This window comes from Balaenoptera borealis (genome assembly GCF_965194805.1).
Source record: "Balaenoptera borealis genome assembly, chromosome: 6".
NCBI lineage: Eukaryota > Metazoa > Chordata > Mammalia > Artiodactyla > Balaenopteridae > Balaenoptera > Balaenoptera borealis.
In genome coordinates, this window is record NC_138863.1 from 13795078 (window position 1) to 13939256 (window position 144179).

Here is a 144179-nt window from a genome sequence, read left to right on the forward strand (position 1 = left end):
GCCAGTGTTGGCCCTTGACAAATGGCAAATATAAAAATACCTTGAATCTATAAAAGTCCATCACAGGCATTTACTAAAATAAAACTTCTTGATGTTCAGGAATTAGAAGCCGACCTCCAGAATATCAGAGAATGATATAGATGAAATATTAATCAATCAATAAATGTCATCTTTTTCTATAACAATAGCCAACATTTACTAAGTGCTTATGAAATGTTATGGCCTACTTTAAGTATTTTACATGGATTGAATCTTTAATCCTTCTCTCAACCCTATGGGAATGAAGCTATTATTATTTCCATTTTATAGAGGAGGAAACTAGGTCTTAAACAGGATGAGTGACTTCCTAGGAATATACTGATAGAGGATGTCTGTAGCAAAGGCTGCGGGTGTGCCAACTATATTCCTTTGACCTTATCAATGTAGTGCACACCTAGGCCTTACTTCTAACTGCCAGGGCCTGCTGCAGGCCACTTTGTGTATGTTTTGCTGTATGCAAGACAGACCAGAAAAGCCAGAGCTAGAATCTGCCCCAACCTCCTCCCAGGAGCCCTCAATCAATGACAGATGGGCTTTGGTATAAAATATCTCAGGTCCCTCACCCCTCAGGTAGGGTAGTTCAGAGGCACATGTTCTATATTGCCTACTAAGAGTTCCCAAGTGGGATTAAACTTTTGTTACTCACAGTTATAACTTACTTAAAAATTCATCATTTATTGGCTGCCTTCCCTTGGCTTTCTTATTTCCTTAGTCTTTACCAGTGATTTCTGAGATTACCTCCCAAAATAAACTGTTTTCTCTCATATCCTTATCTTAGAGTTTGTTTCTCGAGAAACCCAAACCAAAAAGAGACCTAGACATGATTAGAACCCAGACAGTCTGGCCACAGAGTCTAAGTGTTTAATTCCTACAATATGCTGCCCATTCTCCCAAAAAGAGGACATATGTTTTGTAAAAATGGTCTCAAGAGATGATAGGAGGAAGAATTTTTGTCTCTATTTTACATCCCACCTTCTTGTCAAGAACTGTGAAGGGTCTGAGATTTTACTCTTCTTGCCAACAAAGAAATTAGCTTGCTTTGAAGGCTGGTAGAAGATATGAGACTCCTGGATCAGAGACAAGAGACTCTACTACACACAGCAGTAGCAGTAGCAGTAGCTAAAGAACCTGCATTTGTACCAGCTGCCCAAGGCCCATTTCTAGGATGACACAGACAAGCCCAGATGAATAGCTACACATGTGGTGGATTGTGTTATGGGAAAGAAACCCTGAGGTTAGGGAACCCAAAACTTTTATACAGGACAATAAATATGCCTGCTCTTTGCTCCAGAGAGAGAGACACTATCTCTGTCTTTCAAGGCTGTTAGCTATACCAAAATATTTGAAAAGATAGTCCATAATAAAGGCAATCAGTGCCTCACCTGAAAGGTGTGCACCTATGCAAGACACCCATGGAGAATTGTCTTCTATGTTCTGAAATCAAGAAAGATGTTCATAGTTTCATCACACTGTGGAAACATAATTATGGCTCACTGAAAATGGCAAAAATGAACAAATGACAAAATTTAAACATTGTTTATTGTGTTGTTCTTAGTTTTTATGTTTTTGTTATTTTGTTTTCAAAGCATAAACACATTTTCCTTTGATGCCCACAGTAATCCTGTCAGGCAAGTATTTTATGGCTGATGGAAAAATGACTCAGAAGATAAGGAGCTTCACTATACTCATCTAGTGAGTGGTGGACCCAAAAGTTAAATCCAGGACTTCTTCGCCCAAAGCCGCCAAACATTTGACCAATAGCGCTAGAGAAGATGGACAACTGCTCAGAACTTAAAACCTAAAAGCTTTAGTGGGTCTCTTCATTTCTTCGATGCTGCCACACTCCCAGGTCAGAATTTTGGGAGCAGAGTTGAAGACATAAGCTGGAGGGTGCAAATGGAGAAAAGGGCATAAATATGCCCTCTTTGTTTTTTTGATGTTCAAGTTCTACATTCATTTTTGGTTTAGGTGGTTTGCACTGTGTAAATCAGTCACTGTTTAAAAACAAAAAAATCCCAGGATGTCGTGGATTTGGAATTGAGCTGTGAAAAAAACTCCACAATAAGCAGAATTATAGCATTTTCACTCAAATGGATGCAATACATATTTATTTCAGAATTTTGTGCGTTTTTCCCACCAGGGAAATATGCACAATTTCAGTGCATTCAAAAACTCAAGCTAGGGGCTTCCCTGGTGGCACAGTGGTTGAGAATCTGCCTGCCAATGCAGGGGACATGGGTTGGAGCCCTGGTCTGGGAAGATTCCACGTGCCGCGGAGCAACTAAGCCCGTGTGCCACAACTACTGAGCCTGCGGGTCTGGAACCTGTGCTCCGCGACAAGAGAGGCTGCGATAATGAGAGGCCCACGCACCGCGATGAAGAGTGGCCCCCGCTTGCCGCAACTAGAGAAAGCCCTCGCACAGAAACGAAGACCCAACACAGCCAAAAAATAAATAAATAAATAAGTGAAAATTAAAAAAAAAAAAAAAAGAGTAACATCATGACGATTTGTCCCATTACTAGGGATGCTACATTTGAGGGAAAAAAAAAAAAAAAAACTCAAGCTAATGTTACATTTTTGGACATACTGTTTATAGCATCAGGGTGCTATTGTTTATGACATACGATACCTGAAAAAAGTATATAGATCAAATTCTGCTATATCACATTATGGTTGAAGTACATTATGGAAAGTTACTTAAAGGAATCCTATAGTGAATCCATTTTGTAGAAAACAACTGTAGTTAGAGAGATATTATGACTAGTGGCAAAGCCTTGACCAAAGAGTAAAAACTCTGGGATTCTAGTGCTACTGTTCCTTTGTGTCATTTGTACCAAAGGAGGGGAAACTCGATAATCTCTAAATGCCTCTAATTTAAATTTCCCTTTCCTGGAGTGTAGTGACTGACGTGGTTTGACTCTCAGCTGTGCCGCTTACTGGATACACACTTCCCTGCGAGTTATGTAACCTTTTCATAACTTTTCCTAACTTGTGAAGTAAGGATAATAATATATACTTCAAACAATACTTGTGAGTATTACATTAAATTAGATAACACATATTAGGCAGTTTGTACAAAGACTGGCACATACTAAGTACTCAATAAATTGCAGTCCATATCATTCATTCTACATTTTCATGTATCAAGTTCACTTACTGTGAGACTTCCTATAATACATGCACATTCTGGACTCTTCTTTTCAATTAAATATGACTATAAGTAATTTAATCCACACATTCATGTTTTTTTCCTAACATTTTATTGAAAAATTTCAAACCTGCTATAAAGTTGAAAGAACTATGCAATGAATACCCATCTACCTACCACCTAGATCCTACAATTAACATTTCCCTAGATTTGTGTTATCACATGTCTGTCTACTCGCTCCGATATCCATCCAGCAAGCCTTCTTTCTTTTTTTTTTTTTTTTTAAATTTTTATTTATTTATTTATGGCTGTGTTGGGTCTTCGTTTCTGTGCGAGGGCTTTCTCTAGTTGCGGCAAGCGGGGGCCACTCTTCATCGCGGTGCGCGGGCCTCTCACTATCGCGGCCTCTCTTGTTGCGGAGCACAGGCTCCAGACGCGCAGGCTCAGTAGTTGTGGCTCACGGGCCCAGTTGCTCCGCGGCACGTGGGATCTTCCCAGACCAGGGCTCGAACCCGTGTCCCCTGCATTGGCAGGCAGATTCTCAACCACTGCGCCACCAGGGAAGCCCAAGCCTTCTTTCTTGATGCATTTCAAATTTAATGGAAAATGTCAGCACACTTCTTTCCTAAACATATCAGCCTGCTTATTGTTAAATAGAATCCAGAATTTGTTTGGAGGCCTTTTTTTTTCCCATTTGAGGTAAAACTTTACATACAAGAAAACCATGCATTTATTTTTGTATTCTGGGGTGATTTAAATATTTCAAATTGACTCTTTTGTAGTGACTTAAATATTCAAAATTAAATCACCAATTATGTTTGCTATAACCTGTAACATAATGCATTGAAATGCCTTTAAAATCCTGGTGTCAAAGAGCAATCTTACCTTATAGGTCAGCTAAACCATATCAAGTTTCTCTTTGGTGGTTGTTTTATTTGGGCACATTCAATTTGACCTTGGTGTCATATATCCAAATCCATTTGGATATCCATTTGTAAACTATATAAAAAGATGTTCCATGGTAGAAAAAAACATTTGTAACTATGTGTGGTGATGGGTGTTAACTAGACTTATTGTGGTGATCATTTCACAATATATACCTATATTGAATCATCATGTCAGACACCAGAAACAAATAGAATGTTATATGTCAATTATATCTCAATTTTTAAAAAAGAGGAAAAGTAAATAAATCTATAAGTATGTAATAAGACTTCAAAAAATAAAAAGAAAATGAATACTGCAAGTCAATAAAATTAGAATGACAAAGATCACATTCTGGTTTTCCAGCTTTTGTTTGATTCTACCATGTTGAAGCACTTAAACTCAATAGTTCCCACATGTAACACTAAGGGGAAGATGCCTGAAGAGATCCCCTACCTTAGGAAGGGCTCTGGAAATCTTAGTCTTATTGGGGATACTCCAAGAAAAAAGATTTCAACAAAATTATCCCCTAAAGTATACCTGCTCAGTGTGTTTTATAATTCACACCTACTCCCTTCCCACTTCTCATAATGTATCTGATGTACAAAGTAAACCCTGGACAGAAAAAAAATTCCACTGCAGTTACTGAAAAAAAAGCAACAATTAATCATAGCTGGGACCCTCAGATATATCTGCATGTTCTGGTGAACTAAAGAAATTCATTTAGCTCCAAAACCTCTGTGGAAACTTTAGTTCCTTTCTCTAATGTGTGAGAAGAACGAACTCAGCAAAACTCATTTTTTCCTAGCTAATTTATGTCTTAAAGTATATAGAGATGGTCTTCATGAGTAAAGATCACAGTAACATGGATAGAATACTATCACATTTTCAGGCCATCACTCAAAATGGCAACAAAATACAGTCATCCTTCAGTATCCAAAGGGGATTGGCTCCAGGACCCCCATGGATACCAAACTCCATAGATGCTCAAGTCCCTTATGTAAAATGGTGAAGTATTTGCATATAACCTATGCACATCCTCCTGCATACTTCAAATCATCTCTAGATTATTTATGATACCTAATACAATGTAAAAATATTTGCAATGTGTGGCAAATTCAAGTTTTGCTTTTTGGAACTTTAGGGAATTTTTCAACCCTCAGTTGGTTGAATCCCCAGATGCAGAACCCATGGATACACAGGACCAACTGTAGTTTGTCAGGGTCTTAGTCATAGACTCTCCATCTGTTGGTCATTCAGCAATATCTACTTAGTGCCCTTTAAGTGCAGAGCACTCAGGAGGATACCAAAAAAATTATTTTTGATCTCCAACTTTTGGGGAGCTTTGTCCTGTTATCTTGTGTGGAATAGAGTATTTGAAATAGATATTCAGCAGAAATATGACATACTTGTGAAACAGGCAGGCTCTAGAATTGGATAGACCTGAAATTAGATAAAAGCATTTAAATCCCTCTCTCATGATTTATTAATGTAGTGACCTTAGGCAAATAAGCTCTCTCAGATATGACAAGTTACTTAATCTCTTTGATATACAACTTTCTGATCTATAAAATAAGAAAAATAATAAAACAAGAGCAGATTTTTATTAAGCGCTTATTATTTGCAAGGTGCTGGACTAAGAGCACTGAAGCTTCCTTAACTCATTTAATCTCATAACAATCTCATGAGGTAGGTACTGTTATTATCTCCTTCTTATATGGGAGCACCCAGGTCATTCAGCTCATGAGTACAGTGCCTGGGCTTGAACCTAGAGCTCTTCATCATGATGCTAGTGATACTGAACTGCACAGGGTTGCTTTCAAGAGAAGTGAGCAAAGTTGAGGCATGAAAGACATGTAGCAGATGTTCAATCAATGCTAACCTCCTCTCCTTAGCAATAGTGTACCTAAGAACACCCAGAACCTACACTTCAGATATTTTCTTTCTTTCTTTCTTTATGCATTTACTTATTTATTTATTTTTATTATGTTTTTAAAAGAAACTTGTTATCTGTTGAGCTTTTATCTATTATTTATTTTATATATTTATTTTGGCTGCCCTGGGTCTTAGTTGCGGCACGTGGGACCTTCATGGCAGCATGTGGGATTTTTAGTTGCAGCATGTGGACTCAGTTGCATCATATGGACTCTTAGTTGTGGCATGCATGTAGGATCTAGTTCCCTGACCAGGGATGGAACCTGGGCCCCCTGCATTGGGACTGAGGAGTCTTACCCACTGGACCACCAGGGAAGTCCCTTTATTTTTTATTGAAGTATAATTGACATACAATATTATATGTTACAGTTGTACAATACAGTGAGTCATAATTTTTAAAGGTTAGATATTTTCTTATTTTTAGGAAGTTAGTGAATGTAAGACAAACAAACAAAACAGCAATAAATTAAGAATCGATCTGACATAAATAAAAAAAATACTAACTTCTATTCCCAAAGGAAAATTTCTTTGTTATACCAGTTCTTTACATCTTTGGGAGACACCTTTGCTACCAAACAGTAAAGACAGGATCAAAAGCCGAAGGGTTCCAGAACAATTAATGCACGTTTTGACATCAATCAAGTATAAATATTTCTGAACTAAACATCCCAATACAAAGTTTTCACATACCTACTCACTCCCGTAGAAAGGTCTAAAATGAACCCAAGGTCATACTTCATTCTTGGGAGACGTCTTGATTAATTTCCATTGTAATGTGGAAAGGAGCCAATCTCTCACCAACAAACAGGAAGTGGAGTGAAGAACACAATTCCAGGATTCCCCTCAGGAGCCAAGGCAGGAAAAGGGGAGCTCCCAGAGGGCCACAGGGCCCCTCTTCTGAGAGTCTTAGTTCCCAGTTTCTTCCTCATACATTGGCTCAAGTAGGGCACATGTTTGAATCTCATTATCACATTATTTTCTTATGTGTTTTACACAGACATATTTGTCTATTGGAAATCTAAGCAAACCGATAAAGAAGTTGCTTCTCCCTTTTTAAAGATCCTGCCCATCTTGGGAATTTGCTTGTCTCCAGGTACACTTAGTTTCTATGATGTAACAATTAATGCTAAGCTGTTGGTGGCTTAATGTAGTCTTCTTCCCATAAGCACTTACTTTTGAAAAAACTTTAGACATGCTTTATCCAATAGTGGAACTGATGGCTTTGAGCTCAGAGTGGGGTGCTATGGGGTTTGGAGAGACAGCACAGAACCTTCCACTCTGTATCCCATAGCTAACTAACTTGTCCACCTAAGCAGATGGTTAGTTAGGTCTCCCTGTGTTTTTGTGCATTTGGTTTGCTTTGTTTTGTTTTTAAAGGGGAGCATTTTGGAGGGTAAAGAGGCCTCTTCATCACCTGTCAAGTTGCTCTGTGTGGGCACCCACCTTGTCCTCATTTGCCTGTGGAGGTCCTGGTCTGTAGAGCCCACAAAAGCAGGGAGCAGAGAATAAGGTTTCTCCAGCACCTCTGAGACAGAAGCCTGTGACCCCAGAGAGAAGTGTGCAGCTGTCTGTGTAAGTGTGCACGCCCACAGTATCTTTTTGAAACAAGCTGTACCTTTCTGTGGGTCCCTGGGTGTGATGCACTTCTTTTTGATCTCCTTACCTGTGTTTGAGAGCTATCCTTTCATTGTAGTTTGGGGGCCTGAGATCATGCCCCTTCATTAGCCAAAAAACCTATTTTTCACACACATACACACACATACACATACACACACACACACTTCCCTTTCCTTCAAACTTAATGTCCACGTAAAATCCCTTCAGAGATAAATAAATGTGCTTTGTACTAACTGTTGACTCCCAAAATCTATTCTATCCCAATGATAGCATAAACTATGGTCACTCCCCTTACTACTGAGTGGGTTAAAATGGACACATAACCTAGTCTTGGCCAATAAGCCACAAGAGTCTCCTGCTTCTGGGAACAGCTTCCTAGCTCATTACACAGAGCCATAAGAAAGAGACAGTCTCTCTCCTTCCTTTAGTCTGGACTTTGTTGTGTCTGCAAGTGATACCTATAGTGTCTGCAGCCACCTTGCCATCAGCCCAAGGCCAGGGCCAGGAAGACCGTCACAAAGCTGGGCTGGAGCCTTGATGTACCATGTCTGGAAACCACACTAACTTTGGACTTCTTATTATGTAAGATAATAGATTTGATTGTTGCGTATGCCAATTTGAGTTGGGTTTTCTGTTACTTGCAACAGAACTTAATTTAGCTGATTCATAAAAATACTATTTTTATGGACAACCTTAATTGTTCTATTGCTTTGATATAACCATTTGATAACTGCTAATATTCTTTGAGTTAAGACCATATGCCAGGTATTTATGTAAAGGAGAGTCTGCTGGCTTGTTTTTAAAAGTGATATTGCTTATAATCAATTCATTTGTAATCCTTCTCCATCCCTACCCATGGTCACTTGTTACCACACTGGTTAGTATAAGATTAGATTGTAGATGTGTAAATTCACCAAAAACTGATGGTGAATGAGTTGATCAAACTAGAGCCACGTGGACCATTTCTTTTACTCCTAAAAGTCTGGACACAATTATGGAAAGACCTGCCTCCTTAATCAATAGATATAAAAAATACTTTAGATGATATAGCATCATGCTTTCAATCAAAATCTTAAGGATGAATTTAATTTGCCATGTACTTAACACTGACATGAGACTCCTAATTTTTCAGTTGTTGTAATGATGTAAGGTCCAGCCTTGCTGCCCTCTTGTGCATGACAAAGGTGACATGGCAGTGGGGAGAGGAAAGCAGAAGTGCAAATGATAATGAATTGCACCACATATAACTTACATATCCAAAGTTTATACTTTGTATGTTTTGGAAAGAAAGAACACAGCCTAAGACAGATCATGGGAAGGGACAGTCAGGTTACATTGCTTTGCATGCTTATTTTCTAAAGTCCATTGTGGAACCTTAAAGCAAGCATCATAGATTTAAAGTTTTAATCCTAGAATTGTGGTACAACCAAATCTTAAACTACAGAGAGGATATCCTGACAATTTAAAGGCTGTTGAAGATTTTGATGCGGCTTGAAAATCATAGCAGAGTTCCCATCACTGTTTCTTCTTTTTCAGTCTTTTTTAGGAGGCTTGCTGCTCCTAAGTCTCCCTGGAAGGCTAGATAACTTGGGAGCAACCTCCACAGATAACAGATGGCTAGGATGTAAGCCTAGAGAAGTGAACGTTGCAGGGAAAATGAATGCTGACTGGAAAGTGATGTGATCGAGACGATGATGGAAATATAGGTATCAGATACAGATGACAGGGAGGCCACCGTGTAAGGGGTGATGGGACTGGGCATCGGGGAAGAGATGAAGCCCACAGGATGTTGTGGTGGCTGCAGGAATGGAAGTCAAAAAACGGTATTGGAAATTAACCATAAAACAATTGTTCATGTTCTTGGAGTTCAAACTGCATGCCAGGTGTTGTGCTAAATGCTTTATCTCTACTCTTTCATCTAATCCTCATACTAGCCTTGTGAAGTCGGCATTATTATTAACCTAATTTCACTGATGAGAGTAAATGGCACATTGTTTGATACACTGCAGAACTCAGATGAGAATCCAGGTAGTCTGATTCCAGAGTTGGCATGCTTAACTAGATGCTATATTATTTCATAGTTTAAAATATTAGTGCATGGGCGACGCACAGCCACTGCTGGTCTGTATGATAGTTTTAATGCAAATTAGAAAAGACCAAAGGGCCCTGCCCACCACCCAGTGAAGTCCAGCCCCCTAGCGGCACAGTTTAGAGGGCAGTTGGCATCTCTGATCAAGGAAACACGTGCTCCATCCTTCAGGTAATGACAGCCCTTGCAAGGGTACCTGCCTTGGATATCAGCCTCCATTGACCTTCTCAGCAAGGCACCTCCTTACAGTGTACAGACGTTACAACTATATAAGGGGGCTTTAAAAAAGGAATGTATATGTATATTTTAGTTTTATCAGCCAAGTCTCATTTGCAAGCACTCTACACAGATATTCCCTGTTCCCTCTCCAGGTCTATTCTCTACCCTTCTTCATTCTGCTCTGTGTTCTGAAAGGCTGACCCTTATGGGCTCCACCAATGGGCTTCCTTGCCTTCTGGCTTCCAGGTAGCTTCATCCAATGGGAGGCACCAGCCAGAAGTCCAAGGGAAGGAGAAGAGTGAGGCTGGGGTATTTTGTCTCCTGGCTGCCTCCCTATTGAGCCAGGAGCTTGGGTCCTCTCCTAAGGTCTCAGCTTGTCAGGCAGCTACAGAGAGAATTCTCTCTCCAGGTTCTGGCGGCACTTCACCTCATAGCCCTTCTAGCCTAGAAGTGGTGTAAGGCTCCCTGCTGTTGCTAGTCTTGAGATGTTTCATCATCCCTTGGTCACTCCCTAACTCTACCCACACTTCTGTAAATAGTCCCTGAATTAAAGTCCCCTCAATTTCCCTGTTTGAGTGAGCCATCTGTTTCCTGCCAGGACCCTCTCTGATACACAGAGGAAACAAACTTTGACCATTTTAAGCAAAAATGGAATTTAGGGAAGGCATTTTAGGAAGCACAGAAACGAAGGAAGATGGGAGGACCAGGGTTGGAGAACAAGCAGGAACTCAGGGACCTCTGGAAAGCTGAAGAGCAGGAATGACAGCTAAAGTCATTCAGTGGGAGGAGCTGAGGCCACCCACTGCCACTGCCCCCATGCCCACCAACTGTCCCTGTGTCCTTCAGCCACCTACTCAAGAGTTTCGAGGAGAAGGTCCGCTTGCCTGAGTCTACACCATACATCCCCAGGCTGAGCTGGGGAGTGGAGATGGGGGAATCAGGCCCCTCTGGCTATTGTGATAGGAATGGACACCACTACCCACCAAGACCACACCCAATGGGTGAATCCTTTAAAACAAGAAATCAGGATGCTAATAGGAAGCACCACCCCCAAAACGAGGACAAACATAGCTGTAAAAAATAATAAAATAATGTGAGACTGCCTCAACAATCCAATCCAAGCATCTGAAGTAACTTTTCCCAAAAGACGAAGGTTCATGCAAAGACAGGCACTTCTCAACAAGGATTCCAGTAGCAGAGAAGTACCATATCTAAAGGTCTTATAAATGAAAAATATTTATAAGGTTTTAAACTGGGTTAGGTATAAAGATGCTGGTTTCATCTTAACAAGATGCCATGTTGTCCCTTTCTTAGAACGACCCATTCAATGGGTCTTCTGCCCAATAACCAGCCACTCAAGAACTAGAATATTCAGATACCAATAACTTCAAATCAACTTATTGCTAGGAATTAATTGATTATATCAACTTGGGGCTAGAAACTGGCCCCAACATTTTTTTTTTAATCTGTTAGTCTCTTAAAGGTTATTCTTCATCTCTACCATCACTCCTTTGCTTTATTCAGATTTTGATTTTTACTAGTTGAAGATGTAAGAATAAAGAATACAGGTTTACTGTGAACTAAAGACAAACAGCTTATTGAAGAAGTTTAAAGATAATACTATTTTATTATATTTGTTGACTGTTGTATTTATAATTCACACAATTACTAAATCTAGCATAAAATTTAGACTATTTACTTTTATAGCTCTCTGGAACCATGCTTTATCTCATCTCCAAAATTAACTTACTTCACAAAGACAGAGCTGATGAGTTATAAATTTCAACATATGCTTTACTTGTCACGAATGAAAGCAATACATATTCATAATTGTCCCCCAGAGGTTTCTTGATATAGTTACTGTTATCAGTAAGAGGAAATCATTTTTCTTCAAAATAAAATTACGTGAATGCAATGCTTATAATTTTTAATTGAGAATATGTATTCTGGTAAATTAGGTTTGTTGGTTGTATATATAGATATTTTTATTTCCAAAATATTAATTTATTGGATAAATGTGGAGTAAACAGAATACTGTCCAGGCCAACTTGAAGGTTTCCAGAGCTGCCAGTGAGATGCTTTTGTTTAGCATGACAATGTGATAAAAAATTGAGATGGGTTTTTATGATACAATGGGCATTTAAGATTTTCTTTAATTCAAGATGTAACTTGTCGTGTATGCTCATAGGTCTTATAAACTTCTTGTCTTGATGACGTACATATAGAAAAATAGTAAGGACAAAGTAGAAAAGATCTACAGTTTTTATATATGTAATTGTCTGTGGTTATGTTCTCAATCAAATACACCTATAATATGTCATCTTATAAAGCAAATATGAATGCTACTGCTCTAAATATGTACAAATTTAATGGCCTACAGTACTTGCTAGTTGCCTGGTGGAGACAAGGAAGAAAGTAGATCTAGCCCTTCTTTTCAAGGAAGTGATAATATCTATAAATCTTCCTCTTCCAATTTCAAAAACATGCATCTTTCCCTAACAGTCTTTGTTGTTCAAAGCCATTGAACAGATCTTTCTAAATGAATTGGGAGGCTGTCGGCAGTTTTAATAACCAATATCTGCACGATCAAATCACCAGGTACGATACAGTGATTAATGTGGCTTGGTATCCTGGATACCTAGAAGTTCATGGCCAAGAAGAAGCTATTGCCTTTCACTGGCTTCTCACAGTCTGTACTGCCCATTTCTAAACTGGGATGTAGAAAAGAGGCTGGTCCACTCAGCCTCCTGACTTCTCTGACTGCACATGCTCCATGCGAATAAATGGAAATGGGCCACTGTTCTCCTGTGTCAGGACACGGTCAGCGTAAGAAGGAATACCAACTGGCAGGCATGTAACATCTAGTGAGTTCCTAGTCCAGAGCTGCTTTCTCTGCTAGATCAGGTGGCAGGTGGCAGGTGGCAGAAAAAGAAATATCCTGAAAGTTCATTTGCTATTTGCAAGTCAGGGAATACTACTGGACTAGAAGAATGGTCTACTGCTGCTTTAGAGAGTACTTCATAGACATTGTGAGGAGGCTGATTTCCTAGAAAGGAAAAGCTCTGATTTCTGTACTGCAGTATATAAAAAGTTATTGCCAAATCCAACCTGGGTCTGTGGTTTCCAAATTTTTTTTTTTTTTTTTGCGGCGGTGGGGAGGAAGACCTACATGTTCTGTGATTACAGGTCTCATCTGTCTTATTCACCTTAGTGCCTGACATATAGCAACCATTAAATAAATGTTTCTTAAATAAATGAATAATTAAATGAAAAAGTAAATGAGCAGTAGATTTTTGTTTTTATGGCAGTGGCAGACAAATTCATTTTGAAGAGTTTTTCTGGGTCTTTGTGGTTAAAAGCCTAGAGGAAGACAGTTGAAAGTGATTCTTTTAAATGCAGCTAAATTTTGCTTAAGCAAAACCAAAATATGAAAATCTGGGTTCACAAAACAAATTAATTAAAAGGTGATTATATTCTTCACAATTACATGGGAATATGACTTAATGCAGGGTATTCCTAAATGCTGGCCCATGGTGTTTTCTCAAGTTCACGCTGAAAGGAGAAAAATCAGCTCAGTGTCTTGTTCTAAAGAACTGTCCTCTATTCACAAATTGACCTTCCTCCATTTCTGTGGTTAAAATACTTAACAACAACAACAACACAAAGATAATGAAGGTAGTCTCTACTTCCAGTTAGTTATTCCTTTTTAATGCTCTTAAACTTGCCAAAATGAAGTTGCCAACCCTAAATTGGTTCCCCAGCTTTTTGAAAAATACTTTATTGGTTTGTGAAATCCAAATAAGATTCATTTTATAAAAGTATACAGCATTTTTAAAGAAACCTACATATTGAATAAAGGAAGATAGTGTAACCTGGGCCTTAATTACCCAGGATAATAACAGCCAACAAGTTTTGAGTCGGTGTTGAGTACTGCTCTCAGGCCTTTTAAAAATGGTGCTAATCATCTAAATTTCATAGTAGCCCAAGGAGAAAATATTATTTTTATCCCCATCTTACAGATGAGGAACTCTAGACACAGTCCAGTCCTTGCCCCAAAAGACAGAAAATACAGCCAGTAAAATGGTAGCAATGGCCCCATATATTCTTAAATTACAAAGAAACTGAGCCATGTGACACTACAACCAATACAAAAACATTGGTTGTTAATATAGTCTAATTATTATAGAAATGGAGTTTCAGTCAGCATATAGATTATAAACTCCTATCCAAGACTCACAGTATTTTATATTTAAATCAGAATCCTCCCAATCTTACCTTATCAACAAAATTCTTGACCTATTTTTAGCTTCAGTATTTACACAGATACTGCTTCAAGCAACATCCTTATTTCTTAAGCTCTGTTCTATTAGCAAATACCAGAAAACAAAACAAGAAAATATGATGTTTCTAATGGGGCATTTCAACCAAGTAGGGGGTGAAAGCACAACACTGGTAAATCTAGCTATCAGGATTAAGTTAATTTAGGGAAAATTCAACCTTATAGCGAACAAATCAAAAGGTATATTTCAGTCCACTTATTTAAAAAAAAAAGTATAAAAAACCCAGTTTCCAAATGCTACAAAAGTATTACACTCCAGATATTTTTAAAAAGGCTTTAAAAAATAAATTTAAAAAGTATTACTACCCTAGCTTCCAAATGTAGATGCCCATCCCAACAGTAGGGTCTTATTTAAAATGAGATCACAAACTTTAGTGGGAACTCACATATTCCTCTGCAGAGTCAGAAATCCAAATATAACATCATTTGGGCAAAGAGGTAAATTAGTAAGTATAATCCATAATAAATGAAAAGCAAAACTAGACTTTTTGACCACAATGCCAAAAATTTTTTTTCCCAAGTTATCCGCAAACTGGAATCAAAGACAAAAATTTTGGCTTTCAAAGTCTATCATACTCTTGTAATGGTAAAAATGATTTGGCAGGTTAAGGATAGGTTTCTAATCATCCTATCTTCTACTTAACACCATTTACCAAAATACTGCACTGCGTTAAGGGAGTTATCTCAATGGCAACGAAAAAGAGATCTTAACACTAATAAGTTCTGGGTCCCTCAGAAAATATCAGTGAATCTAGAGCTTATGCAGTTTAAGGAAATTTTGTGGATTTCCACCCCTCAATCCTGACAGCTGGGGTGTGCACATCCGATCTGAATACTTTGTTAGGCATACAGGAACCGAATTTCTGACACTGCAGGTAACTCCTACACAAACTCTTCTTTCAACTTTCTGGCATCTGGTCAAGTACCCATCCCTAGTCCACATGCCCTAGAAAAACACAGGAACCAGTTCTAGGACGTGGTTATCCACCTAGCACCCCACGCTCCACCCCGAGACTACTAGCCTTCCGCCCTAGCTCAGCCCACCCCGGCCAGCCCAGCGCAGCAGAGCCGGACCCAGCCTACTACAGTCCTACCGCTCCGGCTCTCCGAACTTCCCCCGCCCACTCCGTCCACGTGAACAGGACCCCGCCCCCCCGCGCCGCGCTCCACCAATCAGCAGCCACCTCGCCCAAGATCCGGTCTCCAACGATCCCCTTTCAAAAAGTCAGCTTACACCTCCCGCCTCAGTCCCGCCCCTTTCCTACCTCCCCGCCCCTCTGGCCCCTCCCACCTCCCCAACTACCGGTTCCCCTCCTCCCCTCCCGTTGCCCCCTCCCGCTCCCAGGCTTCGCCCCGCCCCACCCGGGACAGAGCACTCGCCCTCTTCTCGCGAGATCTGAGCGTCCCCCGCAGCGGCCGCTCGCTTCCCCTTCTCGTCCTCCCACCCCCCTCCTCCCAATCTCTCCACTCTCCGGCTCTCTTCCCTCCCTCCTCCCCCCTCCACCCTCTGGGCCGGATCTCGTCTCGCTGAGGCGGAGGAGGAGAAGGAGGAGGAGGAGGACGTTCGGCCTGCGCAGTGAGATGTTTGTCCGTCGCCGCCGCCGCCGCCATCGCGGAGGAGCGCGATAAAGGGAGCTGAGCCGGGCGTGAGGGGCATCCCGTGGAGCCGCCGCGCCAGCGCAGCCCCCCAGCCAAGCCCGAGCCGCCGGAACCCGAGCCGCCGCCGCCACCGCCGCGGCCGCCCAGGGGCCGGCCAGCTCCCCAGCCCAGCCCGGGGGCCGCGCCGCCGCCCCCAGCGTCGCCCCTCGCCTGCCCGCCCGCCCGCCTTAAATGTGACACCGGCGCCTCGGAGTGCGACCCGAAGCAGCCGCCGGGGAGGGGACGAGCACCATGTCGAATCTGAGCAAAGGCACGGGCAGCCGGAAGGACACCAAGATGCGGATCCGGGCCTTTCCGGTGAGTCTTTTCTCGGCGCCTGGAACCCCGGGTTGGGGGCCCGGCCGAGAGCCGCACGCGAGGCCCGGGCTGAACTCCCCCAACAGGCCGCAGGCCCGGCCTCCCCTCCCCCACGCCGCCGGCCGCGGGGCGCGAGCCTTCCCGGCAACGGGGCGGCGCGGGGCCCCGGCGCGGCCGCCCTCCCGGGCCGTTCCCCGCGCCCGTCGCCCGAGTCTGGCGCCGCTCCCCCGCCCCGGAGCTGCGCCTCCGGTCGCCCTGCGGGCGTCGGCTGCGGCCGGGGCCCCTTCGCTGGTCCCAGAACCTCCCCACGCTCCTGGGGTGTAGGCCCAACCCCTAGTACTCCGCTCCCGCTCGGTTCCCGGGACTCCCAGCCCTGCAGGGATGGGGACTGTCGAAGTCCTCCTTGTATGGGGCGTGTGTGTAACTTTTCACGTGGGGGTTTCGCTGCGGTTGAAAAAAATCACCCAGCCTAAAAGATGGCCAGCCCAACGATGAAGGGGACTGTCCTCTCCCTCTCTTCCCCTCCTCAGGAAGGGCTGTGCCATCCACCTGCCCCCCACGCAGTGACAGTGGTTCCACGTAATGCTCCGTAGTAATATACCAACAACGTCCTGTGTGTTTACAGCGTCTTTTATCCACAAGCTTCCAAAGCACTTTACAAACTCTCTTGTGCAGGAATTGCCTTGCCAATCAAGGGGAAATAAGAGAAAACAAATTGGACGATTGGTTCTCCATTTCTGAGCCATGGAATCCCAAAAGAATGAGTAGTCACCACCCTGAGTTGCTTTACTCTTAGGGACAGCAAACGTAGTCTGTGTAGAAACTTTCTTTTTTAGCATTACGTTGAGTCATACCCTTGCAGTGTTTAGTATATAAGGTATAACTTTGGATGTCATATCTGATTCAGATAGCCAATGGCAAACAAAGTGTACTGTTGGAACAGAGGAACTGGACATACTTGCTCACGTTGCTACAGTAACAGGTATATGTCAAGGTAGACAAACTAGCAGTGGAACAGAAGATTTTAAAACAGTAAAACTAGAGAAAGATCTTGGGTTTCCTTTCTTAGAATCACAAACACAGTATATGATGCGAGGAGGGAAAAGAGGGTTTGTGTTCACTTCATGAAGCATGCTTTTTCTAAAGTGTAGTTTGCACTTTAGAGGGAAGACTTATTAATATAATTGTCCTAGTTGAGTAAGAAAGCGACCCAGAGAACTTGAGGACCTCTCTGAATTCTTAAAATTTAGAAGAAGGAAATACACTTTATGCAGAACTCTGAAGTTGTAATAACATAAATATTAATATCAATGTGAAGACTCTAAAGGCTTTATGTAAATAAAGGGAGGATGTACTCAGGAGAATTAAATGTTTTGATGCTCATTAAAGGGATTTTATATTTTTGAAGTTTTTTTCCCTAAGTAATCGTGAGAAAGTACAAAGAAAGTGAGAAATGTTGACAGAAGAGAACTAATGAGCTTCATGTGCACGTTTTTACTTACAATGAAACAGTGAACTGGGTTTATGAATTTGTGAGTAATGTTAGTTCTCCTGCTAAACCAGTTCTGAATATTTTTAGCAGAATCTAGAATTACTCAGAATTTTAAATAGTTTAATACAAGAATTTTTTAAGAAAAACTAGCTATTCTTGAAGTCTGAGTTTTTCTAATTCAGATTATTACTAAAATGTGGAGTAATTCACATCTGCCATCAGCTTACTTCTGTGGATATTCTGATTAACCAGTTGTACCTTTATGGTAGTCAAGTCGTTGATCTCTTGGTTTTGCCTGTTCCTACCTGTTCTTCCATTCCTTCATTCATTCAACAAATATTACTGAGGACTGTGTGCCAGGCACTGTCCTAGGGTCTTGGGATATATCGGTATAGCTTGAAAGACCAGTATCCCTCCTTTCTGGATCTTGTATTGTTGGGAGGAAGTGGTGGGAGAGAATTTCATTATTCCTTTAGCTGAAGAGTATAATAGTATGTGACAGGTTACCACATACTACTGAAACTGATTCTTTTTTAAGCAGCATTATGGTCATGAGCTACTTTAGACCCTTTCTGTCTATAACTTATTGCCCTCTTAAGTTTTTCTAAAATCCTTAAATGAAGTTTGTAAGTGGCTAGTGTTTGGTATTCAGTACTTAATATCTGCTAGTTTTTAAAAGCATTAAGATTTTTTTTTATTTCATGAGTGTTAACATCACTCATAAGTAGTTCCTACTGAAAAGAACCATTATATTTTTTAATGTATAAATTTTAAAGTCGTAGTTCTTTGAACCTTCGTTAAGGATGGATACATACCTCAGTGGTGTGGTATTTCACTGATTAATTTGGTAACAGTGCTTCTAGACCTTCAGAATTTTTTTTTTCCTTCCAGGTTAGCAGTCTTTTACAGAACTATAGTCTGCATGGATTGCTAGTCAGAAGTAGTAAATGCATATTATTCCATAAAGAAAATATTGTGTTTATGTGTACTCATGTGTGCATACTTAAAACTATTGTATTTTACATTACCATTTGAGATAGACAGTTACTCTAAGGGAAATTGCAGTGTAACCGAAAGCCTCAAGTGCTCTTTTCAGAGTGTGTTTTATAAAATTGATGTGTAAAAAGTATAAAAATATGTTTCGGGATTGTTTTGTTTTCATTGCAAAATAGTAAGTGAAGGTACAGGATATTTTGTAAATGTGTAAACCTACTCCAGCTGTAGTCCCATCAGTAAAATCAGTTTCTGAGAAATTGGTTCTTTTTAAGGTGGGAAACAATGAAGAGCTTTCTGTACTTACAGATTGGTGATGGAGGAAATATTTATTCCAGTTTGTAAACTTTCCTGCAGTGGACAAAATACATACCATTTCACCTCTTTTGGGGTTTTTTGGTACCCAAAGTAACAGCAAGGGCCACAAAACTTTTTTAAGGAAGAAGTCTGTAGTTGGGAAGCTTCTGGAAACGATATGGATTTGGACCAAGGAATGCTGCCCCCAGAAGTTCCTGGTCCTCTTTCCTTGCTGTTGCCATGTGTCTCACTCCTGAGCTTTTATTCCACTATGTAGGATTAGTTGCTGTCAGGTGAACCTTTTGTCCTTATCTTTGAAAAGCCATTACTCACCATCTGTACTGTCCACTGTTTGTCCACATGGGCTTGAAAAGCTTGATTGGTTTGGAGGGGATATGGTTGAATGGAAATACTGGTCTCTCCTCTGATTTGCCTTCTTGACTGAGCCTTCAGAGTTTAGGAGACGTGTTATGAAAGTGATTGTCCTTAGAGTGTGATCTGGAAATGGTTTCAGTTATTGGTTCATAGAAGCATGCTAAATCATGATAATGAATCTCTGGTTGTGATGTCCACTCCATTGTTCTAGATGAGCTTCACAGAGCACCACCTGTGTGGCGTGAACAGTTACTGATGTAGAAGTTATTGTTAGATGGAACCCGCAAAATGACTGAGATTAGAAAGAGATGAATTTTGAGATCGTTTGTGATAAATACTTAAGAGCACAAGAATTTAACGACAAATGGGGACAGTTAATGTTTTTTTTTTTTTCCTGGCTATAGTGATATTTGCTGGATATGGGGGAACAGCTTTGATCTTCAAAATAAGTTTCTCACTTAGGGAAAGTAGTTGTTGCCTAGAACTAGCTGGACTGTGCATAGAGAAAGGCTGAATAATAGTTTTGGAAATCACAGGGTGGGGAATTAACTCTAAGTTTGTTTTTCATTCTCTAGTATTTTGTTACAGAGATGTTATGGAGTAAGATATAACATTCATTGAAGTGTTGCTTTCACTTAGACTGATTTTGTTCTATTTAATGGTTTTAGGACAGTCAGCTGTGTTGTAGCTGTTAGTACCTCTCAGGCTTTAGAAGTTTAAAAATAAAAAGATAAAGTAGTTATCTATAAAAGTGTCTATTTTGCATTATCTCCCTAGAAAGTTCAAAGGAGCCAAGAAAATTATTACTGCCAAATTATTAGTACTAAAGTTACTGAATTTGAAACAATTTTAGTAGTATAGAATATAATGTGAGAATTTGGCCTTTTAAATAATACACTAGTCACAAAGTCAGTTCTTTCAAACAAAATAAAGTGTCATTTGTACATCATTCATTCATTAAATGTAGCTAAGTAATAATAGCATTTCTCTATTTCAACAAGAATATATAATTAAGACTAGAAAAAGTAGTATGTCTTCCCTTTGTGTTATAAATTGGGAGACCTTAGAGAGAATTTTTTGCTGTTATCTTTATTCAAGAGTATCTGGGTGTTAACAGTTTTGTTAGATTTTTATAAAAGTTATTGGACAATTTGTAGTTTTAAATAATGGAACTTTGAAAATAGTTCTTGTTTGTCCATTGTGAAGTCAGTAAAAAAGTAAAAGTGCTACTAGTAAGAAATCACTGAGATAAAACATGAAGTACAGTTAGTGTCTTTCTATTGTGAAAACTATTCAGTAGTCTCTCAAAGCTATGAATTCATTTTAGTAGCTTTTCTAATTAGAAAAGTGATGCCTGTTCATGATAGAAAACTTAATAAATATCTAAACTTATAAGTAAGGAAATAAATATCACCTGTAACCCTACCACTTGGAAATAAGCCATATTAACATTTTGATGTGTTTCCTTTTAATCTTTCATAAATGTGTAAGCACACAGTAAAAATGAGGTATGACCTTTTCATATGCTGTGTTTTAAAAAATATAGTATCTTACTGTACATTTATTTCCATGTTAAATATATTGAAAACATGATTTTGAATGACTGGGTAATACTCTCCAGTACCTTGGCTTATCCATTTCCCTACTGACAGGTATTTTGATTGATTCCAGTGAATTCGTATTTTCTCTATTATAAAGAATGCAACTGTGACTATTTATTCACATAAGTATTTGAGCCCATCCATGATATGGAATTACTGGGCTCGACATAATTGATACATATTACCAAATGGACCTCCAGAAAGGTAGGAGTAATAATAGTGCCACTCACTGAATGCTTATCATATGCCATACACTTTGCATGTGTAAACTAATTTCATTTGCACAACTCTATAGAATACTATTATTATCATCTTTTTTACCGAAGAGGCCTTGAGAGGTTAAGTAGTTTGCTTAAGATCACTTTGCTTGTAAGTGGCAGAACTAGGGTTCTTTCTAACCTAGGCAGTCTGGCTCTAAAGTGAATGCTTTAAGAATTAATTACATCTCTCAAGCTTGTATCAGTAACATCTTGTTACTTGTTACTTGTATCAGTAACATACCAGTAACATCTACCATGTCTTAGCTAACTTATCTTTAATTTTATAGGTGAAAAAAATAGTACTTTAATGCTTTATTTTGCATTTCTTTGCCTACTTGTAAGATTAAAACTACGGATAGTCTGTAGGGAATTTTCATTTAGTTTTACATAGAGTATTCAACATATGTTTTAGAGGTATGACTAAAAAGTAAAGAGACTGAGAGCATAATAGTTAAGAGGGTGGGCTCTGGACTGTCAGAGTTTGAGTGTCGGCTCCACCTCTTTCTAGTTGTGTTATCTTTAACAAGTTACTTAACACTTCTAGCCTCAGTTTTCTCCTCTGTAAAATTAGAATATTTATAAGACCTATCTTACAGGGCTGTTAGAACAGGACCTAGCACGCAATTAACTATTGTTATACCAACATTTAGCCATGATTATGCCACAATTTATATATTAAAATTGAATGTTATTTTTGCAAGTAATTTTATTTAGTGTACAGTTATTTTAGTGATGCCGCCATTTTTTGGTGCTTACATTTTTAGAACTTCCATTTTGAAAAGCTTACAGAATCAATCTGTGAGCCACATTAAGAACTCAGTGTCAAAGGATATAGGTTTGGTACCACTGGGGTGCTTCGAAAGAATGCCACCGGCTCTTGGGTGAGGGGTAGATTCACAAGAGAAGATCCAATAGTGATTATCACATAATCATCGGAGCAAGTATGTAATCTTTCTGGGGTAACTTTATTGAAGGAGTAAACACTCATTTGGTGTGTACATTCTAATATGTACATTGTTTATCTAAAAATACATTTTGTTTTTATTTCCTTCCACCCTCTTTTTTGTTTCACTCATGAACTGGGCTGTGGTCCCCGCCCAAAGCTTATACCAGACACCCTTTTGAACCTGCAAGTCCTTAGCATAGTGTTAGACACAGTGTGGGTGGTTAGTGAATGATCGATTAAATGAGAAACTAGTCCTTTAAGACAAACCATAGAAATTCATTACTTAGGTAAGTCGATGCAGGTAGTATTCCAGAATGTTTGAACTCTTTTCAGCTGTAAGTGAAGTCTTAATTTGTAGGTCATTAAAGATCATGTGGCACTTCCCTTAAAGGTTAGTCAGCCTAATCTCCTAAAACTGTAATGACTTGAAAGTAAAGGTAGTATATACTGGCAGTAACCTTGGATTGGCGTGTCAGAAGACTTAATCTCTGGCCTAGTCTTTTCTGTTTACTAGCTGTACTCTACATTTTATTCCTTCCACCATGACACCTTCCTCCCAGCCTGTTGACTATACATGGTGATCCCCTACATCCATTGCAGGTTGACTGCCCTGTATCATCAGCCTGTTCTGTGAATTCTTTTCATCTGGAATTTACCTTTGCCCTGAGGATACAGGCTTATATTCCTGAATCGAGGTGTCTTTTTTCCTTATAATCCTTGAATCACTGGGCCCAGATGCCATTTATTTATTGCCACATCTATGATCCTCTTGTGTCTTGGGCCCTTGTGAACTATTCTTTTGAGTGCTTCTTGTGACCATCTCCTAACTTCGTACACATGCTCCCTCAGTCACTGAAGACTTCAATACCTTATTCACATACATTCTCTCTAGCTTAAATTGTAACTTTATCCAATGCATGTGGACAGAGTCATTCATTTATTCATTCTAAAGTATATTTATTGTGTGTTCCTACTAGAGGTCTGGCACTAAATACACAGTGATGATCAAACAGATCTGGCCTCTTCTGTATCACAGCGATCTTCACTGTGTCTTGGAGCTTGTCATCCCGCTACTTTAGAAATTGTAAACTTCAATATTACATTGTATCCTAGCTCCTTCATTTATTAGATGTAGGACTTGAGCAAGTCACTTAACTTCTGCCTGTTTTGTTTTCTCTTTTGTAAAAGGGAGAAAACGATAGTACCTACCTCATAAGATGGTTGTAAGGATAGAGTTAATGCATATAAAGCTCTTAGTGTCTGGCACATAGTAAACATTATAAATAAATACAAGCTGTTGTTATTTAATTATTCTATCCTACTTGTTGCTTGTTTCCTTCTCACATTAAATGTGCTCTTGGATTTCAAGAAGACCCCTTTCATTCTCCCAGGCTGTGGCGCCTGTTGCTAGTTGACCCTTCTTTCCTACTGCCTCCCCAGAGCAAGGCCAGAAATATCAGCAAAAAGCATCTTGAACCATTCCATTCATCTGCCTTCACTGCTCATATTTTTTAGACTATTGTGCACTCCTGGAGAAAATTCCAAGACTGTGGTCTCTAAGCTAGCTGGACTCTCAGTGCCTCTGGGCGATACTTTTGTGTCCCTGGTAAACTCCCTCTCCCCTTTCCTGCATGAGCTATTTCAGACTTTAATCACTGTCCTTAAGCTCTTTATTGAGAATTCTCTTATCTCTCTTTTTCAGGAAACTTAACTACTGAAGTTATCTTGTGTAAGTTCCTTCAGCTTGATTCTCTTTCAGTTATATTCATTAACCTGTATCTTTACTCATTCTCAACTCCTTCCCTTGGGTCTCAGAGAAGGAAGATGTTCCTTTTTCTGTCTTCCCTACCATGGTAACTACCATACCATCTCCCTTCATAGCCAAAATTCTTCAAATAGTCAGTATCTCCTTTATTGGAGCATGATTTTCTTTAGAGGAGGCAGCAGGTCTTTTTGTATTGATCTTTGTTAGTGCTGCACAGTAGTAGCCAATAATGTTGAACGAATAAGCTGACAAGACTCTAGTTTGTTTTCTCATCTTTAAGATGGGAACTATGGCAATCTATCTCACAGGTTGATTGTGAGGGTTAAAAGAAATAATGTCAGAAAGTGCTTGATAATAAACAGTGGCATCATTGAGACAGTTAAAATTATTTTCTAATCATAAAGTTAGTATTTTCAAGTAAAAGTAGTATGTTTCATGTAGGACACTTATTTTCAAACTCTTATAGGGTCTCCAGGACCCAGGAGGCCTAGGAGGAGTGGAGTAGATATCTTCAGAAGTTTCCCTCTCTAATCATTTAGAGCAGTTTGTACATTGTTCTATGTGTAGAAGATTTCTTTTTAAAGAGTTCTCTAACTATTGCTTTAAAATCACTGTCATTAATCCAGCCTTTTTAAAGTTGAGGAAAGTCCTACTTTCCCAAGTTGGTAACATTAACCAACTGGGAAATTGAGAACTGATCCTGTAGTTGTTGTAACCACTAATCCAGAGCTTTTGCTACTAAAAGAGCTTTTGCTGTTTATTTTTTTAAGTCAGTTTTAAAGTTGAAAATATAATTAAGTAAAATTTCTTAATTTGACTTCCATTTATCTAGTGATCATTGAGAAAGGAATGGACCTGAATTTGCTCTTTAAATGAGAAAGGTTACTGCTAAGCAAATGAATAAAGACTTCAAAGGGATATCTTTTACCTACTTTAAGAAAATACAAGATTCCTTAGAGACGGTTTTCTATAAAAGCAAGCCGTCATTGCTAAGAGGAATGCTTTAGCGTACTGATGGCAAGTCATCCTTATCTAAAGCAGCTCTTAACTGAGCAGCACTTAGCCTTTTCTATTTGCCCTGTCCTCTTGAAAGTAATCATGAAAAATTCTTTTTCTCCTTTCCTTTTCAATTTATTAATAGTATGAGAAGTTGCTATATAAGATGAGTAACTACAACTTGTTCAGTCTACCTTGTGTTAGGCTCTTTGAACTATAATTATCTCAAATTCTCAGAACAATCTTTAGATGTTACTTCTGTTTTAAATCTATCCTGGGGCTCAGAGAGACATAGTAAAATATGTGTATTACATATATACCTATGGAAGAGCAGAGCTGGAATTCAGATCCCAGGTGTATCTGTCTCAAAAATTCATGTTCTTTCCATTACACCACACTGCCTTAATTATATTCCGTTAAGAATTTGCTAGATTCTGAAATATTTACTTTCATAATAGGAATATATTGGAAAGTTAATTCTAAGCTTGCCGTTTAAATGATCACCCAGGGGCAGATCCAGGGCCCCTGAAGCTTATACACTGCAGTACTCTCTTTATAAAAAGGATTCATAATTAGTTTCCAGATCTTGGAAGGAGCTTTTGCAAGCTTTAAACCTCACTAGATTCAAAGTATATGCACCTCTCATAAGAGAATACAAGTTGTAAAAACTTTGAATCAATGGATGCCTATGTTGCTCAGTAAAATTTGAATATATAAATTGCTTAAGGGGGTCATAGTGTGTATTGATTTGAATAAAGCAGTCAAAATCATAACCAATAGGAAAGGTATATTAGTTGACGTATTTCTAAGTTAACACTTTCCTTTTTAACTTAAAGACTGATAGTACACATTTTTTAACTTTTTTCAATTAGAAATTTATCTTGTTAAATATATGTTTAGAAAAAAGTGATTTTATGTCTTTCAGAATGTATTAAGAAGTAGTAGGTTAAACAATGAAATGAATTTTGAAGTACAAGGATCAGGTAGTTTAAAATAAGCAAATGAGACATGAAAGAACTATATTATTTTGATGAATGTTATCATTAGCCAAAAAAACAAGTAATTTATTTGCTCCTATTTGTTTTCATATTTTAATTTTTAAAAGCCAGAAAGGACTTTAGAGAGAATATGTTCTAATCTTATTTAATATATGGGGAAGTGGAGAACTGGAGAGGGTGATTTTACCCAAAGGATACTTACGGCTTGAATTTATGGAAGAACCATGACTAGAAGCCTGATTTCTGGTTAAAATCTCTTTTCTCTAGACCAAACTGAAATAAGCATACAGCCTTAATAATTCAGTGTTAATATTAGCCTGTTAATTATAAATTGATTTTGTAGCATCAGACACTCAGGTGATTTGAGTTGACATGGTGTAACGGAAGGGTCCTTAGCTCAGGACACGTGGATTCCTTCATTGCTCTAACTAGCTGAGTGATCTTGGATAAGCTACTTAGCTTCAGTTTCTTCATTTGTAAAATGAAGAGATTTTAATTTGGGGTTTTCTTAGGCTCATTTCCACTCTTAAAATTTCAGTCTAGAAGGCGAATGCTGGTGTGTTCTCCTTTGCTCTAAAACATTTTGTGATGTTGCAAATGTCACCTATCTTTTCAGCCTTAGAATTTTCTTTAGAATAAGAATGGTATATTTCAGTGGTAATGATTAAATGCTAATATGAAGCAGTGGAAAAGTTAGCTATGTTCTTACATACTTCTTTTTGTGTAAGTTGGTAGTTTTAGAGAAATTTTGAGATTTGATATCAGATTTTTGTAATAATTTTATGTTATAGGCCTTTTGCTGTCATATCACATTTAGTTTATGGTTAGGTTCATTCAAAGACAGAGCTAACTGTGGCAATTTGTATTGTTTTGCATGTTTTTTTCTCTTTGGAGTGTGTGTAGCTGATTCTGGTATAAACTACTTTGTTATTGTCCGACAGTTTTATACATCTTTACACTTTATCATAGTTTTAGAAAAACTGGGTTTATCCATTTCAAAAAAAAAAAAACATAGCGATGTAAGCTAAAGAGAAGAAAGTATTGTCATTTTTTATTAAAATTCATAGTTTTAGATTGTTGGATAGAAATATGGAACTCAAACATGCACTTAGATATGAAGTATTTTTTGTCTGTAGCATTACTACTACTACTTTGAGATTCCATCCAAAAATATATGATTCTTGCTTTTCTATTATTTTTGTTTTCCAGATGAATGTTGAAGAGCTAGTTTATACACATGAGCCCTTACTATTATTGGGATTTAATAGTATATTGAGAAATACAGCAAATGTTTTTATAATTTTAAAGTGTTGATCTTACAGACGTAATAACTAATCTTCTTAATAGGGAGAGTCTCTATGTTTGAAGAGTTCTAGTCAAGATGAATATTGTATTCTCTGGATAAAACGTGTTTCAGGGTGCCAAATAACATCTCTTTATGTCAGGGAAAATAGCACCAATAGAACAGTGACAAACTTCTTGACTCAGAGAGAATACTTACGATCGCATGTTATTTGTTGTGGTCATCATCAGACTGTGAAATGTTACATATACATTTTTTCACATATGCAAAGATCATTCACAGAGATACAGTTGAAAGAATATTGTTAGTACTCTTAAGTCAGTTGTGACTTAACTGGACTTCAACAGGCTAATGTGAAAGCTTGAACTTAGTTTGTCTTTGAAAGAAATTGTTCCAAATTTTTAAATTGATTTTTGAACAGCCTGCTCATGTTGAGAACTGAAACGCAGATTATAATAACTGAACCGTCTATTGATGATCTAACTTTCTCATTGTAAATGTTACTGTTCTGTAATTTAGTGATATTAGAGGCCAGTTGAGTGTAGCTCAGCCTTAATTTGTGATTTCATAGCATTTTCCTGGGCTACTGTGCTTTTCTAATTGATAATTGTCATTATCAGCCATTACTTTTGGCAGCACAATTCCAGCACAGAAGGCTGTATGTTTCTTCCTTGTAGTAAAGAAAAAAGAAATTTATTGAGCAAGTGATGTGTGTCGGATGCTTTCACAAACTTTCTTAATTGCCACACAATACACCATCTTCTCCCATTTTTCTTGTTACAAGCAGATGAGGAAAGTGAAGGTTGGAAAGTTAAATAACTTGCCCAAAATCTGAATGTGTCCCACTGGGCTGTTTCCTCAAAGCTTGGATCTTTGGCTATCTTTTGATGGTTGAGGATGTTTAAAGATTAACTGATGAATAAATGGGATTATTGGAGACATCATAAGTCATTGTGTAGCAGCCATTGGTCATCAAATAGATTCATCATCATTACTAACTCTAATGGGACTGCATTCAAATCATCTAAGAATCATAACATGTATTAAAGAGGATACAGTAAAATAAGGGAACAGAGACTTGATATTAGTCTAAGGTGCTTATAATGTGGGTGGGAACTTCCTTACAAAATTTATGGCTTAGTTGTATTTATCTAGAATATTGCCATTCCTCAGATATTTGTACCAAAGCAACTTTTTTGAGGCTGAAGCTGAAAATTAAGATCAAGCATTTTTCCTTGTTTATTTTTTTCTAGCTGTGTCATTCTGAATTGCCTGGAATTTCAAATTCTCTCCCTTTTCCCCCACACACCCTGTTCTAAATTTCTTGTAGAAAATTATTCGCAGGGGACTAAAGACTTTTTGTCCTTTGTATGTAGTGGATGTGAAGAGTACAGTTCTCTTCCTTTTAGTTTTAATTGGCTCATGCTGTAGTTCTGCAGCTCTCAGTAATTACAGAACCTTCAAGATGTGTAAGTGTATAATAGACTGACATCCTTTTAAATGCAGCATTTTGAAGGTTTATGTTTTTATATCTTTTAAAGTAATGTAGATGAAAACCCAGAGATGTTTGTGAAAGAAAAGATTATTAGTGTTATTTTTGTTATTGATACTTACTAATTAGGGGATTATAATCCTGGATTGGGGACAGGGAAGTGGGCAAAAGTCACTTTTAAAAAATAAAGTCTTGATTTGGTTTCTAAGAGGTCTCACTAAACCATGGACATTTAAGAATACTCAATTATATCTTTCCTTTGAAAAAGAGCTTTTGTTTCTTTTCTTGCTAAATGAATTTACTTTGCTGAACACTTTGTAACTTGAGCTTGTTGGGGAAAGATGCAGTATAGATCTAAAATAAGCAAACATTAAATGTTTGTGTATATATGTATGTGTGCTTTTTATCATTTTATTGCTTTGCTGAAGCATTGTTACCAGATCCCTTCCTGAGTGTATTTGTAGTTATTGCAACCTGAGTAAGTCAGTTTCATCAATGGGATTAAAATCCTGCTTAAATACTTTGGAATATTACTTTAAAGTGTTAGGGCTTTTAAATGACTCTGAGTGAAGTCTAGACTGATGTTTTTAATGGTTAACATTGATGACTTTAGAGTTTATCATCTAGTCCTTTTAACTTTCATTGACAGTTAATGTTGTATTCTCTGTCAAGGATGGGTGAGAAATTCACCCGTCAATTCATCAGTAATGTAATTATTTTGCCACGGTTGTTGACATGTTCATTTGATGCCAGGACCAAAGCGGGTATGTAGCAATATGTACTTGAAGCCTGTTTCCTTGGGTGTATTGTTTTTGGACTTATTTGATTTAGGGAAAGACTGTAACTTGTAGATCTCCTCCTGAATAGGCTTTTTTTATCCACTATTTTCCTCCTAGTTAACATTTATTAATAAAATTAATGATTAAGCAGTCTTTTGAAGCATTTAGTTAGGTGAATGTGAAAATACTACTTGATATATGAAATTTGAGAGTCTTTTGCTTGTACATTATTGTACTTTATTTCTGTTTGGAAAATACATTTTTATTATTTTAAAATTACATTAATCGTTATATAAACACATTAAATTATTTTTCAGTATCATTGTGCTTAGTAATTCAAATGTTCATGTTTTCAAAATTGCATTGGTATAACATAGGTAAAACAACATTCCCCAGGCATTTGTTTATGGCCTTCTAAGTAACATTGAAGAAAAATGCACAATCCCTCAACTATCTCATAGTCTAATGGAGGAAGGAGATTCACAAACAGATAATTATACAGCAGTATGGTAGTGTAGTGATAGATATAACCTGAGTATTATGAAAGAGCTGAGAAAGAGTTGTTAGTTTTGCTTGAGGAGGTCAGGGAAGGATTTTTGGAGGATGTGACACCTGAGCTGTGTTCAAAAGCTATGTAAAGAATCAAAGAAGAGGCAGAAGAGGGGTGTATAAAGAAGACATGAGAGGGTGGTGTGTGGAGGGGAGGTGTGACAGCGGACAGGAATAACCACTGGTTTAATGTTGCCAGAAAGTGAATGCAAGATAGGTAGTAGTGAGTGAAAGACGAAGTCAGAGAAGGAGGCATAGACGGACTAGATCATGAAGTGTCATGTTCCCTTTTAAAGCACACACCCCACCCCCCCACCCCCTGTTGCTAATGAGAGGTGGGTTTTTGAACAGGAGCATGATGCTGATGTGGTTATTTTAATGATTTTGAGGAAGATGGATTCCAAGAGGTTATTAGAGTTCATGATGGCTGGAAGGCTGTTGCAGTAATCTAGATGAAAGTTTTAGGGCAACAGTATTCAGGATGAAAGATGGGGAGATATTTGAGAAATCTCTTGGGCCTGATGTTGGTAGCACTTGATGATTGGATGAGAAAGGGATGAGAGAGAGGAAAGAAGAAAAGTTAAGGCTTACGCTTCTAGCTTGTATAACTAGGTGGTTTATGTTGCTGCTACTGAATTAGAGAATACAGAAAGAAGATTTGGGTGTGTTTGGAGAGTGAGTTTACCAGAAATTTTGGACATGATAAGTTTGATATGTGTCTGGAAAATTTGGTTGGGCATATCCAGCAGGTGGTTGAATACAGTAGTTAAGGCTTTGGGGGAACTTCTGGGCTGGCAATATAGATTTGGGAGCAATTAACATGTAAGCCAGTAATTTATCTTCTTTGAGATGAGGACCAAACTTCTTGGGAAATCTGATAAGAGCTAGTGACTCACCATCCAGAAAAGAAGCGTACACACATTATATTTGCAAAATTTTATATGCAGTTTTAGGAGGCTCCAGAATCCCTTGCCAATCTAGAGCCTTGTAATTTTAGAACCCTAGAAGTATATATAGTAGTTGTAACTATGATAATGAATGGAAATGCAGCCAGTGTAGAGTGAAAAGAAAAACCAAGGACAGAGCTCTGGGGATTAAAATGATTTAAATGACACTGGAAGAATAGGAGATATGAAGTAGGGGAATATTGTTTGTGAAAGAAGGCTACATTTTACTGACTTTCATTTAGCATAGTTGTCCTCTTAAGGTACTTTTGTTTTAGCTGTTTATTTGCTGAGCCTAAAAACTGTATTTTTTTTTCCTGACATTTGATGCCCATAGATGAGAGTTCAAGAGATTCTGTCACTGTTATTCAGCATGTGAGGGATTATACAGTAGTCCCTCGGTATCCATGAGGGATTGGTTATAGGACCTCTTCAGATACCAAAATCTGAGGATGCTCAAGTCCCTTACATAAAATGGCATAGTACGGTCAACCCTGTATCTGCGAGTTCCATGGATATGGAGGGCTGACTGTACTGTGCCCTAGGCTGGGCTGAATTCTACTGACATTTGCATTTAATCCTCATGATAGTTTTTTGAGATAGGTATTGTTATTAAACTCACTTTTTTACAAGTGAGGAAATAAACGTTTAGAAGAATTAAGTAATTTGCCCAAGGTTGCGTGGCTTATGAATTTAGCAAAGCCGTGACGCAAATCCAGGCCTGTCAGACAGCAAAATCTATATTCTCTACTAATGTACTGTGTTTACCAAGATAATCAGTGATTATACTGTAATATTACTTTACCCTATTAACACGGTGGGATGGGAGGTGAGTTCAATGGTTTGTACTAGATTTGAGAATATGAATTCCAATTCCAGCTCTGTGATTTTGGGTAAGTCATTTAATCTCTTCGTCTATTTTGTTCTCCTTTGAACATTTTTATACCTGAGCAATCACCAGAAGAAACATTTTTGCTCTCTGTCTTCATTTCTATCTATAAAGCACAAATACTGAGGAAAATACTATATACCATCTTGGATTTTAAAATAACCCTTGATTTATATATGTGAGAAATGATTCTTTTATTATAATGTGAGAGTATTTGTACAATATTTGAAGCTTCTTAGTTTATATCTTTAAAATATTTTAGTTTCTAATAGAAAATTTAGTAATTCATGCTGAGTAGAGACGTTTTTGTACGTTTTCTAGCTTTCATGGGATCTTATGTTACAGAGCCTGAAAAGATCATTTGAAGTTTTGCTCAACTATTAGCAATATAGTTATCTCTGGAGTTTTTAGTCCACATTAACTTTACTCTTTCTTTGAAATTGGTTTGAACGTTTTGCTTTATATGTTCGTTATTTAACCGCAGGGATGGTGTCTTAGCCTGCTTTATTGTAACCTCTACATATGCTGTCAGCAAACTAAAACCACATTGCACGTACATGGAGTATTTGAGGCCATCACTATCACGTTGTCTTGTGGGCTTTATTTGTGGAAAGTTGTAAATAGCAACATCTTATTTATATTTTATATGGATGGCATCTTCTGTATGAGAATATCTGATAAAAATAGGTAGTAGTTTAGATGTAAGGGTAAATTCTCTTACGGCCACTTCAGAGAAGTCTCTGATAGACCTAGATTTGAATAATATTTGAGTAACAGGAAAGAATTTGTTTTCTAAAGAGTTCCTTTTTAAGCTCTCCAGAAAAGATTAGAATAATAAGACTCAGTTTGAGTCATCTGCTTAAGAATCCTCTTGATTGGGAGTTGAGCTTGTTTGACTGAATGAACTGTTTTGCCTACCTACTTCTTCCTCTTTCACATTCATACTCATTGTACAGGACTTGGAGAGGATTCTTTTTTTTTTTTTAACCACTTTATTGAGGTAAGCTGTACATATTTAATGTATGCAACTTGATGAGTTTGGAGGTAAGTATTCATTTGTGAAGCCATCACAATCTATGCAATAAACATATCCATCACCTCCAAAAGTTTCTAGCTGGAGAGGATTTTTTTAGCTCAGTATCTTTTATCCATTTCAGGTCAGAAGTGTGCATGAATCTGATGAGTAATTGATGCAGTGTTTCCCTGGTTGTGAACGTGGAACTTGTAGGTTTTATGAGCATGAAGAGGGCTGCTTAGTCAGAGATAAGTAGAAAATCAGCAGGTGTAAGTGCTTGTTATATGCCAGGTATTATTTTAGTGGCTGAGGTTATTCAGCAATGAAGAAAATCCCTGCCTTCATGGAGCTGACATTTGACTGGGAGGAGAGAGGCCAGGAAGAGAAATAATGTGAGGTTGGAATTTGAGGGTCACTAGTAGGAGGAGGCTGCTATTTTAAATAGAGTAGGTAGTTAAAGCTTTATTTTAAGGTGACAGTTGAGCAGAGTTTTGAGGTTGATCAGTGAATGAGCCACTTAGGTATCTTGGGGAAGAGCATTCCAGACAGAGAGAGTAGCAAATACCAACTTGAAGTGAACTTGTTTGCCATATTCCAAGGAGTAACAGGGAGGCTGGTGGGGCTGGAGCAGAGAGAGCAAGGAGGAAGAATAGATGAAGTCAGAGAGATTATCAGGTTGAATAAGGCTTTGTAGAATAGCGTAAGGACTCTGACTTTAACTCCAAGAGAAATGAGAAGTCACCGAGGGTTGTGAGCAGCTGAGTGACATGATTTGGTTTATGTTTTCAGAAGGTCACTCTGATTGCTCTATGGTATTGGGCCAAGAGCAGAAACAAAGACAAGTTAGGAGGCTGTTGTAATAATCTGAGAGATAATGTTGGTTTAGGAGCAGTGGAAGAAATGAGGAATTAGGTTCTGGGTACATTTTGAAGGTAGAGACAACAGAATTGCCTTTTGTTTTAGAAGTGAAGTGAGAGACTAAAGAGGACTGGATTACAAACTTTTTGGCCTTAGCAACTGGAAGGATGGAGTGGATATCTCTCAGTTGGAGAAGACTGCAGGGGAAGCCAACTTAGGGGAAAAGATGAGGCTTTCTGTTCTAGACTTGATTGAGATGCCTTGTAGATTTTCAAGTAGAAGTATTGAGTAGGTAGCTGAACATAAGACTCTGGTACTAAGGTGGTGAGGGCTCCAAACAGGATATATAAATTTTGAGGTTAACTTAAAGCAATGAGACCAGATGAGTTAACTTCACCTAAAAACCGAGCGTGGATAGGTAAGAGGTTCAGACAAGAGGTTGGAGGCTGTGGTGATGGGTAAGAAGCAGTAAGCAGGCTGACAAATAGGAGCAAGTGGAATAGGAAGAAAAACAAGAGATTGTAGTGCTTGGAAGGCCAGTGAGGAATGTGTATCAAGTAGTAGGAGTGATCAGCTCTTTGAATTACGCCAGAAGGGTCAAGTAAGATGAGAAGTGAGACTTTGACTGTTAGATTTAGCAGTGAGGAAGTCACTGGTGACCTTCTCCAGAGTACTTTCTGTGAAATGGTAGAGATGAAAGCCTTATTGGAGTGGATTCAAGATACAACGGGAAAAATGTGACTTGGAGACAGTGAATATAGAAGTCTTCTCCGTAGCCCTGTGATTTTGTTGTAAATGAGAAAGAGAAAAATTAGGTGGTGCTGGAGTAATACGTGGGGTTGTGAGGATTTGTTTGTTTGTTTTCAAGATGGGGAACTGAGGATATTAAATGCAGGTGGAAATTACCTAGCAGGGAGGGAAATTTTGATGATGCTGGGAAGGGAGATTGCTAAAGGGAGGTCCTTGAATAGGTGAGTTGGGATGGAACTAGAGCAATACTTGTTAAACTTCATTTTGTATAGGTATCACCTGGGGTTCTTGTTAAACTGCAGATACGGTTCTGTAGGTCTGGGATGGGGCCTGAAATTCTGCATTTCTAACAAGTCCCTAGATGATGTGTGTGTTTCTGGTCCCTGTGCTATAATTTGAGTATAAGAGCTTGGCACTTCGAACACAAGAACTAGCAGGTTATATTGGTATACGGTCAGATAGGTTAGTGGATAGGGCCAGAGTTTGTGCAGTGTCTCTTCAGGTTGTTTCTCTTTTTTCAGTGGAACAGGAAGCAATTCATTATCCTAGAATGGATGGAGGAGATGGTGTAAAATCATCTAGGAAAGTAGAGTCCGTCTAGAAAAGTAGGATTGTGGGGTTGTACTAAGGGCCGACTTGTGGTTAGTGGTTATGAATTTAAATTCAGATGGATTGAATATGGTTGTATGTATGTTATTCTGTAGTTGCTTTCAGCTGTGTGGGTGCATGTGAGGCGTAGGTGGGCAGTTGGTGTTTAGAATGGCAAGTATTTTGGAGGGGGGGAAGGGGGCAAGTTATTTATGGGTGTATACAAGGTGCTTAGAAATGACGGACCATGGAATCTAAAGTGTGAAAGGAGGAAAATGAGAGAATGCTAGGTTAAACAAAGAAAATGTGTGGTTTTATTGTTTTTTTTGTTTTTTAATTACAGATCTTCTCCTCATCTTTAATTTGCTAAGGAGCTCTGCAGATCTTCAGGAGAGGAAAATAGTGTTCATGTCCCCAATTTTTTTTCATCAAGGAACCCTTTCTGTCTCTCTGAGCTTGTATTCTACTAAATAAACTTAGGGAAAATATGTCTTACACTTTTTGGCTAAAGCAAGTATTAACATCAGGGATTATGATATTATTTAAAGTGGAGGGTTGTGCTGCAGATAAGAAAGGAGGGAGGTGTTAAAAGGATTTGTTAAAAATTGCTTCTGTCAGCTCTAAAAACTATTTTAAAATGTATCCCTTTATTTCTGTTAAAATAGATTGTTAACATCCTTGTAAGTCATGCAGATTTATAATCATAGCCATATAATAAAATATTTACTATATGGACAAATACAGAAAGATTTTCAACCATTGGTTTTTGTTTTTTTTTTTTTTTTTTGTCTCTTTCTCTCTTTTGGATATTACAGATGACCATGGATGAAAAATATGTAAACAGCATTTGGGACCTTCTGAAAAATGCAATTCAAGAAATCCAGCGTAAGAATAACAGTGGTCTTAGTTTTGAGGAGCTCTATAGAAATGCATATACAATGGTTTTGCATAAACATGGAGAAAAGCTCTACACTGGACTAAGAGAAGTTGTTACCGAACATCTCATAAATAAGGTATCCAACTTTAAAGGACTGTTGCTAACTATATTGAATCTAGAAGTATTATTTTTAAAGGTTTCAGGAAACCTATAGAAATAATAATCAATTAGTAGCTATATTATAAAACCTCACTTAAAACTTACTATCAGCTAAACCAGAATTTTTGATAATTGAGGGAAGGTGAAGTTTGTGATCTTTGATAGATACAATCTCGGAAGCAAACTTTTAATTTACATATGCTTGTTTATTAATATGTTAATTACAGATCATTATTTCTTTCTTTAAATGCTTAATCAATCAGCCCATTTTAGCTTTCTCTTCTTTCTCTATATATTTGAAAATAATAAGACTACATTGTTTAAAAAATATTGTCTAAGTCTTCACCAAATGAAATTAACTTTATATAAATTTTTTAAGGTAAATTAGTGTTGGACTGTTAACATTATAAAATGGTTCTTTGGTTCCAAAAAGATGTATTTGTTTTTTTAGAGCAAATGTTTTTATAAAGCAGACTCTTCCACTGAAAGTATGTCTTGCTTTAAGATTGTCAGATAAGATGTAAAATACCACAGATAAATAAAAACTTCTCAAAGTTTTTGTGTGGTATTAAGGTATTTGTTTTTTTAATTTTATTTTGAAAAAAAATGGAAAGTTGCATCAATAGTACAATGATTTACCAGTTGTCAACATTTTGCCACATTTTAGCCAGTCTTTCTATTGGTACTTGTTATTACTGTTACTGGTATTATTATTATTATTGCTGGACAGTTAAGAGAATAAGTTTTAGATTCATTTACTCTTAAATACTTTGGAATGTTTCTCCTAAGAACAAGGAAATTCTCTCACTTAACCAAAGAACAATGTTCAAAATCAGGCAGTTTAACATTAATATAAAACTGTTTTCTAATATGGTCCACATTCAAATTCACCAGTTGTCCTGTGTGGAGGTGATGTCATTTATAGCAGTTTGTTTTCAGATCCAGGATCTAATCCAGGATCACACACTCAATTCCTCAGCCTTTCTTTGTCTTTCAGCACATTGACATTTTTGAAGAGTATAGGTCAGTTGTTTTGTAGATTGTCCCTCAGTTTTTGGTTTGTCTGATTGTTTCCTCATGACTAGTTTCAGGTTATGCATTTTTGGCAGGAATAATACATAAGTGATGTTGTGTCCTCAGTGCATCACATCAGGAGGCACATGATGTCAGTTTATCCCATTATTGGTGATGTTAACTTTGATCACTTGGTGTCCGCCAGATTTCTCCACTGTGAAGGTACCTTTTTTCCCTTTGTAATTCATAAGTAATTTGTTCAGATATATTTTGAGACTGTATAAATATCCTGTTCCCCAAGAAACTTTCATGTGATGGTTTTAGCATCCATTGATGATTCTTGCATGAATCATTATTGCTACGATGGTTACAAAATAGTTACTTTCTATTTCTACTCTTCCTTCTGTAATTCTTTTCTCTTAAATGGGATTACATGAGCAGGTAGCTAGTATCTCATGAAGCAAAGTGATTATGTTCTTCATGCATTCAGCAGTTTTTTGTTAAGTGCCTGCCATGTACAGCTTTCTAAGAAAATCTATTAGATGCAAAGAGATACGATGCTGTCCCTTCCTAGGTTTGTTTTTGCTTTTATTCTGATGTGAGAGATGATACACACATTTAGGTAACAGTGTGAGGCATTATATAATTCAATGGCAAATGAGTTTTATAGGCAATAAATGGCTTAGGAATTCAAATGAGGGAGAGATTACCCTGGGCTGTAAGATTTCATGGGAAAGGATGAAATTGAACTGAGCCATGAAAAATTTGGGATATAAGTGAACAATATGGAAGGTGTTCCAGGATGGCAGATGTCACATGATTATACAGAAATAAACTTGGGTGATAAGTAGAGTTTGATTGAGGTGTATAATAATTTATGGGGATTAGTGGGGTATAGTGTTGCAAAGTTGGTTTGGGCACAGATTGGAGAACTTCAATGCCAAGCTAAGGAATTTGGACTTTACAGTGGAGGTTTATTGGAGGTTTTTAAGTGGATGATAATGTGACAAAATATTTTAGGAAGATTAAGATGAGAATGATATAAATGTAGATTGGGGGGCGTGTGTGTGCTATAAACAGGAAAAGACCTTGAAAAATCTATGTTAAGGTGATAGGCTAGAAATGAGTGGATGATGTCAGAAATTCTGAAGACCAGATAGAATTTGGTTACTGGGAGAATTATGGTGCCACCAATAGAATTATTGTGAACTTGTAGTGGAAAACTTATTTGGAATGTGTAGAGGAGATGACAGATTCTGTTTTCGGTTATATTGGAAATTTTTATAGTTAGAAAGCACCTTAGAAATCATTTTACATGTGATAAAATTTGAGTGTGAGATTGTAATAAGATGTCCAAGTAGAAATGTGATGTGTTTGGAGATATACAGGTTCAGAGCTTGGGCAGGAACTCAAAACTGGAGATGAAGATCTGACATTTGGTAGCATGTACTGAGGAATATGTGTTGGAGTGCAGAAAATGAAAATCCCACAGCCAAGGGATGTCATCTTCAAAAGCAAACTATGGTAAATAGGTGTGGGAAATGAAGACTAATTTAAGAAACTTGACATCAAAAGAAGGAAGAAAAGTAGAGTGGGGGAGTTTTGCTTAAAGCTGTTGAAGAGGAGAAGATTGGAGCAACTGAATTTTTGGGTATGGAGAGAGTGTGGAATTGAAGAGTGGAGAAGCAAAGGTAGAAGAGGGGCATGTTCTCGTTTGCCAGAGGTTCTCAGGGTATGATGATAATATCCCCAGCTAACTCTTATTTAGCATTTACTATGTGCTAGGTCCACTTCTGATGCTTTTAGATGTGTTCACTTAGGTAATGGTCACAACCCAATGAGCCAGATACTACTGTTATCTCTATTTAAAAGTGAAGAAACAGAGGGCACAGAATTGGTGATTTGTCCAGATGCATGTAGCTAGTAAGTGGCCTAGCTGGAACAGTTTTGAAACAGTGCGGCTTCAGGCTGAGTCCTTAACTTTTCTATAAATCTGCTCCTGAGGCAAAATGAATGGATCAAGATGCAGTAAATATATGCCGAAATTGAGGGTGCATGTGGGGTTTTAGGAAAATCGGTTCAGTTTTTGTAAAGCTATAGTCCTTTAAGCTTTAGTTCTTGGTTTATTTATAATTAAAATGAAGGAGTTGGCAGTAATATCTTTGAGATGCTTTAGTTCTAAAACTATCATGAATCTAATAATTAAGCAGTGCAAGTTCTGAAAATGAGATGAAGAGACTTGGAGTAGCTCCTGTGGGGAATATACTAAGGAACTGGCAAGTGAGGAAAGAGATAGCTCAGTAGCAGTTGGCCTGAATGTGTGATTTATCGTGTGTGTTTTTTTTTTTTTTTAAGCAGTGCTTTGCAGCTTGGGCACAGATGCAGAAAAAACATTTGTAGTTATTTGGTTTGGTTGAGAATTGGCTCTTTCAAAAAGTGAAGAGTGGAGGGGAAGCCAGAGTGTGAGGTCAGTGTTGATGTGATTGATATTTGGACTCTGAAACATGGTTAGGTAGAAATTGAAGTCATGTGAACAATAACTCCATGGTGACTGTAAGAGCTTCAGCATATTGTAAGTCTCTTAAAGTGGTCCCATATCTAAGATTAACTATCATTTCAAAATATATGCATTTCCCTGTAATATATTCCAGAGAACATGTATTCAAGTTGATTATGCTAAAGAATTACAAAGTGTATATGCTAAACTGTTATTTCTCTTACAGATGTTGATATATCAACAGCATCTGAAAATATTCTTTAATTTTTTTTTTTTCTTTCACAAATACTCATTTGACCACCTTAAGCTAGTCAGTTTCTGACTAGGGGATGTATCATTGGCAGCATATCTAATGATTGATTTCTTTATTTAAATTGAATTAAGTTTTTGAACCTCTGCTAGTATCTATGCTTTCATTTTTGTGTTTTCCATTGATCTTATTTCATTTTTACTCTTATAAGACACTTTAAAAAGTCATACAAATACGGTACTGTCTGAAGGGGACACTGTTAAAGGAAGTCTGTTAACTGACAGGGCCATGATACAGTAGACCAAAATGTTTGTCCCCTGATGTCGGAAGTCTCCATTTGTTTACCAGATGGGACTTAGGGATGTTTTTGATCTAATGTGCAGAAGTATAGTTTGCATGGAAGTCAATATTGCCTGTCTCTACATTGCACCTTCTGACTGGAAGGTAAGAGAGTGGTTTAGGGTTCTGTGGTATCAAAGTAACTGTCTCAGTCTCACAAAATATATCCCTTTTTATGGTTATGAAAGCATTCCTACATGGTCCACTCCTCATTTTTTTTGTTTACTATGCTTTTAGCAATTAGCTGAACTGCCTAAGTAATAATAATATATTTTTTAAAGCAAAGTTATTTTCCACTGAAGTGAACCATTTAGTGCTATGGTATAGACAGTCAGGACCTATCTTTTCACATTGAAGAATTCAGAGGAAATACAGTTTTTTCATGGAATCAGAGTTTGTTGGTACTCCGATTTCAAGATGAGAATAGTGAACATTTTGAGGAACATTTTTGGTAAAGCGAAGTGGTATAAACTACAAGAGGGCAGCTGATGGGAGGATCGTTCTTTGCAGTGAAAGTAGCTGATTATTGGCTTTGGAAATAAGTTTACAGAATAGAAGCAGGCATAGAAAAGCTAAATGCTGTTTCTCTTTCTTAGTAGTATATTCTTCCTATCTCTAGAAAAATGTTTCCCCGAGAAACTGAGACCCAAAGGAATTCAGTAAATTTCTCAAGACCACAAAGCAAAACTTAAGGTGTGATGTGGCCTTTGTGCCTTGTCCTTTAAAAAAAATTCTTGTCTTATTTAGTAAATATGAAGACATTTCAGAATTCACAGGGATAATTTTCTTCTAAGTAAAATACCTGTAAAAGTATGGTTATGTTGGAGAAGAAAAGTTGTGCTACTCTCCAGTTTTAAGGATTTTTAAATTACAGGTCATTTTGTCAGAGCCTCAAAAGTATCCCTGTAAGATTGATCATCACAGAATTTAACATTCAAAAGTATTTATTATTTGCTAGTCTGTGGCTTGGGTGTAAGAAATATATTGGTAAATAGGTTGCATCTGATCCCTGCATTCATGGAACAGATAAACAGGTAAACAAGTGTTTAGTTATAAAAAGTAATGAAGGAAACAGGATACAGTGATGGGGAAAAATCATGAGAGCAACTACATAGGCCAGGGTTGTTTGAGAAAGTGGTGATGTTTAAACTGGGACTTGAAGGATGAGAAGGTGCTCATGAGAAAAGTGGGTTGAAGAGCATTGCAGGCAAAGGGAATGGTGATGGGACATTTTTTCTATAAAGGGCCAGATAGTCAATATTTCCAGCTTTCTAAGCCATACGTTCTCTGTCGCAGCTCCTCAACCCCTCTCTTGTAGCACGAGAGCAGCAATAGACTATACACAGTGAACAGGCATAGCTGCTTTATTTTTAAAAGACAGAAGGACTTCCTTTGCCAATACCTGGACTGGAGAAATTTGGAGGGGTGGAGGGGGCATGTCGTGAACAGGGAATTAAGAGTTGGCAGCGGGGAAGAATGGAACAAGATGAGTTTGGAGAGAAAAGCGGAAGCTGCATCATGCCAGGCCTTGAAGCCATGCTATAAGGGGGTCATGCTTATTATATGTACTGTGTAGGTAGCCATTCAAGGATTTTAAGCAAGACAGTGACATGATCTGATGTAGATTTTTAAAATATTACTCTGGTCGCTATGTGGTGAATAAGCTACAGGGCCCAAGAGTTGAAGTGGGGGCAATAGGATAGAATAATCCAATAATTCAGATGAATGATAGTGGCGATTTATACCAGTCTAGTGACACTGGGGCTAGAGAAAAGTTTTCAGATTCAAGATTTATTTTGGAGGTAGAAAGCTTGTTAACTGTGGTTAGGTTGATTGTATGGAATGAGGAAAAGGGAAGAATCCAAGATGACTTCTAGATTTTTGGCTTTTGAACAACTAGGAGTTTCCATTTTTTGGTATAGATTTGGGGTAGAAAAAGAAGCTTCATTTGGCAGGTTAATTTTAAGATGCCAATGAAATGAGATATGTAAATCTAGTTCTCTTGAGAAGTTTGAACTGGAAGTGTAAATTTGGGAATTGTGAGCATATAGATGATACTTAAAGCCCTGGAAGTAGATGAAATCACACAGGAAAAAAAAAGAAGAGGGCTCCAGGTTGAACCCTGAGGAACTTAAACATTTCAGGTAGACTGAGGATTGCAGTGGAGACTGAAAAATGGCCAGAATTAGTGGCACTTTAAGACTCAGCTCTAACCTTAAATTATAAAATAATTTAATTTTGACCTTTATTTATCAGGGTTGTGGTTTTCACAGTGTGTGCGTGTGTGTGTGTGTGTGTGTGTGTGTGAGAAAAGACAATTTTAAATTCAAAAATAGTGCTAATCAGGGACTTCGCTGGCAGTCCGTTGCTTAAGACTTCGTGTTCCAGTGCAGGGGTGTGGGTTCGATCCCTGGTTGGGGAGCTAAGCTCTCACATACCTCGTGGCCAAAAACCCAAAAAACAAAAAACAGAAGCAGTATTGTAACAAATTCAATAAAGACTTTAAAAATGGTCCACGTTAAAAAAAAAATCTTCCAAAATAGTGCTGATCAGTTCTATTACTTGAGGGCAGGGTTAGGTTAGGGTGGAGCCATCTTTTTTTATGTTTTTTTTTCCCCCCAGCTTTATTGAGATATAACTGACCAAATTGTCAGATATTTAAAGTGTTTTGTTTGTTTTTTTGGAGTCATCTCCTTTTAGAAGATTCCTATTTGGGATTCAAACTTAATGGAAATTCTCTAAACTCATAGTAAAGTAACGGAGGACTTGTCTTTTTTTTCTACACACTGCTAAGTACTCCATAATAATAAGAAATAATAATATCAATAGAAGTAATAATAGGAGTTTAATAATAAAGAAGTTAGAAGTAGATGCAGTGGAAGAAGTACTGGATAGAAAGTAGGGAGAGTTAGGCTTTAGGCCTGATTCTACCACTAACAATCTTGAACAAATTACTAGATTTTTCTGGACTTCAGTTTATTAATGTATAAAATGAGATTGGGATTGGTTTTGTTAGCCTCAATGGGCATTAAAATTATATAATGACTAAGACTTAGGAAAATCATGGTTTTTGCAGTTTACCATTGTCCTTTCATGTGTCATAATATGTGTTCAAAAGTTTTTTCATTTTTAATTGTTTCTTAAAGTCAGGGGAGAAACTTTCTTTGGTTTTAATGTGGCAAGAACTTTATTATCCCAATTTTGTGATGATTAACAGGTTTCTTAGATTTGACTGGTGCTTAATTTCCCCTTTTCTTTCAAATTATTACTCTATAGTAATAACTAAATAATGTGGCAGTCTCATAAGTGAGCTTATAAAAGCTAATTCCTGTACTTTGAAAGTTTGTTCTCCTCTTAGAAAAATAGCTGGACAAAAAAGATGTTGACTTCTTAACTCTAGAAGAAACAGTTTATTATTGCTAAGAAGAATATTTATTCCAGTGGTTTTCAAAGTCTTTCTTTCCATCCTGTTCTTCAAATAACATCGTACTTTGAATGTGAGGAAGGCAGACTAAGAGGAGCTTCATCCTCCGCACTTTTCATTCATTCGGAAAACTGCCTATTGAGGACCTGTTACGTGCCAGGCACTAGGCTAATAAGCATTTGTGTTATACCAAGGATCCCTGTCTTTCTGGAACTTGTATTACGGACTTACATCCTTGAATCTGTGCCTTGTAATCCTGATCAGTTCTCAGCACTTTACTTTCCAGGTAGGAAAAATGAAGCCTTGAAGGGGAATTTCAATTTTTAAGTGACTTTCTTGTTGAGTATTTTTCTGTAAAGTCTCCTTGTAGAATAACATCCTACCATTTGTATTTTGTATGTAGGGTCACGTTTGCTGAAAATGATGTTTCTATGTAAACTACTTGTTCAGTATATTAATTTTTCTCCCCATTTTTAGAGGGAGAATGGGAAGAACCAGAGTTTTAAGTATTATGTTTATTCATAGTTATATTTAGATGTTTATGTAGTGGTACTAATTGCCTGAGGGAATGAAGTTGGTAATTTTATGGTAAGCTCTGGACTATTTTGTAGGCCAGTTATTTAAACAGATTTAGCTTTTATAATAAAGATTTTTTAGTGCTTTTCCTTCCTTTCTAGGTAAATGTGAATGAATGTAGAGACTTTTAAAATGGCATTTATGTACAACACATATCGTAAGTACAGTGATTGCAGTTAATTACGAAGGACATTGATAGAAACACTAAGGACTAAGATTTTCATTAGCAAAGACAGATTCACTTCAGAGGCCCACAGATACTGAGTCTCTCTTGTGTTTTATCCACCAAAAAACAATTAAGACACTATGCCTATCAGCAAGAAACCTCCTGATTTTAGTGAGGTAATCAGATTTGAAGGGGGATTACTTTGCCTGAAGAATTCAGGACAAAGTAGAAAGAGGAGGTCACTTTTGATGAGCCTTAAAGGATTATGAAAGATTCGTCATGTAAACAAAGGCAAAAGATAGTCTCAGTAGGGAAAATGGCATGAGTAAAAAAGGCAGGTAGGTATGAGCATTGTCTGGTAGACCAGTATACGTGTAAATGGAACATAAAGGACTTCACATGCATTTGTAGGAATCGAGAATGGTAAAGTTAGTTGGACTAACATTGTAGGGGATTAGGCTTTTATTCTGTGGGTGGTAGGAGCTGTTGGGTTTTAATTTTAAAATAGAGACGGATTGAAACGGAAAAGATGGAGTAAAAGGTTTAGTAGGAGTGCCATTTTCAGTGCTTCTTTGCTACTTATCTTTCATTCTCCTGCCATCTTGTCTTGTCCTTTTTCCTAATTTAAAGTTGTTAGAAGTTAGAAACTAAGAACTAAGAACCCATTACATTGAATATTGGAGCAGCTTACAGTGATGACAGGAGTCAGAAAGAAGAGGAAGGCTCTCAGCTAGGTATACAAACCCTTAAGGAATATGATTTGGAAGAGTGACTTGAATATAAATAGGATAATCCCAAAAGAGAAAGAGATTATTAGGGATAAGGTGAGGAAAAAGGATTATTAGAGAGTCAGAAAGATAGCAATCATAGAATATGAGGGGCATAGGAAATTGAGTAGTTTCTGCTTCGAAAAGATTGAAAGAGAAATGATGCTGGGGAAGAGCCAAGTTTAGAGTGTTATTTAGCAAGTTCACCCATGTTAAATACCAGCCATGCCCACTTAAACTGTGGAATAGACTGTAAGCACTGTGAGGGCAGGTCCTGCTCTCTATTGTAGTTTCTAGTGATGTTCTTTTAATATTTACTAAGCTAAGACCTGTTTCATTCATTTTTGTGTCTCCTGTTCTTCATATTTGCTCTCCGTAATTGTCTATTGAAATGAATCCCTAAGAATAATACTAACAGTCAAGTGGAAACCATCATGGTTTATATCCATGAACTGCCGAGATCTGTTTTGTCTTCTGTATGTGGGGTAATACTTCTACCTACCCAAGTTAACTACTACTGAATCTAACCACTTTAAGCAGAGTGTGTTTCACCATTTAAAAGCACAGTGTAGTTTTGGGGCTGTATACCTCTGATTTCTTGAGGCTGGAGTCTGTCAGTCTGCTGGGAACCAGATTGTGTGATCTTGTGGAACTGTGTTTTTTCCCTCCATGGTACTCAGGAGAACAAAAAGACTAGTTGCCGTATTGCCATGCTTTGTATATATTTTACTGTTTATTATGTCAGTGTCCCTGTTGTTCAGAGTTTAACTGTGGTATTAATGCTAAAATGTACTTGATGCTTTTAATGTATATCTTATTGTCTTAACCATTGGGAATGAAGTACTTTACAAATGATAATCATATTGTCCTTCTATGGTATACTGCTTTTTTATTTCTGTTTTCCTTTCCAACCATTAGGTAAAAAGCTACCATTTTTCATGATACTACTTTGTCCTTAAATCCTGATTTTCCAAGTTGTGTTACTTTTTTAAGAAGTTAAAAAGAATATTTGAATTAAGAATGTATTTTTTAAAATCCCGAATTTGGATGTTTTTGTTTTCTTTAACATGTAGCAAATTTTCTTTATGAAACTATGAAAATCCGTTGTCCTAATTGCCATCATGTGCCCCTGCTTTGAACCTCACAACTTCTTGAGTACTATTCATTGAATTTTACTTTGTATGGAGGTCATATGAATGCTAATATTAGGCTCCTCTTTTCTACCCTCCTTTGTAGAGATTGTAAAGTGACCGCATTTTGTATTCCCCATGGTGCCTAGCACCCTGCTTCACTTTTTGGAAGTAATCATTAAATATTTGAATTGTCAGTTCAGGGAAAGATGTTTACGTATCCTTTTGAATTAAGAGCTTCGTTTTGGACACTTTGTGAAATTCTTAAACTTATGTCACTAACTATGTATACATTAGTAAACTTATTTATAGAAGAATCTTCTGACAGCAGTCAAGAAAAACGTTTTCCCTGTAGTGGCTATCTTTAGTTTTGTTAATGATACTGGTATGATTCCTTTGATCAAGGTGGCCACCTTTATTCTAAAAATCAGTGAAAATAATGAAAACAGTACTGTCAATGTAGAAAATATCAAGAGGGCAGTGAATTTTATTCCATTCAGGAATCTCTTGTCATTAGTGAATTCTTAGAAAGTTTAAAATATCTACAAAATTTAAGGTTAGTTCTCCTAACTTTTAGTAGAAGTTTTCTTTGAAATACAAAAATCTTAAGGTTGTTATATGTATTATAAGATAGCAACATCTATTCACCAAACTTAATGGAGGTTGGCTCCATTACGAACTTCTCAAGGTATGAAGTAAAAGAATTCCTTCTAGTTATGGAGAAATTTCTGTTCTTTAGAGGAGGGAAAGCAAGAATCAAGTGGAAATTGAGAGTTTAGAAAACACTGTATAAAATATGTGAATATATAGGTATACGTGTTTTACTTATGTTGCTTGTTTCAGAAAATTTAAGGCACTTATGTATTTTCTGAGTATCTTGTTAAAATGCAGATTATGATTCAGTGGGTCCAGCTCACCAATGATGATGATGATGATGATGATATTGACCATGATTCTGCTCTGTGCATACAACACTCTGAGTAGCAAGATTCAAATATGTGTATGAATAATTTTATGAATATGTAATACAAGTAATATTATAATAGAAGCAGATGCTTATGTAGCATTTACTGTGGGCTAGGCACTGTTCTGAGTATTTTGTGTATACTAATTTTATCCACACAACAGCTCCTTGAAGTGGGTGCTATTTCTGTTTTTATAAAAACTGATACATAAAGAAATTAAGTAAGTTGCTCAAGGTCACACATCTACTAGGTGTGAGTCTGTGATTTGAATCAGGCAGATGGGCCTTTTAGCATCTGTATTGCTGTGCTGCCACTGTTCACCATGTAATCTTTTAAGTCAAGAATTCTTGGCATAACGGGAAGAGCTGTGGAGCTTTTTTCAAAGGATGTGTCGGATTAGGAGACATATCCTCTACACTCCATGGCTTGGCTTCCATTGAGATTTACTTATACAGTAAGCCACTTTGATTGATAGGGTTATGTCACATCACTTTGGTGTGATGAAGTGAAAAATATTTTGAGATCTTCAGGAATTAGTCTTTAATGGCATTTCTAGGAAAAACAGGGTTTATATAACTGGTAAAATTTGTAAAGTGACAAGCCCCCGGATCACATACGCAGGGCTCTGAAAAATTCAAATGTTGTGAGAACTTATATGCTATTTTTGATCATGGTAAATGTTGCATATTTATGTAAATACTCTGGTTTCATCAGGTGCGACAAGCAGTATGTTTCAGAATTTAGAGCCAAGAACGATACTTAGCAAGTATCCAGTGGCTGTCTCAGTTACAGGCACACCTTGTTGTGCTTAGCTTTACTGCCCATAGCAGATAACTTCATTTTTTTTTCCCACAAATTGAAGGTTTGTGGCAACCCCCTGTTGAGCAAGTCGGTCAGGCACCATTTTTTCAACAGCATTTGCTCACTTCATGTGTCAGTCACATTTTGGTAATTCTCGCAGTATTTCAAACTTTTTCATTATTATTATATTTGTTATGGTGATCTGTGATCAGTGATCTTTGATGTTACTGTTATAGTTTTGGGGTGGGAGGCACAAACTGTGCCCAAATAATATGGCGAACTTAATTAATAAATGTTGTGTGTGTTCTGACTGCTCGCCTGACCAGCTGCTGCCCCGTCTCTCTCCCTCTCCTTGGGCCTCTATTCCCTGAGACGTAACAGTATTGAAATTAGGCAAATTAATAACCCTAATAATGGCCTCAAGTATTCAAGTGAAGGGAAGAATGGCACGTCTCACTTTAAATCAAAAGCTGGAAGTGATTAAGCTTTAGTGATGAAGGCATGTTGTAAGTTGAAATAGGCTGAAAGCTAGGCCTCTTGTACCAAACAGCCAAGTTGTAGATGCAAAGGAAAAGTTCTTGAAGGAAATTAAAAGTGCTTCTCCAGTGAACACACGAATGATAAGAAAGTGAAATAGCCTTATTGCTGATATGGAGAATGTTTGAGTGGTCTGGATCGAAGATCACACAGGAACAACAGCATTCCTCTAAACCAAAGCCTAATCCTGAGCAAGGCCCTAACTCTCTTCAGTTCTGTGAAGGCTGCGAGAGGTGAGGAAGCTGCAGAAGAAAAGTTTAAGGCCAGCAGAGGTAGGTTCGGAGGTTTACGGAAGGGAGCCGTCTCCGTAACATACAAGTAAGTGCAAGGTGAAGCAGCAAGTGCTGATGTAGAGACTGTCAACTAATCCAGAAGATTTTCAGTGTAGACAAAACAGCTTTCTATTTGAAGAACATGTCATCTAGGACTTCCATAGCTAGAGAGGAGAAGTCAGCGCCTATCTTCAAAGTTTCAAAGGATAGGCTGACTCTTGTTAGGGGTTAATGCAGCTGGTGACTTTAAGTTGAAGCCAGCACTCATTTACCATTCTGAAAACCCTAAGCCCCTTAAGAACTATGCTAAATCTACTCTGCCTGTGCTCTATAAAGGGAACAACACAGCTTGGATGTCCACACGTCTGTTTACAACATGGTTTACTGAATATTTTAAGCCCACTGTTGAGACCTACTGCTCAGAAAAGAAAGATTCCTTTCAAAGTATTATTGTTCCTTGACAGTGCACCTGGTCACCCAAGAGCTCTGATGGTGATCTACAGACGATTAATGTTGTTTTCATGCCTGCTAACACAACATCCATTCTGCAGTCCATGGATCAAGGAGTAATTTCAACTTTCAAGTCTATTTATTTAAGAAACACATTTCATAAGGCTATAGCTGCCATGGATAGTGATTTCTCTGATGGATCTGGGCAAAGTCAAGTGAAAACCTCCTGCAAAGGATTCACCATTCTAGATGTCATTAAGAACATTCATGATTTGTGGAAAGAGGTCAAAATATCAGTACTAACAGGACTTTGGAAGAAGTTGATTCCAGCCCTCACGGATGACTTTGAGGGGCTCAAAGGGTGGAAGAGGTAACTTCAGGTGTGGTGTAAGTAGCAGAAGAACTAAAATTAGAAGTGGAACCTGAAGATGTGACTGAATTGCTGTAATCTCTAAACAAAACATTAATGGATGAAGGGTTGGTTCTTATGGATGAGCAGAGAAAGTGGTTTCTTAAGATGGAATGTACTCCTGGTAAAGGTGCTGTGAAGGTTGTTAATGTGACAACAAAGGATTTAGACCTTTACGTAAACTTAGTTGATAAAGTAGCAGCAGGGTTTGAAAGGACTGACTCCGCTTGTGAAAGAAGTTCTACTGTTGGTAAAATGCTGTGAAACAGCATTGCATGCTACAGAGAAATCATTCCTGAAACAAGGAAGAGTCGATTGATGCGGCAAGTTCATTGTCATCTTATTTGAAGAAATTGCCACAGCCGCTCCCGCCAGCCTTCAGCAAAACCACCACCCTGATCAGTCAGCAGCCGTCAACACCAAGGCGAGATCTTCCACCAGCAAAAGATTATGACTCCCTGAAGGCTCAGGCGATGGCTAGCATTTCTTAGCAACAAAGTATTTTTAAATTAAGATATGCACATTATTTATTTAGACATTTATTTAGTCTATTGCACACTTAATAGACTACTGTATAATGTAAACATAACTTTTATACGCACTGGGAAACCGAAAAATTCGTGTGACTTGCTTTATTGCGATATTCGCGTTATGGCAGTGGTTTGGAACCAAACCCACACGGTCTTCGAGGTGTGCCTGTATTTTTAAAATAGTGGAAAACCCCACTTTTAAAATCACACAAAACCAGTATAACTCATATTTAATCAGGGGAAAGAGTGCCCACCCTGGAGTGGTACTGAGACATCTTAGTGGAGCATTGCATGAGTGCCATTGATCTAATGAACCCCAGCCATATTACAGGGAAGAGGAGCTGCAGACTGTATAGGCTAAGTAACTTGGACAAAGTCCTAATTAGTAACTTCCCTTGGTAATTGTCTGCAAATACTAATTTTTGTTTTTAACATCTTTATTGGAGTATAATTGCTTTACAATGGTGTGTTAGTTTCTGCTTTATAACAAAGTGAATCAGCTATATGTGTACGTATATCCCCATATCCCTTCCCTCTTGCGTCTCCCTCCCACCCTCCCTATCCCACCCCTCTAGGTGGTCACAAAGCACCGAGCTGATCTCCCTGTGCTATGCAGCTGCTTCCCACTAGCTATCTATTTTACATTTGGTAGTGTATATATGTCCATGCTGCTCTCTCACTTCGTCCCAGATTACCCTTCCCCCTCCCGTGTCCTCAAGTCCATTTGCAGATACTAATTTGATTGTTTTAGCTCCTGAGTGAACATTACAATACTACAGATTTCTAAGAGGTTGCACCTCTTAACATTATATCAGTAGTATCTCTGTGATACTTTTAAATGTTCTTTTTTTAGCATGTGTGCTAGATTATGCACCATTTTATGTTTTTAATACATGGTGTATATTTCAATGCAAAATAATGCTAAATACAAATATCTGTATTTACAGAGATTTATCTGTGTTGGAATTAAGTATTGTCCTGAGTTTTAAGACTTTCTAAGAAGGAAGTCCTTTTCAGTATTCCATATCATCATTAATTACATGGCTCAGTTCTGGTTTCAGTAAACTTTAGAATTAAAATCTTTATAATTAGTTTTAGCTGGTAAATTTCTTTGTGGTATCTAGATGTTAGGATTGGCTTGCTGGGACTTTGCCCCAGGCATTTAAATTTAGGTGAAAAAGTTTTAATTAATGATTAAAAATAAATGTGTGTATGTTAGAGGGTGGGGAGATACTGTGTAGATTATTAGTATCCTTCGCCTCTCCATCCAGCCAAGAGCTGCTGGCCCAGGGTCAGCCTCCTTGTCAGTCCTTGTCACTCCCGCTCATGCTCATGCCTGCTGGCCTCTCCTGTCACCCCCTTTTCCATCCTTCTCCCCCTCCCTTTGCCAGTAATTTGATTGATTTGAGGATGTATTTCTTGCAACTTGGATGTTAATTTATCAGTGAACAGGTGTTATTATTGATACAACATTGAAAAATAAAGATTTTTTTTTTTGATTTAGTAATCTACTTTAATCTTTGCTAAGTGTGTAATAAAAAGGACAGGGAAAGCTCTGTTCACAGAAATGGAGGATGTAGTATGTCAATTTGAATTATTGCAGAGGCCTTTGTAAGGTTGGTATACACAAAATAATTAGCAATTCTTCACTGTTTGGCATTCAAGTTGCTTTTATGAATAAAGATTGTGGCATCATAGCTTACATTTATAATATGATGATAAAACAGGACCCAATTTGAGAATCATAATTACTGCAAGTTTTAAAAAGTCAATATACAGTAAAATTAGCCTTTTATTTTCATGTACAGTTCTGTGAATTTTCGCCCATTTATAGATTTATGTAACTGCTATCACAGTCAATATAGAACATCCTTCACCCCAGAAAATTTGTTTTCCCTTTATAGTCACATCCTTCTCCCACCCCTAATACCTGGCAATCACTGATCTCTTCTGTCACTATAGTTTTGTCTTCTAAGAATGTCCTATAAGTGGAATCATACAGTTCGTAGCCTTTGACACTTCTTTCATTCACATAATTATTTTGCGATTGAGCCAATCTGTTGTATATGTCAATAGTTTGTTCCTTGTTATTGCTGAGTGATATTCTGCTATATAAATGTATCAGTTTGCTTATCCATTTACCTGTTTACTTGTTGTAAGACATTTGGGTTGTATACAGTTTATTCTGATTATGAATAGAGTTACTATGAACATTTGTGTACAGCTTTTTGTGTGAATATAAGTTTTCATTTCTCTAGGATAAATTCCTAGGAGAGGGATTGCTGGGTCACGTGTAAGTGTATGTTTTACTTCATAAGATACTGCCAAACTGTTTTCTGGTAGGGCTGTACCATTTTGCATTCCCACCAGCAATGTATGAGAGTTCTAGTTGCTCAGAATCTTTGCCAACACTTGGTATTGTCAGTATATTTTATGTTAGCCATTCTAATGGGTGTGTGTAGTGGTGTGTCATCACGGTTTTCATTTGCATTTCCTTAATGGCTAATGTTGGTGAACATCTTTTCATGTGTAGAATTATCTGTTCGAGTCTTTTGCCCATTTTAAAATTCTGTTGTTTGCTTTCTTTACTGAGTTGTGAGAGGTTTTGTTTGTTTGTTTGTTTGTTTTTATTCTGGGTACAAGTCATTTAATATTTTCTCCCAGTCTATAGTTTGTCTTTTTATTGTTTTAACAGTACCTGCAGAACAAAAGCTTTTAACTTTGATGGAGTCCAGTTTATCATTTTTTTCTTTTATAGCTCATGCTTTTGGTGTTAGGTTGGAAATTGCTTAAATCTCAGATGACATTGTATTTTTCTTACATTTCATTCTGCTATACCCTTTTTCTTTGAATTATTATGGTGCTTTGGAAATGAAATGATACAGCTAGAAATTTTTCTCCTAGAGTAAAGTTTAATGTTGAATGTTAATGGATGGCTTAAAAATATCAGGACTCAGAACCACATCAGTATGATTATTATTATAACTATATAAAAACATATTCATATTGAGGAAATTCTGCAAAGGGAAGGAACAGAAATGGCTAGTATGGCTCTTTTAAGTCAGTGGTTTCCAAATCCTGGCTGTTGTATCAGAATCACTGGGGTAGCTTTAAAAAGAAAAATACCCAGATTCTCTTTCTTTTGATCATTTTTTTTTTTTTGAGATCAGTAAATTGGTGGCCTCCCCCCCCAGTTTTTTTTAATAAACTTTACTTTTAGAGCAGTTTTTGATTCACAGCAAAATGGGCCAGAAGGTTCAGAGATTTCCTATATGCCCCCTGACACATGTACAGCCTCCCCTGCTATAAGCATCCCATACCAGAGTGGCGCATTTGTTAAAATAATGAACCTACACTGACATATCATTATCACCCAGAGTCCATAGTTTACATTAGAGGGTCATCCTTGGTGGTGGTTATTCTATGCATTTTGACAAATGTGTAATGAAATACCATTATAGTACCATCCAGAATATTTTCACTGCCGTAAAAATCCTGTGCTCTGCCTGTTCATTTTTGTTCCACCCTAATCCCTAGCAACCACTGATCTTTTTTACCGTTTCTTTAGTCTTTCCTTTTCAAGAATGTCATATGGTTGGAATCATGTGGTACGTAGCCTTTTCACATTGTCTTCTTTCACTTTGTAATATGTACTTAAGGTTCCTGTGTGTCTTTTCATGGCTTGATAGCTTATTTCTTTCTAGTGCTGAATGATACTCCATTGTCTGGATGTACCACAGTTTATTTATTCACCTACTGAAGGACATCTTGGTTGCTTCTAAGTTTTGGCAGTTATGAATAAAGCTGCTATAAACATCAGTGTGGGGGGTTTTATATGGACATAAGTTGTCAACTCCTTTGGTATTTATTCCAGGGAGCATAATTTTCTGTATCATATAGTAAGAATATGTCTGGTTTTGTAAGAAGCTGCCAAACTCTCTTCCAAAGTGACTGTCACCATTTTGCATTCCTGCCGGCAGTGATTGAGAGTGCCTCTTGCTCTGCATGCTCACCAGATGTGCTGATGTCGTTGTTTCAGGTTTTGGCCATTCTAATAGATGTGTAGTGGTATCCCATTGTTATTTTAATTTGCAGTTCCTTACCGGTCAGATGTTGAACATCTTTTTATATGCTTATTTGCCATCTGGATATCTTTTTGGTGAGGTGTCCAGGTCTTTTGCCAGTTTTTAAAATTGGGTTGTTTGTTTTCTTATTGTCGAGTTTTATAAATTCTTTGTGTATTTTGGATAACAGGCCTTTTTCAGGTGTGTGTGTGTCTTTTGTAAATATTTTCTCCCATTCTGTGTCTTGTCTTCTCATTCTCTTGATTGAAATCTGTTAGTCTCCATGGGATTCTATTTCTTTGCCAAGTTTGTGATCTACTGTTTTAAATTACTGTGTCTTGCTTTATCCTTTGCAAGGCTAGATGTCTTGCATTAGCCATCAGTTTGCAGCTACTCGTTTATCCTCTTTGTCACAGCTGGTCCATCCTGCTCTCAACTTCCATGGTTCTTCATCGTCTCACTCTTCAAAGTCCAACTCTTCATCTGGATAATCTTCATGTAGATTTTCTAAAGTAATGATGCTGGTCGTACTTGATCTGCAGGTCCCTTTGGTTCTGGTACCACCTCTACGTCAGGGTTGCCTTTGCTGGTGCAAAGATTAATCATGTTACAACGCACAGTTCCCACTTTCTATTTCAAGTTTTCTGTATTGTTATGTTAATAATTTGTAAAATAAAGGTTAAATCTTTTTTTCACTTTGTGTATTTTGCTTTATATGCCAACTTAATCTTCTTTTGAAAAGCCTATCAAAAGTTTTGATCTTCATAAAGATTGAATTTTCACCTCATTCCTACCATTTCGTTGTATATGTTTGAACAAATATGCATTCACTTTTCATGTATCAGAGTATGAAGATATTTTTCTGGGGCAGTTTTAGAGGAACAGTTTTTTGCTCATAAAGTGATCTGAATAGTTAAGAGATGATTGCAGCAAGTGTGTCTAAGGGTATTTATCTTTCATCTTTTAGTCCTGTCTGGGTGTGTAATCTTTCAAAAATAAATATAACAAAATTAACAGTTTATAGCAGCTTATTTTCTGCTAAGTAAAATTCACTGTTACTGATTTGTCAGCATAATTTTTTGAAGTATAATGCAAATAAAGCAATTGTATCATTTGTGACACATTGTGCTAGTTGATCGCATTTTAATTTTGTTGAAAGGCAGGTATCTTATACTTGTTGCTATGTTTTAGTGTATAAATCATTGATTTTAGAAAACATGCCTTATTTTATAACTTTTAAAATTTAATTGGTAAATTTTTCATTTATCCAACAAATATACCAAGCATATTCTTGCATTCCAAAATCAGGGTGACTTTAATACAGTTAACATATAACTTGATTTTATAACAAAGGGGGTATATAGAAGTTCACTTAAGTCCTTACAAATAATTAATTCCTAGATATTATGGTGTTTGGAATATATAATTTAATTTTTGTTATGTAGTACAGTTTCTCTAGTATTGTCATGATTTTGATTTAATTGCTACTCAAAGTTTAGTGGTTCAGTGAAAGAATATGAAGGTTGAAGAATTTTGTAAATAGGTGCATTTTCAACTTGCTGTGTTTTTGTTTTTGTTTTTAGCATTAGCTACCTTGGGAACTTGCATATGATGAGTGATAGACTTAATGAGTTGAAATAAATGGTATATTACCACTTTCCATGAAAGTGTTTGTTTAACACAGTACTGTCAGCTAACTGACATGGATGTTTATCACTTTTGATGTAGTCAGCATATTTATGGAGTAATCTCTGGGTGATATATTTGAAAGTCAAGGAGCTGAGTCTGTGAACAAAAGATTATATAATAAAATTCTAAATTATGTGGTATATAAGCTCGTGGTTTTCATACTGTATGCTTAGTAGAATAGATTTATTGTCCCATCACTAAAATCTCTCACTGACTTCTTTACCTCTATAAATAAGAAAATATATAGTTTTGTCAACTTCAACTTACTCTCCCATGTGTTGAGAGTAATGTGTTATGTGTATTTTTTTTTTTAATCTTTGGCACTTCGAACCACTTTTTTCTAGTTCTAATACACAGTGACATTTTATTTACATGTATTTATAATTCGGGTTTACAGGTGTCTATATAGCTCAACACACATATTAAATGATTTGTTTCTCAGAGAACACCATGACTTCAGATTCTCCCCAACCTGAAAAAGTTGAACCACTACTGCAGATTATCTATGGTAAAGAATGTTTAGAGATAGAAGATGTCTCTTCAAGCCGGAGTTATTGAGAGTTGAGCTAGACCATGGAAGATTGGTTGGATTTGAATAACTGCATAGGTTGGCAGTATAGTCCCAAAGTGTTGTAGGAACTTGGAGGACAAACACACTACTTTTTCATGACAAAGCTAGAACCAGAGTCTAGATTCTATTTCCTAGTCAAATAATCTTTCAGTTGGACTGATAGCATAGCAGGAAGAAGTAGTGGTCAGTAACCTCATAATGGAGAAGGTGTCAATATGCTTGTGGACTGTGGAATTCCTGAATTCTTACCAGGATTGCATTAGGAAGGCATTTCAGACTGAAAGGAACTTTACGTGCAAAGGCAGATATCCTGAAAGAGCTTACCTTGTTGGAGGTGGATCATGGTGTTGGAGGGTGGGGATGAAATAAAGGGTCTTTTATATGCCAGGCACTGTTCTAGATGTGGAAGGTACACATGGAAAAGACAGACTCCCTGCTACCGTGGAGCTTACATTTTAGTAGGAGAAATAATAAACATAAATATGTAACATACTAGTAACTAGTGATGAGTACTTGAGGAAAAATAAAGTGTAGGGTAAAGGAATAGAGATAGACGTTATTGAAATAGGGTGTCAGGGAAGACCTTTTTGTGGAGGTGAAACTTGAGCAGAAAAAAAGGCAGGGAGTGAGGTATGTGAACCAGCGCAGAGGAGATGGCAGAGCAGATTTGCTGTATGCAGCTCCATGGTAGCTGGAGTGCATTAAGTTAATAGTTTATGCTCACTGAGTGTTTACTGAGTGCCAGACACTGTTCTACCTGTATTACTAGTGGTAATTCAATCCTTAAAACAATCCTATAAAATGGATACTATTTCAGATTTGAGGAAACTGAAGCACAGAGATTAAATACTTTACCCAAGGTTGCACAGCTGGTCGGTGAGCTGGGATTCAAGCCCAGGTAGTTTGACTCCAAAATCAGTGTTTTCGACCATTCTTCAAAGATTGGGGAGGGGGGAAGTGTAGTAGGAAATTTAATTGGAGCAATAGCCTGGGGCCAGTTCTGTGGGGCCTTTGTGGTTCCTTTATAAGTATTTAGGAGTTTATGCTGACAGTGAGGTTAAGTCATTGGCGGGTTGAGAAGTGCCCAAGAGGTTGCTTTATGATTCTGGAGGTCAAGAGATGGGTCTGGATTATACAAAACACATTTGTTAGTTATCTGTATATAGGTTGTATTATAGCTTAAAATATTTCTACTGGTCTGTAACATGTTTCTTTGATCTAAAATCGAAGATTCCACTTCATTATTTTGTTGAACAGATATGTGCATGTATACATATGAGTGCACGTGTGCATGTGTATAAACAAACTAATGAACTTTTCTGTTAATAGGTGCGAGAAGATGTACTAAATTCATTGAATAACAACTTTCTTCAAACACTAAATCAAGCTTGGAACGATCATCAGACAGCTATGGTGATGATTAGAGACATACTAATGTATATGGTAAGTAGAGCTTTGTTGTTTTTCCTTTAAGTTAAGCGTTTCAAAACACAGTGTCTTTTTTCTGTCACATTTATTTGGATGGTACAACTCAGTGTGGAAACCTTTTTTTCTTTTTTTTTTTAAATACTATTTCCTTCGTAAGGGCCAACCTTAGCTTATATGAGTAGAATCTTAGTTGCTCCTATACTTAATGATTAGAATGGAAAACTGAAAGGGAAAGATTTAATATTTTTCTAAATATCTGGCACTTATGCTTCAATATGTGAAATACCGAAAAGTTCATCATCTCTTCTTGAGTAAGGGTGATTGAGTGACAACATGAGAGATGAAAGCTGAATATTCTCTTGCAAGTTTTTAAACCCTAATGTCCTTATATCTTCAGTTACAGGGGATGTCATATTAATACAAATATTTTTGTAATAACTGCCATCTATCACTCCTAATAATCAATCTCTCCCAATCTTACAAGGACTGTAAGTGCTTGCGGTATATATATATATTCTTCAGATATGTATTGCCTTTTTCACCTAGTTTTACTGTTTTTTAATCATTCAAGAAAAGTATCTTGTTCATCAAAACAATTTGGAAAACATGGACCTGAGGTAAGCTGTTTAATAGCTTTCAAGGAGATTAAACTCTCAGGTTTTTTTAACTTTAGTATGATTATTAAGATTCATCAAGCTTAATTATCGTGTCTGCAAAATCATCAAGCCCAATAACTTGTTACTTCATTGTTTATGTTTGAGAATTGGACGTAGTGATTTTCTTCTAAGATTTCTTCACTCTCTGCTTTTCGAATTTTTATTTTCAGTTTCTTTAGTTTTGATTATTAGTTGTAATGGTGAGAGCGTGTCCTGCTTTCTTTTACTTGGTAGAATGAAGCAGTGTTTGGAAAGAATTTCCAATGAGAGCAAACAGCTGTCAAGTTTTTTGTTCTGCTGAGTGAATTCAATCAGGCCTGTTACCCCAGGTTTTATAGGGCTTAGTGGCAAGAGGGTCAAGGAGAAGCTACTTCTCGTTTTTCAGGGTTTTGATGAAACGTTTAACAAATTATTTAGCCTTTCTGAGCCTCGTTTTCCTCTTCAGGATATCGATTCATTTTAAGTTGATATTTTGAGGTAAATGCGATAGCATGTGAAAACATAATGTCTGGGATTTAAATGTGAAATAAGTTAACTTACTGCTGTCCTCTTTAAGTTTTGGATTTGGTGAGCCTTTAAATTCCAACACAAACACTGAGATAGAAAATTACTTGTGATTTCATGGTCCATCACTCTATCGATAAAAGGAATATTTTAAAATTATTTATATACTTTTTATACCATGCTATTTTTAGAATTTCTGTTTTATTTCAGCACACACACACACCATTTTTTTTGTTGGTTGGGGGGCAAATGAAATCTCAAACCTTGAATCCTGGCTATTATGTGACCATAGTCAAGGAACTAATTATCATTCCTCAGCTTCCTCATTTATAAAATGAAAATAATATTGTGCTAATTGGGTAGAGTAGCCATGAGGCTTAAAGGAGCCTTTCATATGAAGCACCTATATGGCCTGGACTGTAGTAATGTGCTCAGTAAAAATTAACTAGTATTAATATTTCCCATCATCTTTTCATCAAACCCAGCTGGTAGTACCACACCCCTAGATAAACCCAGCAACTTGCCTTTCCTGGGCTTCTGCTGGTAGAAACCCCACTTGGGAAACCTCACACAGGGTAGCTCAGTGCCAGTATTTGTCCATTTTCACAGACCTCTAGTCAGCCCTCCACACTGCTCAGTAGTCTCACGCTTTCTCTATTCAGCTCATTCCACCACTTTGAAAGAGTTATTTCTCTTCAAACCTCCAGCTGTCCTGCTGGTCCCCTTACTCTTAATAAACAATCTTGCCTTCTGCCTCTCAGAGAGAAGGAGAAAGCATCAGGTGGAAGCTGGGTTCATCTCTTGCCTCTGAATCTACAGGTTTCCCTATATTTTCTCCCCTTTTGTGTTTCTCTTTTTCCCTCCCATTTTAATGGAGGGCAGTGTTTCCTCACCTATCAAATGCCATTTCTTCACTTGTGCTAAGAATCTCATTTCTTTCTACTTTGTCAAAAAACAGAATTATTTTCAGGTTCTGCCTTTTTGCTGGTCTTACTCATCAGCACTGGACACGTTCAGGTCACTGGCACCCTCGAAATAAAGCCCCACTGCATTTTCGGCTGGACCCCTGCGCTGCTTCCCAGGGTGTCTCGTTGCCATGCACAGCTAAATGTCTCGTAGGAAATGTTGACACTTGCTATCTCTTTTTTCTCATCTTTTATTCGTTTTGAATATGTTTTAGTCACGCTTCTATCTCAACTCTTCTATTCCTTCTTGCTCTTACTGGGATCGCCGTGTTTGCGCGTCTCTGAAAGCAAAGCTCACTGCTACTCCTCATGCTCCTGGATTCTTCCAGCAGCATCGGCACAGTTGACGACTCTTCTCATCTTCTAACACGTTGGGTTCTTAATTTCTGTGACCAAACACTCCCTTGGTATGCCTCCTGCCTTTCTGTTTCTTCTCAGTCACTCTTCCTTCTCCTCTGCCCTTTAAAATAGAGGCATTCTTGGGGCTTAGTCCTAGGCTTCCTTCTCCTGGTACCTATTATTTGCTTACCTTAGCTCTCTGTTGTGCCTCTGTTCAGGTGATTCCCACATTATGTCTCCAGCCTCATTCTCTGAGATTCAGACTCGTAAGTTCATTTATCTAGTTGGTGGCTCCCTTCATTGTCTGAGAGGTACTTCAGACTTGGCGTTTCCAAATGAGCTCATAATCAGTGTCATTCCATCTGATCATGACAGAAACCTGGGAATTATTCTTGTCAGTTTCTTCTCCCTCTCTCCCTACATCATGTATTTCTAGAACCTGAAATTTCTCTGTTTTCATATCTACTACCTAAGACCAAAGCACCTTCATTTCTTAGTAACTAGTCATACAACATTCACTATGCTCCCCTCTCTTCTCTATAAAGCACATGATTATGTTACTGCCCTGCTGAAGTCCTTCTCTCTCATCTTGGAATTTTCACACGTCTTCTGTCTGGATATGTTTCCACCCTTTATGTGATTTTTTTTCCTACTTATCCTTTAAGTCTTAGCTTAAATTTCTGGTAAGCTTTCCCTGACTCATGCTGTGTACTGCACACTGGCACCAGCTGCTCTCACTGTACTCAGTACTACTCCTTTTGTAGCATTTATCATTATTAACAACTGTTTAGTGCCTCGTTTCCTCACTAGACTGAACTTTACTGGGGGGGATGTCTGTGTCACCACTGTGTCTCCAACACCTAGCACAACTCTCTGCACAAACAAGGCACTCCCATACATCTTTGAATTAATATACACATTCTTTTTTAATCGTGCTTTTTTCAAAATGCTTATTAAAATATGCAATTACAGATTCAGAAAGAAATTTAAGTGTTGATAAGGTATCTTCATGTTCTATAAGGTAGACTTCTTTCATCTTTCATTCTCTTTATTTTTCCTTTTTATGTGTAGTATTCTGGGCTTAGTTAAATAAGTGCTTTTAAAAATTAAGGTAAAATTTATATACATTGAAATGTGCAGAACTGAAGTGTATAAAGTTATTTTTGACACATGTATGCTCCTTTGTAACCAATACTTCAGTCAAGATAAATAAATGCTTTTAATTTTCCAAAGATCAAAAAAAAATTTTCTGTTGACATCTACGTTATTTTCTGTGAGGATTTTTACCCTCAATTCAGACTTATCAGATCACTTTACCTGCTAGATAAGACATACACCTGAGGTGTACAGGTTTCTAGACAGATTTCTCTTTCCTATGAATTCTGGCTCTAACTGTTGGAATTTTAGATCTCAGGCTCAGAGGGAGGAGAGAAGATGCTGCACTGTCTTCCCACCTCCCTCCTACTCAGCTAGCTGACTTTTTCTCTAACAAGGAGGTGTCTGTATCTAAAATGCCCTGTGTGAGCCTCAGTGTATATAGATAGCATGGGACACACTGACTCTTGAAAGTGGAAATGGAATCAGTCACAGGTTACATGGAGGCAGCCGTTGGTCACAATTTGTCCCCACTCACTTTGTTGTTGGCAGGTTCAGCGTTCCAGAAAGAAAAGTGTACGTGTCTCTAGATGGAACATGTGATCTATACCCCCTTCTAACATTTGAGACTTGCATTATGTATTTTGCCCCTGAAGGCGCTGGAGTTTGTAATCTCTGCTTTGTTTCTTATTTTTAATTCATTCTTTTCTTTAAGAAAAGTTAACACGTTAAACTTTTAAGATTGGTTTGAGCCTACTTAGTATAAGTTTCCTTTTCAGTTTTTTAATTGTTTAAAAGATGAATGATTGGGGAAAGATCTGATTATTTTGTGGAGAAAATGTGTTATAGGTTATATAATAGCTTTAATTACCAAAATTATCTACAGGTATATTAATATTCAGTTCATTTCCCTCCCCCCCTTAAACTATAAAATGAATACAATATCAAGGGAGAGTTAAATTTATGGATGGTATTCTGTAGGTTACTTTTGAGCAATTAGAATTAATGTCAAAAGATACAGGAAAGCATTTCCTATTGTGATATGTAGGGCTAATAGAAGGTTAATAGAGGAATTTTCTGCATAAAACTCTGGTTATTTTCAAAGATATTTTCATGTTTTTAGTTGAATTTATCTATATTCCCAGTCATTTTCACAAATAACAAAGATATAGTACTATTGCAGGTTATCCTTAAAGACTAGAGGCTATAAATTCAAAGCCTTGGGGTGGAGAGTTGACCCAGGAAAGGAGGGTCACTGCTTCTTTGAGCTATATGGGAAGTCATCAAGGATGGTGGGTGAAGAGGTGAGGTGGAATGTAGCAACAACTTTGTGAAGAGGAAAGAAGCTGAGGAACTCTTCTGATGCTGTTGGTCTCCTTAATAAAGTAGAAGGTGGGGCCATCAGTTATGGGTGACAGAAGCATGTCAGGTGTTGAGGAGTGTGGTAGACTGAGTAATGGACCCCCAGGTATGCCCATGACTAACCTCTGGAACCTAGGGATTGTTACCTTATATGGCAAAAGGAACTTTGCAGATGTGATTAGGTTGAGGATCACGAGATGATGTTTTCCTAGGTTATCCTGGTGGGCCCAGTAGAAGTGCAGGGTCTTTATAAGAGGGCTGCAGGAGGGTCAGAGTAAGAGAAGTCAGTATGATGACAGAGGCAGAGATTGGATTGATAATGCTTTGAAGATGGAAAAGGGGCTGTAGCCAGGGAATACAGGTGGCTACTAGAAGCTGAAAAAGTCAAGGAAGTGGATTCCCCCCTCAGAGCCTCCAGAAAGAACCAGCCCTGCCGACATCTTGATTTATCCTAGTGAAAGTGTTTTCAGTCTTCTCAACTGTAGAACTGTTAGAGAATAAGTAAGGTACTAAAGTTGTGGTAATTTCTTCAGCAGTGATAGGAAACTAACACGTGGGGGAAGTCTGGAATATCCCCTGTGCTGGGGTCAACTATCTATAAATAAATAAGTGGATCATCTGTAATTGTGAGGGGATAATTTAGGGTAAGTTGGCACAAATTTTGTATAGTGGAGGCAGTCAGCAGCATTTGTACTTTTTTCGGAGGTACTTAAGCAGTCTCAGAGAAGAATATTCAAAAACTAAGGAAAACCTACTGATATAATTTGGCTTATTCGGTATGGGGAAGAATTCTAAGATAGTAGCATTGTTAAAATTGTTGATCGTGAATCTGTGCTGTTTAATAAGCAGGCAAGTGAATCACAAGGTCCCAGGAAACAGAAGTATTAGGTGTTACGGATCAGTAGACCTGAAGATCCAGTTAGAATGAGGAGCAGTTGAAGTGTAACAAAGGGAGAGGTGGGAGGAAAAAGAGGATCTTTAATACCAGAGATATTTGATGTCTTCTAATGATGAGTCTCAAGATTTGTCCATATCAATATGTGGGTGAAGAGAATCCTGATAAGATGGGAGATGAAAATTTAGGCATCTTTAAGGAGTGTGTCAGATTGGTCATTATTATGAAAGTTGCAGTTACCAAAGGTAATAGATGTCAAGGAGTAGAGTTGAGAGAAATAATGTAAGCTGTTTGCTGAAGCTACCAAGGATTTGTATGTCCTTGGAGATCAGAAGGCAGGATGAGAACATGGAGATGACAGAATTTGTGAGTCTGTTTTTTCTCTCGTAGATTTTGATACTTTTAGTTCCAAAAAATACTTCTTTACTGTATTCTAGATTGCACATTGAAAAAAGTTTGAAAATAGCTGTATTCTGGAAGAATACAGATAAGGTTGCTTAAGAGTCTTCTTGGTACTTTCTCTGTTTTCAAAATAACATCTTAGAAGAAAATAGGATCCAGTGGCTTTGGGACTGTTAAGCTTCACACTTGTTCAGTATGTTTACTTACTGCTTTTGCAAGAAAGGTCTGTGCAAGACAGGTTCCCCATATGTGCTCTAGTTTTTGCCTTTGTGACTGACAGTATAATACCTTGGCATCTTTTTATGGTTAGGTCAAAAGCCAGGTACTAGGCCTTTATGTAAAATAAAACTAGGGCAACATCGTAAATACTGTAAAGGTTAAGAGTATTGTGCTTGATAATTAGGATTTCTTCCTTGCCGTCCATTTTAGCTCCTCTTTCAAACAGATTGATAGAACCATAAACACCTTGATTACTATGCCCTGTGAACTGTTTTTGTGTGTGTGCACTGATTATGTAGCAATCTATGACTGAGTTTAGGGAGGCAAGTATTAATTCAGCCAGAGGTAGGCCCTGTGGTGGTGCAGTCATATCTTGCTGTAGGAAAGGAAATGAAACTTTTGTCCATAAAGGGGAGTGCTCCCCATATATATACATATGTGTGTGTGTGTGTGTGTGTGTGTGTGTGTGTATGATAATTTTATGTAATATCATATATATATATATGATAATTTATTTATGCAGAGTTGAGCTAACATTCATTCACCTTTGCGCTTATGTGGATAATAAATTCATTCATTCAGCAGGTGTACAATGACTGTGTATTATGTATCAGACACTATATTCTAAACAACTGGGTTCCTTTTTCCAGTTTCTTCTATCACTGGGCAGTTTTATGATGTGGACATCCCATTTGGGCAGATAATCCTGGTTTCCCAAGCCTAATTTAAGAACAGTGATTTTATCAATGATCCAGGTGTAAGCTGTCAAAGCGTATTAGAAATCTTTAGTATTGTTTCTTTTCTCATTTTTTATTTTGAATTTGATAATAAAATTCTCATTAAAGAAGTGACTTTCTAAGGCTTTAGATACCTAATTGTCGTCAGAAGTTATTTAAAACCATCATTATTAGAACACTTAGAAACTCAGCAAAAATATTAGATACTGTAGCAATTATTCCAACCACTTGATAGTATACTAGCCTTAAACTAATTTGAAAGTCCTCTTCTAATTTTTTTAGAAAACTTTTGTCGATATATAACATAAATTAAACTACACAATTTTTTTTTGCCAATTTTTTTAAAAATGTGGGTTTTCTGGGGTTTTGTTTTTAGTAATTTGTGGGAGTTCTTTATATGTTCTGGATAAATGTTCTTTGTCAAATAATATATGTATTGTGAGGTAATGTCTTCCATTCTGGGCTTGCCTTTTCTCTTAATGGTGTCTTTGAAGAGAAGTTTTTAATTTCAATTAATTTCAGTTTTTCAATCTGCAGTTGTTGGATAAAGTGTTGTAAACATACCAGTTAGTCAGATTTACTAATCAAGTTCAGATCTTCCACGTCTTTGCTAAACTTTTTGTCTGCTTGTTCTATCAACTACCAAGAAATATTAAAATCTTCAGATTTGATTTGTTTATTCTTTTAGTTTATATATTTTGAGGTTTTGTTACAAAGTGAATATCAATTTAGGGTTTTATCTTCCTATTGAATCGACTTTTTTATTTTTCTGAAATATTCTTTATCACTAGTAATACTTCTTGCTTAAAGACTACTTTGTCTATGTTACTAAATGAGCTTTCTTACAATTAATGTTTGTATGGCAAAGTTCATCTCATCCTTTTCTTTCCACCTTTTTGTGTCCTTATATTTAAGGTGTGTCACTTGTAAGTACCATATAGTAACATGCTTTTAAACCTATCTGATAATCTTTGTTTTTAAATTGAAGCATATAATTCATTTACATTTAATGTGACTACTGATGTATTTGGGTTTATATTTGCCGTCCTACTGTTTTGGTTTTTTCCTGTTTGTCTTATCTGTTCTTTTGATTTTATTCAGCTTTCTTTCCTCCTTTTAGGTGAATCAAGTATGATTTATTATCCTATCCCCTTCCCCCATTAGCTGTTATTTATATATGCTTTTATTATTATTATTTTAGGGATTACCTTAGCGATTACAACATAGATCCTTGACTTATAGTTTACCTTATATTAGTTTTTTTTTTAAACCACTTCTGGATAGTAGCAGAGTCTTAGAATACTTTGACTTCCTGGGGCTTTTCCCCCTTAGTTTTTAGACATTTGATCCTGGAGTGCTTGTTTTGTTTTGGTGTGGAGACAGGCCTGGTAATTTTTCCAACATTGTGTATGAAAAATTGTGGAGGCCCTGGATGATGATGTGTTCCTTCATAGGATCATAGATCGCCATGATCTAGTTGAAGCTGGCTTTTAGGCTTTGTTAAGGTTGATCTGTTTTCAGTTTGCCTTTTTTTCCAGGGCATGTTTTTACGCACAGGAAATAACCCCTTCTGGGGTCTCAGTTAAAAGCCTGAGTTGTTTACTGGTTTGCCCTTCACGTTACTGTGCCTTGAGATACTAGCTTTTGTCTCTCTGCTGCAAGTCTGCCAACAGTCTCTGTTCAGCTCTTTAGTCTCCCAGTGCTGCTTTCTGTTTGGTATTTTGGTGTCTCATCCATGCTTAGGTGATGTGTCAGTAAACATCTCAGTGAAAATTAGTTGCAGAATTTCTGGCTCTTCTTTACATTTCTCTCTTCTTCAGACTTCTGCCTCGTAAGTCTTAGCTGCTTGATAGCCAGCCCACCTGTGACTTTCTGCTTGGCCTCTTATTTCCAGTCCTCCAAATACAACAAATGACCCAAGGGAACGAGTGAAGGCGAACGTAGGGCTCCTCTCAGTATACTTGTCTTTTCTCCAGAATCCGGGCCCCGCAAGTCCAGGTTGCTTTTGGTGCTCTTTGATGCTTTTAAACAGTATTTGTTCGTTTGTTGTAATTGTTGTAAAACGCACATAACATAAAATTTATTATCTTAATCATTTTAAAGTGTACAGTTAGCTCAGTGGTGTTAAGTACATTCATACTGTTGCACAGCCGTCACCTCCATTCATCTCCAGAATTTTCATCTTGCAAAACTAAAACCCGATACCCATTAAATGATAACTCCCCATTCCCCACCCCCTGGTCACCACCACTGTACTTTCTGTATGAATTAGACCACTCTAGCTAGCTACCTCATATAAGTGGAATCATAGAGTATCTGTCCTTTCGCAACTCAAGTTTCATCCATGTTGTAGCCTGAGTCTGAATTCCCTTCCTTAACAGATTAGTGGTTACCAGAGGGAAAGGGGGATGGGGGCAGGGCAAGATGGGTAAAGGGGGTTGGCTGTGTGATGACAGAAACTAAACATTTGGTGGTGAGCACGTTGTAGTGTATACAGAAGTCATAATATAATGTTGTACACATGAAATGTATGTAATGTTATAAACCAGTGTTGCATCAATTTTAAAAATTGCCTTTCTTTTTCAGGCTGAATAATATTCAGTTGTATGGATATACCACATTTGCTTATCCATTCATCTGTCAGTGGTCACTTGGCTTGTTTCCACCCTTGGTCAATTTTGAATAATGCTGCTATGAACATGGGTGTATGAATATTTCTTTAAGACCCTTCTTTTGGCTCTTTTGAGTATAAACCTAGATGGTAGAATTGCTAGATCATATGGTAATTCTGTTTTTATTTTTATTTATTTATTTACCCTTTTTATTAAAAATTTTTTTTTTATTTTTTAAAAATTTATTTAATTATTTTATTTATTTGGTTGCGCCAGATCTTAGTTGCAGCATGCGGGCTCCTGCCGCTTTTCTGTTCTCTTTTTTTAAAAAAAAGGTAAACGAAAACAGTTATAGATCTTCTTGCCTTGAAGACAAGAAAGTGAAAGAAGAATTATTTAAGTTTAATTAAGCTCCTTGACAGTGTGCTTGATAAACCAACTTTCAGAGCTATTCACTTCAATTTAAAAAGTGGTCTTTGCCTAAATAAATAGCTGCCATTGGTCATAAGTGGGATCAAGCAGGGAAGTGTAGATAAATGAGTACTAATCCATAACTGCCCTTAGTTCATTAGTTGTGTTATTAAAAGTCCTGAACTGCTGGTATTTGAAGCAAAAATTTTATAACAAGCTCCCTCAAAAAATAATTGAGACAAAGGACTATTGTATTTATATTTGTAGTACTCAGTGTTCAGAGTTGAATGTAACCCAAAGGTTAGTTTTAGAATTTGCTTCCCAAATACCTGTGTAATCTTACAAGAAAACATTGTTCAAATGAGACACTAGATATGAGTGATATTGAAAGAGCTTATTATTTGTCCTTTCCTTGGGTGCATCATTGATTCCTATGCCCAGTACACATTCATCCTAGTTTGCTTTTTCGTGATACAATGACTGTTGGTAAAAATATTTCCCGAACCATTTCTTCTGGATAAAGTAGTAAGAGTTATTTTTTGAAGTTCATTATCAAATTTTTGTTGTTTTATTTTTATTTAAATACCACTCCCTGAGTCATGAAGCTTTTTAGCCCACTTGCACAGTCACTCCTTGACTTTGCACAGGTTTAGCTTTCATAAAATCTATATTTTCGCATAGTGTGTCTTGACACATCTAAGAATACTTTTGCATGCTGAGTTTGATCTGTCATATATTAGTTAAATATTTAGGTATCTTGGTGGATTAGGTGTCTTGGTGAAGCCATCAGTTAAGGGGAAAAGGTTTGCTTGGCCTAGGAATAGCAACTCCCAAGAGGGAACCATAAACAGAGATTTTAAATGTAATTTTATCTCTGTAGTTATGAAACTCACATCCCTTTAGTAAATCTAATGTTTGATCCAGATGTGAGGCTTTCAAATGGATTTTTCACAACATTTTATATTTAAAATGCCTGTATTTTGGCTTTCAAAAGGAAAACAGAAGCAACCACCAACTTTCTATCTCTGTTGAGCTCTCTTCAATAGATAAATGACTAATGTTGGACTCATACAAACTACCTTTTGGTCAAATTAAATATTCACATAGAAAGGTATACAAAATAAAAAAGTTTTCCAGTGATTTAAATGATCAGAGCTAAATTGATATTGTATTACATAAAATTAGCCACTTATTTTTTAACAAAGAGAGATTCCTGTTAGAATCTATTATGAAAGGCTGTTGTGTACCCACAGGCTGAATTCCTTCTGATAGTGCTGATAAACAGTAAACAGAAGATTTAGCATGTTCATTCAGCAGATATTTTAATGATCATGTGCAGATCACAAGTTTATTGTGAATGTGTGCTGCATTAGTTTACGCACACATAAACACTCAGATGTATGTATGTATAGCTTTTATTTTACTTGATGGTAATTAATCATATGTACCAAACAATATAAATGACTATTTGGTATTACTAATTTAAGTGGCTATACTCATGTTTGCAGGTTTTCCCTTCTCTATTTATTAGCTCTCTGGTATCTATAATCATATTTCAGGGTTAACAGCTTTTCTTAATATTATGTCGTTTAATTACAATCATTATACACCTTGACGGTCTCACACTAAAAGACAAGGGTTTGACTTTTATCCTACAACATCTGTATTTCCCTTATCCCCAGTCATCCTCCATGGATGTTAATTTTCTACGCTTTGCTCAAATACTCCAACCATGTGTTCCCATCATACCTGGCTGCTTTTACTCTGAAACATTGTTCTCTCCCATATGCATTCTGCCTGAAGAACTCATCAGCTGCACCTGGCTCTCGTTCTGTCTTTTTGCCACAGGGCTTAAGATAGCAGATATTATAGGCCAATATGGTTATAGACTCACCTGCTTTGGTAGTGATGGCATCACTGTGTTTAGGACTGAGAAGAGAGGAACCCAGGCCAGGGGAGACTGATAACAGAAAGGGAAGGAGTAATATTGAAATGTGTCTTGATCCCTAGTATATGTTAATTTTTGATCAGAGAGTTAAGCTTCAAAGGAAATCAGAGTTTTAGAGACTGTCTTTACCAGCCCTTTATGTTACCCAGGACCGGAGTGGGTAAATGACTTACTCAGGGTCACACCACCAGTTAATGGTAGAGCCAAAGATAATACGAAGAATTCTATAACTGGCACGTCCACTTTAGAAAACAAACAATTTGGCAATTTTCATATGGCTCAATAGTACTTCTACTCATAGAAATCCATCCGAGAAAAATGAAAGCATACGTCCAACAAGAAGATTGCACCCAAGTGTTCATAGCAACGTTACTCATAGTAGACTGGAAACAGCCAGTAAACTGGAAACAGCCCCAAATATCCATCAGCTGATAAATGGATAAGCTAAATGTGGCATATCCAATACAATGGAATACTTCAGCCCAAAAAAGGAATGAAATACTAATATATGTTATATTAATGAACCTTAGCAACTTTACACTTGATGAAAAATCAGACACAAAAGATTACATGTTCTATGATTCCACTTATATGAAATGTCCAGGAAAGGAAATGTATAGAAAGAGAAAGCAGAGGTGCTGGAAGTGGAGATTGACTGCGGAAGGGCTGGAGGGATTTTTCCTTTTTCTTTTTTCTTTCTTTTTTTGAGTGATGGAAGTATATTCTAGAACTGGATTGTGGCAATGACTACACAATATAGAAATTTACTGTAAATTATTGAACCATGCTCTTAAAATGAGTGAATTTTACGGCATATAACTGCAATAAAGCCAAAAGGGGAAAACATTAAACAATTTTCACTTTAATACTCTTAGTTTACTCTGAAGATTACATTGCATGTGTCTTTTGTTCTGTAATTCTTTTTTTTTTTAACTTTTAAATTTATTTATTTATTTATTTTATGGCTGTGTTGGGTCTTCGTTTCTGTGCGAGGGCTTCCTCTAGTTGCGACAAGCGGGGGCCACTCTTAATCGCGGTGCGCGGGCCTCTCACTATCGCGGCCTCTCTTGTTGCGGAGCACAGGCTCCAGACGCGCAGGCTCAGTAGTTGTGGCTCACGGGCCTAGTTGCTCCGTGGCATGTGGGATCTTCCCAGGCCAGGGTTTGAACCCGTGTCCCCTGCATTGGCAGGCAGATTCTCAACCACTGCGCCACCAGGGAAGCCCTGTTCTGTAATTCTTAAAGGTAGTTGCCTTTCACCAAAAACAATAAAATCTGACTTGGTTCTTTGACATTTCTCTTAGCCTAAATTAAGAACATTTGGTTTCCTAAGAAAGAGGTTAATGTCTTAGTAGACATATGTTAAGTTTGCTTATATCGTATGTATGGGATGTTATATATCCCCTACAAGATGTGCTGAATGTCACAGAGGCATATAGTACAGTTGAAACTTAACAGTACCTGCCTGAATTAACAATACTTTCTATTCTAGCTGTGAAACAGCCTGATTGATACAAAGTTCTCTCAGTGCTGTTCCACTACTATTCAGTGTATCTTCTCTGTTTTGCTCTTGTCAGTTGAGCTTTGCTCACTGAGAGTCAGTTGTATTTGTTTTCAAGCTTGTTTATGCTAGTTGTATTTCTTGTTATTACATCATTTTATATTGTGTAAGTCAATAAAAGTGTGAAAAACAATAAAATTTGTTATTTGGCAAACTAGATTGAATGTTTTGGAAAGACTTGACAAAGGCAAATCACTAAATATTGGGTAATTTGGTAATTTATAAGACTGGAGTGGAAATTGTAAAAATCTAGAAGGCCTTTTACATTGCTTCACAGTTGTCTCTGGTCATTAGCCATCTTAATGAAACTGAAAGTAGACAGGCTAGAAATTTATGATGTATGGGTATATGTGAGAAAGACAGCATTGACTTCTAATCACAGGACTCATGTTCAAAGAAAAAGTCTTTATCTCAGTGAATGCTTATATGTTTTAAATTAAAATGTTTAAGGTGCTGGTGTGGTGTGTGTGTGTGTATGTTTAATAGTTTTCCTCTTTTACCACTTTAGCTAGCTAGTTACTGGTTTTGATTGCATTGGGTAAGAGTGATTCTGTATTTGGTACAGAATCTGTACCATAGAAATTTATAATCAAAATTGTAAAAATCAAATTTATAAATAATTTACTCAATAATTGGAGTGATTATTTTTTCTCATTGCTTCATAAATTATTAGATTTATGCCAGTTTTTATTGAATGTGTTTTGTTTTATGCTGAAAAGTAAGCCAGAATCAGGATGGTAGTGGAGGGTGGGGAGTGTTGGACCTGAAGGTCATGAGAGTGAAGAGTAGCTTCAGTACATAGAAAACAGTGAGGCCTTCGAAAAGGAGGAGGGATGCGGCCAGGGCAAAACTCAGAATTTACGATCTTGAGGAAAGAAGTGTGAAATTCAAGAATTTATTGAAGAAGTCATCAATGAAAATTTTGAACTTAACTGAAGTTGCTGTCAGGATTTGAAAAATGTGAAATAAAATGGAGAAAGTGAGCACCAACAATGCTAATAAAAGAGCAGCTTTCCTTGTAGCCATTAGGTATGTACCATTGTGTGAGATGAGTGAAAGTTGGAGGATAGTGTCTGTGAAGAGAGTGCTACTCATGGAGAATTTAGTAAAAATTGGCTAGAAAGGTGATCAAGACCATTTAATACTAATATGGTAGAACTTCTGTTCACGTTTACCTTGTATTTGGTGTTGCTTGTATTAACAGTGTTCCTTTAAAAGTTCAGAGATCACAGTTTGCAGTGAGTCTTACTGTTTTTGGATTACAAATGCCTTTCAGAATCTGGTGAAAACTACGGTCTCTTTCCAAAATACTTATGTATGAACAAACACACAATAATTTAAAAATTTTGGGAAGTTCACAGACCCCCCAAAGCCCGGAGAGATCCTGGTTAAGAACAGAAAGGAATTCTGTTACTAATCCTTTTGTGAATTAAGAACAGTAGTTTTATTTCAGTGTATTTTGGTGTAAATACAGATTTTAAAATATTTCCCAAAATAGGACTTTTATGGCCAATAATTCTGGATTATCTGTACTCTATTAAGTGAGACACCGGTAATCATGTTGGTAAGAACTTGAAAGTTAGATGACTACCAGTAAATAATCTGAAATGGCAGTAGCTAGCGGTGTTTTAATTATGTAATACTGAATGCTGCTCTATTATAAGCATTAGAACCTTTTAACATTTACCAGTAAACAGCTTAAGGCACATGCATCTGTATTTCATTCAGCTCTCAGTTTTACTTAATATGATCTTCAGGTACAGTATTTAAGAAAATAAGAACCATATTTGTGCATGGTATGGCTTTGGGGAGAAAGGAAGTTCTGCCTGCCTTGCTGTCTACCTTTCGCCTCTGCTTTCTGCTGACTTGCCTCTCTCCCTGGGTGGGGTGCTTGCTTTTTTCCTCCCTTTTTCTTAAGGTAAATGGGCAACTGCCTATAGCCGTTGTTTGTTTCAGTAGCAATTGTAAATTGTAAGGACTTACTATATATAACTTTAATATAACTTGGGAGGTACTAGAAAATTCCATGTTGCTTGAAGTGTTTCTCACCTGAAAAATTGACCACTTTTGGAATTTTATTTCCTTTATTATTGTAACTCAAAAGGATTATTTTTATGTTCGCAAGAGTTGTACTAATGTTTATATTATGGTTTTGTTTTAACTGCAGGACCGTGTGTACGTACAACAAAATAATGTGGAGAATGTCTACAATTTGGGATTAATTATTTTTCGAGATCAAGTTGTACGTTACGGGTGTATTAGGGATCACCTACGACAAACGTTGTTGGATATGATTGCCAGAGAGCGGAAAGGAGAAGTTGTAGACCGGTATAATAATCTTTTTACTCTTTGGGTTTTGGTTTTTAGTGGTTATATCTTGAGAACCGATTTCACTGTCTTAATTTTATTAAAGTAAATTAAAGTTTGATTGTCCAGCATATTATGAAAATACTCAAAAACCTTATAATCACAGTTAACAAAGTTAGCTAGATTGTAACTAAAAAGCACACATTTATTTTTAGAAGAAACCATCCTAAGCTTTTATTTAATATACTTTTAAAAAGCAAATCGGCCATTAGTCTTCTTTTTGATTTTTTATGTATTTTTTTTTATGCTGGCTTTTTTTTTTTTTTTTTTTTGCTATTTGATAATATATTTTTTTCTTCTGTAAAAGGGCTTTTGGCTAGCATTTATTTTTAAGGTCTTTGAAGAAAAAAATGTTGAACATAGTCTAAAATGGCTAAGAACTCTTGTACCCCTTTTGTTAAGTCGTATTCCGCCCCCCCAAACATTGTTGCAGTGCCATTTTTGTGACACTGCAGCCAGAGTGGCTTGAAACATGCAAGACTGCTTTCTTTGCTTCTTTGTATTCAAAGCAGCTGTTAGAGGAAGACTTGTAAAGTTCTTTTTATTTCATCTTTGGTGCTTGGTCAGGATTGCCCCAAAGCCATTTGGTGCAAAAAAATTATATTGCCTAGGAGCAACTGTGCGTTGTACCCATGTCGAGTGCTCTAGACTCCCTCTCTCCTCCCTGCTTCCTGATAGCCTGTTGATTCTTTTTGCGCTTTTAAGTACCCAGGAATAGTTAGTCATTTTAAACATATTTTCTTCAAAAATCCTAAGTTACAACAGCATGAGAACAACTTGAGATAAATAGCTGTGCAGTCAAGATACGCTTTCCAGTTAAAATTACTCTAAATCTTTATGTTATAAATTAGTTGCTTATGGAAGATTGGTCACTTAGGTTAAAAAACTTGCTCTGAAAGTCTTTCTAGCTACTTCTGCTGCATCTTTTACATGAATCTTTAATGTGTTTTTATTATCAAGTGGTTTAACTTCTTTTGACAGAGGCGCAATAAGAAATGCTTGCCAGATGTTAATGATTTTAGGTCTCGAAGGACGATCAGTCTATGAAGAAGATTTTGAGGCTCCTTTTTTGGAAATGTCTGCAGAGTTTTTTCAGGTAATCAGTGAAGATATAAATAAATACTCTTTTAAGATGTTCTTAAAATTACCGAATATAGTTAGTAATTTAAGCATTTTGACCTTTTTGTACTGTGGCCCTTTGGGGAAGAGGGTGCAAATTACACCCTTCAGCACACCTACCCCACAGTCTCACGTTCCAGTGAAGGAACTTTCTGAAAATAAGTCAAAGAGGTTGGACTTACACACGTGATTTTTAAAAAATTATATGTATAAAATATATAAACTTAGAAATAACCTTAAATTTTATTATATTTGTATGTTACTAACTATTTACCATAGATTCACAGGCAGTACATCACCAGTGAAGTTTCACTATTCAGGCTTTTTGGTAATATAAGTTACTAGTAAAATAAATATAGATATATGCATGATCTCGTAAGGCATATATATGTCTTAAAAGCTGTTGATTAGGAAATTAAAAGTCAGTAAGTACAGTTGATAAAAATTTGCAGCAGTATATACAACCCCAAATCAACTACGTTGCTGAAAGTAAAGCTAAACCAGTACTATTTTGTAATGAAATGATAACAACAAGGACTGAGTACTATGACAAATGATAAGACAATATTTATAAGGTCATGATAATCAGACATTCTTCCTGAAAGCCTCAACTATCTGAGCAATTTATAGTAGGAGCTTTGTAGTGTTGCTAAAGTAGACCTTACTGGTCAACTTTAGTAATAACCTTTTAAAGAACTAAATGAATAGAACGTTACAATAGCTCTACAGTGCGTCATTCATAGAAGCCATTGGATGAGTATAGAAGTAGACTCGGGGGGTTTCGATGTCCTTTGGACTGGCGTAACCCCCAGGCCGCTTTTCAGAAATCAGCCTGTAGCCATCAGGAAGCCTTGTGTGGCCTGTACTGGTGAGCCTGGACCATACTTCATGAACTATTAATTTTATAATGTAGGAAACAGGCTTTATTTTCTGGTAACACAGCAACTACTTCTAGATATTTTTGGCAACGTTTTTGACGTTTGCATTTGTTTTAATTACCTTCATTACAGTATAGAAATACCAGTAGATGGTTATTGTCAGGATCCCAAAGTGTGTTGCAGTGGCATATGTATACATCTGTGTGTATATATAAAATACAGTTTTAACAGGGAAGTGACGGTCTCACCAAGATTTTTGGTGTGTTAATGTTTATTCTTAGAAACTTGATTATTTTAAACTGCTTTTTTTTTAACATCTTTATTGGAGTATAATTGCTCTACAATGTTGTGTTAGTTTCTGTTGTACAACAAAGTGAATCAGCTATAAGTATACATATATCCCCATATCCCCTCCCTCTTGAGCCTCCCTCCCACCCTCCCTGTCCCACCCCTCTAGGTGGTCACAGAGCATCGAGCCAAGCTCCCTGTGCTATGCGGCAGCTTCCCACTAGCCATCCGTTTTACATTTGGTATAAACTACTTTTTATTAAGAGAATGGGAAATGTTATTAAATTTTGTACATAATTTATATTAATACATCTTCTATTATGTAATTCTTAGATATATTTGTTAATTTTACTATGAGATTGAAGTCAATTGAGCCAACATTTAAAATTTACTGGAATTTCTCTAAGGCTGGTGTTAGAAGACAAGATTAATAGTTACTCAAAAGCTCTATTTCTCAAACTTTATATATATTCCTTTGAGAGCGGGAGTGGGGTGGCAGGAGGACTTTAGTAACTACCAGTATGCCAGCAAAACTGTATGATAAACATGATGAATCTTTTTAGGCATAATTTTACAATAAAACAAATCAAAGAAGAATTTCCCACTCTCACTTGGGGTCAGATGCTTCATTCTATACTTTTGATCTTCACTGGCGTGTGCTTACTTTTTCTGCTATTTGGAATACACTGGCAAAGTCTGAAAAACGCTGCTTAAGGATAATGTATTAATTAAGTCTTATGTAAGTAATGCTTTAAAGGGTATAATTCGGACTATATGAATATATATAATAAGACAGTATATAAAATGTTAATAGTACTTGGGATATTTAGTTTGGTTTATGAGAAACTGTAGAAACCCAGTTAAAAGCAGAAGCACATTTTGCTTCTGTGTTTTTTTAAAAAAAATCATGCTTCTTATTTGCAGATGGAAAGCCAGAAATTTTTAGCAGAAAACAGTGCTTCAGTATATATAAAGAAAGTAGAAGCTAGAATTAATGAAGAAATAGAACGGGTGATGCACTGCCTTGACAAATCAACTGAAGAGCCAATTGTAAAGGTGGTTGAGAGGGAACTCATTTCCAAGCACATGAAAACTATAGTAGAAATGGAGAATTCGGGGCTAGTACATATGTTGAAAAACGGAAAGACAGAAGGTAAGTGTTAGCAGTTGAGAAATAATTAAAGTCTTATTGTTCTACCAGGTTCTCAGTATTTTTTTTTCTATTGTAGTTTATGAATGTCAGTTTTCAAGAAGTTGTGGTGTTTGTCATTAATTTATCACTGTTGTTACTTTACACATATTAATGAGGATTTTAGATATTCCTAGTGAATCAAGTGGCTTTTTTTTTTCTTTCATCTTAAGTCTCCTCACTTTTTGTTTTTCTTAACCCAAAAGGTAAGTTTAGGGACGTCCCTGGCAGTCCAGTGGTTAAGACCCCGTGCTTCGGCTGCAGGGGGCACAGGTTCGATCCCTGGTTGGGGAACTAAGATCCCACAAGCCACACGGCGCACCAAAGGGGGGGAAAAAAATAGAGTAGAGGAGAAAAAAAAAGAGCTTAAAAAAAAGAAGAAGATTAATATTATTGATGAGGTCAATGATCTCCTCACCTATTCCTGTACTTTATATTTCTATAGCGGGGTATTTAGACTCTTCTTTCCCACACACTCTCCTGTAGTTTTTGTGATTCTTTTACAGTCTGAAGTTCCAATCTTAAAATTTTTGTAAGCATTTCTTTGGGAGTTAGTTGTGGTAAGGGTACCAAAAATGCAAAAATATTTGTCTTCCATGTTGACATATTTAGATAAATTAGTAGATTGGTTTTGGGAACTCTTGTTATAGACTGAAAGAGGAGAAAGGAGAATTGCTTAAAAGTAAACATTTTGGAGATAACTGTAACATTTACTCTTCTTGGCTATTTACCTGATTTTCCTAAAATGTTATTTTGTAACAAGTACTCTAGGAGAAATTATAAAGAATAGTCATGTTGTCCTCCTCCTTGATTTCTGAAGGTTTTCTTTAAAACTATGACTGGATAAGTCACTGATACGGTATTAAAAAATAAACAAATTTGGTGCTCTTAGATGAAGTCTTAGCAATATTTTAGCCATGTATTTCTTATAAAATAAATACATATTGCCTGTTGGGTCATGACATAGGTAGGGAATAGAAAAAAAATTTTTTTAAGTTAATAATTTAAAAGGGAGGATGTACGAGAAGGGAAAACAAAGATGGTAGGCAGAGAGGTTGTTCCATTCTTTCTCTAGTGGAATCTTTGCCTTGTGTTTTCAAGTGGTTATATTTCTATATATGTGCTAAGTTCCTAAAAAGTTGTATGTAAATTTGTTGTTTTTATTAAACTAGAGAAAGTTACTTTTTAAGAGACCCTTCTGGTAAACCTTTTTTATAACAGCAAAAAGCAAAACAAAAATGATTTTTAAGGATGTTTGTCATGTTTTCTAAAATAAGCTACTCCTGGATGCCTATGGTCTGTCAGGGATTGGCAAGCTTTTTTTGTAAAAGGCCAGATAATAAATATTTTAAGTGTTTGGACCAGACAGTAAACTACTCATCTCTGCTGTAATAGTGAGAAAGTAGGCATAGGCAATAACACAAACTAATTAAACTTGCCTGTGTTCCTATAAAACTTTGATTTTTATTTTTCAAACATTTAAAAATGTGAAAACCATTCTTAGTTTGTGAGCTGTACAAAAACAAGCAGCGGGCTGTAGTTGGTCCATGGGCTATATAGTTTGATGACCCTGATCATAATGATCCCTGGCAGATAGGACTTTATGAAAAGCATTTTCCTTTACTTAAAATAAGAATCTATCCTTTTTTTTTTTTTTTTTGATTTTTTTTTTTAAATAAATTTATTTATTTATTTTTGGCTGTGTTGGGTCTTTGTTGCTGCGCGTGGGCTTTCTCTAGTTGCGACGAGCGGGGGTTACTCTTCATTGCGGTCCGTGGGCTTCTCATGGTGGTGGCTTCTCTTGTTGCGGAGCACAGGCTCTAGGCACGCGGGCTCAGTAGTTGTGGCTCACAGGCTCTAGAGCTCAGGCTCAGTAGTTGTGGCTCATGGCCTTAGTTGCTCCACGGCATGTGGGATCTTCCCGGACCAGGGCTCAAACCCGTGTCCCCTGCATTGGCAGGTGGATTCTTAACCACTGTGCCACCAGGGAAGCCCTCAGTTTTCTAACGTACTGTTTAGTTATTGAGTTAATGCTTTCTTAGTCACCTTGGGTGGGGGTTGTTGAGGAGGGGAGATGAAATGGGCTTGGAGATTAGAGGCTAGGAAATGTTTGATGGGGAGGTTGTTGAGCATACCTGAATTGTAACTGTAACCTGCATGGAGACTTGTGTTAAAGGCATTAAGTATACCTAACACATGGCAGGTGCTTAATAAGTGCTTAAATAATGGAGTATCAGAATAGCCACTTACCATAGTTTCTATTTAGTACTTAATGTTCTCCACAACTAAGCAGCTTTCTGTGATTCTAAATTAAATTTTAAAATCATGGCTTCAGTTTTCCTGGCTTTCCACTAGAAACCTAATTGCAGAATATCTTTAATTATGCTAGGCCCTCCTCATGAGCAGTATGTCAAGAATACGTCAGAGACACAGCTTCACCATTATGAAGCCAAATATCTCATAAATCAGAAAGTGAAAAACAGTTTTTTCCCACCATGAATGGAGGATGAGTTGGATTGATAATTAAATGCAGATAACATTATGAAATTAAGTTTGAATGGTATCATTTTATTGTTTTTTGAAGTGTATACAGAAATAATGATATTTAATTTTTGAATGACACATATTTTTCATTTTCTCTTTCACATTCTCCACTAAGCCATACATTTATATACAGTGAATTACATATAATGAAATTGTATTAATTTACATACTGTTAAATATACATGCGACTAAGCAAAACTGTAACAGCATAGGAACAAAGTAGACAAAGTTGGGAACTATTTTGTTAGAGGTATTTGATATGCCAAGTTTACTGTAGTATATATGTCCATAAATTATTGTCGTGTTTGTAATATTTGTTTTTAACATGGGAAACTTGGTTGTAATTTATAACAAGTGTGAGAAACTATAAGATTTGCTTGTTATTTTGGACATATATTATTGATGAAAGCACTTTTTAATGAAATTTGCTTTTGAAAGTCACTGAAACAAATTTTGAAGCCCTTTTTGTAAAACTTGTGTCCAGGTATCTTTAAAATACATACAACTTCAGTTTTAGGATCTAAGTTGCTCTTATAAATGTAGACCAGGGTGGGCAAATTATAGCCTGTCTGCCAAATCTGGCCCACTATCAGTTTGGTTGGAAAAAAAAAATCAAAAGAGTAGTATTTCATTACACATGAAAATTATATAAATTTTAGATCTCAGTGTCCATAAATCAAGTTTTATTGGAGCACAGTCATGCCCATTCACTTATGTATTATCTGCAGCTTCTTTATGGCTACAATGGCAAAATCGAGTAGTTGCAAAAGAGACCATATGGTCCACAAGTTTAAAATATATTTACTCTCTGGTGCTTTACAGAAAACAGTTTTCCAGCCACTGATCTAGAAACTGCAAACTGTACTAACTCCATATTTAAAAGTTCTCTATCATAAAGCCTTTTTATATCATTGTAAAGTTGACACTATAGCCTCCCAGTAAATTCTTATTTCAGAGATACATTAGATGTATGGAAAAGCAGTATTTTAACTCCACATTTTAATCTTGTAAAAAATAGAGTCCAGAGTTTTCCTTCTAAATAAAAACAATGTAGTGAGATAAACCAATTTTTAAAATATACATATTGGCTTAGGTCAACACCTGGGAAATATTAGGGATTGCTCTGAGGAAAATATTAAAGAACAGGAATTTATGCTGTAAATTTCACATGAATTTTACCATGATGTAGAATGAAATAAGTCCTAATATATTTAATTTTATTTGTTGTCATGGCTGTCATTTGAACTTTTGAGATAGATATACTTAAAGATTATCTGGAAGACTTTAATTGGTTTTTAAATTTCTTCCCTATTACATTAACTGCCAATTATACCACAGTTAAAGTTATCCTTTTGATAGTTGTTTTGCAGTATTAACTGGATTCTAGATTAGAATTATATAGGCTAAATTATGTAGGAACTCAAAACTGCAGTTTTCATTTTTTGTGACTCTTTATAATGCTGTTTGGACATCTCTTCCATGTAAACTAAAATTTGCTATGACATTTTATTGATGCTTTTAAAGTATCTCATCTGTATTTTGTAAATTGCAATAATAACCATTAACTAGCTTTTTTTCCCCTGTTTTCCTGGGGTTTTTTTTTTTTTAAATAGTTTTTCATGTGGTCAGCAAATGATCATAATGGAGAAATAAGCTTCTTTAAGTATCGCAAATCACCATGAACAGAGATTCAAATTTCTTTTCTTAATTTTTAACATAGCCAATTTGTGTGTTCGTTCTGATTGCAGACCTTGCTTGCATGTACAAGTTATTTAGTCGTGTGCCAAATGGTTTGAAAACGATGTGTGAGTGTATGAGTTCCTATTTGAGGGAACAAGGTAAAGCCCTTGTTTCTGAGGAAGGAGAAGGAAAAAATCCCGTTGACTATATCCAGGTAAGTAAATACAGAAGATTCTCTTTATCATAAAGTAATTTTGGCAAGTGCTAAAGAGGTCACTTTTACAAAGCTATGTAGTATGTATTTCTCACTTAATTTTTCCAATGGTAAATTAATATGTGTAATCCTAAATATTTTAGAATTTTGGAAAGCATGTACATTTATATCAGGGATACAAACTCAAACACTTCTTTTCATTTATTAGCTTGTCTGCTGAAGAAGTCTTTATTTAAATAGTCTCAAGAATGAAAGTTCTACTTTTTTGTATGCTTTAGTGTTCATATACTACCTTAGTGTGTTCAAGAAAAAATAACTGTTTTAGTGACTTTTTGGTTCAAGATATTTTGCTTTCAAGCAGTAAAACAAATATGCTCTCAAGTTTTTCGTATTTTAATATAAATAAGCTTTCTCTATGTATTTTTAAAGCTAATTTTCTCTCAGGCTCACCCATTCAGTCAAGATAGAGGAAGGTGGGGAGAAAAAGTGAGGAGAATCTTTGGTTCATCTTTAATAGAATAATACATAAATGGAAGATAGAATACTTCTCTCACCACTGACATTTTTAACAGGCTTAGATACAGGCTTGAAAATAGCAATGTAGAATCAGTAAGTTTAACACTGAATGCACACATTTATTACCAGCAAAGTTAAACGTACGTAGTTACACATGTATTGTTTATAGGAAAGTTATTATAATGTATCCTAAGTTTCTTTGTTTTTATTTGGAAGGGCTTATTGGATCTGAAGAGTAGGTTTGATCGCTTCCTCCAGGAATCGTTTAATAACGACCGGCTCTTTAAACAAACTATTGCGGGTGACTTTGAGTATTTTCTCAACCTCAACTCCAGGTCCCCTGAATACCTCTCATTATTTATTGATGATAAGCTGAAAAAGGGAGTCAAAGGGGTAAGTATTAATGCATTTGAAAATATATTGTTTTATTTGTAGATATAAAATTAGGAAATAAAATATAAAATTAAGGAATTTTGTAGCTATAAAATTAAACAGTCCTCTTTTTCTATGCTTAAATGTGCACTGTGATATTTGCAAGGATTGTTTCAAGTATTTGAAATGGTCACAAAAAGTACTTTGACATTTCACTGAATGTGTAACTGGCATCAAAAACAACTGCACATCCATAGACTTGAGATTGTGAGGGTTAGGTATGCTATAGAGATAATAAGGAACTAGAAAACAGCTATCCATGTGGCACATAAAATGTTGCTTGCTGTCACCTGGTTCTGGGGGTTATGTATCAAACAATACTTGAGTGCCAAAAATTTGAAGACACAGACTAGAATAGGTATCAGAAAATAGTTTGAAAGCATATATGGAAGCTCAGTTTCAAGCCTTTATAATATACCTGGGATCTTGGAAGCTCACTACAGCACAGAAGATCAAAATAAGCAGATTGTGATCACACATAAATTGGTCTTCTTGACTTCATCTTGGGATTTGTGAGACAGGAGGGCAAAGCAGTAAATAGGTAGCTATAACAAAGAAACAAATAAGAGAAAGATTACTAAGGGCACCAAACAGAAAAGACACAGCTGAGTAGTCTACCATAGTTTTTAATATAAGCTTAATACAACCTGCCACAGTATCATCTTGCCCTTATTTAAAAGATTAGGGGCAAGAGGCCTTTTCACTTTTGGAATTATAACAAACTATTACCATTCTGGTTGCACAGTTTAGATTTTGACTGAGCTTATATAAAAATATCTTGTCTTTTGGCCATGTAAGTTTCTGCCTAGATACTATGCAAGGGCATAGTAAAATTCTTTTATGTGATTAAAATTTCATTTCTTCTGTTCTCAGTCATCCTTTAATCCAGCCATGTATCACTTCATGCCTCCCTTTCAGAGGTGGCCCACTAGGGAGTGGAACTCCATTCCAGCCCCTGATTAATGCTGCACTAGATGAGGATTTAAGAGTTGTGCTACTAGATGAAGTAGGAGGCACTTTCTCGCACTAGATCCCTCCTCCTGACATATCTCAACCAGATGTTTATGTTTGTTATCAAACAGTGTTTTTAAACTATTGATGAACTGTGATGCTGTTTTTGTAGAACTAAAATTGTGTAATTGTTAAATTGTCTTTTCAATGGTTTGCAGCTAACAGAACAAGAAGTAGAAACAATATTGGATAAGGCAATGGTCCTTTTTAGGTTTATGCAAGAAAAAGATGTATTTGAACGTTATTATAAACAACACTTGGCAAGGAGACTTCTCACAAATAAAAGTGTTTCTGATGACTCTGAAAAAAATATGATTTCTAAGTTAAAGGTAAGGTGTATTTAAGATGGAATGGAGTGCACCTAACTAGTGATTATCACATAATTGAACACAAGCAACATGTGACTGGAAAATACTTAATTGATTTAAAACACTTATTTCTATGAATTAATAAAACTAGATTTTTTTTTTTTTGAGCAGGCTGTACTTAGATTTGTTCAAGTTCTGGGACATTCACAGTGTGCTGGAATTTCTCTTGATGTGGCAAATACATTCATTCATGGAGATCTGGGGCAGGATTAGTACAAGGGAAACAATAAAGGGAATATCATCATATAGTTCTGTTTCACAAAGTGTGGTCCACAGACTACCTGTACCCATATCACCTGATACGGGTGTTTCTTGTTGAAAACATAAGAGTTCTGAGCACTACCTTCAGTGAGGTTTATGGGAATCTCAGAGTCTGGGAATTTGCATTTTAAAATAAAATTCTTGGATTAATCTTAATCACACTGAAGTTGGTATCCACAGACATAGAACAACTATTGGAAAGATTTAGGAAGGATGACAGTGACATTGACATGAAAGCGTTTCTTTGTACATTTTCCAATAGTAAAATCCATCATTTATTTGTATACATTTGTTTTTCTTCCACAGACTGAATGTGGATGTCAATTCACATCAAAACTGGAAGGAATGTTTAGGGATATGAGCATCTCAAACACAACTATGGATGAGTTCAGGCAACATCTACAGGCAACTGGGGTAGGATTCTTCATTCATTTCTACTTACATAAATGTGTTTATGTAAAGTCTTTTGTAATGGGCATTTTCATAACTGAATTGCTGGTGTTATTTCTTTATTTTTTTTTTAAACTTTTATTGGAGTATAGTTGATTTACAATGTTGTATTAGTTTCAGGTGTACAGCAAAGTGAATCAGTTGTACATACCATATATCCACTCTTTTTTTTTTAGATTCTTTTCCCAAGAAAAGAATATAGGCCATTACAGAGTATTGAGTAGAGTTCCCTGTGCTATGCAGCAGGTTCTTCTTAGTTATCTATTTTATATATAGTAGTGTGTATATGTCAATCTCAGTCTCCCAATTTATCCTTCCCCCCACCCCATGTCATTTCTTTAAATGCCATTAGTGACAACATATGTATTGTCTGTGAGTGCTTTAAAAATTATTTCTCCCATATAACCTCTTTTTCTAACTATTAATCTTAAAATATTTTTTCTTATTCTTATAAAACTTAGTTTATCTTCCCCACTTGAAGGAATGTACTGAAAATTTAATAAATAGTGATTCTGCTGTTATAACCATTTTTAGGTTAGGGAAAGAATACCAGGCTTAGGGAAGCTTACTGAGTTTTAATACTCTTCCTTTTACTTTACCCCAGGATGGTGCTATCTTAGAATTGTTACCTGATTTTCCTGTGCGTCAGTATTCTTATTCATCTGAAATGTCAGGATAAGTGGGCCTGACATCCTCAGGGTCGGTGGAGGGTGAACTGAGTATAAAAACGCTGATGCTAGTGTGTTATAAATGTGGTTTTGTATTGTGATTCCCAGAAGGCAGTAAGCTGCAGCTTATATGGCCTTGGAGTCCAGTGGGGTTTTGTGAAGATTCAGTGGGGTTTAATGAAGTTCAGAATTTTCCCTTCTCTTCTTTTTTTTTTTAACTGTTTTTCAACTGTAACTTTAAGTTTAGAGAACTCCACATTTTTTCTTTAAAGTTTTCTCTCTCAACTGACCATATACTACTTCATAATTAAGACATGTCACAACCATTAAAAAAAATTGGAGGTCTTTTCTTTGATATTTAAATATGAGATTATCACTTCTGCTGGTCCCATAGTCTCATCACAAACAAAATATGTGAAAATACCTAATTCTGTAGAAATGGACATTTATATATATTAAGACATTCTGACTCAGAGGGACTTCTGTTTCCTCTTTGTTAAAAATAGTTGTGTGATTTGCCTCGGATGTTTACAGTGGAGAAAGGCTGAGAGCAGGAAAGATAGACTCTGTGATAAATAGAAATTTGAGTGGGCAGGGACTGAATAATGTGATTATCCTAGATGTTTTTCTTTTTTAGATTGTTCAGAGATTTGTGCTTCATTCTGTCTAATGCATTGATAAAATCATATTTTCATATGGTACATTTTTTGGTTTTTTGGTTTTTTTTTTTCTTCTACTAATGTTACACATATTAAGAGCTATGAGGAGATAAGCTGGTCTGAATAAATGCTGTATTGAAACCATGTAAAGGAATGTTCCTGGATGGGTCCAAAACCCTTACTATTTTTTTAGCTGTCTAATTACCTTATCTGTGGTAGTTGAAGGCCTTTTGATAAGGAAATTATGGTCTTTATTTACTCTCGACCACTCTCTTGCACTTGTTTCATTTAAAAAAGAGGGAATGATTGTTCAACGTGATAATTTCATCAGATTGTTTGCTTTTGTTATTTTCTATTGTTATGAAGTTTGTGCATTTTCTGTTCTTTCATTTTGATTATTCAGATATATCCTGCACTTTATGGTGGAATATTTGTTTCATAATTTGTTAACCCAGTAAGTAGAGTACTTATCAAGATGCTCAAAGTTATATATCTGCTCATCTGTTTGCAGCTTTCACTTTGTAAGGCCATTATTTGCATGCAATTATTGGCTATTTTGTAATTGTTTAAACTAAGCATCTTAAGCTTTACGTCTCCTAAGCCTTAATCTTCATTAGAAAGATTTGATGAAAAGTGACAGAGGAATCAAAACAAATCTTGAACTTTCTGAAATCTTGGAACCCTTTTAAAACATCATCAATCCTCAGATAATTCTCTGTAACTTTCTTAAAGGTTCTTGGCCTGTTTAAATATGCCAAGAGAATGACTCTTCTGTTTACTTTTAGAAGTCATTAACAAGTACTTTTCTTAAAATTCTAAATACTTGTGGTATATTTTATTTAGACAAGTTGTATTTATTATGCTGAGGGAAATTTAAGTGTTTGTGCATTTTTTCCTGTGTTGTACTTTTTTAATGGGGATAGGAACAGGAAAACCACCTTGCTATCATATTTCTGTTTATTTATATCAGCAAATCATATCATATCCAGACAGACTTTTCTGGTACCTCTGTTTCTGTGTACTTGTCCCTGTCATGTGCTATCTTGGAAAATAAGCTGAGTGGCTTAAAAATAATACTAAGAGATTTAGAAAGAAAAGGTCCAAACCATTGGAGTAATAGTTCCTTGAGGTTCTTTCTTTTTCTTTTTCCTTTTTTTCTTTTTAATAAATTTATTTATTTATTTATTTTTGGCTGCATTGGGTCTTCTTTGCTGTGCTCGGGCTTTCTCTAGTTGCGCTGAGCGGGGGGCTACTCTAGCGTTGCGGTGCGTGGGCTTCTCATTGCGGTGGCTTCTCCTCTTGCGGAGCACAGGCTCTAGGCACGCGGGCTCTAGAGCGCAGGCTCAGTAGTTGTGGCGCACGGGCTTAGTTGCTCCGCAGCATGTGGGATCTTCCCGGGCCAGGGCTCGAACCCGTGTCCCCTGCATTGGCAGGCGGATTCTTAACCACTGCGCCACCAGGGAAGCCCTCTTTTTCTTTTTTTAATTTAGCAAATAACTCATTGTTTCTGTGCCAAGCGTTGTTCTAGGCACTGGTTATACAGCAGAGAATAGACAAAAATCCCTGCCATGATGGAGCTTACTTTCCAATCTGGGAGACAGATGATCAACAAGATAAGTAATTACATAGCACCTTAGCTGGTGATAGGAGATATAGAGGAAATTTGTAGCAAAGAAGAGTGGTCGAGGAAGGCCTCCTTTAAAAAACGACATTTTGAGGAAAGCCTTGAAGGTTAGGGAGCAAGACGTGTGGAGATATGGGAAAAGAGATGAAAGACTTCATTGTCTTGGGTGGATTGAACCAAGCTGTGACCCCCTTCCCAATTACAAGTGTACAAACAGTTCTCAGCCCTTCTCCATTCATCATCTAAGAGTCTCTGCAGTGATCATCTCTCCTATGTGTCATGTAAGATTTCTAGATTCAATTTCTTTAAAATAGAGTAAATCATTTATTAGATATTTATGAAGAAATCTGAGTGTGGAATACTTCTTGATATTTATAAACTCGTTTTTCTCTTTAAAGAATTTCTATCACGAAATCATCCAGGTTACATAAAAATGGAATAATGGTTTAAAACAAGCTGTGAATGTTAATAATAAAGATAATATTCCCCCCTTTAGAATTTCTGTTGATGTGTTTTATTTTTGTTTTCTTAAAATTGTAATTTATTTTTTAAAAAAAATCTAATTGTGATGGTAATGCTAGCATATATTTTGTAGAGGTAGTCAAACATTATGCAAATGCTTATAGAGCACCTGCTGTGTAGAACTGGATCTAGTGTCCTATGCAGAGGTTGTTAGAATGTGAGCTACATGTGAAAACATGGAAGTTTTGGTCAATATAGTTGAAATGTGACTGGGATATTAGAAATGTGTTGTTTCTGTGTTAAGATGGTAAAAATGTTTAAAAGCTGAGATGAAAATTCTAGAATAATATTCTAGAATTTTCCCTAAAATGATACTGATATGGCCCCTTGACATTTTATCTGAAAAACATCTTGAGGGCCAAAAACTCTGTACTTTTCAATGACACCAGTAAGACTTTGTTCATATACTAGGAACTTTGATCAGTATTGTAAAGTCAGCATCTTAAGCAATAATTATAAATGTGCCGGGATAGTTAAAATTAGGAAAACATTGGATGAGTGTAACTTTTAAGAAGATGTGTTTTATTTGCTGGATGTTGGATATGGAGATAACTACTTTGATGACTCTAACACAGTGTCTGTATGGAACAGATAACACATCGTAGCTAATTAGGGGGGAACGTTTTCTTCTCTTTTCCACAGGTATCTTTAGGTGGTGTTGATCTCACAGTTCGGGTGCTCACAACAGGTTATTGGCCCACTCAGTCAGCCACACCAAAGTGCAACATCCCACCAGCACCAAGACATGCTTTTGAGATATTCAGAAGGTAAATGTAGATCGAACTTCGTATTTGTAAGTACAAATTATCCAGAATTGAGATAGATTTGAGCATTCGGTAGTGTCCCCAATTGAAGAGGAATATACTCCATTTTTTTAATCTCATGTTATCCTTTATGCATTTAATATATAAGGATGAATTGCATAAACTTTTCAGAGGAATATCAGTGTGCTTTCTTCAGCAGTAGTGCATGGTTAGGAGTATATTTTGTATTGTTGATGTTTGACAGTAGCTTGGGGTGACTTGCTTATTGGGTTAACTATGGAGAAAGGTGGTCGTATAAACAGCGGTGGCTGAGCAGCAGCCAGGGGCAAATAAATGTCCTGGTAGAAAGTATGTAGTGTGCTGCCTTCATCACTTACTAGCGAGCTAAGTTTCTTAGGTCTGTTTCCCACCCAGCCACCCCCGCCCCTGATTTAGGGTTTCTTTTCTGTAAAAAAAAAAAAATTGGAACTGAACTTGATTCCTAAGGTTTTGTTTAGCTTTTGAAGTCTCCCTTACATATATGTTTGTTAAGGGTTGGTAGTTTATAATTTCAAATATGTAAATTACATGATTCTCAAAAACCTGGTTTGATTTGCTGAAGGTTTTACTTAGCCAAACACAGTGGTCGACAGCTCACACTCCAACATCATATGGGTTCTGCAGATCTCAATGCCACCTTTTATGGACCAGTTAAAAAGGTAAATATTAATAGTTTGAAGGTATTTTTATTAAGTAACTTAAAATTAGTCTACAGAACTGATTTGTGATTTTTGTTGACTTGGATAAATTATTTATTTCTTTTATTTCCTTACCTGTTTCAAATATTAAAAAGAGGGAAACTTCGGCTTTGATTTATTTATTTCTGTTCCCTTACTTGCTAACTAACTTCATTTGACAATATGAAGACTATACCAGTAGCCTTCCTTATGGAATAAATAATTACATGTTTTATTTATAAGATTAGATTTGAGATAATATTGCATAAAATAATGGATTTGAGGGCATACAAAGCCATGAGTCCCTTTTCAAAATTCTCAGTCTCCTATAATCCTTATTTCCAGTAAATTGAAACCGGGAAGGCTAACACTTAAGATTTGTGAAATGTACAAAATATTGCTAAAGTGATTATTTAAAAATTAACAATACACTAGAGAAGTGCCTTCATTTAAAGAAGTAATTGCTTTTTTATATGTAAAATTGTGAGATTTAGAGTAATAATTTACTTTCATTGCTTGGCATAAATCAAATCAGGGTCATTTGCCTTAATATGGCAAAATAATAAAAAGCTTCTAAAAAACATTAAAAATACCTAAGTTGTCATCTTGGCAGCAAATAACAGTTTCATTAAATATTTTAATTAAAATCTTACTTGTCACTATAACACCAAAGTTTTTTTTTTTAATATTGTTGAAGATGCCTATATACATGTTCTAATTTTTATATTTCATTGAAGTGGGAAATAGTCCTTAGAGTTCAGTTAGTTGAATAATGTTTGATACTATTACATATTTAACTGTAAGTGGGAAGGTCAAGGATACATACTAAAGAACTCAGCTTTTTTTTTTTTTTTTTTTTTTTTTTTGGCTGCGCTGGGTCTTTGTTGCTGCGCAAGGGCTTTTCTCTAGTTGTGGCGAGTGGGGGCTACTCTTCGTTGCAGTGCATGGGCTTCTCATTGCGGTGGCTTCTCTTGTTGCAGAGCACAGGCCCTAGGCACATGGGCTTCAGTAGTTGTGGCGCGCGGGCTCAGCAGCTGTGGCTCACAGGCTCTAGAGCGCAAGCTCAGTAGTGGTGGTGCACGAGCTTAGTTGCTCCATGGCATGTGGGATCTTCCCGGACCAGGGCTCGAACCCATGTCCGCTGCATTAGCAGGCGGATTCTTAACCACTGCGCCACCAGGGAAGCCCAAGAACTCAGCTTTTAATTATTGCTTTCTTTCTGTTTTAAAGGAGAGGTTTTTGTTCCTAAATAATCATGTTATCTTTTGAGGTTTTATTAAACAGATCAGTAGGTTTTAAAAACATAATTCATATGTTAATTATTGAGGACTGAATTTCTACTTTGTACTTCTAAATCATAGAGCAGGAATAGGCTTTAAGGATGGCAGAGGTTTTTTTCTCCCCATCCTATGCTATTATTTGGACTCTTACCATGATCAGTCCACACAGAAAGAAACCTAATACTACTTTAGGGTAGTAGTATAATGGCAGTAGCATGTTATAAGTCCATTATTATCCCATTGTGTACTGTTAACATAATTTTAGTTATAAATATAAGGAATTACTCATTACTTGCTCAGATACATTAAAATGTTCATAATGGAAAAAAATGGGACAGTCCTAAATAAAGACTGTGTGTGTATGTATACACACATATTTACACGTACACTTTTAAAATAACATTTCCTTTTTATATAGGAATGAGTTTATATCATTTTGTTAAGGAGAGGTTGGGCATTACAGAACTTATTTTTCAAATATACTGTTGAAGTTACTAGGAGATAATTATATCTTGTTTCTATTTTTATATTTAAAAAATTAAACAGGAGGATGGATCTGAAGTTGGTGTTGGAGGGGCACAAGTAACTGGCTCTAATACGCGGAAGCATATATTGCAAGTCTCCACTTTCCAGATGACCATATTAATGCTCTTCAATAATAGAGAAAAATACACGTTTGAGGTATGGGCTGGTTATGTGAATTTTAACCAATTGTATTGTTTCTGATTCTCACCCGGCATTTGGGTTGTTCTCAGATTTAGACTGTAGTGAATAGAGCTGTATGTTTAACTTTTTAAAGAAGTTGCCAAACTGCATCCCGAAGTGATTTTTACCATTTTACATTCCTGCCAGCAGTGTAGGAGAGTTCTAGTTGCCCCACATCCTCTCCAAAATTTAGTATTGTCAGTCTTTTAAATTTTGGCCATTTTAGCTGGTGTGTAATTGTACCTATACATTGTGGATTTAATTCCTTTCCTTGACTAATAATGACATTGAGCATTTTTTATTTGTTCATATGCCACTTATATGTCTTGTTTGGTGAATTCTTTGTTCATATCTTTATCAGTTTTTTTAAAAGTTCTTTATAAATTCTAGATACAAATCCTTCATCAAATCTATGTTCTGTGAATATTTTCTCACTGTCTGTCACTTGCCTTTTCATTTTCTTAATGTTGTATTCTGAAGAGCAGAACTTATTAATATTGATGAAGTCCAGTGGCCACTTTTTTACGTTTATGGTTCATGCTTTTGATATCCTATCTAAGAAATTATTGGCTATCCCAAGTTTGCAAAGATTTTCTTCTAAGTGATTTATAGTTTTAGCTTTTACATTTAGGCCTATGATCAATTTCAAGGTAATTTTTTTTGTATGGTTAGAGGTAAGGATTAAGAATTATTTCCTCCCCACACATAGGTATTCAGTTGTTCATTTCAGCATCATTTGTCAAAAACACTAGTCTTTTCCCTTTGAATTGCTTTGAGCCCTTTATTTAAAAAAAAAAAAAAAAAAGAGTTGACCATATGTATGTGGGTCTATTTCTGCACACTCTGATCTATTTCATTAAGTTCTATGTCTATCCTTATGCTAATTTTACACTATCTTGATAGTGTCAACTTTCTTTTTTTTTCTTAGAGTAACTATATATATTATAATATACTTTTTATTTCTCCCATTAAGTCATGATTTGATTGAATTAAATTCAGTTAGTCTTTTCCCATACCTTTGATGAGTAGGTTGGAGTTGAAATGAAGATCATGTGATTTTTTAATAAGTTTAAATTAAAGATAAAGAATGAATATTTTAAAAAGCTGTAGAATTATAGCCATATTTATACTTAACTGAAAATCAATTTTCAGACATAGGTGAATGAATATAGGAAGAAATAAGTTTAAGTTTGAAATGAAGAGCAAGATTAAATTCTAGGCCTATTTTAATACTCATCTCCATATTCCCTTTTTGTGATGATGATATAGTTAAGAGATGACTGTTTTTATGTGATATATACCTCAAGGAAATATTTTGAAATGTGTTTTAGGTCAGGGGCTAAGCCAAGAGGTTTTGCTCTTATAAATTTCCAGGCGTGTTTTACCTAGGGAATAACTTTAATTTTCAAGCACAAGTTAAATGTGATTGAGTTGTAAGAATATTGATTAAGTAAGTATTGAGTACCTTACCCAAACATTGTAAGCCTTTTCAGACAGGTGGAATTGAATTATCTTCAACAGCTTGGATGTTTTAATCTGCTGTTCTCATGGATAATATATTTTAAACAAAATAAGCTACTTGATAAATGCTGGAGTTGGTTTTCAGAGTCCTACTTAATAAAGAGCTGGCAAAAATAATGGGATAAACAAAAACATAAATTCATTTTCTTAAGCCATTATTGCAATTGCTAGTCATTTTAGTGGTTCAAGCTTACTTTTCTCGTCCCAGTCAGCTTGCGATCAGTGAGGCTAATGAGTAGTGATTTAGGTAGAAGGTAAAATTAAGTAGAAAATACCTGTAATAGTTTAAATTTTAGCTAAGTCACAAACCAGAAGCCTGAGCATGAGTGGCATATGTAAAATGCCATTCCTGTGGCTCCAAAACCTTCTGGCTGCTTGCATCTCAAACTGGGGAATAGTGAAAAGGCACATGAAGTTTTTTGTCTTTACTCACACTATGTGCTTATAGTCAGTCTGCCGCATAAGTTTTATTAGACAGCTCTTTTACAGAAATCTCCACAAATTAGAGGAGACTGTTAAAAGTATTTAACTATAATAATTATTAAAGGAAGCTGATCTCTTATCTTTGAATATTCTTTCTTTATAAGTTCAGTAAGATGGTGTATTCATTATTTAATGCTACATAACAGGTCTCAAATTCATGTTTTAAAACAACCACTAACAGTTTATTATCTTTCGTGGTTTCTGTGGGTTAGGGATTCAGGAGGGGCTTGCTGGGTCATTCTGGCTTGGAATCTTTCGTGAGGTTACATCAAGATGTCAGTTGGGGCTTCAGTCATCTAATGTTTGTCTAGGGCTGGAAAATGCTCTTGGTATGTGCCTTCTTCCACATGGCTGGCAAGTTTGTTTTGGCTGTTGGTAAGAGGTCTTAGTTTCTCTCCACATGGGCTTTACCAAACATGGCTGTTTGATTGTCCTTGCCTCCTGGTGGCTAACTTTCCCTAGAGCAAGCAATCCAAGAGACCCAGGCAGAACCTGCAGTGCCTTTATGACCCAGCCTTGGAAGTCACGTATCATCACTTCCTTATTTTGTTGGTCACTCAAGTCAGCCCTGATGCAGTGAGGGGAACCACACAAGGTTAAAACATACCAGGATCATTGCGGGCCATCTTGGAAACTGCCTACAAAAGGTGGCATTTATTGTAGTGTCACATTTAATCCATAGTCAGGCTGCTCAGGCTTTTTCCTCTTTTTATATAGTTTTTGGAATGAAGTCCGTATTGCGATTTAGAACAGCTAAAATACGGAAATACATATAATGGTAATATGTACCTTGGATTTTTAGTAATAGCATTTAATTTTTGAAAGAGGTATGGATATTAATACATATTTTTCTGAATGTTCTTTATTATACTTTTCAAAAATTTCTGAAAATGAGTCTGAAATATAAAAGCTAATTGTAGACAGTAGCAAAATGAATGTCAGACAGAATTTGAATAGAAAACCATTAAACAACAGTGGTAATTGATATTTCATCGAGAACTTATGTCATTAATGTGGCATAACAATATATGAAGGAAAATGGTTGGAAGTACAAGGAGAAATAGACAATTCCACAGTTACAGGAATCCCTCACAAATGTACTGATTGACTATATGATAAAAAAGAGGGATATAGAAGATTTGAATAACACAATTAGCAAATTAAAATTGAAAGCTATACAGGGAATTTTGAACTCAGGAAGCAAAATACACAAATTGTTCTTGGGAAATATCTGAGGCTGGCATAACCTTATTACTAAAGCTGAACAAGGAAAATACAAAAAAGAAAGGGAGGCTATAGTTTATTCAAAATAAATACACAAATCTTAAGTAAAATATCATTAGCAAGTTATATTCAGCAGTCTATTGAAATAATAATCCACTCTGTCCAAACAGGGTTTATTCCTGGAATACAAAGAAGGAATTTGTTAACAGATAGCTACTGAGATTTTATAATAATAATAAAATTAACTGATCACCTGCTATATTACCAGACATCATTTCAAAGAGAAAATCAGTGATTTCCACAAATGTGCAAAAAGCACACGAGAAAAGTCAGTCCCCACTTCTTATTTCCAGATGGGGTACTCTTAGCCACCTAAGGATAGAATGAAATGCCTAATGGCATATGGGTGTATCTAATGAGAGACCTAAGCTTTAAATGAGAGACCTAAGCAAACAGTAATTAGTAGTAAAATGTTAGACACCTTCCCATTAAGGTTAGGAACAATTTAGGATACCTGCCTTTACTACTGCTATCCAGCCTTGTTCTTCAGGTCCTAATTAACACACTAGAAAAGAAAAAGGAATGAAATTTATAAATATCAGGAGTTGACAAAGTTTGTAGACAGTATGATCGTCAGCTATAATAATCAACTGAGAAATTATACTTTGAGGAGAGTTTGGTTGAAAAGTTTTTCTGTAAATCATACTTACTGTAAGTCAGCTTTTCTCTACATCAGAATTAATCTGAAAATGACATGAGGAAAAGGATGTTTTAATAAGAATCATAATCTTTCTAGGAATCATTCTAACACAAAAAGTAGAAGACTTACACAAAAAAGGCAATAAAAGAAAAGAATATGGAAGGGTAAATGTACCTGAAAGGGAAAGTTATGTGTTATAAAGGAGTTTTTTTTTTTAAGTCACCTATAAATTCAGTGAAATCTCGATCCAAATCTGTGGAAGATTTCTTTTCTGTGAAACTTGACAAGCTGATCCCAAAATTCATCTGGGCAAGAAAATGCACAAGAATAGGCAATGAGGGGCAGGGATTTGGGAGATGGGAAGGCCCAGTAAGAGGGAAAGGAGTATGTCTTAGTACCCAGACATACCTCAAAGTTAAAATTGTTTTTAACATGTGTAGACAAATAGGTCATTTGAACAAAATAGGGAGTCCAGAAACAGATTAGTATATAGAGAGGTGTTTGGGATGCAATATATTTAACATTTCTAATAAACTAAATTAAAATAACTGCTACTTCATTTGTGGGAATGGAAGGAGAGTGGTATGGCGAACTTAGTTCCATATGTCATATCAAATGTAAAATCAAAATCAAATTCCAGGTAGATGTAAGCACAAATCTATAAATGTAATAGAAAAAAACAGAATATTTTGATAAGCGTGATATAAGTAAGGCCTTTTTTCAAGCCTGTTACATAAACCACAAAGAAAAAGACTGACAGATTTAACCACGTAAAAAAAAAGTAGTAAAACATGTAAATGATGAAATAAGTTAAAAGAGAAGATAAAGAGTCCAGGAGAAATTATTTACATCAAGTAAGAGTATTGAAAACTGTAATACGTAAAGAGCACCAGTAAATCAATACAAAAACAGTTGAATAGAAAAACGTGGAAGGAATATGAATAGATAAAGCGCAGAAGAAGAGTTACAGATATCTTGTAAACATAAAAAGATGGGTTTTTTCTCCTACTGGTTATAGAAGTACAAATTAAAATAATGAGATAACATTTTTAGCCCAATAGATGGGCAGAAGAAAAATGTTCTGTGTTTGAAGGTAGAGAGAATGAATACTTATAACTGCTATGAAGTTAAATAGTTAAGAAACTTGAAAGGCAGTTTGTCACTGTCTATGAAATATAAAAATCTTTATAACTCTGAGGAAACAAGTACATTTCTAGAAATCTGCTTCAGAAACCTAGCTCTTGTACTCAGGCAGGAATGCATGCTCCATCACAAAATTGGATACAATCTCAATCTCCATATTGTGATAGAGCAGTACTATGGAATTCCCTGTAGCTTTAACGTCGTTATGCAAACATGGAAAATCACCAAGAAATTAATGGAAGAATTCATATGGTGTGATCCTGTTTATATTTAACACTAATACTAGTGTATAGGTAAGTATGTTAATGTACATACATGTATATGTGTATTTGTATTCGTGTGTGTGTGTGTATATATACATATATATATGTAGATGTATTTACAAAAATGGCATAGAAGGATGAACATTGAATTGCAGTACAGACAGTTCCTGACTTATGGTGGTTTGACTTAAGATTTTTCAACTTTAATGGCACAAAGCAATACGCATTCGGTTGAGGCTGTACTTTGAATTTTGATCTTTTCCCAGGCTGGGATCAGCAAGCTGCAGCTCTCAGCTAGGTGATCACAAGAGTAAACAACTGATACACTTATCACCATTCTGTACCCACACAACCATTCTGCTTTTTACTTTCAGTACAATATTCAATAATTACATGAGATATTCAACACTATTATAAAATAGGCTTTGTGTTAGATGATTTTGCCCAACTATAGGCTAAGGTATGTGTTCTGAGCATGTTTAAGGTAGGCTAGGCTCAGCTAGGATGTTCAGTAGGTTAAGTGCATTAAATGCATTTTCATCTTATTCAGTACTATGAGTTTATTAGGACATAACCCCATTGTAATTTGAAGAAGATCTGTAGCTACCTCTAGGAATGATCTGTAGTTGTTAAAATACCACCTAAGAAGGTATTTCCGGCTCTTTGACTATGGTTAAACAGTAATACATGAAGATAAGTCACTTTTAGCATGTATATAATAATTACAGTTAACATTCTAATTATTAATAGCACCTATTTAATTTGCTGGGATTAACATTTACATGTCTGAAGTATGTAGACACACTGAGGTCATTTGAAGCAAGGGAATATGCATGGTCATCACTATCGGTCACATTTCTTTCAGTCTCACTTACCTGACAGTCTTTTGGAAAAGCCTGAACTGTTCCTCAGAGACTTGTGAAAGGGAGAACAACTCTCTCCAGATCAGTTACATACTCTGAATAACACCATCTTTATTCCCACTCTTCCTGAGCTCCTTTTGAGAAAAAACAGCTTTATACAGTGAAGCAAAACGCTACATCCTAACATGAAGCTCTGCTGCGCCGTGCAGTACCTGCAGATGTGAAGGGACTAAATCGTATTCATGTGCAGTTCTCTTACTGCCATAAAAGGAGTATAATGAATTTAAAAGTTACAGAGTCACTCTTTCCTGAACTGCTTTTTTTTTCAGTATTACATTTTATTCATGCCATAATATGTAGCAAAAATTATCACCTGCACTTCAAAACATATTTCATATTGCTTTTCATATTTAGTATTAATTACCAAGTGTTTAAAAAAAATTTTTTTTAATTTGGTTATACAGGCAGTAAAAATGGTCAACTTGGATTGTAAATTTTGGTAGTATGATAGAAGACCTTAGGTCAGGCTTACTTTGCTTATTTCTAGGAAAGAAGTTGCTAAGCAAAAGAGTAGTATGGATAAACTTGAGAGGAAGATTGTAGAGTATTTCTAAAATTAGCAATCATATGTTGATTAACACTTTGTTTTTTACCTAAATATTAAAGCAGGTCCCTTAATAATCTCTGCTGGATGACATTCTTAGACTACGCTTTATATCTCTGAAACAAAAAATACATGTCTTTTCAGTATTTTGTAATTTGAACCAACTTTTTCTCTAATTTGTTCAAATGAGTGAGATTTTAGTGTCATAATAGTCAGGAAGTTCTTTGTTGTAAATTATTTCTTTAATGGAATTTCCTCTCTAATTACTGCTTGGTCAATTTTACTTACTAATTAATCTTTCAGAAAGTCTAATTATGTTAATCTGATGAAATTTCAGGAAATCCAACAAGAGACAGATATCCCTGAAAGAGAACTTGTTAGAGCCCTGCAGTCCCTCGCCTGTGGTAAACCAACACAGCGGGTTCTCACAAAAGAACCCAAGTCCAAGGAAATAGAAAATGGTCACATATTTACAGTTAATGATCAGTTCACATCCAAACTACACAGAGTCAAGATTCAAACAGGTATCTGGAATTATATTTTTCTCTCTAAAAAAATTATATATATTTCTTTTTTCTAAAAATATTCTTAATTGTTGGATTTCTATTTTTTAAAAAGTAATGCTTTTCTGGTGCTGCATGACATATAGGCTTAAGAAATAAAGCACTTTTATTGATAATGTGTTCCTGTCAAAATGCAGTTGAATCCAAGTACAGTAAGCATTTTAAAAAGTCATTCATAATGTGAACAAGTATTTATTTCCATATGGTTTTCGACAAGTGAAATATAATTTTATGAACATATTAGTACTTATAAAATAATTTTTTTTAACTGGTTGAGTTAACTAATAGTCATTGATGTCTATTTTAAGACATTTATAAATTTCTCAGAATTGGGGGTTACCTATTTAAAATTTAATCTTTAAATGCAACTATTTATATTTGATAAATACTTTCTAAGTTTCAAAATTTTAAAAACCCATATTCTCTCTCTAACTTAAAAACAGTGGTGACCCTGTTGGTGAACAGATTTTGGCACAGCTTTTTTTTAGGTTGATGGTAAACGTCCTACTGATTGTATATTTAGCAATGTAAGGTGTATACTTTCGATGCATTTAAGGAGGAAAAAAGGCACTTCACCTTTGCTGATTTTTAAAACTCTAATGTAGCTTGCTACCTGGTTTCAAAACTAGTATTAGATAAGCTTCCCAGTGGTAGTTTATCCATTACAGCTAATATGTCTGTACAGTAAGGTAAACTTTTTAAATGACTACAATTTTCTGATTTGAAAATGGTTTTACATTATGTATTAATAAAAGATAAAGTCTTTTAAAAATTATTTTAATGTTAAATATACAATTGATTGCCGGAATATATTGATTCAGGAACTTTTTATATACACTTTTGTTTTTCTTTTTGACCCTAATTGGATATTCTTTTCAAAGCAGGGTGGTCTCTCTTTACAGTCTTGACTACTTTGTCCCATCATTGCCAACCTTATCATTGTATCTTATCTTCATCTCCAAAATTGATCCATATCTTTGGGACACAGATGTATATTAAAAACAAAACAGAACTGTGCTAAGGAGGGTCGTGGAATAAAATTTCTTCTTCTCCCAGTACAAGACATACGACTTTATAGTTTTGGACAGAGATGAGTTTTTGGATATCAAGACTTACTTGAATCTCAGATTTGGAGGATATATGGTGATACATATCTGAAATACTTAGCCTCACCCTGCTTTATCCTAAATAATTAAGTGTCTTTGTAATGCAAGATTCCATCATGCCCTGCAAATATTGTCAGATACTATTATGATTATCAAAAAAATAATCTTCTTCATAGATTGTTAATTTTTGGTGTTAAGTGTGTGTGTATAGTATTTTAGATCTGATTAAAATAGGAATATAGTTATACATGATGAAGAATTGGACTAGATGACCTTTTAAAGTTCTTTTCAGCTGTAAAATTCTGTAAAGAAAAGTGCTTTTCATTTTGAAATGGTGCTTAGATTATCTTGGCTCTTACTGATATTTTGTAGAAGTTAAAATTTTCTCTCTGGTGATAAGTATTGTGACCACATAGTTTTTTTAAAGTTGTCAAAATACACGTTTGCCTTTTTGAGAAAGTACTCAGGCTCGTAATCAAATATTCAGAGAGGCTGATCTTACCTACTTATGCTGCTTTTTACCATGGTCTGTAGTAGACATTCAAGCAAAAACTGAAAAGCATTTACTCAAATAACACAACCTTTGAAAAGAATTAGATTCGGTGTATTTTACAGTGATTTCCATAGTTGACAACCTTCCCCACCACCAGCACTCACCTTCTCTGTCCCTTTCCTCCTAATACATGTACTTAGGTACCCACTTACACAGCAGACAACCTTGTTATGCTCTTCTTAAATGCAGAGAGTATTGTGCTAGGCTCTGGGAGTGAGCTCCTGCCCTCACATTTTTAAAAACATCATAATTCAGTGTGTATCACCACAATCTTCCCATTTATCTTGGAGTATATTAATTTAGGTGACCAAATTTAGATGAACCAAGTGGATTGTTAAAAAGTTGTTTTTTTCCCTCCACCATTTTATTTATTTTCACATCTGCAGGAAAAGTGAAAAACGCTCTAATAGATAACCGTTAAAATTTTGCCACATTTGCTCAAGCACCCTTATTTCCACCCTCGCGCTCTCCCTCTCCTCCCTTCATATATGTATACATTTCCCACGGCATTTTTTTAAATAGCTCGTTATTGGAGTATAATTGCTTCACAATACTATGTTAGTTTCTGTTGCACAAGAAAGTGAATTAGCCATGTCCCCATATCCCCTCCCTTTTGAGCCTCCCTGCCATCCTCTCTATCCCGCGTCTCTAGGTCATCGCAGAGCACCAAGCCAATATCCCTGTGCTATCTATGCAGCTGCTTCCCATCAGCCAACTATTTCACATTCGGTAGTGTATGTATGTCGATGCTACTCTCACTTCGCCCCAGCTTCGCCCTCCCACCCATGTCCTCAGGTCCATTTTCTACGTCTACCTCTTTATTCCTGCCCTGCAACTAGCTTCATCGTCAGTATCTTTTTTTTTTTTTTTTAGGTTCCACATATATGCGTTAATATATGATATTTGTTTTTCTGATTTACTTCACTCTGTGTGACAGACTCTGGGTCCATCCACCTCACTACAAATAACTCCAGTTTTCGTTTTATGGCTGAGTAATATTCCATTGTATATAAGTGCCACATCTTCTTTATCCATTCATCTGTCACTGGGCATTTAGGTTGGTTCCATGTCCTGACTATTGTAAATAGTGCTGCAGTGAACATTGTGGTACATGTCTCTTTTTGAATTACAGTTTTCTCAGGGTATATGCCCAGTAGTGGGATTGCTGGGTCATATGGTAATTCTAGTTTTAGTTTTTTAAGGAACCTCCATACTGTTTTCCATAGTGGCTGTATCAGTTTACATTCCCACCAACAGTGCAGGAGAGTTCCCTTTTCACCACACCCTTTCCAGCATTTATTGTTTCTAGATTTTTTGATAATGGCCATTCTGACCAGCATGAGGTGATACCTCATTGTAGCTTTGATTTGCATTTCTCTAATAATTAGTGATGTTGAGCATCTTTGCATGTGCCTCTTGGCCATCTGTATGTCTTCCTTTGTGAAATGTCTGTTTAGGTCTTCCACCCATTTTTTAACTGGATTGTTTGTTTTTTTGATATTGAGCTCCATGAGCTGTTTGTATATTTTGGAGATTAATCCTTTGTTGTTTCATTTGCAAATATTTTCTCCCATTCTGAGGGTTGTCTTTTTGTCTTGTTTATGGTTTCCTTTGCTGTGCAAAAGCTTTTAAGTTTAATTAAGTCCCATTTGTTTATTTTTGCTTTTATTTCCCTTATTCTAGAAGGTAGGTCAAAAAAGATCTTGCTGTGGTTTATGTCAGAGTGTTTTTCCTATGTTTTCCCCTAAGAGTTTTATAGTGTCTGGTCTTACATTTAAGTCTTTAACCCATTTGGAGTTTATTTTGGTGTATGGTGTTAGGAGTGTTCTAATTTCATTCGTTTACATGTAGCTGTCCAGTTTTCCTAGCACCACTTACTGAAGAGGCTGTCTTTTCTCCATTGTATGTTCTTGCCTCCTTTGTCGTAAATTAGTTGACCATACGGGCGTGGGTTTATCTCTGGGCATTCTGTCCCATACCATTGATCTGTATTTCTGTTTTTGTGCCACTACCATACTGTCTTGATTACTGTAGCTTTGTGGTGTAGTTCGAAGTCGGGGAGCCTGATTCCTCCAACTCCGTTTTTCTTTCTCAAGATGCTTTAGCTCTTCAGGGTCTTTTGTGTTTCCATACGAATTGTAAAATTTTTTGTTCTAATTCTGTGAAGAATGCCATTGGTAGTTTGCTAGGGATTGCATTGAATCTGTAGATTGCTTTGGGTAGTATAGTCATTTTTCACAGTATTGATTCCTCCAACCCAAGAACATGGTATATTTCTCCATCTGTTTATGTCATCTTTGATTTCTTTCATCAGTGTTTTATAGTTTTCTGAGTACAAGTCTTTTGCCTCCTTAGGCAGGTTTATTCCTAGGTATTTTATTCTTTTTGTTGCAGTGGTAAATGCGAGTGTTTCCTTAATTTCTCTTTCTGATTTTTCATTGTTGGTGTATAGGAATGCCAGAGATTTCTGTGCATTAATTTTGTGTCCTGCAACCTTACCAAATTCATTGATTAGTTCTAGTAGTTTTCTGGTGGCATCTTGAGGATTTTCTATGTATAATATCATGTCATCGGCAAACAGTGACAGTTTTACTTCTTCTTTTCCAATTTGTATTCCTTTTATTTCTTCTTCTCTGATTGCTATGGCTAGGACTTCCAAAACTATGTTGAGTAATAGTGGCGAGAGTGAACATCCTTGTCTTGTCCATGATGTTAGTGGAAATGCTTTCAGTTTTTCACCATTGAGTATGATGCTTGCTGTGGGTTTGTCATATATGGCCTTGATTATGTTGAGGTAGGTACCCTCTATGCTCATTTTCTGGAGAGTTTTTATCATAAGTTGGTGTTGAATTTTGTCACAAGCTTTTTCTGCATCTATTGAGATGATCATATGGTTCTTATTCCTTAATTTGTTAATGTGGTGTATCACATTGATTGATTGCATATATTGAAGAATCATTGCATCCCTGGGATGATTCCCACTTGATCATGGTGTATGGTCCTTTTAATGTGCTTTTCGATTCTGTTTGCTAGTATTTTGTTGAGGTTTTTTGCATCTGTGTTCATCAGTGATACTGGTCTGTAATTTTCTTTTTTTGTGATGTCTTTCTGGTTTTGGTATCAGGATGATGGTGGCTTCTTAGAATAAATTTGGGAGTGTTTCTCCCTCTGCAATTTTTTGGAAGAGCTTGAGAGGGATGGGTGTTAGCTCTTCTCTGAATGTTTGATAGAATTCGCCTGTGAAGCCATCTGGTCCTGGACTTTTGTTTGCTGGAAGATTTTTAATTATGGTTTCAATTTCATTACTTGTGATAGGTCTGTTTATATTTTCTAATTCTTCCTGGTTCAGTCTTGGAAAATTGTACCTTTCCAAGAATTTGTCCGTTTCTTCATGGTTGTCCATTTTATTGGCATATAGTTGTTTGTAGTAGTTTCTTATAATTCTTTGTATTTCTGCAGTGTCAGTTGTGATTTCTCCTTTTTCATTTCTAATTTTATTGATTTGTGTCCTCCCTTTTTTTCTTGATGAGTTTGGCTAAGGGTTTATCAGTTTAACTTCTCAACGAACCAGCTTTTAGTTTTATTGATCTTTGCTATTGTTTTCTTTGTTTGTATTTCATTTATTTCTGCTTTGATCTTTATGATTTCTTTCCTTCTACCGATTTTGGGTTTTCTTTGTTCTTCTTTCTCTAGTTGTTTTAAGTGTAGGGTTAGATTGTTTGAGATTTTTCTTGTTTCTTGAGGTGAGATTGTATTGCTGTAAACTTCCCTCTTAGAACTGCTTTTGCTGCATCCCATAGGTTTTGGGGTCGTCGTGTTTTCATTGTCATTTGTTTTAGGTATTTTTTGATCTCCTCTTTGATTTCTTCAGCGATCTCTTGGTTATTTAGTTGTGCACCGTTTAGCCTCCATGTATTTGTGTTTTTTACAGTTTTTTTCCTGTAATTGATTTCCAGTCTCATAGCATTGTGGTCAGAAAAGATGTTTGATACAATTTCAATATTCTTAAGTTTTTCAAGGCTTGATTTGTGACCCAAGATGTGATCTATCCTGGAGAATGTTCCATGTGCACTTGAGAAGGAACTGTATTCTGCCACTTTTGGGTGGAATGTTCTATAAATATCAATTAGATCTATCTGTCTGTTGTGTCATTTAAAGGTTGTGTTTCCTTATTTATTCTCTGGATGATCTGTCCATTGGTGTAAGTGAGGTGTTAAAGTCCCCTACTATTATTGTGTGTCTGTCAATTTCTCCTTTCATGGTTGTTAGCATTTGCCTTATGTATTGAGGTGCTACTGTGTTGGGTGCCTAAACATTTATAATTGTTGTATCTTCTTCTTGGATTGATCCTTTGATCATTATGTAGTGTCCCTCCTTATCTCTTGTAACAGTCTTTATTTTAAAGTCTGTTTTATCTGATACGAGTATTGCTACTTCAGCTTTCTTTCCATTTGCATGGAATATCTTTTTCCATCCGTTCAGTTTCAGTCTGTATGTGTCCCTAGGTCTGAAATGGGTCTCTTCTAGACAGCATATATATGGGTCTTGTTTTTGTATCCATTCAGCAAGTCTGTGTCTTTTGGTTGGGGCATTTAATCCATTCACATTGAAGGTAATCAATATGTATGTTCCTATTACCATTTTCTTAATTGTTTTGGGTTTGTTTTTGTGGGTCTTTTTCTTCTCTTGTGTTTCCCCCTTAGAGAAGTTTCTTTAGCATTTGTTGTAAAGCTGGTTTGGTGGTGCTGAATTCTCTTAGTTTTTGCTTGTCTGAAAAGCTTTTGACTTCTCCATCGAATCTTAATGACATCCTTGCTGTGTAGAGTAATCTTGGTTGTAGGTTTTTCTCTTTCATCACTTTAAGTATATCCTGCCACTCCCTTCTGGCCTGCAGAGTTTCCACTGAAAAATCAGCGGATAACCTTATGGGGATTCCTTCGTATGTTATTTCTTGTTTTTCCCTTGCTGCTTTTAATATTTTTTCTTTGAATTTAATTTTTGTTACTTTGATTAATATGTGTCTTGGTGTGTTTTTCCTAGGGTTTATCCTGTTTGGAACTCTGTGCTTCCTGGACTTGGGTGACTATTTCCTTTCCCATGTTAGGGAAGTTTTCAATTATAATCTCTTCAAATATTTTCTCAGACCCTTTCTTTTTCTCTTCTTCTTCTGGGACCCCTCTAATTCGAATGTTGGTGCGTTTAGTGTTGTCTCAGAGGTCTCTGAGATTGTCTCCAATTCTTTTCATTCTTTTTTCTTTATTCTGCTCCTCGGCAGTTATTTCTACCATTTTGACTTCCAGCTCACTTACTTGTTCTTCTGCCTCAGTTATTCTGTTATTGTTTCCTTCTAGTGTAATTTTCATTTCAGTTATTATGTTGTTCATCTGTTTGTTCATTAGTTCTTCTAGACCTTTGTTAAACATTTCTTGATGTTCTCAATCCGTACCTCCATTCTATTTCTGAGATTCTGGATCATCTTTACTATCATTATTATGAATTCTTTTTCAGGTAGATTGCCTATTTCCTCTTCATTTATTTGGCCTTGTAGGTTTTTACCTTGCTCCTTCATCTGTGACATGTTTTTTGCCATCTCTTTTTTTTTTTTTTTAATGAGTGGGATTGTGTTCCTATCTTACTGGTTGTTTGGCCTGAGGCTTCCAGCACTGGAGTTTGTAGGCTTATTGGATAGAGCTGGGTCTTCGTGTTGAGCTGAGGACCTCTGTGAGTCCTCACTCTGATGAATATTCCCTGGGGTCTGAGGTTCTCTGTTAGTCCAGTGGTTCGGACTCAGAGTTCCTACCGCAGGAGCTTCCGCCCAACCCCAGGCTCATGAACCAAGATTCTGCAAGCTGCCTGGGGCAGCAAAAAAAAAAAAAAAAAGAACAATAACAAAGTAAAAAATAAAATTAGGTAAGGAAACTAACAGATGTGTTAGGAATAATATAAAAATATAGATGAATCAACAACCGGAAAGTACATCAGATCAGTACCACAAAAGTAAAAAAAGAGGAGAGAAAAGAAAAACGGGGGAGGGACCTTGGCTGTGGAGGGGGTGCTTAAGCAAGGGGGAGGTTTGGGTGGTGGGCAGGGCCTATGCTCAGGACCCACAGGGCTGGAAAAGGCCCTGGGGGCTGTGGGGGGTGGAGCTTAGGCTCAAGGAACAGAAGGGGCACAGGCATGCCCCCCACCCCTGGTCTCAGAGGGCAGGGGACCTCACCTAGGAGGCCAGCAGGCTTCCTGGGCTTGAGTGGTGGGGCAAATGCCCTCCTCTCCTCTCCTGCACCTCTGGTCTGGGAGGGCCCCTCCTGATCTCCTGGGCCTCCCTCCTATGCCCCCAAGGACCTACGTGGCCTGGAGGGGACTTTGGAGGACAGGGGACTGGCCTGGGAGCTCAGCAGGCTCCTTTCCTGCTCTTACTGGTGAGTCTCTCCCGCCTGTGTCTCCTGATCTACCCGGCCTCAGAGGTGCCGATCCTGTCTGGCCTCTACTTCTCCCGCCTCAGTCCCCCTGTGTCCTACCAGTTCACTTTGCAGTTCCTCCCGTCTCCTTGGACATCAGAGTGTCCCCCACCAGCAGCCGGCAGGCGCCCTAGTTGTGGGGAGACGCTAACTCCGCATCTTCCCATACCATCATCTTGACTCCGCCTCCTTTCCTACAGCATTTTAACTTAATTTGCAAACATTATAACACTTCCCACTTAAATACTTGAGCATATACCTATCTCAGAATTAAGATTTTACCACATAATTGTAATACTATATCACACCCCAGAAAATTAGTAATTCCAAACATCTATATATCACCCATATTTACATGTCCACAGTTGTCTCAAAAATGCCTTTCAGGGCTTCCCCGGTGGCGCAGTGGTTGAGAGTCCGCCTGCCAATGCAGGGGACACGGGTTCAATCCCTGGTCCGGGAGGATCCCACATGCCCCGGAGTGACTGGGCTCGTGAGCCACAGCTACTGCACCCGCATGCCGCAGCTGCTGGAGCCCACGCGCCTAGAGCCCGTGCTCCACAAGGAGAGAGGCCACTGCAATGAGAGGCCAGTGCACCGCAACGAAGAGTAGCCCCTGCTCGCCACAACCAGGGGAAGCCCGAACACAGCAACGAAGACCCAACACAGCCAAAAATAAATTTAAAAAAAATAATAATAATTAAAAAAAAAAAAAATGCCCTTCATATCTTATTTTTTGGATCCAGGATTCAGTCAAGGGTCCCACATTACATTGATTGTAATGTTTATTTAGTTCTATTCAATCTAATCCAGTGCCTCTATCTTTTTTTTTCCCCTTATGACATTGAATTTTTGAAGAAAAGCATTTTTCTTCTTTAGTTGAGCATTTTATTCTAATTTTACTCTTTTTTATTAAGGTATTGATTAACTTGGGAGAAGACACTGAAAGCAGAATTCTTAACCAAGGGATTCTAATTAGAAACAGCTGACTGAATATGCACACCAAAACGATCTTCTAAATTGTACAGTCTGCTAAGTCAGCCATGTTGCATATGGTTCTCTGTAATTTTACAATTTCTCCCTCCAGAAACTTCACATCTATCTCCTGTTGATGACCAAATAAACAAAAAGAATCTTTCTCTGCTGCTTCAATTAGAGCAAGGTTATAAGAGAAAGGGACTTTTATACTTAATTCTTTAGCAGTTGCCTTGAAGACTATAGGGAATAACAGAGTAAGACTTCTAAAGAGTGGAATATAGTTTGCATTAGTGATATTGAGATTATGACATTTAAAAATTACTAAGATACATGACAAGAAATTGTTGAATAATTGATGAGAGGTACAAAAGAATTGTTATGGAGTTTGGTTAAGTGACGTTCTAGTGGTACTTTAAATTTTTTATTTAGCTAACTAAATCTTGGCAATACATGTTTTTTCCTCCTCTTAAAGTTCCCACATTTCTCCTGTTTGAGATGCTTTTGGTGAGGTTTAACTTGGAGTCATGGTGGTAAAATACTAGTTAACCTCTGGAAGTCACAAGCAATGAAAATTATTTACTGATAATTTTACTGCTAAATATATCCAGCTACTCTTTTTCTTCTAGGAAAGGAATCATTGAATTCTATAAAAATAAAATTTGTTTTATTATCTCTGTAAAATTAAACTCCTAATATTTAAAAAGAATAATTTAGAATTGAAGAATTTTTATATTACTGCCTGTTAATTATTTAAATATTTATTAAAGTAAACATTGAATTAGGCACTTTTTGAGTGTTTAATTAATAAGTATATGTGTGGTGTATATTCAGAGGTTGACATTGATTTCTCTCTTGATAATAGTAAATTATATTAAGTTTGCTTATAAACGTTTTTCATTACCTTTGAAATTTACATCATAATCACATGGTAAGTGTCTTTATTTGTCTTTTAGTTGCTGCCAAACAAGGTGAATCTGACCCAGAAAGGAAAGAAACAAGGCAGAAAGTAGATGACGACAGAAAACATGAGATAGAAGCTGCTATAGTGCGGATAATGAAATCTAGGAAGAAGATGCAGCACAATGTGTTAGTAGCAGAGGTGAGGACACTTCCAGACTGGATTAATGTAGAAAAGACAAAATTACTTTAACAATTTAAATTTAGGAAAGTACTGTATTCAGCTAATTTAAAATACAATCTTAAAATTAGAAAACCGTAGTCAAATAACACATTATTAAAAGCATGGTACTTGCTTGATAGTTAAACATAGCAATGCATCAAAATATGTGCACACTTTAAGAACTAATATGTTTGTAATGAAGATAATGGTAGAATATTGTCACATGAAGAATAAAGAAAAAACTTTTCACTGCTATTTAATACTTTGATGTAAAACAAACTACCTATGCTTGTAGAAATTAATAGCTTATTTATTGAGTACATACATACTAAAAATTAGGAAACTAAGGAGGGGAAGACCATTGTGAAGCCATTGAAATAGTGAGGAACGAGGTGATTAGGGCTGAATAAAGCATTGGTTGAAGATAGCTGAATGAAGACACACGGGAAGTGAAGTTGACGGCATGTATTGACTGATCGTGGGAACTGAGAGGGCGGAGTGGAGGATGCCTCTTAGGTCCGTAGCTGGCTCGGGCTACACACAGGCTGGTTTCTTCAGCGGGAAAGGGAGGGGGGCGGTGTGCTGCGGTGTTCCACACGTCAGCTAATAGCATTGTTTATAAGTTGACTTCGTATCACATGGCAGAGGAAGAGAATTATAGGTGAGTAGTTAGTCGGTAATTTAAAAAATCATTAAAAAACCAAAACAAGTAAACATTTAAGACATGTTGACAGTTAGGTGACTGGTTAGTTTTCCCATTTTCATTGGACTGGTAAGAATAGACATTTGATGGCAGTGCCTTGAGAAGTAAATGGAGGTGAAACCACCAAGTGAGTGGTTTCTCCTTTGAGGTGTTGGCTCGTGGGAAGGGCACAGAGAGCAATACTAGAGGGTTAAGTGTTGAGTTGAGGGCTTCTGGATACTGTTTTTCTAGATGGGAAGACACTGCGTTATATTTATATTCTAAGGTTAGGAAGAGATGCTTAAAAACAAAAGGGGAGAAAAATGAGATGAGGGGTTACTTGATGTACTAAAGTCTAGAAAAAGAAAGGCGAGAGGGTTGTTTAGAGAACACAGGTAGGTGGTAGGTGTGTTAACAGGGATGCTACCAAATGCCTTTCCTGAGAACCCAGGGCTGGGTGCAGGGCTGGTTCGAATGAAACATGGATACAAGCATGGATAAATGGATAAATGTAAGGTGGTGGGAGTTTGAGGAGTTTCAAACCGAAATGGCCTCTTTTCTTATGTAAAACAGGATGTGAGGTTATGGTGCTTGAGAACTTGCTGACCTTGAATGCTGTAAATTTGTGTTATCAGTCTAAACCAGTGATTGGCAACCTTTTTTTAAATGGCCAGTTGCAGCATGAAAGCATCCGTAGATAGCAAGTGAGTGTGCTGTGTTCCAGGAGGGATTGCAGCAGGCAGTGGGCTGTATTTGCCTGTGGACCCCAGGTCTGCACAAAAGGAGTGAAAACGACAACTTCACTCAGTAAAGAACCGAGTAGTGGATTTGGGGTGATGTAGTAAATGTAGAATGGGTGCTTATGGAACAGAACCAAGGAGTCAGGGAGTTGAAGGTCCTGTTGGGGGTGCTGCTCAGGTGATCTTTTATGAAGGAAGGAGGTGAGGTCAGAAGAAGAAGTTATTGGTAGCTTAGAAGAAAGGGCCAGAGGATTGATTCAGGGTCTCAGGTGGGTTGAGAACAAATTTGTTGATACTGGAGTGATAATATTAGAAGAGTGATGGATTTTAGTTGGGGAGTGAAGTGCTGACGTTTCCGATTTTGAAGAGTTAATCATTCTGGCCTTCGAAATGAACTGATCCAACACAAGTAAAAGAAAAGCTGGCTTATGGCTAGATGAGTGATCTGCAAGATCACTAAGTGGATTAGTGAGAAAAGCATGGGCCTCAGGGGCAGGAGGATGTAGATTCTCATCTCTCCTGGCTCTGTTTACTACTCATTCATATCATTTTTCCTCTCTGGCTTATTTTCCTCATTTGTAAAACGAGACAGCCTACTTGGCAGGGTTAAGAGCATTAATAAATGTAAACAAAACTGACTGATACATAGTGCATAGTCAGATTTCGGCTACTGCTGTAGTTACTGTTTTATTATTACCGATGTCACAATACCTAGAATCCTGACAGCTGTTGGAGAAAAGAATACCAACAGTAGCACTTAACTATGGACTGGGCATTATTCTAAAGCATCACATCTGTTAACTCATTTAATCTACACAACAACTTCATGAGGTTAAGTAACTTTCCCAAGGGCCCAGAGCTAGTAAGTCAGAGAGCTGGGATTTGAATCCAGGCAAGTCTGAGTCCCGAGTTGGTGCTTTTAAACACATTATGCTACCCAAATTCTGTGAATTGGGAGAGTAACCCAGAAGTCATTAGATTATAGCTTCAAAATGGGTTAAACTATACAGTGGTATAAATTCATACTAGTATATTTCAACTAATTCGTCTACTAATCCACTTTAGCGTTCACATTCTGATGTGAGGAGGTATGTTCTAGCCATACATTACATTTTCAAATAGAATCCTTTTTAATTTTCTGTATTTTTAATGTTCATAATCAAATTAGAAAAGTTTGAGCTGAGTCTTAAAATGACATATCAGTTCTACTCTTAGATAAGAATTTTTGTGTGTTTATATGGAAATGTTTTTTGTTTTTGTTTTTTAATTTTCTGGTAGGAATTAGTGCTGTTTTTTTTTTTTAACCTTCTCTTTTAGGTAACTCAGCAGTTGAAGGCTCGATTCTTACCAAGTCCAGTTGTTATTAAAAAACGTATCGAAGGACTTATTGAGAGAGAATATTTGGCACGAACACCTGAGGATCGCAAAGTATACACATATGTAGCATAAAATGCATTCAGAAACTTGATTTATTATTGGACTGTACTCTTCGCATGGACTGGGAAGTTCTTTTAAATCATTAAATATTAAGACGACCATCTCTTCTATTAAATTACAGTACATGTTCTAGACCATTCAGATCAAGCCTTTACTCCCTTTGAGAGTTTTCAACATCAATTGATTGAGCTTCAGGCTTTACAACGTTTATCCCTGTAGAGATCATCTTTACAGTTCCTCGGGAAAATGTGAATGTGCCGCGTTTTGTTTTCAATACTGTATGAAAACAGGAAAAAATAAAACAAAATTTAGAAAATACAGCTCATTAAAATAAAATTGTTGGATTTCATTTCCCCAGGTCTTCAGTGTTCACGTAAATGTGTTTTTGTAGTGTTGCTTAGCACTTTGCGCATTGTATAAGTTGGGTAACAAAAATGGTAAAAGAAATGACACAATTCCCAATTATCTCGCTCTGCTTAAGGCATTTCTTTAGCTCGTCTTGTTTAATTTAAAGGTTTGATAAATATACAGAGACCCAAGCATAAAATTTGAGCATGCTTTATTCTACCACTTGCACTTACTAATCTAATAGCCTAATGACCAGGAACCTTTGTTTTGGCCTCAGTATACACCCTGGTTTGATTTTTCCCTACTGTAATTTGAGATGTCGCAAATTCTTAAAATGATTAGGTTTTGTTCTTCATTATCTCTAGAGAAAGAAAATATTTTAGTATGTATAAATTGTACAAAAATTTTTTGCTGTTGTACTCACTGCTAATAGTGGATTGTATAGGGCAGTGTTTTTATTTCATTTATTGTAGACAAAAATAAATGAATTTAATATACACATACTAATTCAGGTGTGTCAGAGCACAAAGTTGGCAGCTGGTTGTATTTAATTCAGCCCCTCTGAAAAGCACATACAGTCTACACTTTGTTTCTAAATATCTTAGGTTCCCCCTCTCTTAAATATATATTTTGGTGAAGCTGGGATGCACTGTTAATTTTCTGTTTCAAAATGCATTCTAAAGATGCAATAAATATGATTACCTTAATATTTTCTAATAAGATCTTTAGTTCTTGCAGCTGCGTTTTGGAAAGTGATTAAGCAATATTTTTCAAACCTGATGATTCTTGGATCATTCTTAACTGTTGTCCTCCAAAGAGTCATCATTTAATGTTTTCAAAAGATGTGCTTTGTGCTGAAGATTCGTGTCAGTTATCCTGTGCTTCCAACTTTCACCAATATTTTTTACCTGATTGATCTGCCAAGGATTATAGTTTGCTTTATTTTAACTTTAGAGTATTTTTATCTTCAGTTTTATTTAATTTTGTTTCATTTTGTTTTCATAGGACAATGTTTCAGATATGTAATTGGGGCAAACCACTATAGATTTCTGTTGATAGAAAAATGACATGTTACTAATAAGTTCAAGTAACCAACTGACTATGATACTGTTGATACATTAATTAGAATGTATGTCTCAGAAGATGGTATCTGTTTAAATTTATGGTCAAGTTACAACTGAATTCTAATATGGATTAAAAACTCCACATAAATATTTTTCCCCATGCGTCTTGGGTTATAATTTTCCTTTAAGACTTGCAAATATGCTCTTCCTACATTTAATTTTGTCTCCATCTGTCCTGTAGAATTACAAGCCTTACGCTCTTAATCTCTCTGTTTTACATGATGCAATTAAGATACAAATGAAAACTATCATGAACATTATTCTCAGGATACTTTCACCATACTTGAGTGATAGTAGGTCAGGTGTAACATGGAAAGCTGAAGGGTTTCCCTTTCTGATCTTACACAATTGGAATTTCTTTAGTGACAGGGTGTTTGCCCTAGAAAAATACTGGTTATTTCACGTTTCATAATTTTTTTATTTTTTATTAACTTGACAATCTGAGTGTTCTGTTTCCCAAAATGTTGTATATATCATTTAATTGGTATATATATAACACTTTGGGAAATAGAACACTCAGATTGTCAAGTTAATAAATAATGAAAGATGTAAAAACTTCCATTTGAAATCTAAATGAGACATTAAAACAAAAATTTAAGTGCTGGTTTGAACTATTAAAAATCAGGTTAAATTTATGTCATTGTCTCAAGTGTGGATGTACAAATTACATCTAGAATTCAGAGACATACTTGTTAGTTTTGGAGAACAGGTTTGATATTTATGCTTCTAAATGCTTGTAAATATATTAAAACATTTCTGAATTGCAGTTGAGTTGTATGGTGGGCAAAGGCAACCATTTGCATTCAATTGCATTTCAGTCAGTTGCAGTTGAGTCTAGTGGTCGCAAAATGATGCTGCATTGAAAAACAAAATTGGATCACCTAACATGTTTTATATGTTTTAGCGCATTAGTTTTATTTTAGCTCATTAAGCTCATAGTGATACATTTTGACCTTGCTTTCTTTTCAGCAAGAGATCGTTCATGCCGTTTTTCTTCATTTTTTAGTGTCTTAATCTCAAAGAATAATGCATCCTAACCATTCATTTAATCCTGTTGATGTGAATAGATTTTGGTGATTTACTTGAAGAATTTTAAGGAGGATGGATGCATAGTTTTCCAACTGCAAAAATGATGTACTCTTTGTTCACTTGTTAAATTGTAATTCTCTGCTATCATTTTTGAATCCAGGACAGTGTTTATTTTGAATTGTTATATAGTTATATTATTTAAAGATTGAAAATTCATTGCAGTTAGGGAACACACAGCCTCACAAAATAAACTGTGGTTGTGATTGTAAGGTTCTTTATGTCAATGAGTTTTAAAAGGGGATGGGGAAGGGGTGCATGTCTCGCTAAAGGATGTGTTAGAATCACGTGTGTAGCACTGTAAATACAGACATGTACCACCCCCAAACTCCAAGATGCTGGCACACTTTTCTTGACAAAGAACTTGTCAGTGAAGCACTCTTGATGCTCCATCCCTCAGTGTGTATGTTGGGTAGCAAGAAAGGCTTAGCTGGCAACCGAGGGATCTTACAGTTATGCCTCCATCCCTAGGAGACTAGTTGGCATGATCTCAGGCTTCTAAATCTTTAGTTCTTAATTTTGGAAAATAACTGTAGTATGTTAAATCCAGATAATGCTGGGGGGTTTTTTGTTTACAGTTTTAAATACTCATTTTGAATAAGTATTAGAGGGTTATATCTTTGCCTGCCTACTGTAACTTAAGACTCAATTTTTATAGCCTTATTTTTCACATGGTATCTGATGAATACTATTAGATTGTTTCAGTCTGGGGAGGAAAGCTGTCACCTATCAGAATTGTAGGTCGTGTATTCTATATGGTGTATATAGTCAGTCAATAAGTGTTTTGTACTCTTGATAAGAATGTTAAAACATTTCAGGTTAGCAGAATAACATAAATCATTTCTATTCCCAGAAGCAGAAACAATAGAAATGTTAAACAGTAACAACATACGTACTTATTATCATGTGCCAGACACTGTTCTGTGCTTTTTATGTGTATTTTGTTTAGTCGTCACATGGGCTCTATGAGATGAGAACTTAATTATACCAGCGTTGCCCAAGGTTACTACTAGGAAATGGCAGAGCCAGGAGCTGGACCTAGGTTTGTTGTATGTCTGGCTCCTAGCTTATCTTCCATATTGCAGATTGGCATCATTTTCTATTTATAAATTTATCATTTACTTTGTATCTCATTCACATGAAAAAGAACTTATGGCAAGCTAAAGTTAAGGATAATACACGAAGCATCTCAATATGGAACTTAAGACGTTTTTATTGCCTTTGTATTACTTGCTGATCACAGTTTTTAGTAGGAAGGGATACAGGGAAGGTAAAGGCCGCTATTCTGGAGTCTTAGTGAATGTCTTACATACTTTAATGGGTAACATGGATAGGTGCTTTATTTAAATTCAAATCTTGGGTTTTAAGAAACATTTTACTTACTACATGCCTTTCCTATACCACATCATTTATTTAGCCAGAAGTAAGAGAAGACCTAAGAATGACTGAATTTAACAAGTAATGATACAGAGATTGGTCATGAAGCTAACTTAGGGAAACATGAATAGCTAGAACAACTTGAAAGCCCATTTAATAATTTTAGAAATAGCAAATTTGTAAATGGGTCATTTAAGTGGTTTGATCCTTAGTATTAGGGTCTAAGATGAACCTCCAGTAAGCCATGCCAAGATAACTGTGTGTGAGGAGCTCAGAGTAATCTTAGGAACATTTTAGTCACAATGAAGTTGTCGAATTTCAGTATTCAGGTAAAGTACAGTTCAAATAATACACGAAACTTTAGGAATTTTTGCAGTGTGGGAAAATTAAAATTCTAAGTCTTAAAATTTCTTTCTGCAGTTGTGATTCTTGAATAAATGCCTCAGCACAATGTCTGGCATGTGGTGGGTGTAGGCACTCATTAAATCTCAGATGAATGTGCTTAACGATCATGAAGTGATTTGGAAGAAAGTCTTAAAAAAATTGAACTTCATAAATTAAAATTTGTACTGCATTATCGGGAGTATGACAATATTCATGGAGTAAGGATTATATTTTTTTACTTTTATAAGTGGAAATCACTTGATGTTTGGTTTTTAACTAGGTAGAAAGTGGGAAGTGTAGACCAACTGCTGGGTTCCAGATGGTATTAAATGCTGATTTTAAAGCCCTCTTGACTCACAACATCCCATGGAAAAAACTCAGACTAGTGATATAAAAATTCATGATCCCACTTAGAGCTAATGGGGTACAGGAATTTGGGCACAGGTCTGTGTGATTCCAAAACCTGTGCTTCTAATTAGTGTTATTGTGTCCCCACTTGTTTTGGCAGACGATGGGCAAAACTTTATGAACTGAATTTGCATCTGAAAGGTGATTTTCTTGGTGAGTATTATGGTGAAAGTTTGTGTTGATTTTTTTTAGAAAGTGTTCTTTGGAGAATTTGATACTGTGAAACTTGCATAGAACCTGCACAAGAGAAAAATTGGCAATATTAGCTGTGCATATCACTGTATGTAGTATATGAATTATTTTGTTTATAGTAAGTTTATAGAACTGATGTCAGATAACAATATCTGTAGAAGTTTTTATTTCCTACTTGATGCTATCCTCTGTATTAAAAAAAATAACCACTAGACTGATTTTTTTTTTAATGGAATGCAATTGTAAGCGGAAAGAGACAAAACTTACCTAAAGGGCGTGGAATCAAGTGAGGAGAAGGATGAAATCTGCATTTTGTTCCAGTGTGTAGCTCTAGCAATAGGCAACCAGTGTATGTAACTATGAAATAGACTCTGTCAAAAGCTTATTGCAACTTCTACATCTGAATGAAGGGGGGTGGGGTGGGAGGGGAATGCCCTTAAGTAAGAAAGTCTATACACATTGGGTTGGCCAAAAAGTTCGTTCAGATTTTTCCATAAGCTGTTACAGTACTATGTTTATAGTATCACTTTAAAAAAATTCCCCCTCTTAGGTTTGGCTGCAAAGGCGTTTTGCAGTACTCCTAAGAAAAGCAAAGTTACTATCTTCTGACCGAAATTAGTATCCAAATTTGTAGTAAGGCATCTAATCCACCTGACTTGAGCTGATTAGAAAATAATGCAATCCATTCTCAAAGGAGTGAAAGGTTGCAGTAGCTTTTAAAAGCTGTTCCAAAAGAGGAGTGACAAGTGCTTTGGTGTTTTAAAACCTAGAAGTGCACCAGAGTTTCTTAAGGAAGCTTTAAAACCAAACAGAAACATCGTGCCTCTTGTAGATTATGATTTGGTAGGTCTGAGGTGATTCTTCTGTGCAGCTAAATTCGGGAACCATTGCTTTAGATTACATGTGTTATAATAAAGCATGTTAAGTTCCCAGTTTTCCTAATGGAAGAGAACATTCATTTGATATGGTATGCAAGTTATGAGATGCTCGTACACATCTTACATGCATTTATTAAACCTCAGCTGGTTATGGCAATATGTTGGTCAAGTCAAGTGGTTTGATTACCAAGTGGACCAGTTAATTTCAAGCTACTCATGGTCACAGATCACAGTATTAATCACAACCAATCAGTTGTCATTAGTGGAGCCTCCTAAATGTGGGGTTTGGGGGTGGGGGCTGGATCAGTAATATTGTCCTCATAGTCAAAGGGCAACCTGTGGTCTTAGAATTTTAATTAGGCATTTCCACTGGGAGAAATTAAATTCAGAAACCAAGTGTTCAAAGCCCAGTGACTTCTATCCCATTAGTATGAGTTTAGATAACAACGTAAAAGAGTGATTCTAAGAAAAAAGTCAGTACCCACTGAACTGATTTGGTTTTTTTCTCCCATAAAGAACCATTGGTTTTGAGTCAATGAGATCTGACAAAAAACTTGGTATGTTTGTGTTGCCAGCCTTGTAAGATCATACACAAGTGTAAACCATAGTTCTGGCCATTATCAGTGTAATCCAAATGGTGCAAAGTATTTGCAGGGAGGGTTAGGCTGGTTTGAGGATCATCCACTTAATCTGACAGGAGGTGACTCCCTTAAGGCCACAGTAATTGCTGCTTCAACCCAAGTATGGATACACAGCATATTAATGTTTACTTATCTTTCTAATGTTTACTTCTCCGTTGGCCTCAACCAGGAATCCAGTGGTAGAACTGGGTGACAAATGGCATAACTGCTCCTGAGGGAGATTTTTCCCTCTGTAGCTTTACTTAGAAAACTTGGAACTAGAATTTATCAAAGGAGCAGCTGCTGGCATGCTTTCACTGTAATAGCTCTTAGCGCGATACCTGTCACTTAGTTTTCAAATGCTAACTTCATTCCACCCCTTAATAACAGCATTCACTTATGAGACAATGGGTAGGGTCCTCCCCGTTCTGTATCGTTAATAGCCCTGCTTATGAACCCAGGCCGCTGTATTAGCCTCATTACATCATGCTCTAATCAACTGAGCCCATTACCTAGAAACTTTGATTTATATACTAAGCCAGTTCATACTATTCTCCCCTTGCCTTTGAACTAGTGTATCTTGAAATAAAAGGCCTAATTATATATTATGAACTTACTACAATCCTTCCTTAAAAGTCCCATATTTCCTACTTCTTTGCAATCAATAAGACCAAAAAAAAAAACCAAAAAGTGAGTTGCTAAACAGTTATGTACAATACAAATTATTGAAATCCAGTTTTTTTTTTTAATTGGAGTATAGTTGATTTACGATGTTGTGTTAGTTTCAGGTGTACAGCAAAGTGAATCAGTTATCTGTACGCATATAGCCACTTTTTTTTTTAGATTCTTTTCCCATATAGGCCATTAGAGTATTGAGTAGAGTTCCCTGTGCTATACCGTAGTTTCTTATTATGAAAGCCAGTTTTGTATAAATGTTTTTGCACATGTATATATGTATGTACAGTAGACCCTTGAACAATGAGGGGTTTGGGGTGCTGATACCCTCTCCTACCCCACCCCGCCCCCAGTCAAAAATCAGTGTATAACTTTAGTCGACCCCTTGTATCCACAGTTCTGCATCAGAAGATTCAACCAACTGTGGATCATGTACTGTAGTACATACTTATTGAAAAAAATTCTGTGTTTAAGTGGACCTGTGCAGCTTAAACCTGTATTGTTCAAAGGTCAACTGTATATATATATATGTATATGTATATATGTGTGTGTGTGTGTGTGTGCACATGGATTTGGGTATGCACATTTGTGTGTGCATGATGAGTGACATTAGATCTTAAAATTAGGTGTCTGATGGGTATATGGTAATTTCTGTTATAAATTACTAGATATGTAATTTATCAAATGGCAAACCACATAGTAATAAAGTGAGTTTAGACCCATTTTACTTTACTAACAGTGTATTATTAAATATCAGTAAAATTCTGTTAGGCAAAAAGCGTATGTATACATATAAGCCTGCACAGAAGGAGCTCTAGGAAATTTGTTGACTAATAAATATTAAAGTTGTATTTATGTGAAGTTACCTTCACATGGTTAAGTGTGTATTATCAGATATTGTGATGTAAATAATTTCTTTGGTAAAAAATGTACATACTAGAAAAGCAAAAACAAGAAATGTCTACATATATACAAAAATGCATTGATCTAGCACAGCCAAAGATTTACATGATTTATATTCTTTTTGTAATTTCTGATGTCAGCTTTCTGCAACTGTGTTACACATGTATGCACCTTTTTTGAGAAGAGGTGAGTGGATATGTAATCTGATCTCTCTCTCATGATTCTGGGCATCAACTATAGTAAAGTTTTGTGCCTTTCGTCTGGGGCTTGTCTGTGGCCTCCCTCCAAGTCTGGCTGAGTCTGGCTGCAAGTTGCCTTCTTGTTCAGTGTGCTTGCCTCTAACAGCCTCAGTGCTTCTCCTGTGTTAGAGATGGAAACAAAATAACTGCAGTGGTGAAATTGCTATTCAGAAGTAAATGAGACTAAGACACAAGGAGGGGAGGAATAAAGGGCCTGGCTTTGTGAGAGTTTGCAGGGCAACTTGGGTTTGGATTCTGAAGTGTAGGGGAAATCTAACCTCCAGAATAATGGCGTGTAATTGCATAATGTAAAATTGCCTCTACATTGACTTCTAGTTCTTTAAGTTTGTCAGTCCAGATTTACTAAAAACAAAACAAACTTTCTTGAAAAAAGGAGTGAAGAAGTTAAAAGGGGACTGTGGAGGATTGGGTGACAATACCAAATCCCATTACTGAATTCACTCAAGACAGAGTTATGTGCAGACAATTTATAAGATATGCATATTTTCAGAAGTTGCCAATATTAGCGATGGGAACTCCCGTTGATCCACAGGTGGAATTTGGGTGTTGCTGTTGAATGAACATTCCCAATCTGTTACCTAGTTTGTGTATCATATGTCACCTACTACGTTTAAAGAATATGAATGTAATGAAATATAGTTAAATTATATTGACTAATGTAGTTTTGCATAGAATTCATTTGTTTATATTATGTATCTTTAAATAGTTAACCATACTTAATATGTATCTTCACACCTATTTAGGTATGTACCTTCTCTGTGCCCTGTAGAGTTTTATTTAGGCACCGGTGACTCAGCAGTGAACAAAATAGACAAAAAACCTTGCCCTCAGGAAGAGTACACTGAGGAGAATTGCCGAATATAATAAATTATATAACATGCAAAATGTGATAAGAACTGTGAGGAAAAATAAAAGCAGCTCAAGGGCACGAGGAGTGGCACGGTGGAAGGTGGTTAGGTCCTAATTCTGAATAGGATGATCAGCATACGTCTGTCTTATTCAGAAGGTCGCATTTGAGCTAGTAGGATTTGGAAGAAGTGAAGGAGCAAGCAAGCCGTGCCAGTATCAAGAAAGAATGTCCCAGGCAGAGAAATAAGACAGTTCAAAGACCTGATTAAAGTGTTAAAGCAACAGAGACGGAGCTGACATTGCTAGTGCAGAGTGGGGGAGGGAGGGAGAGAAGTGGGAGGTAAGAGGGGCCGGATGGTGGAGGACTCTGCAGGCCTTGGAGAAGACTGGCTTTTACTCCAAGTGGAATGGAGAACCATTGTGCGGGTTAAACAGAGGAATGACGCCCTCTAACTCATCCTTTGGAAAGACCACTCTAGCGGCTATGTTCTATGGCTACTGCAATATCCCGAGGTGAGAGATGATGAGAGCTTGGACCAGGGTGGTGGAAGTGGATGCAGAAAAGTGATGAGATTCCGCATATATTTTACAAGCAGAATGTGATTGATAGGATGTGGGCAGTGAAAGAGATGACACCAAGGCATTTGGTCTGAGAAACTGAAAAGATAGATTTGCCATTACCTAATGGGAGAAGAATAGGGTAGTTTTTCATTTTTTTAGATTTTTGACTTTTTTTTATTAATAACTTTTATTTTTTAGAGCAGTTTTAGGTTCACAACAAAACTGATCATTTTATTTTCAGGAAGGGGTGAGTTGAGTTCAGTTTACAGCCTGTTAAGTTTCAGTGTCTAGCAGACAACCAAGTGTATACATCGAGTAAGTGGTTAGATATACATCTGCAGTTTAGGGCAGGGCTGTGGGGTGGAAATAATAAATTTCAAAGTTGTCAGTAGGTAGATGGTATTTAAAGCCATGAGACTGGAAGAACATACCAAGGACATGTGTCAGTTATCCACGTGATGCATCTCAGCTCCAAATGTGCCCTTCATCTGTGCAAATGGACCTGTGCCCTTTAAACAGTTCTCCTTTGCCCGCTGACACGTTGTTAAACTCTATCAGTAGAAGGTATTGATGGGACATTGCAGGAGAAAGAGTTTTGTGTCCTGGGTCTGGTGGTTCACCCACCAGGATCTAGGAGAGGGCCCTTTTCTTCGGTCCACTGCTCAGCTTGCACTGTTTTACCAGTGCTAGGTGCCCACAGGGTGTAGCCCTCTCCAGCATTTGGCCACCACCCCCAGTGCTTTCTTAAGCCCTTGACTCAGGCTTAGCAGCTTGGCTGGGAACCCCAGACAGTGTGGACCTGCACTTCAGCCAAGATCGCTGCTCCCTCACCTTCTCCTCAGGCCCCACCCCACAAGCGTGCCAAGAGGCCTTAATAAGCCAGCCATTTGACTTTCATCCCACGCAGCATTCTAGCCATCTGGACCAAACCATGCACAGAAGTTCACTAGGGCTCTCTAGCCCCTGGTTCCAGCAGTGCCTGTGGTGGGGCGCCAACCCCCTCTGCACACCCAATTCCCTCTGTACAGCCAGCCCCCTCTGCACAACCAGCCCCCTCCCCTCTGTACAACCAGCCTCCTCTGCACAACCAGCCCCCTCTGTACAACCAGCCCCCTCCCCTCTGTACAACCAGCCTCCTCTGCACAACCAGCCCCCTCTGTACAACCAGCCCCCTCCCCTCTGTACAACCAGCCTCCTCTGCACAACCAGCCCCCTCTGTACAACCAGCCCCCTCCCCTCTGTACAACCAGCCTCCTCTGCACAACCAGCCTCCTCTGCACAACCAGCCCCCTCTGCACAACCAGCCCCCTCCCCTCTGTACAACCAGCCTCCTCTGCACAACCAGCCCCCTCTGTACAACCAGCCCCCTCCCCTCTGTACAACCAGCCTCCTCTGCACAACCAGCCCCCTCTGTACAACCAGCCCCCTCCCCTCTGTACAACCAGCCTCCTCTGCACAACCAGCCCCCTCTGTACAACCAGCCCCCTCCCCTCTGTACAACCAGCCTCCTCTGCACAACCAGCCTCCTCTGCACAACCAGCCTCCTCTGCACAACCAGCCCCCTCTGTACAACCAGCCCCCTCCCCTCTGTACAACCAGCCTCCTCTGCACAACCAGCCCCCTCTGTACAACCAGCCCCCTCCCCTCTGTACAACCAGCCTCCTCTGCACAACCAGCCCCCTCTGTACAACCAGCCCCCTCCCCTCTGTACAACCAGCCTCCTCTGCACAACCAGCCCCCTCTGTACAACCAGCCCCCTCCCCTCTGTACAACCAGCCTCCTCTGCACAACCAGCCTCCTCTGCACAACCAGCCCCCTCTGCACAACCAGCCCCCTCTGTACAACCAGCCCCCTCTGCACAACCAGCCCCCTCTGTACAACCAGCCCCCTCTGCACAACCAGCCCCTCTGCACAACCAGCCTCCTCTGCACAACCAGCCCCCTCTGCACAACCAGCCCCCTCCCCTCTGTACAACCAGCCTCCTCTGCACAACCAGCCCCCTCTGTACAACCAGCCCCCTCTGCACAACCAGCCCCCTCTGTACAACCAACCTCTCTGTACAATCAACCCCTCTGTACAACCAACCCCTCTTTACAACCAGCCCCCTCTGTACAACCAGCCCCCTCTGCACAACCAACCCCTCTGTACAGCCAGCCCCCTCTGCACAACCAACCCCTCTGCACAACCAGCCCCCTCTGCACAACCAGCCCCCTCTGTACAACCAGCCCCCTCTGCACAACCAGCCCCCTCTGCACAACCAGCCCCCTCTGCACAACCAGCCCCTCTGTACAGCCAGCCCCCTCTGCACAACCAACCCCTCTGCACAACCAGCCCCCTCTGCACAACCAGCCCCCTCTGTACAACCAGCCCCCTCTGCACAACCAGCCCCCTCTGTACAACCAACCCCTCTGTACAGCCAGCCCCCTCTGCACAACCAATCCTCTCTGTACAACCAATTCCCTCTGCACAACCAGCCCCCTCTGCACTACCAGCCCCCTCTGTACAACCAACCCCTCTGTACAACCAGCCCCCTCTGTACAACCAACCCCTCTGTACAGCCAGCCCCCTCTGCACAACCAATCCCCTCTGTACAACCAATCCCCTCTGCACAACCAATTCCCTCTGCACAACCAATCTCCTCTGCACAACCAATTCCCTCTGTTAACCCACTGAAGCCTCTGCTCATCTACATCCTGCGGTTTGTTTCTCATGGCCTTTCCAGCAAGGACACCGTCAATTCCGAAAATCCTTGTACCTGCAGCGGCACAACTCCCTCCTCACACCTGCCATCAGCCTTGGCTTGCCTGCATCCCAGAGGGTTGTTCCTGCTTGCCGGGTGATGTTGGGTCAGGAGATTCTCCTTCCCGTGGACTGCACCTGCACCTTCTTCTATTTTCCTCCTAGCACTGTTCCTCAACCCTAAGGTGCCCATTAGGGTTCTCTTGCAATCTTCACAACTTTCCCCAAATAGCTTAATAATTCCTTATTTTAAACTTCCCCTGTTTAAATTACTGTGTGGTATCTGTCACCTGATTGGACCTGGACTGATACCAGAGTTGAGAGTAAAGAGAGAAGAGGTTTAAGGATTTGAGCTCTGAGTCACCTCGCCATTAAGAGGTTGGGAAGAGGGCCTAGGAAATGAGAGTGTAAGCAAGTGGCCAGGGAAGGAGAAAAGCCAAAAGAATATGGCATTGCATCATAGAAGCCAAGTAAAGAACATGTTTATAAAGGAAGAAATCATGTGGTATATATGCAATAGAACACTACTCAGCCATAAAAAAGAAGGAAATTTTGCCATTTGCAACAAAATGGATGGACTTGGAGGGTATTATGCTAAGTGAAACAAGTCAGACAGAGAAAGATAAATACTGTATGATATCACTTATATGTGGAAGCTATAAATACAACAAACTAGTGAATATAAGAAAAAAGAAGCAGACACTATAAAGAGAACAAACTAGTGGTTACCAGTGGAGAGAGGGAAGGGTGAAAGGGCTTTATAGGGGTAGAGGATTAAGAGGTACAAACTATTAGTTATAAAATAAGCTACAAGGATATATCATACAACATGGGGAATATAACAAATATTTTATAATAACTGTAAATGGAGTATAACCTTTAAAATTGTGAATCACTATATTGTACACCTGTAACATATATAATATTGTACAGCAAATATAATTCAATACAAAAATTCTAAAAAAAGGGAAGTAATCAACAATGTTAAAAACAGCTAGTTATTCATGTGTGAGGAGAATTGAGGATAAAACACAGGATGTAGCAACATGCAGATCATCGGTAACCTTCACAAAAAGCAGAAAACTTAGAATATAGAGTTCATCTACCAACCTCCTACCCAAAGCATCCTTGACAGATCTTTCACCCATACAGAACCTCCCAAGTTTTCTTGGAATATCATTATTTATTAAGTCATTGTATTTATGAACTTTAGGGCTTTATAGTATTTAAAAAATAATTAGAAGCATCAGTTACTGTAAGCATAGAAAGCATAGAATATTGAGACAAGTCTTCCCATACTTCTCCTTATGTATTAAGTTAATTAATATTTATTGAGCACATATTGTGTGGCAGGTATTGGTCTAGGAACTGGGATATGGCGCTGAAATAGGGAAGCAAAGTGTTCTCCATTATGGAGCTTACATTTGGTGGGAGAAATAGATAATAAACTAGTAAACAAATACCTAAACTATGTTTCCAGAACCATATGTGCAGTGGAAAAAAAAAAAATAGAGTGATAGGAATAGTAGGGAGTTACATTCGAATTATATCAGTGGTTAGAAAATTTCTCTCCAAAGAAATAGCATTTGAGCTAAGACCTAAATACAGAGAGAGATGAACAACAATCTGGGCAAAGAGTATTTTAGGTGGAGTGTGTGACAAATAAAAAGGATCAGAGAGAAGAAGCTTTACGGATTCAAGGAACAAGAGGAGAGCAAATAACTGAAGCACAGTGTGAAATCTGGGAGAGATGTAGAAGATAATGTAAAAAGATAGGCAAGGGGACTTCCAGTTTCAGCCATGATGGAGTAACAGTGATGAGATTTACACTCTAGCCCTAAATTCAGAGCTGTGATCCCTGAGAAAAGGGGAAAAAACCAAGGTAATCCCTACAATTGCACTAGGTTCTTATGGGGAGACAGTTTCCAGGCTGACGTGTGGGGAGGGATCAACGCACTCAGCCTAGCAGCCTTTCTAAGTTGAAGAATCCGAGATCAGAGTTTAGGGAGGTAAAAGACTGGCTACAGTTTGTGGTTTGTAGTCCAGAGAGGAGACAACTGCACCAAGAGAGAGCCCTGGACACCGGCAGACGTGTCCTCTCAAGTCTTTGGCTGAGTATTGAGCTGAGCATTCATGAGAGGAAATACCCATGGCTAAGGAAAGATCCACCAGAAAGGACAAGGCAGAACAGTCCTGAAGCCCATGCAGCACTGGAAATAATCTGTGCCCCCATCAGCCAAGTGGAAAAGTCTCACAAAACACAGGGCACTGGGTAGAATCCTCAGAAGGGTATCAATGTAGTAGTGAAGCAAAATTAGCTATAGACAAAGACCTACACCAACAAACATCAAAAGCAAACCTCAAAAGAATCCGAGTCCAAGTATCTTAACTGTGAACCAGTATTTAAAGGAATACAACAAAATCCTGCAGTCAACAAGTAAAATTCACAGCATCTGACATCCAATAAAAAGATTACGAGACATGCAAGGAGTGGAATATGATCTATAAGTGGTAGAAAAATAAAAGAAACAAACCCACAATGCAGAGATGATGTAACTAGGAGACAAGGACTTTAAAACAGCTATAATAAATGCACCCCACATATTCAACAGTGAGAGAAAAACAAGATTGTAAAAGAGAAGTGGAAGATGTAAAAAAGATTCCAATGGAACTTTTAGAGATGAAAAATACAACGTTTGAAATAAAGAACATACTGGATGAGATTAAAGCAGATTAGACACCAACTTGAAGACAGCAATAGAAACTATCCAAAAAGAAACACAGAGAAACTAAAAACAAAAGAACAACAAAAAAACATAGCATCAACAACTTGTGGGACAATATTAAGTGGTCTAACATGTGTAATTGAAATCCCAGTGGGAGAGGAAGGGGAGAGGGAAAAATATTTGACCAAATAATGGGCAAAATTTCTCATAATTCCATGAAGATTACAAATCAGTGGTTGGAAAACTATGACTCATGGACCAACTATGGCCTGGTGCCTACTTTTGTAAATAAAGTTTTGTTAGAACAGAGCTATGCTCATTTATGAGTCATTTATGTATTATGGCTGTCTTTAAGTAGTTGTGATGTAAAGTATGGGGTTCAAAGCCTAAAATATTTACTATCTAGCCCTTTACAGAAAAAAAAAAAATTACCAGGGGATTGGGGGAGGAGATTAACTGTAAAATACCAGGAGGGAATTTTGAGGGTGATGGTATTGTTCTACATAATGAGTGTGGTGGTCACTACATGACTGTATATATTTGTCAAAACTCACTGAATTGGACCCTTAAAACTGGTAAATTTTATTGTATATAAATTATACTTCAATAAATCTAATTTTAAAAATATGATAGGTTAGAAATAATTCAACATCTTTGTAGACCTTGAGAAGTTTGGCTTGCACTTTAAACATAATCAGTGGAAAGCCAGTGGAGATTTTTCATCAGAGGAGGGACAATTTGATTGAAAAGTTTTAAATAAATTGTTACTTTAGCAACACAGTGGTGACTGAGAGACAGGAGCCTGATTTAAAGGGTTTTGCAGCATGGGCATACCTCATTTTATTGCACTTCACAGATATTGCAGTTTTTACAGATTGAAGTTTTGTGACAACCCTGAGTTGTCAGAAGATAGCATTTTTTAGCAATGAAGTATTTTTTAATGAAGGTATGTACATTGGGTTTTTTAGACATAATACTATTGCACACTTGCGAGACTACAGTATCGTGTAAACACAATTTTTATATGCACTGGGAAACTAAAAAATTAATGTGACTTGCTTATTGCAGTAGTCTAGAACCAAACCTGAAATATCTCCAAGGTGTGCCTGTAATCTCCTTAAGAGATCATGGTAGCTTTTGAACAAGGATGATGAAAGTAGAGATTGAAAATGAGATGGATTGGGGATTTGTTTTTGAGGTAGAACCAACAGTCCTGCTGATTGAATGTGGAAGCTAAAGCTGGAACCAAACAGGACTTCAGGGTTTGGTCAGGGAGGTGGGTAGAGGTGCTCTTTACTGGGATGGGAAAGATGGGGAGGAAGGCAAAGCCCAGAATGAAAAAAACAACTCTTGTTTGACTCATCATGCATATTCCAGATAAACTGAACCATAATGTTTTACATATACAATCTTTTTATGATTACAGTTGAATTCAGCACTTACTTACTTGGCAACAAGATGAAGTTTACTTTCACCATGGTGTAATGTTTTTAATGAGAAACAAGCATTTGACAATTGTATAAAATATAAAGATGCTTTTCTTAGATCTAGTTTGTCATTGTAAACTCTTGCTTAATTCCTCCTTCTAGAAGATAATTAAAATTATGTTGAAGCAAAATTAAAATATCAGTGAGGAGTCACTTTGAATGGTAATTCCACTCATTACAAAAATAATCAGTAACGGGAGTAAATAAAATAATTATACCGTCTTAATTCCCAGCAAGTCACTTCCCTTTTCACACCTTCATTTCCCTGTTTCCCAAAATGCCTTATTCCTCCAAAGATTCTGATAAACTTTACCATTCACACGCTCATTTTCTAGCAAACTATGAAGTGTGCTAAATTGTATTTGGAAAAATAAATGACCCAAACCTGTGCTTTTTACTTTCAGTCATAAAAAGAATTTTCTGATGAGCTAAATACATAATATATATCTTATTAATTATCATGATTTTGACTTTACTTGGTGAAGATCAATACCAGCCAACTAAATTCTTCATGTTCAGATGCATCTCCCCTTTGTATTTTCACTCTTTGAAAATGAATTCTGCCTTTCTATCCAGCCTTCTCCCAGCTCCCCTCTCCACAAAAAATGTTCACCTCTTTACCTGTTTTTTTCAGGCTGTGGTCACACATACACGTGAAGCAAAGTGGGACTGAGAATATTAGTTCCAAGTCTGCTGGTGTCTGGAGGTAGCAGCCATCTGAAGAAAGGGCCCCTGACGGACTGAGTGTGTGGGGTTCACCCCAGACTGGCTCTGACTTGAATCCTTTGCTTCCTTTTGTGAGTCAGATGCATCCCTTCCTCCTACGAGTTTCCAGTTTTGCTCCTATTACACATCCGATTTAACTCTCCCAACACAGTTTCCTTCCAGACCTGAACTCTGACTTGCTACTACTCTCCTTTCTTCTACCTGTTTCGCTTGAGGTTATGGACATTTCCCTGATCTCCAGCGAAGCTGATGCTTCTCAAGGGAGAGCGCTCCTTTACAGAGTGTGCCCACACACCGGATATGTCCAGCCTCTCCAGACAGAAACAAAATGGGGATTTGACCCCAGTGTAAAGGGCACAATTGCCAAATATAGTCTCCTGGTCTCCAGTGCGTGGGATCTGTCTCACTTAACTCATCCACTAATTAGCATTTTCCTTTGAAAATTCTGATTAACTCACTGTCACGAACATTGGCATTTTTCTTAATTTTTTAAAAAAATTTATTTTATTTTTGTTTATTTATAGCTGTGTTGGGTCTTCGTTTCTGTGCGAGGGCTTTCTCTAGTTGTGGCAAGCAGGGGCCACTCTTCATCGCGGTGCACGGGCCTCTCATTATCGCGGCCTCTCTTGTTGTGGAGCACAGGCTCCAGACACGCAGGCTCAGTAGTTGTGGCTCACGGGCCCAGTTGCTCCGCGGCATGTGGGATCTTCCCAGACCAGGGCTCGAACCCGTGTCCCCTGCATTGGCAGGCAGATTCTCAACCACTGTGCCACCAGGGAAGCCCCTTAATTTTAGTCTAAGTTCAACCATTAAAAATCCACTCCTTTTGGTTAGATGTGTGTTGTTTCCCAAGACCCCTGGATAACCGCTAGTCATCCCCAAGTAGACTTTCAACTTTCCTGGAGCCCCTGGATTGACCGGACATATTTTCATACACATACACACACGCAAGTCCTTTTGTTGTTATTGTTGTTTGTTTTCTTTTTTTTTTTTTTTTTTTTTGGTACATGTCAATCCCAAACTCCCAATCTATCCCTCCCCACCACCCTTCCCCGCTGGTAACCATAAATTCGTACTCTAAGTCTGTGAGTCTGTTTCTGTTTTGTGAATAAGTTCATTTGTATCATTTTTTTAGATTCCACATATAAGCGATATCATATGATATTTGTCTTTGTCTGACTTACTTCACTTAGTATAATAATCTTTAGGTCCATCCATGTTGCTGCAAATGTCATTATTTCATTCTTTTTAATGGCTGAGTAATATTCCACTGTATATATATATATACCACATCTTTATACATTAATCTGTTGATAGACATTTAGGTTGTTTCATGTCTTGGCTATTGTAAACAGTGCTGCATTGAACATTGGGATGCATGTATACTTTCGAACCAAGTTTTTCTCTGGATATATGCCCAGGAGTGGGATTGCTGGGTCGTATGGTAGTTCTATTTTTAGTTTTTTAGAGAACCTCCATACTGTTCTCCATAGTGGCTCTATCAGTTTACATTCCCACCAACAGTGCAAGAGGGTTCCCTTTCCTCCACACCCTCTCCAGCATTTATTGTTTGTAGATTTTTCTATGATGGCCATTCTGACTAGTGTGAGGTGATATTTTATTGTAGTTTTGATTTGCATTTCTGTTGTTTGTTTTCTTAATTTCAAATCAATTTGTTCCAGAATGAAAACTACTACTAAGTGGATTCTCTTTCCCTGAATGTGTGTTTCCTTTTGCTGTTGTAATAAATTACCACAAACATAATGGCCTAAATTTATTATCTTACAGTTCTGGAAGTCAGACATCCAAAATCAGTCTCATGGGTCTAAAGTCAAAGTAACAGCAGGGTTGGTTTCCTTGGAGGCTCTAGGGGAGGATCCATTTCTTCGCCTTCACTAGCTCCCTGAGGCTGCTACATTCCTGGGCTCGTGGCCTCTTCTTCCAGCTTCAAAGCTAGCAGCGTAGCATCTTCTCTCCTTCTCCCCCACTGTTTCTGTCGCCACATCTCCTTCTCTCTGACCCTGACCCTCCTGCTTCCCTCTTACGAGGACACTGTAATCACATCGGGCCCATCCTGATGACCCAGGATAATCTTCCCTCTCAAGAGTTTTAACTTAATCACATCCACAGGGTCCCTTTTGCCCTATAAGGTAACATATTCACAGGTCTCAGGGATTCGGGTGTGGACATCTGGGGAGAAAGGGAGCATTATTCAGCCTGCCAGACCAAGTAAACTAATTATTTTCTCTTTTTCTTCAAAATAAAAATTATAATTAGTTAAACGAGCCATCGGTCAAGATTTATTTTCTTTATGGATAGAAGCCCAAGGAGTTTAATGACCTCTACACAGTCACGTGATGAGAATCAACTGGCACAAAATCAAGGCACATCAATCTGAGATCAGCCGGTGGATCACCTTCATTTTTTTGTCACATTGCCCAGTGTCTTTTCTTCTGTTACTTCATAACATAGAACATTATTCCTAAATTATTAACAGGCCATCCTTTAATCTGGCTGTACAATTTGTTTGAAGAAGGCTGTGTAAAAGTGTTTTGCCAGTAGAAAACTCAAGTGAAGTTGAGGACCAATAGTATAATTTGACATCTTAATTCTTTTCATGCTGGTGGCAGCGTATTTGACAATTTATCATCCTTTGGTTTGAAATACCAAAAGTAATTGGAAGAGTGGGTACAGAATGAGGCTGATTTAGCTAGTAGCTATCCAGAATCCACTACAGGGACTTCCCTGGTGGTCCAGTGGTTAAGACTCCGTGCTTCCACTGCAGGGGGTGCAGCTTCGATCCCTGGTCAGGGAACTAAAGATCCTGCATGCCCTGCTTCCCAACCAAAGAAATAAAATAAAATAAAATGGTTAATGAAAAAAAATCCACTACATGCAAGGCACTTAACCGACCACCTTAAAGAACATGCCTTCCAAATGGAGAGGCAAGACCATCACGTGAATACTCAGCAATGTGGCACACAGGTGCTACTGAGGAAAGAACCATCCTGTCCAGAAAAACTTCACATTGCCCTTCATGCCGTCAATATTTCATTGGAACCTGCTTTCACTTGGGAAATTATGAGGAGTAGGAAGTGGATGGGAAGGTATAGTTTGTTTTTTTTTAATTAATAGACTAATTTTGAGAGCAGTTTTAGGTTTACAGAATATTTAGCAGAAAGTACGGAGAGTTCTCACATACCCCATCTCTCTCCTGCTTACAGCTCCCCTACATCTTGAGTTACTGTGTTACATATGAACCAATGGGGACACACTGTTATTAACTAAATGTCCTTCACTCTTTGTGCCATACAGTTCTATGGGTTTTGACAAATGCCTAATGTCATGTATCCACCATTACAGTATCATACAGAATAGTTTCATTCTGTATTCATTCATTCATTCATTCATAAATCCCTTGTTTTCCACTTTTTCATTCCTTCCCGCCTCCTCTCAGACCTCTGACAGACACTGATCATTTTAGTCTCCATATGGGTCTGCCTTTTCCAAAATGTCACATAGTTGGAATCATAGAGCCTGTAGTCTTTTCAGACTGGCTTTATTCACTTGGTAATAAGTATTTAAGGTTCCTCCTTGTCTTTTTGTGGCTTGATAACTCATTTCTTTCATCACAGAATAATATTCCATTGTCGGGATGTAGTACAGTTTATCTATTAAAGGACATCTTGGTTGTTTCCAACTTTTTCCGATTATGGATAAAGCTGCTATAAATATGCGTGTGCAGATTTGTGTGGACATAGTTTTCAACTCCTCTGGGTAAATACCAAGGGCTCTGGATCATAGGTGACGACCATGTTTAGCTTTGTAAGAATCTGTCAAACCGTCTTCCAAAGTGTACCACTTTGCATTCCCACCAACAATGAATGGGAGTTCTTGTTGTTCCACATCCTCACTGGTATTTGCTCTTGTCAGTTTTTGGATTTTAGCAATTCTAATAGGTGTGTAGTGGTATCTCATTGTTATTAAATTTGCACTTGCTTAATGACATGTGATGTTGAGCATCTTTTCATATGCTTATCTGCCATCTGTGTATTTTCTTTTTTTATTATTATTATTATTTTTTTTTTAATTTATTTATGGCTGTGTTGGGTCTTCGTTTCTGTGCGAGGGCTTTCTCTAGTTGTGGCAAGCGGGTGCCACTCTTCATCGCGGTGTGCGGGCCTCTCACTATTGCAGCCTATCTTGTTGCGGAGCACAGGCTCCAGATGCGCAGGCTCAGTAGTTGTGGCTCATGGGCTTAGGTGCCCAGTGGCATGTGGGATCTTCCCAGACCAGGGCTCGAACCCATGTCCCCTGCATTGGCAGGCAGATTCTCAACCACTGTGCCACCAGGGAAGCCCCCTGTGTATTTTCTTTATTGAGGAGTCTGTTCAGATATTGCCCATTTAAAAAATGGGTTGTTTTCTTATTGTTGAGTTTTAAGAGTTATTTATATATTTTGGCTATAAGTTCTTTATCAGGTATGTGTTTTGCAACTCCTTTCTCCTAGTCTGTGGCTTGTTTTTTCATTATTTTAGTCATGTGTTTTTGCAGAGCTGACTTTTTTTTTTTTGTCTTTTAATTTTTTTCTTTTTTTATTGAAGTATAGTTGATATACAATTTTATGTAAGTTACAGGTGTACCGTATAGGGATTCACAATTTTTAAAGGTTATATTCCATTTATAGTTATTATAAAATATTGGCTATATTCCCTGTGTTGTAAAATATATCCTTGTAGGCTTACTTTATACATAATATTGGGTTGGCCAAAAAGTTTGTTTGGTTAATGAACACATTGTTCATAAAATTTTTGGTGAAAATTAAAAATGTGTCTTTTATTTTTACTTAAAACTGAATGAACTTTTTGGCCAACCCAATAGTTTGTACCTCTTAATCCCCTGCCCCTATATTACCCCTCCCCCCTCCCTTTCTTTACTGTTAACCACTAATTTGTTCTCTATATCTGTGAGTCTTTTTCTTTTTTGTTACATTCATTAGTTTGTTGTATTTTTTAGATTCTACATATAAGTGATATCATACAGTAGTTGTCTTTCTCTGTCAGACTTATTTCACTTAGCATAATGCCCTCCAAGTCCATCCATGTTGTTGCAAATGGCAAAATTTCCTTCTTTTTTATGGCTGAGTAATATTCCATTGTGTCTGTGTGTGTGTACATATATATATACATATACATAGATATACCACATCTTCTTTATCCATTCATCAGCAGAGCAGAAATTTAAAATCTTAATGCAGTCCAACTCATCAGTTTTTGTTGAATTTTTCATTTAAAAATTCATCACTGAACCCAAGGTTATGTAGATTTTCTTCTATGGTGTCTTCTAAAAGTATTATAGTTTTGTATTTTATATTTAGGTATATGACCCATTTGAGCTAATTTTTATGAAACGTACAAGGTCCGTGTCTAGATTCACTTTCTTTTTTACACATGGATGTCCGGCTCCAGCACTATTTGTTTAAAAGACTATCTTTTTTCCATTGAATTGACTTTGCTCCTTTGTCAAAAATTAGTTGAGTATATTTGTGTGAGTCTATTTATGGGCTCTCTTTCTGTTCTATTGATCTATTTGTCTATTCTTTCACCAATATCATGCTGACTAAATTATTGTAGCTTTTTAGTAAGTCTTGAAGTCAGGTAGTGTCAGGCTTCTAACTAGAATGTATAGTTTTTAATATAGCCCTCACATGCTTCCATGAAATATGTTTTTTTTAGATGAAGTTCTTTCCTGGAAATTTAAATTTTTTTTCTATATTTGTGAATACCATCCTGTTACATTTCATTACAGCTCCAAATTGTAGGGGATTTTCTTTCCAAACTCATTCACATGCAGAACAATTTGATTGGTATCGATGGGCTTTGAGCAGGAAATGATTACTACCTAGTAAGGGAAACAAGGATCTCCTCTTCCCAAACTATGACTGTTTGCATAAAATGGATTATTACACTGAAGGTAGATGCTCAAATCCCCCCTACCACAACTGTTAATTATCAGGTATGTGTGGACAAAAGTGCAGCCTAAGAACGTGCTCTCTGTCTTTGATCTTCATCCCTCTCCTAGTTCCTCACACAGGTGTCTCAACTAATGTGGAAAAAAAAAAAGCTCCCTCATCACTGACAGCTGGAGATGGGTACCATCTGCAACTCTGGTGCCGTAGGTGTCAACTGAAACAATACAAATGAGACTGGCAAATTTGCCAGTGGTTATTTTGCAGCGAGAAACTCACATATCAAGTGAATTCTCTCTGGCCATTGTGGGAAAAGAATAACCTCCGCTGGCTTCCTAAACTCAGGAGGATCACCTTTAGCTTTTAAGAGATAAAATTACCCCAACATATTCCCTGCACCTAAGCTGGAGTCTCCTGCAGTGAAACTGACATGGATCCTAACAGAGCCCATATCTCCATCCATACAATCGGGCTCCACTATCACAGGTGAAAATGGAGACAGACAGCAACATCAGCCACTTGAAAATATGACGCCAAATCGAATAGTTGATAAATGCTCCCAGTAAGATAGAATTAATGCAGAAAACAGAAGAGAATTTAACAATATTTAAACATGTATTTTCACATTGATTTCAGGACTATTGCAACAATAAGTAAATCTTGCCATAAAATAGGACTAACAACAAAAATAAGAAAATTCTTTCAAATGAAAAAACATAACTGTCAAAAATTTTTAACTTATTAAAAACATTGATGTAAAGAACATTCCCCCAAATGGAAATAATGATTTATAAGGGTAAATAACTCGTTCAGAGTACAGAGCAAAAAGACCAAGAAAAAGATTTTATAAAAGGAAAGATGAGACATGAAAATAGAGCAAAGAGACCCCATATTCATGAAATAGGAATGCTAGGAAACAATCAAGCAGATGGAGGATAAGCCAAAAAATAAAAACAAAAACAAAAGCAAAACAGAACAAATACCCAAAGGAAATTTCTCCAAGTTTAAGAATCATATGAATTCCAATTCAAAATGCCTCACAAATGTTTGGCAGGATTATTGAAAAAATTGAAACAAATTGAAAAATACATTTGATTTCTAAGGATAAAATAAGCATTTTCCAATATAAATACAAAATATAGTTTGACTGCGAAGGAAAGAGATTGCTGACATCAGAATTCTCATTTGCAATACCAAATGCCAGACACTACGTGGAACAATGTTGGCAAATTTCTGAGGAGATAACATTTTCTGAGAGTTCCATATACCAGACAAACGGTGGGTCATCTCTGAAAGCAAAAGAAAGACATTTTTCAGACCAGCCATGTAACTTTCTAGAAAGAATTACTTTGAAATTCTCCAGCCAAATGTAAATGTGAATCTGAATTCGAATTTGAAAACACAGGGAAGTGAAAACATAATACCCAACAAATGAAGCTCAGGCTCCACACCAGACCTAGTGAATCAGAATTTTTGGTTTAGCAAGATTCCCAGGTGAGAAGCTGTGCTCTTTTTTTTGTTTGTTTTTATTTTATTTTATTTTATTTTTGGCTGCGTTGGGTCTTTGTTGCTGCGCAGGCTTTCTCCAGTTGTGGTGAGAGGGGGCTACTCTTCGTTGTGGTGCACAGGCCTCTCATTGTGGTGGCTTCTCTTGTTGTGGAGCACGGGTTTTAGGTGCGTGGGCTTCAGTAGTTGTGGCACGTGGGCTCAGTAGTTGTGGCTCACGGGCTCTAGAGCGCAGGCTCAATAGTTGTGGCACACGGGCTTAGTTGCTCAGAGGCATGTGGGATCTTCCCGGACCAGGGCTCGAACCCGTGTCCACTGCATTAGCAGGCGGATTCTTAACCACTGCACCGCCAGGGAAGTCCAGAAACTGTGCTCTTAAAATACTTCTGAACACCCTTACAACCACCAACTGCTGAGGGGTGAGAAAATTTTTAAATTTTAGTCCAGCTTAGTTTGATTCCTATTTGTTTAAAACAATAATTTAAACAATTTCTAGGTTTAACGCAGTTTATTGGAGGGGGAGGGGCTGATGGCAGTCTTGCGGTTTCTCACTGCCCCCCACTCCTTGCTTCTTTCTAACATGGTATCTGGAGCATGGGGTGGGGTCAACTGGGTGTCATGTTATTTGAGGGTAAATGGAACCCCCTGATCTCAAGTTGGTCCTTGGTTGTGCACTTGGGTCTGCTGAGAGGTGGATGGTCCCCTCCTACTCTGGGCTTCCTGCTGGTGTCTGCCTCTGGAGGTGATGAATTCACAGTGTGTACTTTCTAGGATCCATCAGGGCCCAGCTGCCCCTCCCTCTTGCCTCATCAACCTCCCTTCAATGTTCACAGAGGCTGAGACCCTCACACACATCTGCTATCCCAGCTTTACCTTAAGCAATCCTTTGTCCTTACCTTCTGGTTGTCAGCTCAGCAACCCTCACCTCCAAGGATGTGAACTGGAATTGGGGCCACAGATTTAGATCCTCCCATTGTGTAACTACACTGCCTTCCCTTTTTAGACCAGGGCTGCCCTGCACCTCAGACTCCCACAGTCCCAGGTGGAAATAGAAGAAGCCTCATCCTCATCTTAGCACAAGTTTCCCTCAACAAGCCAAGGCTCCAGGGGAAACCAGGACATACACGGGACTCCCTCTTCCCACGACACAGTCTCCCCTGGCCTGTCTTGCTTTCCAGACACCTCCCCAGGACCAGCAGGGACTTACTCCCTTTGTTTAATATCCTCCACCTTATGATTCCAAATTCTTGGCTAATCCCTATTGGCAGACAAAATTATTTTCTATGAACTTTGGGAGAAATACTGCTTTTTGGTTCACACCTAGCATCTGATCTATTAAATAGAAGCAAAGGAATTTAGACATTTCTTTGTTTTCAACTGACTTTCAGGCACATTTGCCTATTGTCTTCCTGCAAAATGCCATTTAAATATCAGAAACTAAAAACTCTTTGTTCATCATTACATTTCTTCTCTACAAATGAATCTTAATAATTTTCATTTTCTAACATCTCTTGGTGGCAGATGAACACCTTGGCCTTATATATGTAGAAAAAGCGTTTTCATGCATATAAATATTTTTAAAAACATTATCTCCATTATGCTACATAAACTTTAAGGTTAAGTCTACACAGTTTTCATAAGGTAGTTATAAAGTTTACAGGTGGTAATAATAATTTTAAAAATAGAGGGGCATAATATAAAAAATAAGTAAAAATTTTAGTAAAATGTTTAGAGTTCTACTTTTTCTGATGGCCAGTGAAGCAAGATTAGACATTAATAAACAAAAAGATAACAAAATTAATCCTATTTGGAAACTTCAGACTGCTCTTCTAAATAACTCCTGTCAGGAAATCAAAATTGAAATTATAAGCTCTTTAGAACTGAATGACATTGGGAATATTGAATATCAATAACTATGGAATTTGGCCACAATCATACACTGTAGAAAATTCAGGATTCAGTGCTCTTATTATTAAATAAGAGACTAAACATTCAATTCAAGCACCTAATAAAAATAACCACACAACAAATCTAAGGAAAGGAAAAGGATATAATAAATATAAAACTAGAAATTAATTGATAGGCAAGCAAAAGTAGAAATAATGAATAAAACTAAGAGTTTGGGGAGTTCTCAAGTTCATTGGAAAGAACAAATAGAGACCACTAGTTAAAGATGCCAGATTGAACATATGTATTTAACCTCCACTCCCTCCTGAAATCCTATAAAAATGAGAACAAAGGTGTTTTTGTTTGATTTTGCACAGATTCTCAAGGTCAGAGAAGGCAGGAGAAAGCAATAACCAACTAGGATCTGCAAAGCAGATGGATAATGGCAGCTGACTTAGCAGTTCCTAGAAAGCTGAATCCTAAATCTGGCAGTAAAGAAAAATCAAGAAGCCATCTGACTTACACTACAGACTTCAAAGTCTCAGGAATTGGATGTATCCGGGACCTACGAAAGCAGATGAAAAGGTAAAGCCAAAAACTGGAGAGAGTGGGTTTCTTATCTGTTTAAGTTAGAATTTCAGTATGGTCTCCACCATCTCCACAGTCTTTTTACTGGCTCTCTCCCACCCCTAAAATTGGACTGGAGTTGTTTGTTTTCCCAGAGAGAGCAAAACAGAAGGTACCAGAACAAGTTGAGGGTGAGGATGTTTTGCGGAAAACTTGGAGGTAAATGAAAGTTGACACACTGAAGATCAGACTTGCAAACTTCTTCCCCAACAGAGCCCCCAGAATGCTGGCAGCCAGGCCGATATCCTCCAGGCAGGATGCACTGGCTTCCTCCAGGCAGAAAAACGTGCAGACTAAAGGAAGAGACACAAAGGTATTGATGTCAGGGGTGACTTAAAGAAATAGCCCAGTCAGAGCTTCTCAAGGTGAAACCCAGGCTCAGCAAGATTGACACTTGCATTCAGAGCTTCCAATCCGCTTTTTGTTTATATATTCTAACAGCCAAAGAGAAAAGCATATCATGTGAGAAACCAAGACAAACAGGGAAAAGTTACTTGGAAATCACAGAGAGACTCTCCAGGGAGAAGGAAATTTCAAAAGAACTATCAAATCTTCAGAGGGCTAAGAGAAGATACAGTATAAACAGAGTATGAACAGAATGCTCTAAGAATAAAAGTATTGAGAGAGTAAAGAAGGACTCTTAGAAATTAAAAATATCACAGAAGTGAAAGACTTGAGAGAAGGATTAGAAGATACAGTTGAGGAAATCTACTGGAAAGTAGGAAGAAAATAGTAGAGAAAAGATGATTGGAGGACTGGTCCAGGAGGTGGGGTATCCAAAATAAGAGGAGCTCCAGAATGGGAGAGCAGAAACAAACAAACAAAAATGGAGGGGAATACCATCAGAGAAAAAAATCAAAGAAATTTTCCTAAGACTGGATGACACACCTTTTCTGGAATGGCTTACCAATTGCTCAGAATAGATCCAATCCAAAGTATATCATTATATAATTTGAACAGACTTATCACTAGAATCTATAATAATAAAAAAAAAACTCCCTACAAACAAAAGTCCAGGACCAGATGGCTTCATAGGCGAATTCTACCAAACATACAAGGAAGACTTAAACCAGTCCTGTTCAAACTCTTCCAGAAGATTGAAGAGGAGAGAATACTCCCAAAGACATTCTATGAAGTCACCATCACCCTCATACCAAAACCAAACAAAGACACCACCAAAAAGAAAATTATAGGTCAATATCTTTGATGAATATAGATGCAAAAATTCTCAACAAAATATTAGCAAACCGAACTCAACAACACATAAAAAAGATCATACACCACGACCAAGTGGGATTCATTGCAGAGTCACAAGGCTGGTATAACATAACAAATCAATCAATGTGATACACCACAACAACAAAAGAAGAGACAAAAACCACATGATCATCTCAATATATACAGAAAAAGCAATAGATAAAATTCAAAGTATATCATCGTGAAATGAAATTGCAGAATACTAGGAACAACGAAAAGAGCCCACAAGCCTCCAGAGAAAGAGAGAAAGGTTTCACACAAACATCAGAATGAATTCTATTTCTTGACAGCAACATTGGAAGTTAGAAGACAATAAAGAAGTGTATTCCAAATTCACAGAAGAAAATTTTCCAATGAATGTGAGAAAAGCTACACAATATCAGCAATAAAAAAAGGAAAATTAAAACATCAATGCCTATTTTCCATTTTTATAAAGGAAAAAGTAAAAAATATTGATATTGTTCAGTGTTGGTAAAAATATAGGAAAACAGGGACTTCCCTGGTGGTCCAGTGGTTAGGACTTCACGCTTCCACTGCAGGGGGTGTGGGTTCGATCCCTGGTTCGGGGAACTAAGATCCCACATGCCATGTGGAACAGCCGAAAAAAAAAAAACAAAGAGAAGGAAAACAGCTCAGTGTGCAGTTGTTTGGAATAACTAAAATACATCAGGGTCCACACTTACCTGCGGGAAGTACCGAAGGTCATTCTGGTGTCAAGCTGTCTTATTCTGGGTCTGATATGGGACATAGGAGTTAGAAAATCAAAGCATTTAATTCATTCATTATTTATCCAACAAACCTGATGTGTTTCATACTTTTATTGTATGAGGAGTGGCCTGATATAAAAAAAAATAAACAAAAACTTTTGCAAGGATTATGCACAAGTTTGTGAGGATGAATAAGAGTCAGTCTCACCCTCAAGAAAGTCATGAGGTTCCTGTGATTTTTGGCTTCATTTACTCAATCTGTAAAATGAAGGCATTGGACTTGGATGACTCAGTTTCTAAAGCGCCTTCCAGACTATAATGTATATTCTTCAATAGCTAAAGTATGTTTTATAGGTGCTATACACCAGGCAAACTTTTGCATCACTATGGCATAAAGAAACCATGTTTACATTAGTCTGACTCATAGTCAATCGGGCTCTACGTGGTACAGTAGAGTCCAAGTGATTCACATTTTAGTTGTTCCGTGAAAAGGTAAGTTTATGTAAAAATTCTGACATCCGTGGTTTGAGGGGAAAAAGACAGTTTTTTTCCCCAGGAATCCCCTAAAGTCCGTATGATGCCGACCTCCTCAAAATAATGGAGCATATCCAGTTAAAATTCCAGAATCAGGGCAATTTCAGTATTTGATCACCTATTCTAAGTCCAATGGAAACATACAGAGGAAAATGAATAGCAAACTTCTTTTTTATAAGTTCAGAAGTGTTCCTTGCTGGCACATTTTAAAAAGGGATTCTAACATGAAACTAAAATATGTCTAAGAATTAAGTAAACGTGTTTAATGGAGGAAGAAAACCTCCTAGGTATTTTAACAAATGACGAAGCTGTATTGTAAATAAAAGCTTATTTAAGAGAATTTTAGGTCACATCTAAAATAAGCAAAATTAAAATCCAAACATTGTATTAAATATCCCAAAATTGGCAAGACTGAAGATTTTGAAATTTACATTTTATATGTTTATAATGTTAGTTATGGAATAAGCACATCATTTCATAAATATAGAAACAGGAAAGGGGTTGCTTTATTTGGGGAAATAATTACTCCTTCTGGTAGTGGTTTTCAATGTGTCATCTATTAGCTGCCTCTCTCAGAATTACTTGTGATGTTTGCTAAAAAAAGCCCTGCTGTCTGCACTTCTCCCGATATCACTGAATCAGAATCTCTGAAGGGTGGACCTAGGAATTTTCATATTTCACAATATCCGCAAAGTTTTCCATCTCACACTAACATTTGAAAATATGGTCTTAGAAAGCTATTAAAGTTTGTACGTAAATGTCGTGAGCAGCTGGCATGTGTATATATTAGAGTTTGTATGTACATGTCATTTTTTATTTATTTATATTTATTTATGTATTTATTTATTTATATTTTTTATTTTTGGCTGTGTTGAGTCTTAGTTTCTGTGCGAGGGCTTTCTCTAGTTGCGGCAAGCGGGGGCCACTCTTCATCGCGGTGCGCGGGCTTCTCACTATCGTGGACTCTCTTGTTGCGGAGCACAGGCTCCAGACGCGCAGGCTCAGTAATTGTGGCTCACGGGCCCAGTTGCTCCGTGGCATGTGGGATCTTCCCAGACCAGGGCTCGAACCCGTGTCCCCTGCATTGGCAGGCAGACTCTCAACCACTGCGCCACCAGGAAAGCCCCCAGATTTTCTTGAATTCCAGAAATATGGTGTTTAAAACAGAGGGAATGATGGTGGGACTGGCAGACTGAAAAGCCTTGATTTAACATGGTATATAATAAGAAGCCACTGAAGTTTCTAAGTGAAACATCAGACAGATCCTGGAAGAAAACTGGATAAGTAAGTTTAAATTAATTAGGAAAGAAAAAAAGATTAAATGCCCTTTAACAATTACCATTAAAATTAATCAAAATATCCTTCGTATAAATGCTATTTGGATTTTTCCAAAGCATTTTGGTTCTAGAATATCACAGCTCTCGTCACGCTTACACGATTCACTCTTACTCTCTCTAATTATGCTCTCCAGTTAAAAATATAGCATATCAGGACCAGTTGCTGATTTTAAACTCTTAAACTTTAAGTTGACTGCATAAAAAAGTAGGGGAAAAATTTAAATTTGTGTAATATTTTATGTTTTAAAGTAATGAATTTCTCTGTACAGTGTCTCAAATAATATATAACGCAAATGGTTTTCTACTTAAAACACATAAATTATACATGAATTCACTTGAAGATTAATATTTTCCACCATTGAGTCTTGTCAACAGATATTTAATTTTAATTAAAAATAGCTCCTTATAGCATTGTTGAGTTTTTGCTACATTTTTGGAAAGTAAGAGTGAATTATGGAAAGAGCAAGTTATTAATTTACAAACCACATTTCAGTGTGACCTCAGGCCAGACAGAGGTGTAATCTATCTGTTAAGCCTTATGTA

The 144179-nt window shown here is 37.1% G+C and overlaps 1 protein-coding gene across 6 annotated transcripts; it reads left to right on the plus strand.

Moving 5' to 3' along the window:
* The first annotated feature begins 15729 nt into the window (after positions 1–15729).
* On the plus strand, positions 15730–112830 carry CUL3 (cullin 3). Of its 6 annotated transcripts, none has more exons than XM_082395847.1 (16): positions 15737–16267; positions 35973–36042; positions 57974–58087; positions 73945–74105; positions 75105–75240; positions 77354–77582; positions 81911–82056; positions 82789–82965; positions 84174–84344; positions 84951–85058; positions 89210–89334; positions 89933–90029; positions 91874–92008; positions 99171–99357; positions 109445–109590; positions 112351–112830. In XM_082395847.1, the coding sequence occupies exons 2-16, from the start codon at positions 36022–36024 to the stop codon at positions 112480–112482; spliced, it is 2085 nt and encodes a 694-aa protein (XP_082251973.1). In that variant the 5' UTR covers positions 15737–16267; positions 35973–36021; the 3' UTR covers positions 112483–112830. The 6 variants fall into 6 exon arrangements, 5 of the variants coding, with proteins under 5 accessions (XP_082251973.1, XP_082251970.1, XP_082251969.1 ...); XM_082395843.1 differs by having other exon boundaries at positions 15738–16267; positions 35973–36170; positions 75126–75240; XR_014245734.1 differs by lacking the exon at positions 99171–99357 and having other exon boundaries at positions 15730–16267; positions 35973–36170; positions 112351–112490.
* The last annotated feature ends 31349 nt before the right edge of the window (positions 112831–144179 follow it).

Bases quoted from the DNA above. Each gene is read 5' to 3' on its own strand.
- CUL3 (XM_082395843.1), top strand. From the start codon at position 16,202: ATGTCGAATCTGAGCAAAGGCACGGGCAGCCGGAAGGACACCAAGATG. The intron at 75,241-77,353 runs GTAATCAGTGAA...TCTTATTTGCAG, and splicing joins TGTCTGCAGAGTTTTTTCAG to ATGGAAAGCCAGAAATTTTT. The intron at 89,335-89,932 runs GTAAATGTAGAT...GATTTGCTGAAG, and splicing joins GCTTTTGAGATATTCAGAAG to GTTTTACTTAGCCAAACACA.